The sequence below is a fragment of the Bufo bufo genome, chromosome 1, assembly GCF_905171765.1.
Source record: "Bufo bufo chromosome 1, aBufBuf1.1, whole genome shotgun sequence".
Lineage (NCBI taxonomy): Eukaryota > Metazoa > Chordata > Amphibia > Anura > Bufonidae > Bufo > Bufo bufo.
In genome coordinates, this window is record NC_053389.1 from 46,703,400 (window position 1) to 46,847,578 (window position 144,179).

The 144,179-nt window shown below is 47.1% G+C and overlaps 1 protein-coding gene across 2 annotated transcripts; it reads left to right on the top strand.

Annotated features, from left to right (window-relative positions):
- Nucleotides 1-33,966: 33,966 nt before the first annotated feature.
- On the top strand, nucleotides 33,967-88,457 carry IFFO2 (intermediate filament family orphan 2). Of its 2 annotated transcripts, none has more exons than XM_040422846.1 (9): nucleotides 33,967-34,599; nucleotides 67,572-67,632; nucleotides 67,715-67,810; nucleotides 76,683-76,823; nucleotides 78,454-78,602; nucleotides 81,191-81,311; nucleotides 82,071-82,160; nucleotides 85,117-85,247; nucleotides 87,632-88,457. In XM_040422846.1, exons 1-9 carry the CDS (start codon nucleotides 34,001-34,003, stop codon nucleotides 87,738-87,740), a joined length of 1,497 nt encoding a protein of 498 aa, XP_040278780.1. In that variant the 5' UTR covers nucleotides 33,967-34,000; the 3' UTR covers nucleotides 87,741-88,457. The 2 variants fall into 2 exon arrangements, with proteins under 2 accessions (XP_040278780.1, XP_040278787.1); XM_040422853.1 differs by having other exon boundaries at nucleotides 87,635-88,457.
- Nucleotides 88,458-144,179: the final 55,722 nt, after the last annotated feature.

Here is a 144,179-nt window from a genome sequence, read left to right on the forward strand (position 1 = left end):
AGTGTACCAATGAATGATCAAAAAATGTACCAATAAAAACTCATCCTGCAAAAAACGAGCCCCTGCAGAAGACGATCGGCAGAAAAATAAAAAAAATATGGCGTTCAGAAAATGGAGACACAAAAACCAAATTTGTTTCAAAAATTCTTTATTATGTAAAACTGAAACAAACAAACAAAGAAAGTAGACATATTTGATATCATTGCGTCCGTAACAACCTGCTCTATAAAAATAGCACATGATCTACCCTGTCAGATGAATGTTGTAAAAAACAAAAAATAAAAACAGTGCCAAAACCAAATCCATTATTTGGTTACCTTGCCTCACAAAAAAAATAATATAGAGCGATTAAAAATCATATGTACCCCAAAATTATATCAATAAAACTGTCACCTTATCCCAAAATGGTCACTTTTGGGAGTTTCTACTGTAAGGTGCATCAGGGGGGCTTCAAATTGGACATGGTGTCTAAAAACTAGTCCCGCAAAATCTGCCTTCCAAAAACCACATGGCGTTCTATTCCTTCTGCGCCCTGCCGTGTGCCCCTACATCAGTTTTCGACCACATGTGGGGTGTTTCTGTAAACTGCAGAATCAGGTTAATAAATATTCAGTTTTGTTTGGCTGTTAACCCTCGATGTGTTAAAGAAAAAAATGTATTAAAATGGAAAATCTGCCAAAAAAGTGAAATTTAGAAATTTCATCTACATTTTCCTTTAATTCTTGTGGATTTTGGAAATTTTCTTAAAAATGTTAAGAATTGATTCTAAAATTCTAAGCTTTCTAACGTCCCAAAAAAATAAAATAACATTTACAAAATGATGCTAACATAAAGTAGACATATGGGGAATGTTAAGTAATAAATATTTTATAAGGTATCACTTTCTGTTTTAAAAGCAGAGAAATAGAAATTTTGAATATTGCGAATTTTTCTAAATTTTGGGTAAAATTTTGGATTTTTTTCCATAAATAAAGGTAAAATATATTGACTCAAATTTATGACTGTCATGAGGTACAATATGTCATGAGAAAACAATCTCAGAATGGCTTGGATAAGTAAAAGTGTTCCAAAGTTATTACCACATAAAGTGATACATGTCAGAGTTTCAAAAATAAGCCTGGTCACAAAGGTGCAAAATGGCCCAGTCATTAAGGGGTTAATCACACTTAGAAAATATTTTTATCGCTTAGCCTTTTTAAGCCTATTTATTCTCAAATTGTCAAATTCTTGTTAAAACACCTGCCGAGACCACCATTGCTGGCACCTCGTGGGTATGAAGTAATGGTATGAAGTCTTCGCTCACTGTCAGGGGTCCCATTCTGGAGATGACAAACCCTAGCGATATGCTGAGGTGCATTACCCCGCGCATCCACTACACAGTGCTGTCTGCTGAAACAGCTGATTAGCAGGTGGGTCCCGGGTGTCGGACCCCCACCAATCTCATATTGATGACCTACCCTGGGGATAGGTCATCGAAATCTGTAGACTGGACAATCCCTTTAAGCAAGGAAAATTTTGCACAAAAATAAATCAGACGAGACTAAAAACATGAGGTGTTCTCAGGTACAAAAACATCAACAGGTAAAATAAGATCGTCTACCTGAGGCCAAGTCATAAAACAGAAAACCTGTCTGATAGGAGGTGTGAAGGTAACAAGAGCTGAGGGGATCACTTATCCGGGACAAGCTCTGAATGACGCAGGGAGCTGGAGGAGAGACAGTCGCCCCTTACACCAAATCCTGGTAAATCTGTAGGAACGGTCCCTGTGTGGATATATGATTGAGGTCACCGGGCTAACCACATCCTGCCATTACTTGTCTGGCATAATATATCAGCTTTATAGATATGGCCATAGCTCAGATCCCAGGCCTCTAGGTTAGGAACCCTCAGGGCAGAGTGGTTCTGGGGTGCCCATGCCATAATTGGGGAACTTGATCATCCTTACCTTGGGGTATGACCATACACATTGGTACCAGGAGCAAGGTGACACTTTGGACACTCGTTCATTTTAAAGACTTTCTTTTTTTCCCTTTTAATCTGTTAATGAGACTGGCTCTCAAATCACCTATATTTTATTAATTCAAATTATTATAAATTATTATAAATTATTATAAATTAAAATTGTTAACCCAGGTTTAAATCATGCGGAGCTCACACATAAAAAATATAATAATGAAATATAAAAAATATAAAAAACAGTTATGTCTTGAGGGGGTAGGTAAGCGAGGGGTTGGCACATGGGGGGAGGCACCTGATACTGGCACCTGGGGGGGAGAGAGGCACCTGATACTGGCACATGGGGGGATGCACCTAATGCTGGCACATAGGGGGAGGCACCTGATACTGGCACATGGGGGGGGGGGAGAGAGGCATCTGATACTGGCACATGGGGGGGAGAGGGGTTGGCACCTGGGGGGAAGGGGGGGTTGGCACCTGATACTGGCACATGGGGGGGGAGAGGCACTTGATACTGGCACTTTTTTTGTGGGGGGGGGGGAGATGGCACTATGATACTGGGACATGTGGGGGGGGGGGAGGAGAGAGGCACTTGATACTGGCACATGATGGGGGGGCATTATGGGGGACACTAGGCCGGCAGCCTATCAGAGGCCGGACACTGAGGGGCATCTACTGGGGCACTATATATGGGGCATTTTATACTGGTACATTATGGGGGGCACTAGCAGGAAGGGGGGAGAGGAGCACTAAGGGGCATTTACTGGGGGAACTATATAGGGGTATTTTATACTGGGACATTATGGGGGCACTTTGGGGACATTAGCTCAACTGGGGGCATTACAAAGGGGTATTTTGTCACATTATAAGGCCTCCTGCACACGAACGTATTTTTTTGCGGTCCGCAAAAACGGGTCCAGTTTTTCCGTGATCCGTGACCGTTTTTTCGTCCGTGGGTCTTCCTTGATTTTTGGAGGATCCACGGACATGAAAAAAAAGTCGTTTTGGTGTCCGCCTGGCCGTGCGGAGCCAAACGGATCCGTCCTGAATTACAATGCAAGTCAATGGGGACGGATCCGTTTGACGTTGACACAATATGGTGCCATTTCAAACGGATCCGTCCCCATTGACTTTCAATGTAAAGTCTGGAGTCCCTTTTATACCATCGGATCGGAGTTTTCTCCAATCCGATGGTATATTTTAACTTGAAGCGTCCCCATCACCATGGGAACGCCTCTATGTTAGAATATACTGTCGGATATGAGTTAGATCGTGAAACCTCATTTCCGACAGTATATTCTAACACAGAGGCGTTCCCATGGTGATGGGGACGCTTCTAGTTAGAATATACTACAAACTGTGTACATGACTGCCCCCTGCTGCCTAGCAGCATCCGATCTCTTACAGGGGGCTGTGATCAGCACAATTAACCCTTCAGGTGCCGCACCTGAAGGGGTCAATTGTGCTATCATATCCCCCTGTAAGAGATCAGGGCTGCCAGGCAGCAGGGGGCAGACCCCCCCCCCTCCCCCCTCCCCAGTTTGAATATCATTGGTGGCCAGTGCGCCCCTCCGCCCCCCCCCCTTCCTCCCTCTATTGTAATCGTTGGTGGCACAGTGTGCGCCCCCCATTGGCCCCCCCTCCATCTATAGCATTAACAACATTGGTGGCCAGTGTGCGGCCTCCCATCTACCCCTCCCCCCCCGATCATTGGTGGCAGCGGGTTACTAGCAATAGTACAATAGTAAAAGATTCATACTTACCTGGGAGCTGCGATGTCTGCTTCCGGCCGGGAGCTCCTCCTACTGGTAAGTGACAGTTCATTTAGCAATGACACTTACCAGTAGGTGGAGCTCCCGGCCGGACACGAACATCGCAGCAGCCGGTAAGTATGAATCTTCTACTATTGTACTATTGCTAAGTAACCATGGCAACCAGGACTGTAGTAGCGTCCTGGTTGCCATGGTTACCGATCGGAGCCCCAGCGATTAAACTGGGACTCCGATCGGAACTCCGCTGCCACCAATGATGGGGAAGGGGGGGGGGGGAGATGGGAGGCCGCACACTGGCCACCAATGTTGTTAATGCTATAGAGGGAGGGGGGGCCGATGGGGGGCGCACACTGTGCCACCAACGAATTATTACAATAGAGGAGGGAGGGGGGGGGCGCACACTGTGCCACCAACGAATTATTACAATAGAGGGAGGGGGGGGCCGCACTGGCCACCAACCTATTATTACAATAGAGGGGGGGGGGGCCGCACTGGCCACCAACCTATTATTACAATAGAGGGGGGGGGGCCGCACTGGCCACCAATGATATTCAAACTGGGGAGGGGGGGGGGTCTGCCCCCTGCTGCCTGGCAGCCCTGATCTCTTACAGGGGGCCGTGATCAGCACAATTAACCCCTTCAGGTGCCGCACCTGAAGGGGTTAATTGTGCTGATCACAGCACCCTGTAAGAGATCGGGTGCTGCCAGGCAGCAGGGGGCAGTCTTGTACACAGTTTGTAGTGTATTCTAACTAGAAGCGTCCCCATCACCATGGGAACGCTTCTGTGTTAGAATATACTGTCGGTTCTGAGTTTTCACGAAGTGAAAACTCAGCTTTGAAAAAGCTTTTATACAGACGGATCTTCGGATCCGTCTGTATAAAAACTAACCTACGGCCACGGATCACGGACACGGATGCCAATCTTGTGTGCATCCGTGTTCTTTCACGGACCCATTGACTTGAATGGGTCCGTGAACCGTTGGCCGTGAAAAAAATAGGACAGGTCATATTTTTTTCACGGCCAGGAAACACGGATCACGGATGCGGCTGCAAAACGGTGCATTTTCCGATTTTTCCACGGACCCATTGAAAGTCAATGGGTCCGCGAAAAAAAACGGAAAACGGCACAACGGCCACGGGTGCACACAACGGTCGTGTGCAGGAGGCCTAAGGAGAATTATTACTACTGGGGGGGGGCATTATGGTGGGCTTTATTACTCCCCCATGGTATGACCCCCTAGTAGCAGCACCAGTCTCTCCCTGCTCTGCGACCCCACTGCCCCTTCTCCAAATCCTTATTATGAAATCTTTCTCATTAGGATAAAGCACAACATCAGCTCCACCGAGCCCCCGGCCAAAGTGTGGAAGTGGTGTCCGAGATCCCCAAGGGCCAAACCAAGTAACTGTAAGTTTTCATGTGAAATATGTTTGTTTTACACATATAGCCTACACTGTGCCCCACAATATACAGTATACCGCTACACTGTGCCACACAATATACAGTATACCTCTACACTGTGCCACACAATATGCAGTATACCTCTACACTGTGCCCCACAATATGCAGTATACCTCTACACTGTGCCACACAATATACAGTATACCTCTACACTGTGCCACACAATATACAGTATACCTCTACACTGTGCCCCACAATATACAGTATACCTCTACACTGTGCCCCACAATATACAGTATACCTCTACACTGTGCCATACAATGTACAGTATACCTCTACACTGTGCCACACAATATACAGTATACCTCTACACTGTGCCACACAATATGCAGTATACCTCTACACTGTGCCACACAATATACAGTATACCGCTACACTGTGCCACACAATATACAGTATACCTCTACACTGTGCCGCACAATATACAGTATACCTCTACACTGTGCCACACAATATACAGTATACCTCTACACTGTGCCCCACAATATACAGTATACCGCTACACTGTGCCAAAGGAGTGGGGTTTACACAGGAGGAGGAAGGTGCGAAGCGCGCTTGGGGGGGGGGGGCCCTTACAAATATTTGCTGTGGGGCCCAGTCACTTCTAGTTACGCCCCTGGACGCTGGCCACACTGAGGAAATGTGTGCGGCCGGGTCCTCCCCGCCCCACCGTTGTCATGGGAACAAGGACGCAGCTCGCATCCTTGCTCCTCATCCCGGGAAGGGTGCCGGCGATGCTGCAAAGAAGGTGCGCGTCGCTGGGCCCTAGTAATAAGTTATTTATGACTGTGTTTTTTGAACTGTGTTTTTTGAAGGCGTCTTGTTCAATGGATATTATTGTCCACGTATAAATAGCAGCGGCTTGACTGCAGCTAATCCCATATGTCTATTTTTTGATGTTACATATATCCGTAGATATGGGTTTAAATCGCTGCACTGGCTAGATATGAGTGTCAGGGTTAGCGGTATATGTGCGCTGTGTCTCTGTACTATTTAGAATATATTCACATTAAAGGGAACCTGTCACCGGGATTTTGTGCATAGAGCTGAGGACATGCGTTGCTAGATGGCCGCTAGCACATCTGCAATACCCAGTCCCATAGCTCTGTGTGCTTTTATTGTGTAAAAACCCCCCGATTTGGAACATATGCAAATTAACCTGAGATGTGTCCTGTACGTGAGAGGAGTCAGGGACAGGACTGCTTTGCTTATAGCACAGACCTGTCACTTACCAGTAGGAGGAGCGCCCGGCCGGTCACAGACATCGCAGCTCGCAGGTAAGTATAATGCTTCTATTTATTGATAAGTAACCATGGCAGCCAAGACTGCAATAGCGTCTTGGCTGCCATGGTAACCGATCGGAGCCCCAGCGATTAAACTGGGGGGGGGGGGGGGTTATTTTAATTAGGGGGGGGGGAGAAGGGAGGTCGCACTGGTCACATTTAATACTGGGAATCCGCACTGGCCACCAATGAATATAGAGGGAGGGGGGCTGCACTGGACACATGGGAGGGAGGGAGGGGGGCCGCACTGGCCACCAATGAATATAGAGGGAGGGGGGCCGCACTGGTCACATGGGAGGGAGGGAGGGGGGTAACCGCACGGGCCACCAATGAATATAGAGGGAGGGGGGCCGCACTGGTCACATTTAATACTGGGGAGTGAGGGAGGGGGGGCCGCACTGGCCACCAATGAGTTAAATACAGGGGGGGGGGAGGGGGAGTCTGCCAGGCAGCAGGGGGCAGTCATGTACACAGTTCTCAGTGTATTCTAACTTGAAGCGTCCCCATCACCATGGGAACGCCTCTATGTTAGAATATACTGTCGGATCTGAGTTTCACGATCTAACTCAAATCCGATGGTATATTCTAACATAGAGGCGTTCCCATGGTGATGGGGACGCTTCAAGTTAAAATATACCATCGGATTGGAGAAAACTCCGATCTGATGGTATATTAATAGGGGACTCCTGACTTTACATTGAAAGTCAATGGGGGACGGATCCGTTTGAAATTGCACCATATTGTGTCAACGTCAAACGGATCCGTCCCCATTGACTTGCATTGTAAGTCTGGACGGATCCGTTTGCCTCCGCACGGCCAGGCGGACACAAAAACGCTGCAAGCTGCGTTCGGGTGTCCGCCTGCTGAGCGGAACGGAGGCCAAACGGTGCCAAACTGATGCATTCTGAGCGGATCCGCATCCACTCAGAATGCATTGGGGCAGTACGGATCCGTTCGGGGGCGCTTGTGAGAGCCTTCAAACGGAGCTCACAAGCGGAACCCCGAACGCAAGTGTGAAAGTAGCCTAAGGCCTCATGCACACAACCGTTACTGTGTTCCGTTCCGCAAAATGGGGTTCCGTTGTTCCGTGATCCGTTTTTGTTTCCGTGTGTCTTCCTTTATTTTTGGAGGATCACCAGACATGAAGGAAAGTAAAAAAAAGTCTAAGTCAAGTTTGCCATGCAAATGATAGGAAAAAAACGGACGCGGATGACAATCTTGTGTGCCTCTGCGTTTTTTCACGGTCCCATTGACTTGAATGGGTCCGCAAACCGTTTTCCGTGAAAAAAATAGGACAGGTTATATTTTTTTGACGGACTGGAACCACGGATCACGGACACGGATGACAAACGGTGCATTAGCCGAGTTTTCAACGAACCCATTGAAAGTCAATGGGTCCGCAGAAAATCATGAAAAACGGAACAACGGACACGGAATAAGACAACGGTCGTGTGCATGAGGCCTAAGTGTACTTTCACACTTGCGACAGAGGATTCCGGAAGGCAGTTCCGTCGCCAATCCGGCAATCCAGACGCAAACTGGTGGCATTTGTCAGACGGATCCGAATGCAGATCCGTCTGACAAATGCATTGAAATACCGGATCCGTCTCTCCGGTGTTCGTATGCTACTAAAGCCTCTTGCACACGACTTTTTCTGTATTTTGTGGTCCGCAAAAAACGGATCTGCAAAAAATACGGAAGATGTCCGTGTGCATTCCGTTTTTTGTGGAACAGAACAGCTGGCCTCTGATAGAACAGTACTATTCTTGTCCGTTATGCGGACAATAAGGGTCCATTCACACGTCCATATGTGTTTTGCGGACCACACATCGCCGGCACTCTCATAGAAAATGCCTTTTCTTGTCCACAATTGTCCACAAATGAATAGGTCCGCCCCTGCTCCGCAAAATTGGATGCGGGCCCATTTTGCAGACGTGTGAATGGACCCTAATAGGACATGTTCTATCTTTGAACGGAACGGAAAAATGGAAACGGAAGGCATACGGAGTGTAGCGGATTGCGTTTGGTTACAATGGATGTTTCAACTGGACTGTTGATTGGATTTGCAATGTTATGTTTAATTCCCTATGGTACATTACTTGTAAGACAAAAAGTAATCAGTGACCTGCTGAGCATTCGTCTGGTTGTTCAGTAGTAACACAATGGCTACAATGTATGTCTCAACTGGACTGTTGATTGGATTACTTCTCAGGCTGAGGGGAGGAGATGTGTGGGCTGTAACCAGTCTGTGATTGAAGAATGGATCATTTTCTGTAGGTGTCTCCCTTGCATGGGAGAGTGGCATAAAAGTAGGGTATGTGGCATTAAACAGAGTCCTGCTCCTGATACTGTGTGTCGTCCAGTTATTGGGAAGAGGGATGGGATATTCGTGGATGGTTTTATTTACTACTGATGCTCTGCTTCCTGTGCTTATAACCTGATCCTGAAGTAACCCTTGGAATACCGGCAGAGAAGGCCTATGTCACACTAGCGCTCCGCTACACGGAGTACCTTCCTTTTTTTGCGAATCCATTGAAATGAATGGTTCTGTATACGGTGCGCAAAAAACGGAATGTAAACGAAAAAAAAAAACGTTCATGTGCAAGAGGCTTAAGGGCTCGTTCACACTAACGTGTTTTGCGTTCCGTACATGGTCCGTATACGGAACCATTAATTTCAATAGGTCCGCAAAAGATGCAAACAGCATCTGTTGCTCCGTTCCGTGGCTCCGCAAAAATTTTAAGTCCTGTCCTATTCTTGTCCGTTTTGCGATTCTGGCCACACTTGACGTTAGTGCATTATACACATGTATAAATCATGAACAAGGTATCCAAGCAGTAGAAAAAAAATTAAAACAAATTAAATGAGGAACAAATATTTTTTTATTTTGGAGGGCATTAAAGGATAACTGTCACATTAAGACCCTAATTTCAATTTTCATATATGTAGTTACTAATAACATGATATTCCAGAATCAGTTACTATTACAGGGAGTGCAGAATTATTAGGCAAGTTGTATTTTTGAGGATTAATTTTATTATTGAACAACAACCATGTTCTCAATGAACCCAAAAAACTCATTAATATCAAAGCTGAATATTTTTGGAAGTAGTTTTTAGTTTGTTTTTAGTTTTAGCTATTTTAGGGGGATATCTGTGTGTGCAGGTGACTATTACTGTGCATAATTATTAGGCAACTTAACAAAAAACAAATATATACCCATTTCAATTATTTATTTTTACCAGTGAAACCAATATAACATCTCAACATTCACAAATATACATTTCTGACATTCAAAAACAAAACAAAAACAAATCAGTGACCAATATAGCCACCTTTCTTTGCAAGGACACTCAAAAGCCTGCCATCCATGGATTCTGTCAGTGTTTTGATCTGTTCACCATCAACATTGCGTGCAGCAGCAACCACAGCCTCCCAGACACTGTTCAGAGAGGTGTACTGTTTTCCCTCCTTGTAAATCTCACATTTGATGATGGACCACAGGTTCTCAATGGGGTTCAGATCAGGTGAACAAGGAGGCCATGTCATTAGATTTTCTTCTTTTATACCCTTTCTTGCCAGCCACGCTGTGGAGTACTTGGACGCGTGTGATGGAGCATTGTCCTGCATGAAAATCATGTTTTTCTTGAAGGATGCAGACTTCTTCCTGTACCACTGCTTGAAGAAGGTGTCTTCCAGAAACTGGCAGTAGGACTGGGAGTTGAGCTTGACTCCATCCTCAACCCGAAAAGCCTCCACAAGCTCATCTTTGATGATACCAGCCCAAACCAGTACTCCACCTCCACCTTGCTGGCGTCTGAGTCGGACTGGAGCTCTCTGCCCTTTACCAATCCAGCCACGGGCCCATCCATCTGGCCCATCAAGACTCACTCTCATTTCATCAGTCCATAAAACCTTAGAAAAATCAGTCTTGAGATATTTCTTGGCCCAGTCTTGACGTTTCAGCTTGTGTGTCTTGTTCAGTGGTGGTCGTCTTTCAGCCTTTCTTACCTTGGTCATGTCTCTGAGTATTGCACACCTTGTGCTTTTGGGCACTCCAGTGATGTTGCAGCTCTGAAATATGGCCAAACTGGTGGCAAGTGGCATCTTGGCAGCTGCACGCTTGACTTTTCTCAGTTCATGGGCAGTTATTTTGCGCCTTGGTTTTTCCACACGCTTCTTGCGACCCTGTTGACTATTTTGAATGAAACGCTTGATTGTTCGATGATCACGCTTCAGAAGCTTTGCAATTTTAAGAGTGCTGCATCCCTCTGCAAGATATCTCACTATTTTTGACTTTTCTGAGCCTGTCAAGTCCTTCTTTTGACCCATTTTGCCAAAGGAAAGGAAGTTGCCTAATAATTATGCACACCTAATATAGGGTGTTGATGTTATTAGACCACACCCCTTCTCATTACAGAAATGCACATCACCTAATATGCTTAATTGGTAGTAGGCTTTCGAGCCTATACAGCTTGGAGTAAGACAACATGCATAAAGAGGATGATGTGGTCAAAATACTCATTTGCCTAATAATTCTGCACGCAGTGTAGACTGACTTACCCCATATTTAATAAGATTCAGCCCTTAGCAACCAGTCTGCATAAAACTACAATCTCACTATTCAGTTAAGATGGCCGCCACTGCCCTCACTCTGAGGCTAATCCTGCCTGCCCTCACTAGCCAGTAACAATAGCCCCCCAAAAGTGTCAGTAACCAGAGCCCTCCCCCCCCTAAAGGGTTAATCTCCTGCAGCACAAAGGGGTCCTCTTACCACATGTTGCTTTCATTTATACACTGAGCAGACGGCAGATCTCCCTTCCCTGTTGTGCGCTGCTCCAACTCTGCCTTCTCCAGCTCTGCTGAGTGAGGGAGCGTCTGCCAAGAGCAGGGACAGGGAGAAGTGCACACAGCCCAGGCACTGTTATCAGCTGCTGGGGAGCACCTGGCTTTAATCATTTACTTACAGTCCCTGGCTGTCAGTAATGTGACCCTGCACGCAGCCTGCTTCTGCGTCCTCCGTCCTTCAACAGATAGACGGACCATGCCGAGCAACCCTATTTTAAGCACAGGTAAAAGTAGGCAGTACAGGGAACAAAAATGTGGAATTAAGGGGTATTGAATACACAGTGAAAAGTTGAAATAGGGCCACCAAGGTGATATTAATCACCACAATCCAATACTCAGTCACAATTTTAATTATGGTTATTGCTTACAGACTACAGGTACCGCTATGGGCACAGGTTCGCCCCCAGTTACGCCAATCCATTTATGGCGGCTTGGATTCCATCACTCCCAGACTGGGGGCGGACCTGGTGCTCTGGCGAAGGTACATTGATGATATTTTTTTGATTTGGGGAGGCACACATCAAACATTGATAGAGTTCATAAACTCAATCAATGACAATCAATATAATTTAAAGTTTACACCCAATATAAATGACAAATCAGCTGAATTTTTGGATCTCAAAATAGAAATGCAGGGAGAAAGATTCATTTGTAGAGCATGTCAAAAGGATGTAGATAAAAATATCCTTCACACCAGCTGCCATTTACCAAGATGGTTACTTAATGTACCAAAAAGTCAATTTAGACGCTTGAAGAGAAACTGCACCCAAGACAACCAATTTGGAATTGAGGCAGAAAATCTAAAGGCCCAATTTCTGGAAAAACAGTATCCACTTGAAACACTAGAAAAATCATTGAGAGAAGTAAAACAACTAGACAGAACCACCTTTTTTTTAATCAAAACCAGAACAAGCTGAACATACAAGATCTGACCCCTGTAAATTAGTTTTACCAATTAAACTTTAAAGGGATTCTGTCACCTCTTTTTACCCTATAGAGATGCAGACATGCACGGCTAGATCGCCGCTAGCATGTCCGCAATATACCGGTCCTATATCTCTGTGTGCGCAGTTCCTTCCTTGAGGCTGATGCCAGCACAGGGAAGGAACACTAAGCCGGCACTACACGTCGCGAGATTACGGCGATCTGACTTCGTGAGCAAGGAGGAGATTCCTGGATACAGGCGGTGCTGGGCTCCTTCACAGGGGGGCGCGGCTGGGCTCCAGAACGGTTAGTGCAGCCCCTTGGGCTCCTTACCAGGGTCATTTACATATCTATCTATATATATATATATAATAATTTTTTACACTCAATAAAACTACTCAGATATGGGACAGGTATATTGCGGACATGCTAGCAGCGATCTAGCCGTGCAGGTCTGCATCTCTATAGGGTAAAAAGAGGTGACAGAATCCCTTTAAATATAAAAGAGTATATAAGATAATACAAAAACATAGGCATTTACTGAAAGAAGATAAAATATTGGGCTCCAATTATCTCCGGTCGACCCCCAATAGTGTATACAAAAGCGCCTAATTTGGGGTTACAAATAGCACCAACAGTAAAAAATTTCAAACATAATGATAAACGACAATTAGTGACAAAAAAATTGGATGACATTTAGTGGCTTCTTCAGATGGGGCAATTGCCAGAACGGTAGACAGATACATTTCCAAAGAAAAAAAACTAATATAATAAAATCTACAACAAATAATTATCAGCGGGAAATAAAACGACTTACTTGCAGTAGCAAGTCGGTCATCTATATATTGGAATGTCCTTGTCAAAGGCAGTATATTGGACGAACAAAAAGAACTTTAAAGACAAGAATTGCCGAACATGTCAATAAGCTGCAGCGGAGGAATTACCTTCCAAATTATCGCTTGCAAAATTTCATGGGCATCAAAACTAAAACATTGAATAGTGCTTTCAAGAATTCTACACAGTTAGGGCTCGTTCACACGACCGTGCCGTTTTTTCCGGTCAGCAAATTGCGGATCCGCAGAACACGGATGGCGCCCGTGTGCCTTCCTCAATTTGCGGAATGGAACAGGAGGCCTATTATAGAAATGCCTATTCTTGTCCGCAAAATGGACAAGAATAGGCCAGGACTCAAAATGTTTGCGGGGGGCCACGGAACGGAGCAACGGATGCGGACAGCACACAGAGTGCTGTCCGCATCTTTTGCGGACCTATTGAAATAAATGGTTCCGTATATGGAACGCAAAATACGTTCGTGTGAACGAGCCCTTAGGCCTCTTGCACACAAACGCTTTTTTTTCCCCCGTTTACGTTCCTTTTTTTGCGTTCTGTATACGGACTGTATACGGAACCATTCATTTCAATGGATCTGCAAAAAAAAACGGAAGGTACTCCGTATGCCTTTTGTTTCAATTTTTCGGTTCCGTTCAAAGATAGAACATGTCCTATTATTGTCCGCATAACGGAGAAGGATAGTACTGTTCTATCAGGGGCCAGCTGTTCTGTTCCACAAAAAACGGAATGCACACGGACGTCTTCCCTATTTTTTGCAGATCCGTTTTATTGCAGACCGCAAAATACTGAAAAAGAGGCCTCAGTAGCATATGAACACATCATTAGAGAGTATTTTTATTATTTTTTATCATTATTATTTTCTATTTTTACCCCTTATTCTCACATTTGGCTCTGGCAGCAAAACTATAAAACTATATCAGTGACAAACAGATTGTTGTATATTTCCGTAGCCAAATGTGTTACCATAATGATGATTGGAATTTGATTGCCTTTCAAATGGGTCCGCATCCGTTACGCAATTTTGCGGAAGAGGTGCGGAGCCATTCATTTTCAATGGGGCCAGAATGTGCTGTCCGCATCAACATTTGCGGATCCGCGCTTCCAGATCTGTCCGCAATTGCGGACAAGAAAAGGCATTTTCTATGAGAGCGGCGGCAATGTGTGGTCCGCAAAATGCGGACCGCACATTGCCGGTGTCCGTGTTTTGAGGATCCGCAAAACACATACGGACGTGTGAACGGACCCTAAAAGAAATGCAGGGTGAGAACGTGATCATGACTAAAAACATTGTACAAAAACAAAATTAATTAAAGGGTTTCTGTCACCCTGCAAAACTCTTTTTTTTTTTTTGGGCTAGTTAGATTGCTCATAGCGCGATATAGCAGAATATAATGCTCTTACTTACTTTCATGCGGCCGATTCTTTATAAAACAAACTTTTATAATATGTTAATGAGGGCTCTACCAGCAAGTAGGGCGTCTACTTGCTGGTAGCTGCTGCAGAAATCCGCCCCCTCGCCGTGTTGATTGACAGGGCCAGCCGTGATCTCCTCCTCCGGCCGGCCCTGTCAGTAATTCAAAAATCGCGCGCCTCGCGTCATTCGGCGCAGGCGCTCTGAGATAAGGAGGCTCGTATCCTCAGCACTCCCTCAGTGCGCCTGCGCCGATGACATCACCGAAAGAGAAGACGTCATCGGCGCAGGCGCACTGAGGGAGTGCTGAGGTTACGAGCCTCCTCATCTCAGAGCGCCTGCGCCGAATGACGCGAGGCGCGCGATTTTTGAATTACTGACAGGGCCGGCCGGAGGAGGAGATCACGGCTGGCCCTGTCAATCAACACGGCGAGGGGGCGGATTTCTGCAGCAGCTACCAGCAAGTAGACGCCCTACTTGCTGGTAGAGCCCTCATTAACATATTATAAAACTTCGTTTTCTAAAGAATCGGCCGCATGAAAGTAAGTAAGAGCATTATATTCTCCTATATCGCGCTATGAGGAATCTAACTATCCAAAAAAAAAAAAATGAGTTTTGCAGGGTGACAGAAACCCTTTAATCATTATGCATCTAGTGTACTATTACCATACACATATATTAACAATTCTTTAGTTATACTAACTATTTACAGTTATAAATAGGATAATAATTCACATATTTGATGTTAAATAAGTTGCCATTGACTTGATATATGTAAATTTATATGTGTAGATTAGGCCAATATGTAACCCTAAAGTTTGATGTGCAGGCACCATCTATATAAAAGATATGGGCCATTTATAATAAGATTGCTAAAAGAAAATAGTGATGGGTGATATGCATTAACAAGATACATTAAAGCAAAAAAATATACAATGCAACAGCACTCTGCGAACCAAATAAAGTTCAATAATGCCAAAGGAATAGAAAGCATTCTGGTGCTAATGCTACGCTTAGAAATTTGAGATGCTTGGCAAATACATTTTGTACAAAATTATTTGTGCCCGTCTGCCAAACGTCAAGGCGATCTCAGTAAGACGGGAACCTAACACTAAATACTGCATTAACTGGTTCCATACCGGCCTCCATTACATTCAGGGAATGCAGGTTCCACATGCATGCCGAGCCCACATTGTATTAGGCCTCTTATGGTGCCTCGATGGCCTCCATTATATTCAGAAAAAATAGATGGTAGGACAGCACCACTAACTTGAATAAGCTCAAAAATACTTAGCGGCGGTGCTCGTGGCGTGAGGTCTCGGCCTCAGAGACCCCCAAAGTTACCAGTGGAAATGAAGATGGTCACGGCACTCCAAAAGCTTCCTTATTCAGTGTTCTTTATTACACCAAAAGTACAGCAGCAACGTTTCGACAATATAGTCTTTATCAAGCTACATAAAAGTTTTAATGTAATAAAGAACACTGAATAAGGAAGCTTTTGGAGTGCCGTGACCATCTTCATTTCCACTCCATTATATTCAGGGGATGCAGGCTCCACATATATGCCGAACCCACACTATATAATACCTCTTTGGTGCCTCACTGGCACGTGGGCTCAACATGCATGTGGAACCTGCATTCCCTGAATGTAATGGAGGCCGGTATGGCACCAGTTAATGTGGTATTTAGTGTTAGGTTCCCGTCTTACTGAGATCGCCTTGACGTTTGGCAGACGGGCCCAAATAATTTTGTACAAAATGTATTTGCCAAGCATCTCAAATTTATAAGCGTAGCATTAGCACCAGAATACTTTCTATTACTTTGGCATTGTTGTACTTTATTTGGTTTGCAGATTGCTGTTGCATTGTATATTTGTTTGCTTTTGTGCTTTCAGCCATGGCAACGCCCACCTGCACACTGGATGTGCTGACTGACCCCCAATTTTTCTTTGTAACAAGATACATTGGCACATGTTTCAAATGGCGATATACACTGCCTGTCCAAAAAAAAAAAGTCGCCACCTGGATTTAACTAAGCAAATAGTTATGAGCCTCCTATTGGATAATTACTGCATGGGGCGATTATCTTTCAGCTGGCAATAAGTTATTTAACCCCAACTGGTGTAATGAGTTGCTTCTCATTTCTTAAACAACCATGTCGAAAGACACATCTCGTGGTCGTGGAAAAGATGTTAGTCTGTTTGAGAAGGGTCAAATCATTGGCATGCATCAAGCAGAGAAAACATCTAAGCAGATTGCAGAAACCACTAAAATTGGGTTAAGAACTGTCCAACGCATTATTAAAAACTGGAAGGATAGCGGGGACCCATCGTATTCGAGAAAGAAATGTGGCGGGAAAAAAATCCTGAATGATGGTGATCATTAAACGTTTGGTGAAATCAAATCGAAGAAAAACAACAGTAGAACTCAGGGCTATGTTTAATAGTGAAAGTAAGAGCATTTCCACACACACAATGCCAAGGGAACTCAAGGGATTGGGACTGAACAGCTGTGTAGCCATAAGAAAACCACTAATCAGTGAGGAAAACCAGAAAAAAAGGCTTTAATTTTCTAGGGAGCATAAAGATTGGACTCTGGAGCAATGGAAGAAGGTGATGTGGTCTGATGAGTCCAGATTTACCCTGTTCCAGAGTGATGGGCGCATCAGGGTAAGAAGAGAGGCAGATGAAGGGATGCACCCATCATGCCTAGTGCCTCCTGTACAAGCCTGTGGGGGCAGTGCTATGATCTGGGGTTGCTGCAGTTGGTCAGGTCTAGGTTCAGCAACAGTATGTGCTCCAAGAATGAGGTCAGCGACTACCTGAACATACTGAATGACCAGGTTATTCCATCAATGGATTTGTTCTTCCCTGATGGCACAGGCATATTCCAAGATGACAATGCCAGGATTCATCGGGCTCAAATTGTGAAAGAGTGGTTCAGGGAGCATTAAACATAATTTTCACACATGGATTGGCCACCAGAGTCCAGACCTTAACCCCATTGAGAATCTTTGGGATGTGCTGGAGAAGGCTTTGCGCAGCGGTCAGACTCTACCATCATCAATGCAAGATCTTGGTGACAAATTAATGCAACACTGGATGGAAATAAATCTTGTGACATTGCAGAAGCTTATCAAAACAATGCCACAGCGAATGTGTGCCGTAATCAAAGCTAAAGGCTTTTTTTTGGTAGGAGCTCCCAGTTTTAGGGATCCCAACCCAGGATCGTGCCTCGGCTGAGGCCAAAGATCTTCATCCCCAGTCTGAGCCTTCAGCCTCAGATGGTGACCAGCAAGCAGCACCTCCAGATCTCCAGGACGAACCATTCCCTGTGAGCATAGCTGTGAGTAACTATTCAGAGACCAGGAGAAGCCAAATTCCTCCTCAGCTAGTCAGTCCCCATACCAAGCAGAAGATAGACAGAGCAGAAGACAGATTCCTGCCACATATTACAGAGCCATAAGCAGACGACTAATCCTGCCATATTCTCCAGGCACATGATAGGAGCAGAAGAGATATTGATCCCTGCCATACATTGCCAAATACTTGCTGGGACCTAAAAGACTAATGCTGTAACTCATATGGATTAAAGCTGCAACCAGTAAAGACAAGTTGAATTATATCCCAAGTCTGGATCTCATTCATTGCTACCAAAACCCTCAATTACTCCTACTAGCAACACACTCATTTATTGCAAGTGAGCCAGGATCCAGGAGTCCAGCCGTACCAAGGCAGGAGACACCGTTGACACTATACCTACTACTACACAGAGACATTACCCCACTCTGGCATTCCTCACCTGGTACGTGAGTTACAAAACCTTAAAGGGCCCTGAGACTGTAACCTGCGCACACGCTGCAATTGGCGTCACAAACAAAAACTCTTAACTATCATTCACACCTGACCCAGTCAGTGCATATTGTTGCGCCAGTGTGCATTAGTTCAATCCGGCTTACTGCATAAAATGGCGTCACGAACAGGATCGGATCGAATTGTGTGCCTATCCCTGACAACATGACCGGATCCAATTGTGTGTTTAACCGGATCACAGTACTGCAAGTTCTGAGAATTGTACAAAACCCTGAAAATTGACTTTATTGCCTTGTTGCTGTGTCAGAAAGCGCTAAACGTGCGCTCCAGCAGTCCAAGGGTTAATTTGCCATATTCGTAAAATGGCGCTTCTTCTTCATGCCCAGAAGCGGGAAAAGACAAGAACGCCCTCTCAAGAGCGCGAAAATGCCGAATACGCCCCCCAGAAGCGGGAAAACTCAGGAACGCCCTCTCAAGAGAGCAAAGATGCCGTATACGCCCCCCCTAGAAGCGGGAAAACTAAAGACTGCCCACCACGAACTTTACATTGTGAGCCAAGGGAGTAAAGACTCCTCCCTCTGGGCTCCACGCAAACCTATGGCACTCTTCATGATCGAGGAAGCAGTGAAGATGGCGCTCCCTCAACCTAAGTGGGAACAAATGGCGATAAAGGGAGAACTCATTAACGAGCCCGCTGTGCCTGAGATCCGGGTTTCCCAGCTCGTGAGAAGAGATGGCCCCTGCGCATTCAAAGCAGCTTTGGAGCTAGCGCCTGTTGCAAATCAAGGCCCGACAGCCGCCGCTGACTTACCCAAGAAGGCCGCTGCCATCGTTCCAGTCCCCGCGGAAGAAGACAGGACTACAGTCAAGTCCTTGGAGGCTGTGGATCCCTCCGCTTCCATTGCCGTCAGCGCGGAAGACGAGACGTCACACAAGAGGGCTGCCGACGCTGAATCTATCCGGAAGCCGTTGCTGTTGCTGCCCAGGCGTCCGACCAGCCTGCACCGCGGACGGTGATTGAACCCCGCGACAACTACCAGGAGGCCCGGAACCAGCCGCCCGGCCGCTACAACAGGTAGGAGCTGCCGCGCTCCCTGAGGCCCAGGCCTGGTCCACATCTGCCCCTGCACTGCTTCCCGCGGCTCCTGAAACTAGGGATCGACCGATTATCGTATTTACCGATATTATCGGCCGATATTGAGGATTTTGACCGTTATCGGTATCGGCATCTATTTTGCCGATATACCGATAACGTATTGGGAACAAGAACGCGCTGCTGACAGCGCTCTCCGTGTTCCCTCAGCAGCACAGGAGAGAAGGAAGCAGTGTCTCCTCCCCCTGTGCTGCCGCTGCCACCAATGAGAGGAGGGAGGACAAGAGAAGGGGAGGGGCTGTGGCCGCTGCGCCACCAATGAAGATAAGTCTCTCATTTATTCATATACAGGAGGCGGGAGCTGGCTGCAGAATCACATAGCCGACTCCCGACCTCTATGAGCTGTAGCTGCGATCCGCGGTAGTTAACCCCTTAGGTGCCGCTGATCGCAGCTACCGCTCATAGAGGTTGGGAGCCGGCTATGTGATTCTGCAGCCAGCTCCCGCCTCCTGTATATGATCGAGAGACTTATCTTCATTGGTGGCGCAGTGTGCCCCCCACCCCAGTATTAAAAACATTGGTGGCGCAGTGCGCCCCCCCAGTTTTAATCATTGGTGGCAGTGGCCACAGGATCCCCTCTCCCCTGCTCCTCCGATCGGAGCCCCAGCAATGTAAACCTGGGGCTCCGATCGGTTACCATGGCAGCCAGGATGCTATTGAAGCTCTGTCTGCCATGTTCAGCTCCATGCTGCTGTGTGCACAAAGCTCTATCAGGGTCTATCAGAGATCTATCAGGGTGAATAGGACAAGGGTTCTAGTCCCTAAGGGGGCTAAAAGTTAGTAAAAAAAACCCCACCAAAATATTAAGTATAAATAAAAAAGAAAGATTTACACAAAAAAAAATTACACATTAACAATAAAAATATTCATTTTCAGCAGACTTGTGTAGGATTTTATTTTTTTTTTAAAATGAAATTTCACAGAATATCGGTATAAATTATCGGCTATCGGCCTGAAAGTTCACAAATTATCGGTATCGGCCCTAAAAAATCAATATCGGTCGATCCCTACCTGAAACGCCACCAGGCCTAGGCCTGCTCCGCTAAAGACACCCACTGGTGCGGCGGAGGAGGCTGGTGTTTCCACTCCACCGCCCAGTTTCACCACTACTAAACCGGGATACCTGAACCCCGAGGTCCCTAGGGAAATAACTGCTTATGCCCAGACGGTGTGGGAGTATAAGTCTGCCATCGAGGAATGGATAAAGCAAGTGGTAGACGACCCCCAGCCAGGAGACCCCAAACTCACCAGGCGCACTGGGACTGTGCTCTGGTTCTCCGTGGAAAGGGGAGTTGGATTTCTTCAGGACAGTCACTTCGGGTCGGACATCTTTGTGGGCCGTCGCTCAGTGAAGCGCCATTATCTGCCGCAGGCCCGTCACAACCTGTACGCGGGGGATCAGGTGGAATACACCCCCATGCGTTCAGTACAGGGTCCTTTTGCTGCTGGTGTGACTTTGTTAGATAAGCCATTAACCCCTGCAGTCACCCCAGAGACCTGGCAGGAGGACCCAGGCTCTGCAGGGAAGGTGAGATGTCTACAGGAGACCCCGGATGGCAGGTTGCGTTTTAGGGAGCAACCCCAGCCAGAACCTGCACCTCTTATACCTGACCTGGCCGCGCCACCAACACTATAGGTGGGTCAGATAAACAACTCAGTGCTGACATTTAATATGTACTGCCCTGGAAGCAGCCTCAGGCACCTTCTGCATATTCACCAGAGCCCCTTCAGCCAGAGGTTTTGAGCCCCTCTGCACCGGCCAGGGATTCCGGTTTGCAGCAAGTTACAGCTGCATTCTCCAGGCTGTCTGCACGGCCATCCCCAGCAGCCACCACCAGAGGTCAGTGGCGTACAACTACTGCTGCAACCATGAGCTATCAGAAGCAAGAGAACGCCCCCTGATGCGCTTCAGTAGCTCTAGCAGCGAGGAGGACATGGATGCCCTCCTCTAAATGCATCTTCCCTTAAAATAAGGACCTTTGGGAGCCACGTCGTGGACTATTCCTGATGGATGAGGACCCGTTGGCATTGTGTGCTTTTAACGTTTTTATTCCAGGTTTGTCCTCACCCTGATGGTCATGCATAGTAAGGACTCCCCCCATCAGTATTTAACCCCTCACGTCCAAGTTCATTATTTTATCCCCTTTCTCAGGTTACTTGATAGCCTAAGGGCTCTTTCACACTTGCGTTCTTGTCTTCCGGCATAGAGTTCCGTCGTCGGGGCTCTATGCCGGAAGAATCCTGATCAGGATTATCCTAATGCATTCTGAATGGAGAGAAATCCGTTCAGGATGCATCAGGATGTCTTCAGTTCCGGAACGGAACGTTTTTTGGCCGGAGAAAATACCGCAGCATGCTGCGCTTTTTGCTCCGGCCAAAAATCCGGAACACTTGCCGCAAGGCCGGATCCGGAATTAATGCCCATTGAAAGGCATTGATCCGGATCCGGCCTTAAGCTAAACGTCGTTTCGGCGCATTGCCGCATCCGACATTTAGCTTTTTCAGAGTGGTTACCATGGCTGCCGGGACGCTAAAGTCCTTACAGCCATGGTAAAGTGTAGTGGGGAGCGGGGAAGCAGTGTACTTACCTTCCGTGCGGCTCCCCGGGCGCTCCAGAGTGACGTCAGGGCGCCCCAAGCTCATGGATCATGTGATCACATGGATCACGTCATCCATGCGCATGGGGCGCTCTGACGTCATTCTGGAACGCCACGGACTGTAAGTATACCGCTCCCCCGCTCCCCACTACTACTATGGCAACCAGGACTTTAATAGCGTCCTGGGTGCCATAGTAACACTGAACGCATTTGGAAGACGGTTCCGTCTTCAAATGCTTTCAGTACACTTGCGTTTTTCCGGATCCGGAGTGTAATTCCGGCAAGTGGAGTACACGCCGGATCCGGACAACGCAAGTGTGAAAGAGGCCTTATGGAACTACGGTTCTACTATATGCTGCTTTTAGATATTTTATACCTCTTTGGATTACAATTAACTTTTACCTGTTTCCAGAGGATTCAACTTCAAGCACTTCAAGAAGTAAAAGGACTCAAGTTATATTTGAGCCTATCCTTGCATTAATAAAATTGCACTACCTTTATTAAAAAATGTTTATTGCAACGTTAAAAGCTTGCACCCAAAGAAAAGACTCATACGATTACCTGAGCTCTTTGTGATTTCAATGTAATATTTTTGCACTAATTATACCAGTTTACCTGTTATGCAACGTTCAAGTATAACATGCCCATTGTGTGTATTCTCTTTCAGGTGCCGCAATGTGATATTTCTGCACTATTTGTGACATTTGCACTTACCATTGCACTTAACCTAAAATGTAGCAACTTACTCTTGTATGCCTTATTTGACAGCTCTTATTCTCTCCTTCCTGTATACGGACTGCCTTCATGCGGACGCTTAAAACTAATGGCCTACTCTTAGTACACAGGTAGGACCAAGTGGTAAGTCCAGGCAGGTCCAGTAACTACATGGGTAACCTCGCTGCTTTGGGAATCGTTAGAAGTCATAGACCGCTCCTTCCCGTTTGTTTCATGTTCAGGATTGTTCCCGTCCTGAAGTGTCTTATTTCCAGGAGATCCATGGGATCACCTTAAAGGGCCCTGAGACTGTAACCTGCGCATGCTGCAATTGGCGTCACGAACAAAAACGCTTAACTATCATTTACACCTGACCCAGTCAGTGCATATTGTTGCGCCAGTGTGCATTAGTCCAATCCGGCTTACTGCAAATATATTCTAAACAGTACAGAGACACAGCGCACGTATACTGCTAACCCTGTCACTCATATCCAAATTGACGCCGCAGGAATGTCAGCCAGTGCAGCGATTCAAACCCATATGTACGGATATATGTAACATCAAAAAATAGACATATGGGATTAGCTGCAGTCAAGCATAAATAACTTATTACTAGGGCCCGGCGACGCACACTTCCTCATAAATAACTGTTTGCCCTTTTTTATATTTTTTTATATTTCATTATTATATTTTTTATGCGTCAAAAAAAAAAAAAAAAAAAAAGTGCCCCAGGCTGTGGTTAAGGCCTCTTTCACACTTGCGTTGTTGGGATCCGGCAAACACTTCCGTTGCCGGAGGTGCCTGCCGGATCCGGAAAAACGCAAGTGTACTAAAAGCATTTGAAGACGGAGCCGTCTTCCAAATGCTTTCAGTGTTACTATGGCACCCAGGACGCTATTAAAGTCCTGGCTGCCGTAGTAGGAGCGGGGAGCGGGGGAGCGGTATACTTACAGTCCGTGCGGCTCCCGGGGCGCTCCAGAATGACGTCAGAGTGCCCCATGCGCATGGATGACGTGTCCATGCGATCACGTGATCCATGCGCTTGGGGCGCCCTGACGTCACTCTGGAGCGCCAGGGGAGCCGCGCGGACGGTAAGTATACTGCTCCCCCGCTCCCCACTACACTTTACCATGGCTGCCAGGACTTTAGCGTCCTGGCAGCCATGGTAACCATTCAGAAAAAGCTAAATGTCGGCTCCGGCAATGCGCCGAAACGACGCTTAGCTTAAGGCCGGATCCGGATCAATGCTTTCCAATGGGCATTAATTCCGGATCCGGCCTTGCGGCAAGTGTTCCGGATTTTTGGCCGGAGCAAAAAGCGCAGCATGCTGCGGTATTTTCTCCGGCCAACAAACGTTCCGTTCCGGAACTGAAGACATCCTGATGCATCCTGAACGGATTTCTCTCCATTCAGAATGCATTAGGATAAAACTGATCAGGATTCTTCCGGCATAGAGCCCCGACGACGGAACTCTATGCCGGAAGACAAGAACGCAAGTGTGAAAGAGCCCTTACTACAGGGATGCTCAACCAGCTGTTGTAAAACTACAACTCCTACCATGTCCTGCTGTAGGCTGAAAGCTGTGAGTTGTAGTTTTGCACCAGCTGGAGGGCCGCAGGTTGAGCATCCCTGGTTTACTACAACGTTAAAAGCTTGCACCCAAAGAAAAGACTCATACGATTACCTGAGCTCTTTGTGATTTCAATGTAATATTTTTGCACTAATTATACCAGTTTACCTGTTATGCAACGTTCAAGGATAACATGCCCATTGTGTGTATTCTCTTTCAGGTGCCGCAATGTGATATTTCTGCACTATTTGTGACATTTGCACTTACCATTGCACTTAAAGGGTTTCTGTCACCCCACAAAACTCATATATATTTTTTTGGATAGTTAGATTCCTTATAGGGCGATATAGGAGAATATAATAGTCTTACTTACTTTCATGCGGCCGATTCTTTATAGGAGAATATAATAGTCTTACTTACTTTCATGCGGCCGATTCTTTATAAAACGAAGTTTTATAATATGTAAATGAAACCGCCCCCTCGCCGTGAAAACCGCCCCCTGGCCGTGTTGATTGACAGGGCCAGCCGTGATCTCCTCCTCCGGCCGGCCCTGTCAGTATTTCAAAAATCGCGCGCCTCTGGTCTTTCGGCGCAGGCGCTCTGAGATGAGGAGGCTCGTCTCCTCAGCACTCCCTCAGTGCGCCTGCGCCGATGACGTCTTCTCTTTCGGTGATGTCATCGGCGCAGGCGCACTGAGGGAGTTCTGAGGAGACGAGCCTCCTCATCTCACAGCGCCTGCGCCGAATGACCAGAGGCGCGCGATTTTTGAAATACTGACAGGGCCGGCCGGAGGAGGAGATCACGGCTGGCCCTGTCAATCAACACGGCGAGGGGGCGGTTTTCTGCTGCGGCTACCAGCAAGTAGACGCCCTACTTGCTGGTAGAGCCCTGATTTACATATTATAAAACTTCGTTTTCTAAAGAATCGGCCGCATGAAAGTAAGTAAGACTATTATAATCTCCTATATCGCGCTATAAGGAATATAACTATCCAACAAAAAAAAATATGAGTTTTGTGGGGTTACAGAAACCCTTTAACCTAAAATGTAGCAACTTACTCTTGTATGCCTTATTTGACAGCTCTTATTCTCTTCTTCCTTTATACGGACTGCCTTCATGCGGACGCTTAAAACTAATGGCCTACTCTTAGTGCACAGGTAGGACCAAGTGGTAAGTCCAGGCAGGTCCAGTAACTACACGGGTAACCCCGCTGCTTCAGGAATCGTTAGAAGTCATAGACCGCTCCTTCCCGTTTGTTTCATGTTCAGGATTGTTCCCGTCCTGAAGTGTTTTATTTCCAGGAGATCCATGGGATCGTAATACCCTCCTCCTGTGACATTGCCAGAAGACATGGAGACGATAAATACCTCCCCTTCTGAGCCTTTGCCTAAGGTAAGGTACCTCAAGCCTTAGAGCCATAATTTAGCTACCCCATAGTCACCATAGTGATCGTGCTTTAAGCCAAATTTCTCAGGCTTTAGTGCAGGAAAGGGAATACAGGATAAAGCCACCCTTTCATTTGCGGGCATTCCATTACATAATGGTGGGACTACAGAGTAAAGACACCCCCATGCTTTCTTTGGTGTTTTAGGGCCAGAACACTACAAAGTCAGTCAGTAATGTTTTGCTTTGTGCAGTATTAGGTTACCTGGTTATACCAAGAGAAGGGAACTGTGTGTTGGACACCTTACTTTAGCGGGCAGGAACCTGGGGAAAGCCGTTTCATGTTTTGTCTTTGTATGTCTTTATATGTAATTCACGCAGCACTTTGTACTTTATTGGGTACCCAGAGCTGGTTCTTTCTCTCCATCCTAAGCATAAGCCGAGGGCGGCTTAACTTAAAGTAAAGGGGAATGTAACATCCCAGAGTTGTTACTAAACTCTTTTTCCCCGCTACTATTTGTTGGTAACATGTGCCTTGTCATCTAATGTGATTTTTTGTAATATCCCTCACAAATGTGCATATTCAAAGCCTGTTACATGTACTTTGCTGTAATTTCTATGTACACCAGCAGGTGGCAGCAATGTGTTCAGCAGGACCTTAGTTCAGTTTAGCATTTCTAGACTGGAATAGTTTATTCCAGTTTAGCTCCCCCCCTCTATGAGCAGAAGTGGGCTGGCCCATGTCCTGCCTCATGGGGAGGAAAGTAAGTTAGGAGTAGTGTGCCAGCCACCCCTGCTAGGGAAAGGCTGCGCTGGTAGGAGCTCCCAGTTTTAGGGATCCCAACCCAGGATCGTGCCTCGGCTGAGGCCAAAGATCTTCATCGCCAGTCTGAGCCTTCAGCCTCAGCTGGTTGACAAGCAAGCAGCACCTCCAGATCTCCAGGACGAACCATTCCCTGTGAGCAGAACTGTGAGTACATATCCAGAGACCAGGAGAAGCCAAATTCCTCCTCAGCTAGTCAGTCCCATACCAAGCAGAAGATAGACAGAGCAGAAGACAGATTCCTGCCACATATTACAGAGCCATAAGCAGACGACTAATCCTGCCATATTCTCCAGGCACATGATAGGAGCAGAAGAGATATTGATCCCTGCCATACATTGCCAAATACCTGCTGGGACCTAAAAGACTATTGCTGTAACGCATATGGATTAAACCTGCAACCAGTAAAGACAAGTTGAATTATATCCCATGTCTGGATCTCATTCATTGCTACCAAAACCCTCAATTACTCCTACTAGCAACACACTCATTTATTGCAAGTGAGCCAGGATCCAGGAGTCCAGCCGTACCAAGGTAGGAGACACCGTTGACACTATACCTACTACTACACAGAGACATTACCCCACTCTGGCATTCCTCACCTGGTACGTGAGTTGCAACACCTTAAAGGGCCCTGAGACTGTAACCTGCGCACACTGCAATTGGCGTCACGAACAAAAACTCTTAACTATCATTTACACCTGACCCAGTCAGTGCATATTGTTGCACTAGTGTGCATTAGTCCAATCCGGCTTACTGCGAATATATTCTAAACAGTACAGAGACACAGCGCACGTATACTGCTAACCCTGTCACTCATATCCAAATTGACGCCGCAGGAATGTCAGTCAGTGCAGCGATTCAAACCCATATGTACGGATATATGTAACATCAAAAAATAGACATATGGGATTAGCTGCAGTCAAGCATAAATAACTTATTACTAGGGCCCGGCGACGCACACTTCCTCATAAATAACTGTTTGGCCATTTTTTTATATTTTTATATTTCATTATTATATTTTTTATGTGTGAGCTCCCTCAGTCTGTAAATATATATTTTTTTCTTGCTGCCAAAAAAAATAAAAAAATAAAGTGCCCCAGGCTGTCGTTTACTACAGGGATGCTCAACCAGCTGTTGTAAAACTACAACTCCTACCGTGTCCTGCTGTAGGCTGAAAGCTGTCCATGTATGCTGGGAGTTGTAGTTTTGCACCAGCTGGAGGGCCGCAGGTTGAGCATCCCTGGTTTACTACAAGCCCTCTCCAAAAAAAAGAGAAGGGCCCCCATACTGTAAATCCTTCCCATTCCTCCGAACCAGAAGGTCCTGCAAGGGTCAGGGGTAGGGGACCATCCTTCGCAGAAACTTAGAAAGTGCCATGTTGTGATCCTGGTGTCCACCCATCTAGGTTTGGCTTCCCCGGAAGGGGTAACCAAGGGGTTGCAGGGAGGTGAGGAATGGGATTTACTGAGTCTGGTCGTAGTGTAATATTCAGGATTCCCTCCAGTTTAGGAGATTCAGGTGCCCTGTCCCACTCCTCCTACCCAAAGGACCCCTTTTCCATCTCTTCTGGTAGGGTGTCCCTGGACTTCCAGGTAAAGACCTGAGAGGAGATGATGTTGATGTCGGTTGCATCACTCTTATGAGATGTGCTTTCTATAGACGTCAGCATTCTATACGATGCGTAACCTCATTTACACACAAAGCAGTCTGGGTGGGTGCCAGCTTCTCCGTGTACCAGACCAGGCCAAAAACACGGGCCCCTCCTGTCCTACAACAGGTCCCATTATGGTTGACCATTGCAGTCACTTTTTGATAATAATTGTTACAATGTATCAGTGCAGGTAAAATTTATCCGTCTGAAGGATTGTCTAAACTGGATGAAGGTGTGACAAAACCTCAGCTGTGAGACGTATTAAAGGGTTGTCAGAGATTTTGATGCTGATGATCTATCCTCAGGACAGGTCATCAATATCAGATTAGTAAGGGTCCGACTCCTGGAGCCCCCGCCAATTAGCTCCGGTGAACACTGTGACTTCACGTTCATTGGTCATGTGGCCTAGGCGCAGCTCAGTCCTATTCAAGTGAATGGAACCGTGCTGCAATACCAAGCACAGCCACTATACAATGGATGGCGCTGTGCTTGGTAAGTTGTGAGGAGCTGGCTGCACTGCTCAAACAGCTGGTCGGCGGGGACTGGACCTACGCTGATCAGATATTGACGACCTACGGAAATCTGGCACAAAATGTTATTGCAGGGTCTGCGCCATTTTGCTTGATTAGTGTGCACTATACAGCCTCCGTCAGAACACATCTACTATAATGTACCCGATAAAACGGACACAACATGCTGAGCAATCACCTAAAGATCACACTTAGGGCTCATTCACACGAATGTGTGCTGCCCGTTGCTGTATTGTGGACATCCGCAATACACGGGCATCACGGATGCGGACCCATTCACTTCAACACTACGGAGTGCTTTCTGTGCCTCCGCACCGCAAAAAGATAGAACATGCTCTATCTTTTTGTGGAACGGAGGGATCATGGACCCATTCAAGTGAATAGGTCTGCGATCCCCATGCAGCTGCCCCACGGAAGGTGCCCGTACATTGCAGACCGCAATTTGCGGTCCACAGCACGGGCGCGGGCTTCACAAGTTCGCGTGAACGAGCCCTTACAGAGGATATACAGTGCTGTCAGCCATAGAAAAACATTCATCTACATACACTGCAGTAACCTATAGACTTCATGGACAACATATGGAGCAGTACAGCCACCTCCATGGTACAGTGCAGCCCCCTATAGATCATACAGCAGCCCCTATCGATCCTGCACATGGTAAAGCGCAGCCCCTATACATCCTGCACATGGTACAGCACAGACCCCTATACATCCAGTACATGGTACAGCGCAGCCCCCTATACATCCTGCACATGGTACAGCACAGACCCCTATACATCCTGCACATGGTACAGCACAGACCCCTATACATCCTGCACATGGTACAGCGCAGCCCCCTATACATCCTGCACATGGTAAAGCGCAGCCCCTCTACATCCTGCACATGGTACAGCACAGACCCCTATACATCCAGTACATGGTACAGCGCAGCCCCCTATACATCCTGCACATGGTACAGCGCAGCCCCCTATACATCCTGCACATGGTACAGCGCAGCCCCCTATACATCCTGCACATGGTACAGCACAGACCCCTATACATCCAGTACATGGTACAGCGCAGCCCCCTATACATCCTGCATGACAGACCCCTATACATCCTGCACATGGTACAGCGCAGCCCCCTATACATCCTGCACATGGTAAAGCGCAGCCCCTATACATCCTGCACATGGTACAGCACAGACCCCTATACATCCAGTACATGGTACAGCGCAGCCCCCTATACATCCTGCACATGGTACAGCACAGACCCCTATACATCCTGCACATGGTACAGCACAGACCCCTATACATCCAGTACATGGTACAGCGCAGCCCCCTATACATCCTGCACATGGTACAGCACAGACCCCTATACATCCTGCACATGGTACAGCACAGACCCCTATACATCCTGCACATGGTACAGCGCAGACCCCTATACATCCTGCACATGGTAAAGCGCAGCCCCTATACATCCTACACATGGTACAGCGCAGACCCCTATAGATAACACACATGGTACAGCACAGCCCCCTATAGATGACACACATGGTACAGTGCAGCCCCCTATAGATGACACACATGGTACAGCGCAGCCCCTATAGATAACACACATGGTACAGCGCAGCCCCTATAGATGACACACATGGTACAGCGCAGCCCCCTATAGATGACACACATGGTACAGCGCAGCCCCCTATAGATAACACATATGGTACAGCGCAGCCCCCTATAGATGACACACATGGTACAGAGCAGCCCCCTATAGATGACACACATGGTACAGTGCAGCCCCCTATACATCCAGTACATGGTACAGCGCAGCCCCTATAGATAACACATATGGTACAGCGCAGCCCCCTATAGATAACACATATGGTACAGCGCAGCCCCCTATAGATAACACACATGGTACAGCGCAGCCCCTATAGATGACACACATGGTACAGCGCAGCCCCCTATAGATGACACACATGGTACAGCGCAGCCCCCTATAGATGACACACATGGTACAGCGCAGCCCCTATAGATGACACACATGGTACAGTGCAGCCCCCTATAGATGACACACATGGTACAGCGCAGCCCCTATAGATGACACACATGGTACAGTGCAGCCCCCTATAGATAACACACACATGGTACAGTGCAGCCCCCTATAGATGACACACACGGTACAGCGCAGCCCCCTATAGATGACACACACGGTACAGCGCAGCCCCCTATAGATAACACACACGGTACAGCGCAGCCCCCTATAGATGACACACACATGGTACAGCGCAGCCCCCTATAGATAACACACATGGTACAGTGCAGCCCCCTATAGATGACACACATGGTACAGCGCAGCCCCCGTTAGATAACACACACGGTACAACGCAGCCCCCTATAGATGACACACATGGTACAGCGCAGCCCCCTATAGATAACACACACATGGTACAGCGCAGCCCCCTATAGATAACACACATGGTACAGCGCAGCCCCCTATAGATGACACACATGGTACAGCGCAGCCCCCTATAGATGACACACATGGTACAGTGCAGCCCCCTATAGATGACACACACATGGTACAACGCAGCCCCCTATAGATAACACACATGGTACAGCACAGCCCCCTATAGATGACACACATGGTACAGTGCAGCCCCCTATAGATGACACACATGGTACAGCGCAGCCCCTATAGATAACACACATGGTACAGCGCAGCCCCTATAGATGACACACATGGTACAGCGCAGCCCCCTATAGATGACACACATGGTACAGCGCAGCCCCCTATAGATGACACACATGGTACAGTGCAGCCCCCTATAGATGACACACACATGGTACAACGCAGCCCCCTATAGATAACACACATGGTACAGCACAGCCCCCTATAGATGACACACATGGTACAGTGCAGCCCCCTATAGATGACACACATGGTACAGCGCAGCCCCTATAGATAACACACATGGTACAGCGCAGCCCCTATAGATGACACACATGGTACAGCGCAGCCCCCTATAGATGACACACATGGTACAGCGCAGCCCCCTATAGATAACACATATGGTACAGCGCAGCCCCCTATAGATGACACACATGGTACAGAGCAGCCCCCTATAGATGACACACATGGTACAGTGCAGCCCCCTATACATCCAGTACATGGTACAGCGCAGCCCCTATAGATAACACATATGGTACAGCGCAGCCCCCTATAGATAACACATATGGTACAGCGCAGCCCCCTATAGATAACACACACACGGTACAGCGCAGCCCCCTATAGATGAGACACATGGTACAGCGCAGCCCCCTATAGATGACACACATGGTACAGCGCAGCCCCCTATAGATGACACACATGGTACAGCGCAGCCCCTATAGATGACACACATGGTACAGTGCAGCCCCCTATAGATGACACACATGGTACAGCGCAGCCCCTATAGATGACACACATGGTACAGTGCAGCCCCCTATAGATAACACACACATGGTACAGTGCAGCCCCCTATAGATGACACACACGGTACAGCGCAGCCCCCTATAGATGACACACACGGTACAGCGCAGCCCCCTATAGATAACACACACGGTACAGCGCAGCCCCCTATAGATGACACACACATGGTACAGCGCAGCCCCCTATAGATAACACACATGGTACAGTGCAGCCCCCTATAGATGACACACATGGTACAGCGCAGCCCCCGTTAGATAACACACACGGTACAACGCAGCCCCCTATAGATGACACACATGGTACAGCGCAGCCCCCTATAGATAACACACACATGGTACAGCGCAGCCCCCTATAGATAACACACATGGTACAGCGCAGCCCCCTATAGATGACACACATGGTACAGCGCAGCCCCCTATAGATGACACACATGGTACAGTGCAGCCCCCTATAGATGACACACACATGGTACAACGCAGCCCCCTATAGATGACACACATGGTACAGCACAGCCCCCTATAGATGACACACACTGTACAGCGCAGCCCCCTATAGATAACACACACACTGTACAGCGCAGCCCCCTATAGATGACACACATGGTACAGTGCAGCCCCCTATAGATGATAACACACACGGTACAACGCAGCCCCCTATAGATGACACACACTGTACAGCGCAGCCCCCTATAGATGACACACATGGTACAGTGCAGCCCCCTATAGCTAACACACATATGGTACAGCGCAGCCCCCTATAGATAACACACATGGTACAGCGCAGCCCCCTATAGATGACACACATGGTACAGCGCAGCCCCCTATAGATGACACACATGGTACAGCGCAGCCCCCTATAGATAACACACACATGGTACAGCGCAGCCCCCTATAGATGACACACACATGGTACAGAGCAGCCCCCTATAGATGACACACATGGTACAGCGCAGCCCCCTATAGATAACACACATGGTACAGCGCAGCCCCCTATAGATGACACACATGGTACAGCGCAGCCCCCTATAGATAACACACACATGGTACAGCGCAGCCCCCTATAGATGACACACATGGTACAGCGCAGCCCCCTATAGATGACACACATGGTACAGCGCAGCCCCCTATAGATAACACACACATGGTACAGCGCAGCCCCCTATAGATGACACACACATGGTACAGCGCAGCCCCCTATAGATAACACACATGGTACAGTGCAGCCCCCTATAGATGACACACATGGTACAGCGCAGCCCCCTATAGATGACACACATGGTACAGCGCAGCCCCCTATAGATGACACACATGGTACAGCGCAGCCCCCTATAGATGACACACATGGTACAGCGCAGCCCCCTATAGATGACACACATGGTACAGCGCAGCCCCTATAGATGACACACATGGTACAGCGCAGCCCCCTATAGATGACACACATGGTACAGCGCAGCCCCCTATAGATGATGACACACATGGTACAGCGCAGCCCCCTATAGATGACACACACATGGTACAGCGCAGCCCCCTATAGATGACACACATGGTACAGCGCAGCCCCCTATAGATAACACACATGGTACAGCGCAGCCTTCTATAGATGACACACATGGTACAGCGCAGCCCCCTATAGATGACACACACATGGTACAGCCCAGGCTCCCGCACCATCCCTTCGCCCGGCGGCCGCTGATGTCACCGGGGGGGCGGGCCTGCCGTGCGCTATAGGGCGGGCCTGGCATCGGGGGCGTAGTGTACAAAGCGCAGGATCCGCCGCCCCATCAGCCGGTGATCGCCATGGACGTGCCTTATGCAGCAGCCGCATAGGAGCAGCCTGTGTGCTCAGGAGCCGATGACCGGCAGGATGATGAACTCCTCCGTCTTCGGGGACATGATGCGGGACTTGGAGCCCCCGCTGTCCCCGGGCGCCTCGCAGAGCTCCACCGTTACCCTGGCGCTGCGCAACGACCTGGGCTCCAACATCCACGTCCTGAAGACCCTGAACGTGCGGTTCCGCTGCTTCCTGGCCAAGGTGCACGAGCTGGAGCGGCGGAACCGCCTGCTGGAGAAGCAGCTGCAGGAGCAGCACTCCCGGCAGCAGCAGGAGCGCCGCCTGCGGGGCAAGACCTTCCACCGGGACCAGGCGGTGCAGACCGACCCGGAGCCCCCCAACGCCAACCAGCTGCCCAATGCCAACCAGCTGCGGTACAGCCGCCTGCCCGGCACCATCTGGAGCTACACCCACGTGCGGCGCACCGGAGGCGGCCTGGAGACGCTGCAGGGGCCCGGGGTGTCCTGGACCCATCCGGACGGAGTCGGGGTCCAGATAGACACCATCACCCCGGAGATCCGGGCCCTGTACAACGTGCTGGCCAAGGTGAAGAGGGAGCGGGACGAGTACCGGAGAAAGTAAGTGCCAGGAGCAGCACATGGCGCCGAGGGGGAGTGGATGCTGTCAGTATGGAGGAGCAGGGGGATGTGGTGGAAGCTGTCAGTATGGAGGAGCAGGGGGATGTAGTGGATGCCGTCAGTATGGAGGAGCAGGGGGATGTAGTGGATGCTGTCAGTATGGAGGAGCAGGTGTGTGTAGTGGATGCTGTCAGTATGGAGGAGCAGGTGTGTGTAGTGGATGCTGTCAGTATGGAGGAGCAGGTGTGTGTAGTGGATGCTGTCAGTATGGAGGAGCAGGTGTGTGTAGTGGATGCTGTCAGTATGGAGGAGCAGGGGGATGTAGTGGAAGCTGTCAGTATGGAGGAGCAGGGGGATGTAGTGGAAGCTGTCAGTATGGAGGAGCAGGGGGATGTAGTGGATGCTGTCAGTATGGAGGAGCAGGTGTGTGTGGTGGAAGCTGTCAGTATGGAGGAGCAGGGGGATGTAGTGTAAGCTGTCAGTATGGAGGAGGAGGGGGATGTAGTGGAAGCTGTCAGTATGGAGGAGCAGGTGGGTGTAGTGGATGCTGTCAGTATGGAGGAGCAGGGGGATGTAGTGGATGCTGTCTGTATGGTGGAGCAGGTGTGTGTAGGGGATGCTGTCAGTATGGAGGAGCAGGGGGATGCTGTCAGTATGGAGGAGCAGGTGTGTGTGGTGGAAGCTGTCAGTATGGAGGAGGAGGGGGATGTAGTGGATGCTGTCAGTATGGAGGAGCAGGTGTGTGTAGTGGATGCTGTCTGTATGGTGGAGCAGGGGGATGTAGTGGAAGCTGTCAGTATGGAGGAGCAGGGGGATGTAGGGGATGCTGTCAGTATGGAGGAGCAGGGGGATGTAGTGGAAGCTGTCAGTATGGAGGAGCAGGTGGGTGTAGTGGATGCTGTCAGTATGGAGGAGCAGGGGGATGTAGGGGATGCTGTCAGTATGGGGGATGTAGGGGATGCTGTCAGTATGGGGGATGTAGTGGATGCTGTCAGTATGGGGGATGTAGGGGATGCTGTCAGTATGGGGGATGTAGTGGATGCTGTCAGTATGGGGGAGCAGGTGGATGTTGAACCACCCAGTATTATATAGTGATGTATGGTAGCATTATTTGGGCACCACATGGCGGTATTATGTGGTCTTAACAAGAACTGTCAAATGGCAAACAAGGAATGGTGGTTGTGCAAAAATGTTTGTATATGTTGCATAATGCAGATGGATGTTGTCAGCATGGAGGTGTATATGATTTGACTGCATACAGTGCAGGGCTCCAGACAAAAAAATAAAATAAATGTAAACAGGAGCCATTGGCTCCTACACTGAAAAATTTAGGAGCCAAATTGAAAATATATATAATTATAATATAAATAAAAAAAAGACTTGGAGGAGAAGATGAGACGCAGGTCACAGTAGTGAGCAGCTCTACATATAGGGGAATACAGCACCACATACCTCTTACATCCAGGGACATCTCCTGTCATGTAGATCTTCTCTTTCCTCTGTTAGACCCAGACCGCCATGACTAATTCTTTCAGCCACATCTCGTCTCTACAGAGTTTGTAACACAGACACTTTAGATTTCTTATTTTTTTTCCATCAACCTCCCCATCCTTGTGTCCCCACAGTGTCATCCTGCTGCCACCCCCAATACTGTGCCCCCCAATGCCCCAGGTACTGTACTGCTGAAAAAATAGTGACCCTACTACAAATGTCCCTATAGTTTCTACAGCAATTATAAATGCCACCTAGAGTGCCCCCAGTAATAATAATAAAACCTTAGATTAATTCCCCCTCCCCCCTCACGTAGTAATTACTGCCCCTACAGTAGAAATATGCTCCACAGTAGTAATTTCCCCCCCCATACTGTGCCCCCCTTACGGCCGGTAATGTTGGCACTTAAAAAAAAAAAAAAAAAAAAGTCTTGTACTCACCTGTGTCCTTTGCTGGCGCTCACTAGCTGCTGGTACGGCCCGGGATGGTGGACGCAGACGTGCACACCTCACTGCTGTGCATCCTGGCACAGGCGGGCGTGATGTCATTACGCTGGGATTTCATTACCAAATAGACCTCAAAATATATATATATATATATATATATATATATATATATATATATATATATCTCCTTATGTTCTGTATATGGACACTGTCAGCATGGAGGTACATGTATACAGCATTGGGCTGGTCAGTATACCCTGTGTCTTGTATATGGACACTATCAGTATGGAGGTACTGTATATGTATGTCCTGTGTAGTGTATATGGAGGCTGTCAGCATGGAGGTACTGTATATATATGTCCTGTGTCTTGTATATGGACACTATCAGTATGGAGGTACTGTATATGTATGTCCTGTGTAGTGTATATGGAGGCTGTCAGCATGGAGGTACTGTATATGTATACCCTGTGTCTTGTATATGGACACTGTCAGCATGGAGGTACATGTATACAGCAATGGGTCGGTCAGTATACCATGTGTCTTGTATACAGACACTGTTAGCATGGAGGTACATGTATATGTATGTCCTGTGTCTTGTATGTGGAGGCTGTCAGCATGGAGGTACTGTATATGTATGTCCTGTGTAGTGTATATGGAGGTACTGTATATGTATGTCCTGTGTCTTGTATGTGGAGGCTGTCAGCATGGAGGTACTGTATATGTATGTCCTGTGTCTTGTATGTGGAGGCTGTCAGCATGGAGGTACTGTATATGTATGTCCTGTGTCTTGTATGTGGAGGCTGTCAGCATGGAGGTACATGTATACAGTGTAGGTCTTGTATATTTAGCACAGTTTTGTGGTTATATTGGGGCCTGCAGAGTTAATGTTGGAAAAGTTCTTGTCTGACTGACGACTCCCATCATCCTGTCTCCACTACATAATAATCGTCAGTTATCACTGTGACTATATCAGAACTTCTTGTCACCATGGCGACAGATCAGTCCTGATACATTGTAGCCGATCCTTTAGATGCCATGTGATCGCCTTTACCGGGCAGCTTTTTCCGCCTGGCACTGTGCGTTCGCCTCTTCCTGGGATTACAGCTCAGCCGCCGCTCTCCATGGATTTCGCTGTTTAACCCTTCACGGCCCTGGAGCACACAGTTTGCTACTGGCCAGTGAAAGCTACTCTGCTCTTGGAGAAATATTTAAAGGGGGGGAGGGGGGCAGATTCTTCCTCTGTAGAGGCGCAAGGATTTATTTTAAGGGATTGACAGGAAACCTCTCCTGACTCATAGTATCCAGTCCTCCCAGGCGACTTTCACGCTGGCGTTTTGGCTTTCTGTTTTTAAGATCCGTTCAGGGCTCTCGGAAGCGGTCCAAAAAACGGATCAGTTTTGCCCTTAATGCGTTCTGAATGGAAAAGGATCCGCTCAGAATGCATCAGTTTGCCTCCGATCAGTCTCCATTCCGCTTGCAGCGTTTTGGTGTCCATCTGACGAAACTGGGCCAAACGGATCCGTCCTGACACACAATGTAAGTCAATGGGGACGGATCCGTTTTCACTGACACAATCTGGCACAACGGAAAACTGATCAGTTTTGGCCATGTTACAGATAATACAAACAGATCCGTTCTGAATGGATGCATGCGGTTGTATTATCTGAACGGATGCGTTTGTGCAGATCCATAACGGATCCGCACCAAACGCGAGTGTGAAAGTAGCCCAAGAGGGTGTTCACACACAGCAGGGTTGGTGCAGAATTTTCTGCTCCTGTCCTGCCCATCCACATGGGGCTTGCAGAAAATCTATGCACCTACCGCAGAAACCACCCCGCCTGCTCGGCACTGACCTTAAAGGGGTTGTCGAGGGATTTAAGGTTATCCCCTATGCACAGGACCAAGGGTCTGACCTCTGGGACCCCCAGACATCACGTGAGTGGGGATCCGGTGTGCCCTCTGGATGAATGGAGCGGCGGATATAGATATATAATATATTATATTATATTACACTCCCTTCACTGGATCCTCATTCTCTTTGGGGGTCCGGACCCAAGTTTAAAACTTTGGGCTACCCCTTTAAGTTGCAGCGGATCTGCCACGTGTGAATGCACCCTAAGGCGGTTTTTCTGAATCAACGTGGACCTGTCGGATCTGCCGTTCAGGGGTCCAGGAGAGCTGGGTGATGGCCCCTGTAAAGCTTTTTAACCAAAGTCCGCCCCCCCCCCCCCCCATGCCTCCCATCCTTTACCCCGTACTGTACTCGGTCAGGTCAGTGTCCCGCAGGGCGGAGGGTTCGATGCTTTGAAGTCAGAGATAAAGGCGGTTGCTTCATCCAGGCACAGAGCTGAAAATGTAAAGGGGGTGGAGAGTGCCCCCCCAGTATTCTATGATGTAAGCGATCCATGGTTTGTGTCATTTGTCTGGTCCGGCCCCTCTGGACATCGGGGTGGGTGTGGGGGTCTTCACATTGTGAAGTCAGTCTGTTTCCATGTAAAGCACGCTCCCTGCAGTGACTAATGGGGGGGGGGGGGGGGGGGTCACGATTGGCAGTCCCCCTCTATGATCTGTGCAGGCCCTAATGGGGGGGGGGGGGGGTATGGGAAGTGGTGGTCCGAAGGGGTCTTCACCTCCTACTTCTGGTCAGTCGTGGTGTGGAGTGATCGGATTGCGTTGTTTACCCGATTTTTTTTATTTTATTTTTTTTTTCTCGCTGTCTACCATCTTTAAGAGACTTAATGCCTTGCGCAAACATAAGGGCTGCTGACAGCTCCCGTCATGGCGGCTGCTTGGCCGATCACACGTGATCTTTGAGGATGAAAACTCGTAGAGTTCCTATGGATTCTGTAGGGTCCGACCCTGACATTGTGGTCCACGGTAACTTTTTGGCCCTCCATAGTCGTCTGTAACTCCCATGTAATCTATATATTGCACGTAGGGAGCGGCGTCGTCTGTAGGCGCGCTCGGACCTGTCCCGTCCATTGTTATATTAATCCCGTCTGCGGTGGCGTCAGGGCCACGCTCCCGCAGGAGGGAGCTCTCTGTAAATAACCGAGCTCGGATAAACATGATAATCGTCTTGTAATCATCTCAGCGCAGGGTGAAGCCCTGGGAACAATTGGCGCAGGAATCGGGTGACGTCTGCGGGGCTGTTTATTCATGGATCCCGACCAAATGTTCTAAGTTTGCTCCAAAAACTGCACAGACCAGACGGGTACAGTCCGCCTGCGCTGATACATTGTAGCAAAACTATTGGTGCTGCTGCTGTGCTTGGCTCACAGATGCATTGTAACTAAAGCCTCATTCACACGTCCGTGTCAGTGAGCAGGGGGTCAGTGATGCATCCGTGTTGGGTCCGTGTATCCGTTTTTTGCTGTCCGTGTTGCATCCGTGTTTTACTGACACTGAACAGCTGAAAAACTTTTCAAAGAATCTGCTCTTAATGATCTGTGCAACATGGATGGCATCCGTGGTTTTCGCAGACCCATAGACCATAATGGGCGTGATGGATCCGTGAACACTGACAACATAGAGCGTGCATCCGTGATAAAAACACGGACCCACGGATCGTACTAAAACACTGATGTCTGAATACACACATTAAAATGAACAGGGACGTGTGCTGTGCGTGGAGAACACGTACAGCACACGTCCGTGAAACACTGACGTGTGAATGAGGCTTAGGCCTCATGCACACGACCGTTGTTGTGTTCCATGTCCGTTGTTCCGCTTTCTGTGATTTTCTGCGGACCCATTGACTTTCAATGGGTCCGTTGAAAACTCGGATAATGCACCGTTTGTCATCCGTGTCTGTGATCCGTGGTTCCAGTCCGTCCAAAAAATATGACCTGTCCTTCCTTTTTTTTTTTTTTTTTTTTCACGGACAACGGTTCGTGGACCCATTCAAGTCAATGGGTCAATGAAAAAACACGGAGGCACACAAGATTGTCGTCCGCGTCTGTTTTTTTTTTTTTTTCCTATCATTTGCAAGGCAAACTTGACTTAGATTTTTTTTCACTTTCCTTCATGTCTGGTGATCCTCCGAAAATCAAGGAAGACACACGGAAACGGATCACGGAACAACGGAACCCCATTTTGTGGACCATGAAAAAAAACTGTCGTGTGCATGAGGCCTTAACCCTCAGCAGTGAGAAGTAGGTTTGCTGTACCAGGAATGTTCTTATTTTTTGACTGCCAGCAGAGATCTTGAATATTCCAGATCAAGATTCTTGATCATGAAATAAATCAAGTGAAATACTCAATGTATTAAAGTTGCTGAACTCCGACCCGTCGCTGGGGCCCCGAATTTTTCCGGCCTCTGTTCTGCAGCTGCGGAATTTCTCCTCCGGTTGCTATTACTGGGATCGGTGCAGACCCATAGGGAATGTTTTTACGGAAAATGTCCTAGTCGTGCCGTGTGAGGACCCCACAGACCTCGGGGGGGGGGGGGGGGGGGGGGGGCTGTGCCCTGGGAAGCAGTGATGCCTCGCACCGCGAAGGTTTCGAGCTGCCTGACGGTAGAAAACAATGGCTTAGGGTACTTTCACACTTGCGTTTTTCTTTTCCGGCATAGAGTTCCGTCCTAGGGGCTCAATACTGGAAAAGAACTGATCAGTTTTATCCCCATGCATTCTGAATGGAGAGTAATCCGTTCAGGATGCATCAGGATGTCTTCAGTTCAGTCTTTTTGACTGATCAGGCAAAAGATAAAACCGCAGCATGCTACGGTTTTATCTCCGGCGGAAAAAAACTGAAGACTTGCCTGAATGCTGGATCCGTCCATAGGAATGTATTGGTGCCGGATCCGTCCTTTGAGTCTGCGCATGCGCAGACTGAAAAAAATAAATGCCGGATCCGTTTTGCCGGATGACCCCGGAAAGACTGATCCGGCATTCCAATGCATTTTTCTGACCAGGCCTTTTTAAGACTGATCCGGATCCTGATCAGTCTTACTAATGCCATGAGTTGGCGACGGAACTGCTTGCCGGATCACTCTGCCGCAAGTGTGAAAGTAGAACCTGCCCTGGTCAGGAGGACGGATGGGATCCACACAGGAACCTGGAAGTAGGTTGCACTTGATGCCCCACAGAAGTATCTGAGAATTGGTGTAACTGCTAACAGCAGAGAGTTTGTTGCAGTGTAGCGGTGTACACCATCCCCTGAGCTGAATTCGGCAACCACAAATCTCCTGTGCGCTCTAAACTAACAGCTTTTATCTGCACTGGTACATGGTCCTGTGCGCTCTAAACTAACAGCTTTTATCTGCACTGGTACATGGTCCTGTCTGAGATGTCATCCTCACCAGATTGTCACATTAGATGCATCTGTATGGCGGAGTCACTGTGTACATACATTACTTATCCTGTACTGATCCTGAGTTACATCTTGTATTATACTCCAGAGCTGCACTCACTATTCTGCTGGTGGAGTCACTATGTACATACATTACTGATCCTGAGTTGCATCGTGTATTATACTCCAGAGCTGCACTCACTATTCTGCTGGTGCAGTCACTGTGTACATACATTACATTACTTATCCTGTACTGATCCTGAGTTACATCCTGTATTATACTCCAGAGCTGCGCTCACTATTCTGCTGGTGGAGTCACTGTGTACATATATTACATTACTTATCCTGTACTGATCCGGAGTTACATCCTGTATTATACTCCAGAGCTGCACTCACTATTCTGCTGGTGCAGTCACTGTGTACATACATTACATTACTTATCCTGTACTGATCCTGAGTTACATCCTGTATTATACTCCAGAGCTGCACTCACTATTCTGCTGGTGCAGTCACTATGTACATACATTACTTATCCTGTACTGATCCTGAGTTACATTCTGTATTATACTCCAGAGCTTTGAATTGCTGACCCCCCCCCCCCCCCCCTTTCATATTTGACAGAGGATGTCCTGTCTGTGCCCACTTTCTGCTGACTTTGCCCTGTGAGAATCTTCACCTGTTAGGATTGGCCTGCGGATGATGATTCCTCAGAAGTAGTTTCATTGTCGCTGATTTGGGACTTTTATTGGATTTCTTTAGTCCCTGGTAAATCTTTCCTCCCTGTAATTTGGCAGCAGGGACTCGTCGTAAAGCGGAGCATCCAGGGCTGGACCGTACGCGGAGCTGCTCCACGCCTGTAAATGCCTGCCCGCCGCTGTCGGACTATCACTCCCATCCACTACATTCCCAGCGACGTCTTGAGAAGTGAATCCTCATGACTCGCAGCACGGCATCTGTCAGCAGATCTCACTATGACTTTTACTTTCATCTGCAACACTGTAACACTGCTGCTGTGAATACTACACATCTCGGCATCCCCCAACTGTCTGCAGCTTCCGTGGCCGGCTGGGGGGGGAGAATGCCCTGTCCCCAGGAAAGAGGGCAGGGGTGGACAGTGTCATGAAACACGCTTAATAGCGAGGAATGCTGGGAGATTTCAGCTGTGAAGCCAGCAGAATAGTGAATGCAGCTCTAGTCTCTACATTGTAGACTTGTGCCCAGGGCTGTGTCTGCATCGGATGCAATGTATCGACGTCTCAGCAGGACTAGTAGGTTTACTGCCTCTGCATGGAAACAAGTGTTCTCGTTCAACCTCAGCAAACAGAGATCTTAAGTGATGAGCAATTCGAACACCAAGCCTGTTAGATAGTTGTAGAATTTTTCGTTCTACAGCAATGGAGCTTGATTCACGTAATAATGGAAACCCCCTTTAATTCTGTCTGTAAAATGGGGTTCGGCCTCTGTGTGACTGCAGGAGATGCAGATGGGTGGTGATGAGCATTCCTGGAATATTTGCAGGGCTGAGTGCTGTCACCGTTGTCCTCACCCCGGGCTCCCTCCCATCATGCACAGCTGCTCGTCACTTGTATTGTCTGCGTCCCTGTCCACCTACAAAATAAATGTTATGATACAAGCCATATATAGAGCTGAGGTGTCGTTACAGGGTGACCTCTCCCTCACTATACAATAGAGAGTGGAATGCTATTGCTGGGGAGTTCCCCTTTAAATATAATGTATGTATGTGTGTGTAATATATATATATATATATATAATATATATATATATATATAATTTTTTTTTTTTTTTTTTTTTTACTTAAACAACACAATGTATCTCCAAGTCAATCACACTTCTGTGAAATCAAACTGTCCACTTAAGAAGCAACACTGAGTGACAATCAATTTCACATGCTGTTGTGCAAATGGGATAGACAACAGGTGGAAATTATAGGCAATTAGCAAGAAACCCCCAATAAAGGAGTGGTTCTGCAGGTGGTGACCACAGACCACTTCTCAGTGCCTATGCTTCCTGGCTGATGTTTTGGTCACCTTTGAATGCTGGCGGTGCTTTCACTCTAGTGGTAGCATGAGACGGAGTCTACAACCCACACAAGTGGCTCAGATAGTGCAGCTTATCCAGGATGGCACATCAATGCGAGCTGTGGCAAGAAGGTTTGCTGTGTCTGTCAGCGTAGTGTCCAGAGCATGGAGGCGCTACCAGGAGACAGGCCAGTACATCAGGAGACGTGGAGGAGGCCGTAGGAGGGCAACAACCCAGCAGCAGGACCGCTACCTCCGCCTTTGTGCAAGGAGGAACAGGAGGAGCACTGCCAGAGCCCTGCAAAATGACCTCCAGCAGGCCACAAATGTGCATGTGTCTGCTCAAACGGTCAGAAACAGACTCCATGAGGGTGATATGAGGGCCCGACGTCCACACGTGGGGGTTGTGCTTACAGACCAACACCGTGCAGGACGTTTGGCATTTGCCAGAGAACACCAAGATTGGCAAATTCGCCACTGGCGCCCTGTGCTTTTCACAGATGAAAGCAGGTTCACACTGAGCACATGTGACAGACGTGACAGAGTCTGGAGACGCCGTGGAGAACGTTCTGCTGCCTGCAACATCCTCCAGCATGACCGGTTTGGCATTGGGTCAGTAATGGTGTGGGGTGGCATTTCTTTGGAGGGCCGCACAGCCCTCCATGTGCTCGCCAGAGGTAGACTGACTGCCATTAGGTACCGATATGAGATCCTCAGACCCCTTGTGAGACCATATGCTGGTGCGGTTGGCCCTGGGTTCCTCCTAATGCAAGACAATGCTAGACCTCATGTGGCTGGAGTGTGTCAGCAGTTCCTGCAAGACGAAGGCATTGATGCTATGGACTGGCCCGCCCGTTCCCCAGACCTGAATCCAATTGAGCACATCTGGGACATCATGTCTCGCTCTATCCACCAACGTCACAATGCACCACAGACTGTCCAGGAGTTGGCAGATGCTTTAGTCCAGGTCTGGGAGGAGATCCCTCAGGAGACCGTCCACCACCTCATCAGGAGCATGCACAGGCGTTGTAGGGAGGTCATACAGGCACGTGGAGGCCACACACACTACTGAGACTCATTTTGACTTGTTTTAAGGACATTACATCAAAGTTGGATCAGCCTGTAGTGTGTTTTTCCACTTTAATTTTGAGTGTGACTCCAAATCCAGACCTCCATGGGTTAAAAAATTTGATTTCCATTTTTTTATTTTTGTTGTCAGCACATTCAACTATGTAAAGAACAAAGTATTTCAGAAGAATATTTAATCAATTCAGATCTAGGATGTGGTATTTTTGTGTTCCCTTTATTTTTTTGAGCTGTGTATATAATTTATTATCCCTGTGTAGAGTAGACAGTTGCATGAAAAGTTATGGTTCTCTGCCAGCACCACTTGGGGAGCTAAGGAGCTCGCAGTATACAGTAGTGAATTTAAAGGGGTGGTCCAGAATGTTTAAAAGTTAATATGTAATAAAATATAACCACTGCCTACCTGTGACATTCCCCACCGTCACATGCCGCACATGCAGTCACCACTGGAGGCCAATGATTGGCTGCGGCGGTGTCTGTATTGTTATTTTTTGCAAAATATTTACAAAAATACCACTTTGCCGGACCCGGAACAGGTTGATCAGGTGTAGGTGGTCTGTACCCCTCCCCCTCCCCACTCCAGCCGGCCTGATTTATTACAAGGAAACGTCCTCTGACAGCTCAAGGATGAAAACGGCTGCTTTCTTCCAGAGATCTGAACTTGAGCCGTCGTCATGATGTCATGGAGAAGGCCTTGCTGCTGACTGGTGGTTTTCAATGACCTAGTGGTCAATTAAAGGGCCGGTATCGCTAAAGTCAAGGGCTTGTAACTGCGCATCCCTAATGTTTTTCCAGCAATTCCATTAAAGCCTGTGAAAATATCTGTTGGGGCCAATTATGGATTTGTTTGTGGTTTTATTAATTTTCTCTAGGTTTAGATTATTTTACGACGTGTGGCTGTGGGCGGGGACTTATTAATTTTTTTTTTTTGTTCCATGCGGAAATTGACACCTGCCCTGTCGTGTATGATATATATATATATATAATATTCATGTGCATGAGCTCTAACAGTCAGAATTCTGCAATGTGTCCCCTGCAGATTACAGCACCAGGACCGGTGACCTTCATCTCTCCCCCTCCAGGTGACGTCATGTGACTGCTGCTCCTTTGCTGTAGTGCAGTAAAGTGCTGTCTCTCCTCTACTTTCACACTCTTATTTGGTGCGGATCCGTGATAGATCTGCACAGATGGATCCGTTCAGATAATAAAACCGCATGCGTCCGTTCAGAACGGATCCGTCTGTATCATTTTTGAAAGTCAATGGAGGACACGTCCGTTTTTTTTTATTTATTTTTTCTATTTTGCCAGGTTGGGTCGTAGAAAACGGATCCGTCCCCATTGACTTGCGTTGTGTGTCAGAACGGATCCGTTTGGCTCAGTTTCGTAAGCAGCGTTTTTGGGGGCTTCCTCCAAAGCGGAACGGAGGCATTCTGAGCGGATCCCTTTTTTCCATTCAGAATGCATTAGGGCAAAACTGATCCGTTTTTGGACCGCTTGTGAGAGGCCTGAACGGATGTCACAAACGGAAAGCCAAAACGCCAGTGTGAGAGTAGCCTAATACTGTACAGACGCCCCCTCCCCCACCCACATCTGACTGATTGATTTGCTCCTATTGGATTTGTATTCATCCTGCGGAGTCCAGAAATAGATCTGAAGGAGACGGGAAAAGGCGCCTTTGACGTCCATCTTGTCTTTGTGAGCATCGGGCTTAACGCCTCGCCTGCCCCCAAATCCTACTGATCATTGATTCCCGCGGGGGATGCGGAGTACCTCCGGTTTCATCATTGTATTTCTCCCTGCAGCTCATATAGCGCCCACCTATTCCGCAGCACTGTAGCTTTTTTTTTTTAATTTTTAAATTTTTTTGTATTTTATGAGCCACGGTCGACGTTTTGTATCGCGGTGATGGCGTCCGATATCGGCCGGAGGAAGAAATGCGACTTGAGGCGGAGTGTTCCTAAGTTGCCCAGGTCTTATACACAGTGATGTCTCTAATACATGATTATTAGGGGTGTGCTCTTCCTGGCAGGGGAAGGGTTACAGCGTCCCCACCTGTCACTGAGGCACGGTGAAGGAATGTGGGGACGTTAACTCCGTGGGTGCTGACAGGCTTTCACTTGTGGATGATGACTTCATCGGCTTCTATCTGCCGGCCATGGGGGGGAGGGGGCGTTGGCGCACATCTCTGCGCCCACAATCTGCAGCATTCAGTAGGGAAATGCGTCCGCGTAGGAGGTCCCGGGTTGGGATCTGCTGATCCCTTTAGATTGTAAGCTCCGATGCCAAGCCACTTGCTTTTGTCTGTCATGTGATTTTTTTAATGTTTATTGTGATCTATTTAGTAAGGTCCTCAAGGCGTAAATTGACTATCATGAAGTATTAATATTTGTCAATGTATAAATCGGGAAAAGAACGGTCAAAATATATGAACCCCCCCCCCCCCCCCCCTCACAGCCATCACTAATGGACACAATTCATGCCTCCAAAAAATGCATAAATTTGCCCTAATGTATATGCAAATAAAATCTAATATTACTATGTAAAAGTATTAGGCCTCTTTCACACTAGCGTTGTTATTGGATCCGGCAGGGTTCAGCAAAAACGCTTCCGTTACTGATAATACGACCGTCTGCATCCGTTATGAACGGATCCGGTTGTATTATCTGTAACATTGCCAAGACGGATCCGTCATGAACTCCATTAAAAGTCAATGGGGGACGGATCCGTTTTCTATTGTGTCAGAGAAAACTGATCTGTCCCCATTGACTTGCATTGTGGGTCATGACAGATCCGTTTGGCTCCTCATCTCACGACTGAAAGAAAACCGCAGCCTGCTGCTGTTTACTCTCCGGTATGGGAACGCAACGGAATGCATTTTGGAGCGCTCCGTTCTGTTTAGTTACACTTTGTCCCCAATTGACAGTGGCGACAAAACGGAAGCATTTTTTTCACTGCTATTGAGACCCTATGACGGATCTCAATACTGGAAAATATAAACGCTGGTGTCAATGTGCATCAATAAAATAACGGATCTCAGACTGAAATGGCTCAAATGGATGCCAAATGAGCATAACTGATGCACAGGATCCGTTTTTTTTTCTTCTTTCTGTTCTTCTGACGAATCAGAAGAACGGGGAAAAGTAACAGTGATGTGCGCTCAGCCTGCCGTGCATTGGGGACCACAATGTCCGTGTGGCCAGTGCTGACGGATGCAGACCCGCTCAACTTGACTGGGTCTGCGCCGCAAAAAAAAAATTCTCCGGGAGCCCTCTGTAACAGTGCGTCCATGGCCTTCCACTCCGTATCTTCTGGATTGCGGATCCATTCAAGTGAATGGGTCCGCCTCCGTGAAACAGAGCGCACACGCAGGTGCCAGTGTATTATGGAGCAGCTGTTGGCGCATAAGCCCTCGTTATTGGTAATCTCCAGTCCGGCGGCGAGGTTCACTGTCGGACCGGAGATTGCAGTACTAATACTACTATTGTATTTGCTTATATATTAGGGCACATTACCGTAGATGTATTTTGGAGCCATGATTTGTGTAGATTAGCCGTAAAGGGGGGGGGGGGGGGGGGTATATATTTTTATCTTTTCCTGATTTGTACACTGAGAAATATGAATATATACTTTTGCCTTTAGGACCTTACTATATAGATGACTTTTTTGGATTTGGACTGGTCTGTAAGGCGAGGTGACAGTACTCGGCGTGATTTGACTTCATCTTGATTATTTTATCCGTATATCGCTGTGAGCCGTCCATTACTTTTAGGAATTGAGTTGAATTTTCATTCTAATTTGCATCCTCTGCCGGGATCCAGGGGTCCCCTTTAAGGTCGCCCAGTATGGCGGCGGGGTCCAGTATATGGTTCGTATACGTTATATATTTGTCTTCCAGTTTTGCCCTGGGGTCGTTCCCTGACTCTGGAGGGTTCAGCACAGTTTGTATTTGAGGACGTTGCCCCTGAGATCTCCGGACATGTTCGTGTAAGTAAACGGCGCTGAGCGAAGTCCTGCGGGGGGAGAGCGAGGCCGCCGCGCTCTATGCTGCTACATGGAGGTCACTGGAGGGTCCCCAACCCCCCACCAACAATGTATGTCTGCTGTGTCGCCGCGTTTCCTGCCTCAGTGTGTCATTACTGCTCTACTGTCCACATAATGGTTGTCTACGTGCGGATCACAGCCATGACGTGTGTGTGTGGCCCTTTTAACTAATCCCTGATACTCGGCGGATACGAGTATCGCTTCCAAGTATGATCAGAATATGGGGGGACTGTACCCTGCTATCCTCCCAATATGGGCTTGCTAGCCTCCAAGTATGTGGGGTTGGGGGGGCTGCGCCCTGCTAGCCTCCCAGTATGGGGGGGGGGCCCTGCTAGCCTCCCAGTATGGGGGGACTGGGCCTCTAATGGGCTCTATGCCCTGATATCTTTCCGATACGGGGGACTACTACCCAATTAATACACCCCTAGATAACAGGATTTATGCCCGATACGTATCCCCCTAGTACATGCCAGTAATGGCGGTGATGGGCCTCGTATGGATGCACCCCCTCCCGTACCTGACCCCCGGTAATGAATAAGTAATTGGCCTGTGTTTCTAGAGTCCTGGCATTGAGCCCCCTCCGTGTATGAAGGCGGCGGTGAGATTGCAGCACTGCAGAGCGGTTTTCCTGTGTCAGCGCTATTGTCAGACCGTCTTAAAGCTGCAGAGTCCTGAGGCTGGGAAGGGGGGGAGGGAAATCTTTGGGGTCCTGAGCGATTGATCTCCTGTAGATCATGTGGCATTTGTCGGCCCCTGCTGATAATGTTTGTCCACAGCAGTGCAATCACCATGGTGAAGGTGACGCCATCAGGCGGTGACAGATTACCGTCCTGCGCACTTCGCCTCCATGCCCCATTGAATCTTCTCAATGCGGTGGATTGCAGACTCTCTCCTTTCTGGGTGAACTTCAGGCCCTTTTGTCCTGAGGAATTCTCCTTCCCCTCGTCTTTGTTGTCTGGATTCCCAGATGGATCTTGTGTCGGGAGCTTTACATTCACTGTGGACAGAAGCGGGCGTGCGGCGAGGGGCCCCATGTGTTCATGGGGTGTGGTGACGGCCCCGATTCACTTGTTCTGCCCCTGGAAAACATCTTGCTTCCCTGACGTTGCAGTGGAATCACTTCTCCTCCATCTGAGTCTCTTCATTTTTCTTCTTGTAGAAATCAAAACCAGAAACCTGAGATGGCGACCAACGTCCTGTACGTGTAATGGGTGCCTGTCCTTTATTCCGTCAACACGCATGCTCTGCCGACTGCATGTGTGTGTGGTCTCTTTAATAATGCACCAATAACCTTAGATGGCTATCTCTCCCGAGCCCTCTGCATACATGCATGCTCAGCCTGGTGTTAATGGGAGATGGCTGAGAACATAAAGATGGGGCAATTGAAATCTAACCCACCCGACCCTTCTGTCCACGGGGTGAAGTCGGGAGGCCCCCCACATACACATTAGAGGGATGTTGCGTATTTATTGTAAAATATCTAGCCACCCTAAGGGCGCCACGTTTCTGTGTATGAGACCATTGACATAAGACGGCGTCAGCTGGCTGTCACGCGGCAGTCACACAGTTATGACGCAGCAGTTCTTAAAGTGGAGCTGTCCCCTCTCCCAACATGTCTCTTTTAGGAACTACTTGCATTTCCCCCCCATGGGAGCATCTATTCTTATGACTGTTTTGCCATTCCTCTATTATTCCTGCTGGAAGTTATGAAATAACTGCTAGCAGTTTGCAATGAAGGTCCATATTGGTGTTACCAGTTAGGGTGTGTCCATGCACAGTCTGACGTTATCCAATCAGTGTTAGACTATACACTGACACGTCTCCCCCCCCCACCCTGGTAACACCCATCTGGACCTTCAGTGCAGACTAATAGCAATTAATTCCTAACTTCTAGCAGGGATAATGGAGGCAATGCAGTAGTTACTATAACTGACCTGTTGGGAGAGGGGACAGCTGCTCTTTAAAGTGAACGTCGACTTGTGAGCTTGCAATCGTTTGCCAGATGACTGATTCCTACTATTCTTGTGTGGTTGCTCCTTGGCTGTGATCAGTCGCTCCAGCTTAGCTGCATTGCCTACTTGGGGTGTGAGACACACATCCCGGTCTCATCATTGGTTTAGGCTGCTGCTCCCCTTATGCTTTACACTGCAGCGCTGCTTGTTTAGCCTGTCTGCTGTGTTGTAGAAACACAATCCTTGCAGGAAGTCAGGGGATGGAGAACTACACAGAAGGATTGTTTGCTAGGAGTAAGTAAACCACCAGCAAAGAATAGAATATGGGGGAGCTTCTGGGGGGGATGTGATACATAGAGGAAGCATGTCTGACTGTAAGAACAGCCCCCCCCCCCCCCTTGTTAGGAAGTGACTCTGTATCCACCCCCACCCCACACTGATGCCAAGAATCCTGGAGAGCGCTCCGCAGTCATCCATTTCCAGAAATCACATTGCTGTGTGATCAGCGGCGCCTGTGTCTTCTGCCTGCTGCTCCTGTTCACGTGTCCAGGGATCTCTGCTGCTCTCCAGCCTTGCGTGAAGAAGGGAGAAGAAGAGAAAGACTTGCAGGTCATTTTTTGGGAATATCTCAGGAACGGTATGTCCTAGAGAGCTGAGACCCGGTCTAAAACCTCCCCGGACACCTGATGTACCTGTGTGCCAAATTTGGTGAAGATCGGTCCAGTCGTTTGGTCTTGCATAAAGAACAGACAGACAAACTCATTTTTATAATATAAGAGAGGAAGAGGAAAAAAAAAAAATATTATATATATATATATATATATATATATTTCATTCTATGTTTTATGAGCGGTGCCCCTTCTGACCTGGAGCTGTTCAGAGTGATGATGGGTGTATTGAAGATTGTTGCAACAATGTATTGTTTCTCCTAGTAACATGGGCTACAGGATGACGCCTAGAGCATTAGTCACGGCCAGCTCTGCACTGACACACCGCTTCCTTTCAATTCTTCGTCATTTTAAAGATCTCTGCTTCCTGTCGGTGGCTGAAAATCGTCCTGATGAAATACTACTCACCGTAGCGTTTGATACGGTTGTATCCAGGGTGGATGAGCTAAACTCGTCAATGCCACAAATCTCACAGTTCCCGTTCGCTGACGGCAAGCAGGGATCCTAAAAATGGCAAGAAATGAAGTCTTAAACTTCCTTAATTAATAAAGAAAATAAAGAAAAAATACATAATAAAGGTTCACATTAGAACTCTGCTCATCACCTTAAAGGGATTGTCCAGGATTTTGCTATGGAAGGCCTAGCCTCATGGTAGGCCATCGATATCAGATTGGTGGGGGTCTGAGAGGTCACAACCCCGGACAATCAGCTGTTAAGCTGTAGCTATGGCTCTGGAATTCCACAGCTCCCTCCATTGTGTAGTGGACAGAACTGGTAACTGCAGCATTGTTGCCTCCATTCTCTTCCATGGGAAGAGTTCTGCACTACAATGGACGGAGCTGTGGAGTTCTGGTGCCGTTGCCACATGGTAACAGTTGATCAGTAGGGGTGTTGGACAGATCTGCTATTGAAGACCTATCCTGAGGACACGCCCTCACTATCAAAATCCTAGACAACCCCTTTAAATCCACCAAGATGTTCAGCTTTCGGCAGTTTCCCTCGATCACCCGTCCTTTAATCTCCCGCTGACAGAATAGCGTGCAGATGCTTGTAGGTTTGGGGTGGGGGCGGTTTAGATTTCTTTATTTATTTTTTGATCCCCCTTTGTCTTATTCTTTTTATTAGTACCAATAAATGTGTCCTTTGTCATGTCATACCGCCGGGGGGAGTGTAATGGGGGCTTTTGTAGTGTTCATGTGATATCATGTTCTTGGGCGCCGCTGCGTGACTGATTACCCCCTCTCTGACAGGCTGAACCTGGGGGGGTAAAACTGCCGGATTCCTTTTATCCGGCCCTTTTCATGGGGGGGGTTGGGGGTCTGAAGAGAACTCGTCCCCAGGCCCAATCTTGTTCTTGTCTATATTCAGCCCGGAGCACATCACAAGTCAGACGTACCAGGGATCAGCGACCTCCAGCACTCAAACTACAACTCCCAGCATGCTCCATTCACTTCCATGGGAGGTCTGAGAACATTCAAGCAGTTGTGCATGCTGAGAGTTGTAGTTTCACCACAGCTGGCCGTAGAGTTGTAGGAGCCCGATGGACGGGCCCTTCAGCCTCCATCTGGCCAGTGTACCTCAATATTCCACAAAAAATAGTCTCTTCACCACATTTTCACTTAAAGGGGAACTCCTATGGACACCGGGGTCTATGGGAATTCTTACCTGAAGTCCTGAGCGCTTTGATCTCTCGGTCTCCATTATGCCACACCATGGCTTGTTTCAGGCCGGAGTCCTGAATCGGGTGACAACCACAAATCGCCATCGTCCTGTGTGGCCTGCTGCTGTCACGGAGAGCTCCTCCTGGCCACTTACCTGCTCCTGTAGATCTATAGCTATAATCTGCTTCCCCCCGCCCCCCCCCCCCCTTCCCAACCCTAAAGCCTCTTTCACACGGACAAGTTTTCTGCGCAGGCGCAATGTGTGAGGTAAACACATTGCACCTGCACTGAATCCGGACCCATTCATTTCTATGGGGCTGTGCACATAAGCGGTGATTTTCACGCATCATTTGTGCGTTGCGTGAAAATCGCAGCAAGCTCTATTTTGTGCGTTTTTCACGCAACGCAGGCCCCATATAAGTGAATAGGGCTGTGTGAAAATCGCAAGAAAGTGCGGATGCGGTGTGTTTTTATTTTATTTTTTTCACTCATGGTTGCTAGGAGACGATCATTATTAAAATCTACACAACACCTAACCCAAACCTAAACTTCTGTGAAGAACCAAACATGCCGATTTTTCTTGCGCATGTGCAAAACCCATTAAAATGCTTTGCACTCGCACGGAAAAATCGCAATGCATCCGCATAATATTCGGCCCTCACACGTGACGCCCGTGTGAAAGAGGCCTAAGGCTGCAGCTAGGAGACGACTAATGACCCTGCTTTCTGTCTCCAAAGACCGCGTTAAGGCTACATGCACACAACCGTATGTGTTTTGCAGTCCGCCCCAAAAAAATAAAGTTGACATCCGTATGCTTTTTTTTTTTTTTTCTTCTTCTTTATTTAAAGGGGACATGCACCATAACTATTTAAAGGTCTGTCTGGAGTGGAGCTATTCTACAGAATCCTATTATTCCTGTAATATTTTTGGTGCTCTGGTTCGGCTGCCTGAGATCACGGTCATGACTCTCACGGTGGCGCATTGTGCTGGGTATGAAGCCCGGGCGTCGCTCCGTCCTGGAAGCCACGGTGGGGTTCATGCAGCATCTGACCCCTACACGTTCCTCTAATGCATTTACACAATGTTAAACCATTATTGATCAGAAGAGCTGCAAACCCCCCATCGTTGTGCTGCATTATTCATGAGATGCAGCCCGTCCTTGAGGCACGAGGTACCCGATGTCTGACTGGGCAGCTTCTCGTGTACAGCTGAAGCGGTGGCTCCTCTGCTGATCGTGAGATCTCCATATGATCTGTCTGCTTCACTATGCTGATCTGAACCTGCATCATGTCGTCATCTTCTCTAGTCGCATCCAAAGCTGCATGTGCTGGCGGCACCCCCCCCCCAACAGATTGTGGAGCATGCATAAAATGCAAAACCATAAACCTGCAATCTCTCACCAAGGCAAGGCGTACTCTGCCGACCAGCGTGAGACCCTGTGGCATGGGGGTCTACTTATAGCCGACTAATTAGGCCCAACTGTGACCAGTTTAACATCAGATCGGCAGAACTGTAAATGCAGCTTTGGCTGTGAATGGAGCATAAGACCCGTAACTAGAGATGGTCCTAATTATTTGCCTTCTATGCGGTGTGAGGTAGCGGTATGTCGTCTGTGACCTCATCGCTCGCCGGTGACATCAGTTTAGGTCTTGGATGATTTCCTAATCTGATTGCTTCATAAAGTAACACAATCGACAACAAGTTTAATTGCCGTTCAATTACATAAGTTTCCTTTCTGCAGACGGTCGGTGAGATGGCCTGCGGGCGAGGAGCGGCGTCTGTACGTGTTTCCACACACCCCAATGCTTAGAAAAGGCAGGAGACTCATGTCGGCGCTACCAGGTGGAGGCGTGCATCACATCCAAAGCCTGTAATAGAGAGATACTGTAGATTAGATGGGCAAAGTGGAAGAAAAAATATTATTTTTAAAGGGACAGTTTCCCATTTATGTATGACCTTCTGATCTGTTCTATTCCCAGGCAAATCAAATAACTCGTATGTCTGTGACGGGGAGCTATCATCCCCCAATTTAAAAGGCCCTTAAGGCTCTGCTAGACTCCTCTACAGGTATACCCCCCAGATACCTTAGCAGCGTATCTTACTTGAGAACATAGGATCAGACATGCTGAATCTCAACATGACCGATCCTTTCCCCCCAATATTTGCTATCAGGACTGCTGGGACTCCCACTGATCACAAGAACGGGGGCTCCGTGCCCCCTGCAGCCCCTCTGAAATGAATGTAGCGGCCGTTCATATATTCATGCGGCTGCTCCATTCATTTCTATGGGGATTCTTGATGGCAGAACGCTATTCTCGCGTCTTGTGATCGGTGGGGGTCCCGGTGGTAAGACCCTCACCCATCTGATCGTTTATCCCCTATCCCAGGGATCAGCAACCTCCGGCACTCCATCTGTTCAGAAACTACAATTCCCAGAATGCTCCATTAGGAGCATTCCAGGAGTTATAAGAACTGCTGAGCATGGTTGCATGCTGGGAGTTGTAGTTTCACAGCAGCTGGAGTGTCAGAAGGTTGCTGACCTTGTCCTATCCTGTGGCTAGGAAATAACGGAATGTAACTGGAATACCCCTTTAAATGTCTTTGGTTTTAACACTTTCAGCATTGGTAAGTGTGCAGCAGAAAATCTGCAGCCTAGCCACCAGATGTGAGCGTCCCTTAGCCATGGCCTGGTAAACCTGATGGTCATTCATCCTTTGTAGAGTTCTCCCATAAAGACGTATCTGGTCGATGACAAGTGAATGTGTCATGTTCTGTACTGAAGTAATTAAAGGGGTATTCCGGTTGTTAAGCTATCTCCTATCCACAGCAGTAGGACCATCTGTGGATAGATTTTTGTTTTTTATTTTTACCCACTTGACTACCCCTTTAAGTGATTTCGCCGTGTCTGCTTGCTGTTCCTCGACGTTCTCCTGCCCATCCCCCCCCAACCGTCCCTAAGCTTCTGTTCTATTAATGGCGTCCTTTTTAGGTAACCCTCCTGCAGTGATTTGGTTAGAGCAGCCATGGAGGGATGGATACAGACAGGGGCGTAGCTATGGGCTCATGGGCCCTGGTGCAGGGGTTCAGCTTGGGCCCCCCTTCCTTCCGTGCTATGGGGGCAGGGAAGCACATAGCATTCGTGCTGCCTGAGGCAAAAACCTCACCCCCACCCCCGCCATGCCAAATTCTTGACCTAACCCCTTCCCTCCAGCCAGAGGGGTAACTTGACCAGCATGCACTTTCTATAATGCCAGTGTCTTCTTATGCGGCACAAGGGTCTTTGGGCCCCTTCAGGCTCCTGGGCCCGGTAGCGACTGCCACCTCTGCACCCTGGATACAGATCAGTCTGCTGCAGCGTCCTGTAAACCGCACACGGAGGAGCTTGTGTGTCAGGACTGTATATGGAGGCCCTCTGCTGAGGTCACGTGTTTTTCCTGATCCCACATATAGAAACCCTCCGGCTGCATACTTGTGGATCCACCTCATGGAACAACCTCACGTGGAAGAAACTCTCCAGAACCCTACCGGATCTGTTCTTGTGACCGACTGACTCCGCGTTTAGGTTTTGTTACCATAAAGGGGAACACCGCAGAATATCGAAAGCTCATTGAATCGCCCAATTCCCTGCCATCCCCACGTCTTTTGCTGCATCAGTGCCAAAAAAAAAAAATTGCAAAATTTGCCAAATCCCTTCCCTCTGATTCTAGAAGTAAAATGTGTTCTAGAATATTATTTATTATTTTTATATATATATATTATTTTTTAACAGCTCTGCTTGCTGTCTTGGAATGGAGGCTAAAACATATCTTGCCTATACGTGCTTGTCACCCTGTATCCACATAGACGAGTCTAAATGCGTGAGCCGCACAGATCTCTCCTCCTTCTGGAGTTATACATTTACGGTAATCGTTTCTATATCGCCAACCTATACCTCAGAGGTGGACATCAATGCCTTTCCCCATTGGGGCTCTAAACGCCAAACGAACATATCAGGCTTTTGCTTATGATGATGATTCATGGTAGAAAACCCTCAGCTCTGCGAGCAGGACTAGTTTCCGTCTCGGAAACATCTAATCTCAGCCACTGACCCTGTTTTTCTTTCGGGAGAGGCTGGTTCCATGAAAGTGTTAATTAGAAATGTTCTTATTAGGGTTTGGCATGAACTGGGAGGAAGTAACTGGGTGCAGAGCAGTGATGAGGAGGAGATCGAGCCCAGAGGAAGTGGTTTCTGGGGGGGGGGGGGGGGGGGGGGAGTCTGTATACACATTAATATCCATGGCGCAAAACGGAAAGGGGTTTTCTAACGTTTGATCATGTGAAGAAAACTTCTGCAATTTAAAAAAAAAAAATATATTTCTTTACTATTTGAGGAACAGTCATTGGGGTCGATTTATCAAAACTGGTGTAGAGGAAAACCGGCTTGGTTGTCCATAGCAACCACAGCTCCTTTGAAAAATGAAAGGTGGAATCTGATTGGCTGCTGTGGACCACCAAGCCAACCACTCAGATTCTAGCTTTCATTTTTCATTGGAGGTCTGAAAAAAGGTGGCATCTGATTGGCTGCAATGGACAACTAGGCCAGTTCTACTTCATACCAGTCTGATCAATCTTCCCCATTGTTTATAGCTGGAGGCCGAAAACCTGTACAAAAGGTAATACCTCTCACAGGTGAGGGTTTGTTACAGTTGTATCCAGTCAGGACTTCAGACTGATAAAATGTAGCTAACATTGCAGATTAAGGCCTTATTCACACTGTGATGACATCTGTGACTTGATGGTCAGTGGTTCATCCGGGAAGGATCCGTTTTTTTTATGCCCTATTTCATGGACATAGGCTGAAAATTTTGTTTCCAGAACGCCCCCTATTAGTGGTCTATGTAAAGCCCTGACAGAACTCGGGGAGCATCCATGTCCTGTCTGTGATTGTGCGTGAGGGATCCGAAATAACGGAGCGAACGTGGCGTGCTTGGTTAAACTATGGTTTAACATGCAGATTCCCCATTAAACTCCATGGGGAAGTTCTGCGTGCATTTTAGTGCGAAATCGGCGCCCAAATCCTCGTCCAAAATCCTACGTGTGAACCTAGCTATATTGCAAGGGAAGAATAGCGCAACATGCAGCATTATTTTCCCCGCCGCAATTTCGGATGTTTTTGTGTTCCAGACAGAAATGTGAACAGCACTTTATTCAGAGGTTTGTCCGGACTGGATGCAATTGTAACAAACCATCAGCTGTGAGAATTATTAGAGACATGCTTGAATGTAGGGAATGAGTGTTCCCATTCACTGACAGCCAGCAGAAACCCCTTCAAACTGTGTGCCTCCATTTTTATGGAGGGTGGATGAGGGGAGTTGTAGTTGCATGATGTTAGCTGCCGATGTCATGCTTCAGGAATTGTAATGTGAGTGACTGGTCGGATCGGCTTGTAGTGGGGGGGGGGGGGGGGGGGTGAATAATATTGGCGCCGGGAGGAATCCGCCATTGGAAACCGTGCGCCGATTGCTTTCATGATGTGATCCGGAGCCAGGACTCATCGGGAATCCTCTGGCGCTCGGCGTCATGCTCTCACATCACCGGGGTGTGTCCCATCGGGCGTGCCCAGCACCTTGACGGTTACAAATCCCTGTAAATCTCCTCCGATCTCGGCGCAGACGGCCCTTGCAGGGTTGAGTAAAGCCCTTTTTGATTCCGTCCTCTTTAATAGATTACATCATTTGTCCTTCATTATCCCGACGCTTCCTGCAGTGAATGACACCCGAGTGGAGAGGAAACCTGTAGAGAAAAGCGCCATTAGGCGAGGCGTTGTACGGAGACTGACACGCTTCCATAAATCTAGAAGAGTCTACGTTCCAGAGGTGTCCGGGAAAGCAGGGTGACAACCCTCCTGCTCCATGGGGTCTAGTATCCAGCTTTCCCGTATTCCCGACTGGCAGGTTGTTTGGCTTTAGAAAGAACTTGCTGTCAGTGAATGGAAACCAAGTCTTTGCTGCATTGTATTCAGCCTACTCTAGACAATCCTCTGTGAATGAAACCAGTCAGATAGTTCCACTGCCCTGGACAGTTTGTTACATTCTACACATACTAGTACATTGTAACAATCTGCGCTGATACATTGTAACGATCTGTCAGAAGAGGAGGGAGATGTGTGCTGCTGATGGGTTTAGCTCAGAATTGTCTAGACCAGGGATGCTCAACCTGCGGCCCTCCAGCTGTTGTAAAACTGCAACTCCCATCATGCTCGGCTGTAGGATAATGGCTGTAGGCTTTCCGGGTAGACTTCATGCAAGTGTAGCAAACTCTCAGCTGTGACCTTTTTAGTTCTGGACAGGTTTACAGCTGCTGGATGTCAATGGGAATGCCTCCATTCACTGATGGCAAGCAGCGATCATGACTATGGTGAGGAATTGACTTAGGCTACATGCACACGACCATTGTGTGTTTTGCAGTCTGCAAATTGCGGATCCACAAAACGCAGATGGCGTCTGTGTGCGTTCCACAGTTTGTGGAGCGGCACGGACAGACATTAATATAACTGCCTATTCTTGTCCGCAAAACGGAACGGAGCAACGGATGCGGACAGCACACTGAGTGCTGTCGGCATCTTTTGCCGCCCCATTGAAGTGAAAGGGTCTGCATCCGAGCCACAAAAACTGCGGCTCGGATGCAGACCAGAACAACGTTCTTGTGCATGAGGCCTAACAAAGGAAAGAATCTTATCAAAGGTTTTACACCAATAAAAAAAAAAAAAGTTGCGGTTTTCATTTAATTTTACGCCACTTGTGGCCCTTTTGCAGAATGGGTGTGGCTTAGTGGGGCGTGGCCCAAAACTTTTATTATCGTTTACACCAGAAACTATCGTAGGTGAATTGACTCCAGTCCATGGCGGACTTCCAGAAGATGCTCCTAAACTTATCAAGAAGCCTGCGCCTCTTTCTATGTATGAATTTTTGGGGCTACACGGCCATCTTGGCCTTGACACCTGTCGTGTGACCCAGGATCATTGTGTAATAGTGCAGCCGCCGCCAAACTGAATGTGGTTGCAGCGTCGCTCAAGTTGCCACCACCGCAGAATCGGGGGGGAGGGAATCTAGCGGTATTCACCATTCTGGCGTCTCAATCACTGCAATTTGCACTAGTGTTGCGTCCAAGATCTCCACTTAGCCCCGGCCTTAGAAAGCTAAAAGGGGTTGGTCCATCTGGGACATTGATGCCATGAATGTAAAATAGGTGGGGCTCCCACATCTGGAGCCTGCTGCTATCCTACAGTATGGGACCCCCTGAAGTGAACAGAGAACCGCTCCGCATGCGCGGCCACCTTTCCGTTAACTGCGCGTTCTGAAAATGGTCAACAGAGCATGCTCGGCTGTTTTCAGAAGTCCCATAGCGGTGAATGGAGAGCGCAATGCTCCGTTCTCCGCTATGGGATTGCCAGAAATAAACGACCTAGCGCTCGGCTATTTGCTGAACTCCCGAAGTGGTGAACGGAGGGTGGCTGCGCATGCACAGATGTTCTCTGTTCACTTCGATGGTGCAGGTCCAATCTGTGGCACGAACGCCTATCCTAGCTTTATGCCATCAATGGCTGAGATTGGAGTAACCCTTTAAGGGTCCATTCAGACGTCCGCATCTGTTCCGCAATTTTGCGGAACGGGTTCGGATCCATTTATTTTCAATGGGGCCGCAATGTGCTGTCCGCATCCCCATTTGCAGATCCGCACTTCCGTTCTGCAATTGCGGACAAGATGCAGAACGCACATTGCAGGTGTCTGTGTTTTACGGATCTGCAAGACGCATACAGACGAGTGAATGGACCCTAACACGTTCCCTCCTTGGTTACAGTCGGGGATTCTCATCTCCTGCAAGGATCCCTTCTAAGATTTCGGCTTAGATGGTATGTAGATGAATTTCACGCTGCAGCTGTCTGGTAAATATCCCGGGGCTGGAATGTGAGGAGGTTCCCGGCCTCGGCCCGTATATAGACTGGTTCCTCTGGATGCCTATGGTCTGAAGGGGTTGTCTGCCTAACCCCCCCCCCCCCCCAAAAAAAATATTTTCATTATGGCCCTTAAAGCAAATAAATAGAGATGAGCTAATTTCATATTTTGAAATTCGTTCACGCTTTGTTTACTGGTAAAAGGTGAATTGCGTTATGGATTCCGTTACCACGGACCATAACGCAATTCTATGACGGGATGCCTTTAGAGGCATTCCGTTATTCATTCCGTCATGATAGAAGTCTATGGGCTGCAAAACGGATCCGTCCCGTTTCCGTTATGCAGGAGAGAACTCGATCAGGAGAGGACTCCCCTGCATAACGGAAACAGGACGGATCCGTTTCGCAGCCCATAGACTTCTATTATGACGGAATGAATAACGGAATACCCCTAAAGGCATCCCGTCATAGAATTGCGTTATGGTCCGTGGTAACGGAATCCATAACGCAATTCGCCTTTTACCAGTAAATGAAGCGTGAACGAATTTTATAACCATGAAATTCTCTCATCTCTAAAAATAACCTAAACAAAAAATAAGCCACTCTCCGATCCACAGCCACTTTGTTCCACTTAACTGCCGCTTCCGTTACTGATAATACGACCGTCTGCATCCGTTATGAGCGGATCCAGTTGTATTATCTGTAACCTAGCCAAGACGGATCCGTCATGAACTCCATTGAAAGTCAATGGGGGACGGATCCGTTTTTCTATTGTGGCAGAGACTTGCGTTGTGGGTTATGATGGATCCGTCTTGCTCCACATCCCAGGACGGAAATCAAACCGCAGCCTGCCGCTCTCCGGTATGAGAACTGAACGGAAGCGTTTTTTTGAACCCTATGACTGATATCAATACTGGAAAATAGAAACGCTAGTGTGAAAGTAGCCTTAGGTGGGGTCCTGCTTTAAAACTACAAGTCCCAGCCAGTCCTTTCAAGTGCATTCATACAACTTCACGCATCCATATGTCCGTTCTGTAACACCGCAAAAAAATAAAAAAATAGAACGAGGTCTTTTTGCATCCGCGCTACATTTTTTACGCATTAGACCGATTTAATTTCTGCAAAAACTGCAGCGCATTGTGTGTTATCTGCAGGTCTGTCCTGGAAAAACAGACAGAACAGACGTTTTGACTATGGGGCCCGAGGAAATTGCGGCATGCACGCGACCAGTATCTATATTTCGGTTTGCAGACCGCGGAATACTTACGGTTGCGTGCATGAGTCCTAAGCTGTACGGCACGCTCTGTTGTAGGAGGGCAGGGAAGGGGTTAATTTCCCGTGCCAGGCTGCCGGCCTTCGCATGCGATGACTGCACAGGTAGGTCGTATTCCCAGTCCGCCATCGGCAGGCCAGGTGCCCTTGCTGAGCAGTGATTTACGGCCGGCGAGGAGGGGCTCTTATCAGTTTAATGCTTCCTTTGGACATCGTCCAGGAAATGCAGCTTGGATTAAAAATCAGCAGCTGGCGGCTCGGCGGCCTGTGATTACAAGTCTGCGAGGCCTGGCGGACGCTTAGAGCGCTGACCGCCCGTACAATGGCATTACCAGCGGTGCGGACAGCAGTTCTTGCAGGTCCCTGTACTAAAAATATACAATATTGTACTGAAGACCACCTGCTGATAAATGTGACCCCGAATCTGACAGACTGCGCCCTCCGCCGATATAGAAGATACTTGAGCCTCAGGCATGGGAAACGATCAGAAAGCTTGTCCATCACCTGCAACAGCTAAACTGAGTCTCTACAATGAAGGGGGCAGCTATCTCTGTAACGGAGAAGACTGTACGGTGCCTGGTGTAAAGACTGAGACTGGCTCCGTGCAGACACTGAACAAGCAGAGGATGTTGGTAGAGCTCAGCCTTGAAGTATAATACCGGCTGAAGCCCCAGATAAATAAAGGATAAGTAATGCATGTACACAGTGACTGCACCAGCAGAATAGCGAGTGCAGCTCTGGAGTATAATACAGGATGTAACTCGGGATCAGTACAGGATAAGTAATGTAATGTATGTACACAGTGACTGCACCAGCAGAATAGTGAGTGCAGCTCTGGAGTATAATACAGGATGTAACTCAGGATCAGTGCAGGATAAGTAATGTATGTACACAGTGACTGCACCAGCAGAATAGTGAGTGCAGCTCTGGAGTATAATACAGGATGTAACTCAGGATCAGTACAGGATAAGTAATATAATGTATGTACACAGTGACTGCACCAGCAGAATAGTGAGTGCAGCTCTGGAGTATAATACAGGATGTAACTCAGGATCAGTGCAGGATAAGTAATGTATGTACACAGTGACTGCACCAGCAGAATAGTGAGTGCAGCTCTGGAGTATAATACAGGATGTAACTCAGGATCAGTACAGGATAAGTAATATAATGTATGTACACAGTGATTGCACCAGCAGAATAGTGAGTGCAGCTCTGGAGTATAATACAGGATGTAACTCAGGATCAGTACAGGATAAGTAATGTAATGTATGTACACAGTGACTGCACCAGCAGAATAGTGAGTGCAGCTCTGGAGTATAATACAGGATGTAACTCAGGATCAGTACAGGATAAGTAATGTAATGTATGTACACAGTGACTGCACCAGCAGAATAGTGAGTGCAGCTCTGGAGTATAATACAGGATGTAACTCAGGATCAGTGCAGGATAAGTAATGTATGTACACAGTGACTGCACCAGCAGAATAGTGAGTGCAGCTCTGGAGTATAATACAGGATGTAACTCAGGATCAGTACAGGATAAGTAATATAATGTATGTACACAGTGATTGCACCAGCAGAATAGTGAGTGCAGCTCTGGAGTATAATACAGGATGTAACTCAGGATCAGTACAGGATAAGTAATGTAATGTATGTACACAGTGACTGCACCAGCAGAATAGTGAGTGCAGCTCTGGAGTATAATACAGGATGTAACTCAGGATCAGTACAGGATAAGTAATGTAATGTATGTACACAGTGACTGCACCAGCAGAATAGTGAGTGCAGCTCTGGAGTATAATACAGGATGTAACTCAGGATCAGTACAGGATAAGTAATGTAATGTATGTACACAGTGACTCCACCAGCAGAATAGTGAGTGCAGCTCTGGAGTATAATACAGGATGTAACTCAGGATCAGTACAGGATAATGTATGTACATTGACCCTGCTGTATGTTACATAGAGGCTATATCATGGGGTTCAGCTTGTTGGTTACCATGTTATTTGTGTACCTCCTGGTGACATCCTGTGTTTAGCGCAGTATTTGTGTTGTGTTCGGGAAGTGTCGCCCTCCTCAGGGGTTCGTGCTGATTACTTACATTCCAGCACTGTGTGTAATGTGTGAACAAGGTGCTTCTTGCTGGGGGTTAGTCATGAGCGGCAGGAATGTTACATGGCATGCCTGAGCCGCTTATCACCCTTTAATTCTGCTTGTCATTTATCAAGGGGAATCTAGAAGCTGACGCTGCGCCCATGTCCCTTTCTGCAGGGCTCGGCGTCCTCAGAAAACACTGCAGTGCGAGGACGTTAATATCCGCCCTGTGTGCAGGGTATTGTACCTGCCGCCCTGGAGTACCTAAGGTGGCCGTTTTGCAAATTTGGGGCATTTCCACGGTTGTGGTGACTCGCAAGTCACTTTGTGATCTTCGGTTATGCAAAGTGTGTCTTGCGCCAAAGTCGCCAAAATGTGGGCCTGTGTGTACTGGAGCGTAGAACTACATTATAAAGGGCATCTGTCAGCAGTTTTGTGCCTCTGACACCGGCTGACCTGTTACATGTGCCCTTGGCAGCTGAAGGAATCTGTGTTGGTCCCATGTTCCTATGTACCCACATTGCTGAGAAAAATTATGTTTTTAATATATGCAAATGAGCCTCTAGGAGCAACGGGGGCGTTACCATTACACCTAGAAGCTCTGCTCTCTTGCCCTCTGCACTTTGACAGGGCCAGGCAGTATAAATGTGGTCACAATTCAAAGTGTAGAGAGTGCGGCAGTTGCAGAGAGAGCAGAGCCTCTAGGTGTAATGGTAACGCCCCCATTGCTCCTAGAGGCTCATTTGCATGTATTAAAACATAATTTTTCTCAGCAATGCGGACACATAGGAACATGGGACCAACACAGATGTCTTCAGCTGCTAAGCGCCCATGTAACAGGTCAGCCAGTGTCATAGAGACAAAACTGCTGACAGATGCCTTTTACGGTTTTGGACATAGTGCAAGAACTGATTTACAGCCCCCCGTTGCTAGTGACTTGGTCTTTTCCACCAGTGACTGGGGTAGGTTCTTTTTAGGATGCAGTTCTTCTTCCCCCCCCCCCCCCTCTGTTGGTCACTTGGTCTCTTCCACCAGCGATCCGTGTAGGTTCTTTTTTAGGATGCAGCCTGCCTGTGGAATAATGCGTGAGCGGCAGTGTCCTCCAGAGCTGCGCTCGTCTCTTTCCCCCTTGTGAATATTGCATCAGTCTCCACTCTCTCTGATAAAATCATTTGCTCATGAAATGCCTGGAATGCGGCTAAAATAGAGACATATTTCAGATGCCGCAATATGGAGCCACGGACTGCCGCCCTCCTGGGGGATTGGAAGTTGTCCAAGAGCTGAGGAAGGCGATCTCTTCATCTTCTTTCTTGACTCTGAAAGACTTTTCTAAATTTAGTCTGTGCTCGAAACAGAATCTGGAGCAGAAAACGTCCATGATTATCAGCTTCCCTAAACGTCCTTTATAGTCGTCGTCCGTCCCCCCCCCCCCCCCCCCCCCGTCCATGTAGTCACCACATGGTCTCCTGTCCTGTCCTACAATTGCCTGCACCGAGCCCAGGCCTCAGAACTCCATAGAAATGAATGGAGCATGTTGGGAGTCAAGGTTTCACCACAGCTGGAGCGCCAGTGGTTAACCATCACTGGCCTATAATGTAATTCATCCTGAGCCTCCTGGTTCATGAGAGAAATGTAAGAAATGCAGTGAAGACCCCCCCCACCCCCCCAATTTGTATCCACATGCGTGATCTTTCTCTCGCTGTGTAATGGCGTCACAGGATGGATGGACGGGCCCTGTGTAGGTGACCAGCTCCGGAATACGTATTGATGGGAACGCGTTGATTGGGGCTTGAGTGTTGGCTTTGTCTCCTCCATAGATATTTCAGCTCCATTGAAGTGAATGAGGATGAGCTGCAGTGCCACACGACCTAAGGACAGGTGTGGGGCTGTTTTTTTTTAATCCTGGACAGCCCCTTTAAATTATATATTTTTTTTCAACTAGCCATCCAGTGACGGCTGCAGTCCACCGCCGGCTTTTATGTATGACATATGCTTTTACTTAAAGGGTTATTCCAGTTTTTATATCAATTTGGCCGGTAGAGTGCTGATCGTAAAGCCCCTCACTTGCTCCCTGATTCTCTGCTGGGTCATATGCCGCTTGGAGACAGGTCCCAGGTCAGGCCAGTGGTTGGCTGCAGTAGTGCAGGTGACCCTGTCCAGATGTGCACAGGCCAGTGTTCGGCTGCAGTAGTGCAGGTGACCCTGTCCAGATGTGCACAGGCCAGTGTTCGGCTGCAGTAGTGCAGGTGACCCTGTCCAGATGTGCACAGGCCAGTGGTCGGCTGCAGTAGTGCAGGTGACCCTGTCCAGATGTGCACAGGCCAGTGGTCGGCTGCAGTAGTGCAGGTGACCCTGTCCAGATGTGCACAGGCCAGGAATTGGAAGTATCCAGACTGGACTTCCCAGCGCTGGAATGGAGCGGGGAGCAGGCGTGTCCTTTTTCGCTCCAACGTCTGTGCTGTGCTGGCTGATTCGAATAGTGACTTATAAGCTGGAGTAACCCTTTAAGGAGTCGAAACACATTAGAACCTCCGATTCCAGGAGATCCTTGTATTTTAAGATGTCCGGCTCAGGTTCGTTTGTCACGGGAGAAAGTGTGTGTGTGTGTGTGTGTGTGTGTGTGTGTGTGTGTGTGTGCCGAATTTCGACATGCTGATCCTCAAGTTGAATGGGTCTGGATCCATTGTGGCAGCTGCACGGATGGTGCCCATGCATTGGGGATCACAAATTGTGGCCCCCAATACACGGAACGGCCAAGCAACTGCCGTGTGCATGACACCTAATGCGGTGGAACATTGCACTGGAGGAGATGTAGAGGTTTGGGAGCTCCCTGCAGCCATTGATTGGAGGCCTCTGTACTGCAGACACTGAACCAGCAGGAGCTACTACAGCCTGAGAGCTACTGCAGAATGGAACTAGATATAAGATGATCCTGAAGTGTGTGTCCAACCTTTCACCAGTTTCCTTACTGACTGTTTTTTTTTTTTTCTCTTTGCAGGTGGGAGGAAGAGTTGGCCAAGAGGTCAAACCTACAATCCATGGTGGAGACCCTCCAAGAGGTAAGTGATGGGGAGCCTGCAGAGACGTTCTCCCGACGCAGGTGTGAACGTGTCTTTCATGGCTCCTCGTTGTTTCCCTCAGGAGGCCCAAGAGGCTTATAATGTCCATGATGAGCTCAACGAGAAGATCGAGCGGCTGAAGTCCGAGCTGGTGGTCTTCAAGGGTCTGATGAGTGATGTAAGTCCCATCCATGTGATCACTGCCGAATGTTTAACCCTCACCGCTTCTTCTGTGGGAGATACTGAGCTGTAATGGTATCTCATCCCACCCCCCTCGTTATAGACCACTCACCCCGCTTGTCCATTAGCCGGTCTGGCACTTGAATGGGCTCATTGCATCTTGGGTTTAGGTTTGTGGTGGACGACCCTGAGAAGGAACGCCGTTTGCTGTGTGTGACTAACCGATGCTACATGCATGAAGGCGTCTCTGCAGGCATCCAGGACGGAGCATGTGAGCTGACACTCTTCTGTGGGTAGCCGCTGCAGCCCACGTACAATTACTATCAGGTCCATCTCCTGTAAAGTAGTCCTGTGAATCCATCATCGATTTAATTGCTGGTATTTAACTTGGGTTTTCTCAGCTTTCTTAGTGAACAGTTCAACACCTTTCTAATACACAGATCCTTCCTGACTTTTCACAGCTGAGGGTTTGTTACAATCGTATCCAGTCTAGGCAATCCTCTGTGAGCTGAACACTTCGGGCAGCGCAGATTCCTTTCTTGATCTGGTTGTTGGTTACAATTTGTCTGGAGTGCAGGCTGCTGGTCTAGACTAGATACAATTGTAACAAGTTTTGTCCAAAGTGGGGATTGCCCCTGAACCCTGTTCGTTATAGAAAGCTTAAAGGCTATGTGCACCCTTTGGGGCAATTTTTCTTTTGTACTATTGCATTGTACTTTTGAGCTAAAAAAAAATAATTAATTGGTCTTTATTAAAAATATGGAGCCCTTTTTTGTGTACAGAGCTGAGATTCTCTAGTAGCAGCCTGTGGATTTTCTCTCTGCTTCATCAGCCCAGGAGCTGACTGGCTCCTTGTCTCTGCTCTCTGACATTCTAAACGCTCGTTATAGGGCAGTTCTTATCTTACTGATAAGAATGTGACTTAAATACGTGTTTATGACCTCTTAGAGGTTTAGAGATGACCGGGCACAAAGTGAAAGTACCAGTCACACAGCTAGACAAACAGTTAACCTTTGTGACAGAACAGCTCAATATTTTTAATAAAGGCCAATTTAAAAAAAATTATTTTTAGCCAAAAATGAGTAACGTGCAATCATAAAAAAAAAATTGCCTCCGGAGGTGTACATAGCCTTTAAAGAGGACCTTTCATCAATTTGTACTAAAATCAATACCTCATGTTGTAGGCAAAGATTAGGTGATGTCATCGCGCAATTTTTTTTTTCTTTTTAAACTGATCTGCTCCTCTGTTGCGGCACTCTGCCTCCCGTTCTGTTTTGGCGCCCTGTATGCTAATCAATAGCATCGGTATAGGGAGGAGGAGACGGCAGTGTTTTTCAGGGGGCGTCTCCTTCTCCGTGGCTGTGAGATGTCCAATCGCAGCAGACTGTGCCACGGCCATTGAGAAAAAATTGTTCACCATCTCCTAATCTTGGCCTACAAAGTGAGGTATTGATTTTAGAAAGTACAAACTGATGAAGGGTCCTCTTTAAAGGGGTTTTTCAAATATTTAATATTGGCTATCCTCAGAATTGGTGATCAGTGGGGGGGTCTGAGACCCGGGACCCCCACGATCAGCTGTTTGAGGAAGCCAGGGTGTTTCGGTGACCTCCTCGCGGTTTACTAAGCACAGCGCCATACATTGTGTAGTGGCTGCGCCTGGTATTGCAGTTAAGGCGGATTCACTTGAATGAGACTGAGGTGCACCTAGGTCTTGTGAAAGGCATGATGGGTCATCAATATAAATAAAATTGGACAACCTCTTTAAAGGGGCTGTCGGAGTTTAAAAAAACCTATTCTTACTGGTTCAAACCCCCCTCTTCTCCAGCACCACCATTGGTCCAGTTTTTCTCTGTGATGTGCCACCAGTCTCGTATCATATACCAGTGATTGGCTGCAGTGGTCCCTTGTGGTACATTGACACCTTTTTACTGGAAACCAGTAAGCGTTACTGGTTTTATTAGTTTACCCCTTCCCTGCCGTTTGCCAGTTACTTTTAACCGACAAGCCTTTTTATACTTTCTTTACAGTAAACTTTAAAAACCATTCGTCTTTCATTAAGACCTCGTGCACACGGCCGTTGTTTTTGCGGGTCTGGTGCGGACCCGTTCACTTCAATGGGGCCGCAAAAGATGCAGACAGCACTCCGTATGCTGTCCGCATCCGTTGCTCCGTTCCGTGGCCCCGCAAAAAAAAATTATAACCTGTCCTATTCTTGTCCGCGCTTTGCGGACAAGAATAGGCAGTTATATTAAAGGCTGTCCGTGCCGCTCTGCAAATTGCGGAACGCGCACGGACGCCGTCCATTCACACGTCCATATGTGTTTTTTGCAGATCCGCACATCGCCGGCACGCTCATAGAAAATGCCTTTTCTTGTCCGCAATTGCGGACAAGAATAGGACATATTCTACTTTTGTGCGGATCCGCAAATGCGGATGCGAACAGCACATTCCAGCCCTATTGAAAATGAATGGGTCCGCACCTGTTCCGGAGCCATTTTGCTGACGTGTGAATAGACCCTAACCCCCCACCCCTTCATATGATACCTGCCATACACATTGGGATATATGTTGTCCAAATCTAACGTGTATGGAGATGTTCTAACTCTTCTACTGGTAGCTGTCGAGGAGAAGGAGGATCAGGCATGTTTGATTTCAATATGTCCGATCCCTTTGTCGTCCAAAGACCGAAGCTGCCGCCAGAGGTGCCTGGCTTACTCTGCTCCATCTATGGAGAACATGTGAATGTAGGGGGGCGGACGGAATAGCTGCAGGCTATCTAATGTTTATGGCCACCTTCAGTTTGGGGCGTGAATGCTATGGGAACGGTACAGAAGGGGGTCCAATTTTGCACTGTGAAGGGAGATGCCCTCCTTGGAGGACCCCTTTCATTACAATGAGCTCCTCATGATCGGCTGGGGTACCCGATGTACGGCACATGGTGGTCCGCACAACATCCCGCTTTTAGCAAGCATGCCAGGGTACCCCCATGCCTAGGTGCTGGCTCTCCCATCTACCCCTTGTTTTCAGTTTTGGGATCAGTGAATCGGGGCTTTCTAAAACCTCTTCTGGCCATGATCTAGTTAACTGGTTCTCAGATGAAAACTGAAGCCATATTAGGATTCTCCGCCAAGAGAAACAATACCATGAGTAATGGCTCGTTCCCCGGCTGTGATCGGAGTCTGGTTAACCAGAAGGAAACGTCCGTCTGCTGCGTTATCTCCTCTACGAGCCGATTATAGGAAATAGTCCCGGGATTTGATCATCCCGCATCGGGGTCTGGACTTTGTAAGCCTGCAGCCTAGTCCTGAAGGAGTTAATAGTCAGATTATCGCGGACAAGGCTCCATTGTCTCTGTTCCAGTTCATCAGTCATTAGGTTTTTCTTTCTATTTTTACCTTTTGTGCGGTTTGTGGAGTCATTCAAGGCTCATGGCCTCGCGGGCTTTACCTTGGAAGATGCTGTGAACCTCTTCATGTCAGTATATCTCTAGATGCAGGGTAACCCTGAAAATGATTGTTCTCCATTTACCGCATCTTTTGTTCTCCAATCCCATCCAAAGCTGCATTTACAAATGTGCTTGTTGCCATTTGGAATCGCAGAGTCCTGTAAAAACTCCATTCTTTAAAATCCTGTCGTACCATGGACTCTGTGGCAATGCATGCAAACCACATCCTGCTCACACAGCTGAGGGTTTGTTGCAGTATAACAGACTGGTATACAATAAATTATCGTTCTGGAGCAGCCTCTTTAAAGGGCATCTGTCAGCAGTTTTGTACCTATGACACTGGCTGACCTGTTAAATGTGCACTTGGCAGCTGAAGGCATCTGTGTTGGTCCCAATGATGTTTTAATATATGCAAATGAGCCTCTAGGAGCAACGGGGGCGTCGCCATTACACCCAGAGGCTCAGCTCTCTCTGCAACTGCTGCACTCTCTGCGCTTTGGTTGACAGGGTCAGGTGTGATCACATTTACACCGCCTGGTCCTGTCAATCACAATGCAGAGGGCGCGGCAGTTGCAGAGAGAGCAGAGCCTCTAGGTGTAATGGCAACGCCCCCGTTGCTCCTAGAGGCTCATTTGCATGTAGAAAAACCTCATTCTTCTCAGCAATGCGGGCACATATGAACATGGGACCAACACAGATGCCCTCAGCCGCCAAGTGCATATGTAACAGGTCAGCCGGTGTCATAGGGACAAAACTGCTGACAGATGCCCTTTAATTTCAAAGAGATACGTGTTGGATAGGTGAGGTCTGGCCTCTGGGACCCTCACCAGTCACAAGTTTCGGGGTCCCATGTCTCTTCCCTGATTCACGAGGTGGTCGAGACTGTGTACTGCCGTTCCATTCAAAGTCTATGGGCCTGAAAGCATCTCCGTCCATCCTATAGTGTTTGAATGGAGGGCAGTGCACACGCTGAAATGCCGCACCAGCTTTTTATGGGGACACGACCCCTAACCAGTGATGGGACCACCATCAATTAGAGGGGATTACTTTACATTCTTGGACAACCCTTTAACACAGCAGCACAAATCTCTCTCTCGTCTTAGACCATAGGCTACCTAAAAACTTATACGCTGAACCTAGCTCCTCGGCCTTGTGAGCAGGATTGCCTTTCATCTTCTTGCTGTTTTTATTCACTGACACCAAGCAGGGATCTTAGAAAGCTGCAGAACTGTGAATGCTGCTCTGGATGTGAATGGAGTGTAAACCATGATTTGTAGATTTGTAGAGTAGGGGCTGACACACGATCGTGCTCAGGTTGGGAAACATGGCCCGTGTGTTGGCTGCATCTCCTGGACTGACCGCCGGTCCACTGACCCGAACTGGCTGCATCAGATTTATCACTTAGTTCGGGTCAGGGAATCCTCAGTCGGTCCAGGAGATGTGGCCAACACACGGGCCATGTTTCCCAACCTGAGTATTCAGAAAGTCTTCAGACCCTTTCATGGTTTCACATTTTATGTTGCGGCCTTCTGCTAAAAAAAAAAAATAATTGAAGTCCGCCCCCCCCCCGCCAATTTGCATTCCATACCCCATAATGAAAAAGTGAAAGCAGAATTTTAGAAATTTTTGCAAACTTAGGCCTCATGCACACGAACGTATTTTCTTTCCATGTCCATTCTGTTTTTTTGCGGACCGTATACAGAACCATTTATTTCAATGGGTACGCAAAAATAACGAAAGGTACTGTGTGCATTCTGTTTCTGTATTTTCGTTCCACATGTCCTATTATCCACATTACGGACAAGGATAGGACTGTTCTATCAGGGGCCAGCTGTTCTGTTCCGCAAAATACGAAATGCACACTGACACTAGGGGTGGGCGATATGGCCTAAAGTCTATATTGCGATATAATTTTAAGCATGTGCGATATGCGATATATATTGCGATATATTGTTTTCTATATTGGGGGGGGTGTTTAAATTTTTATTTTTTTTTACTTTTTATTTAATAACTATTAGCCTCCTTAAGGCCTAGAACCCTTGTCATATTCACCCTAATAGAGCTCTATTAGGGTGAATAGGACTTTACACTCTCCCTGCTGCCCTGTGCTTTGTGCACACAACAGCAGGGAGCAGACCATGGCAGCCAGCCTCTCATGTGCCCCCCAGCCTCTGATCTGCCCCCCCCCCAGCCTCTGATCTGCCCCCCCCAGCCTCTGATCTGCCCCCCCCAGCCTCTGATCTGCCCCCCCCAGCCTTTGATCTGCTCCCCCAGCCTTTGATCCGCCCCCCCTCCCTCCCCAGTATTAATCATTGGTGGCAGTGGCCACAGGGTCCTCCCCCCCCCCCCCCCCCCCCCCCATCATTGGTGGCAGTGGGCAGTTCAGATCGGAGTCCCAGCAGTGTAATGTTGGGGCTCCGATCGGTTACCATGGCAGCCAGGACGCTACTGAAGTCCTGGCTGCGATGGTATGTTAGTGAGCAGCATTATACTCACGTGCGCCATGGCCGCCGGGCGCTCCTTCTTCTCATAGGTCTGTGCGACGCATTGCTAATGCTATAAGCATTAGCAATCCGCCGCACAGACAGAAGGAGCGCCCGACGGCCACGGCGCACGTGAGTATAATGCTGCTCACTAACATACCATCGCAGCCAGGACTTCAGTAGCGTCCTGGCTGCCATGGTAACCGATCGGAGCCCCAACATTACACTGCTGGGACTCCGATCGGAACTGCCCACTGCCACCAATGATGGGGAAGGGGGGGGGGGGGAGTGGGACCCTGTGGGATATGGCCGGCACATTCATTGGTGGCGCAGTGGCCACAGTCCCTCCCCTCCTCCTCCTCCTACTCTGTCCTCATTGGTGTTCAGCGGCAGCCGCGCACAGTGGGGAGGGAGGGACTCCCTCCTTCTCCCTCTACTGTGCCGGCTCAGGAGAAAATGGTGCGCGCAGAGAGCGCGATCATATCGCGGTCCGGCGATATGGCGAAAATCCATATCGTGGCCCAAATTTATATCGCATATCGCCTATACCGCCCACCCCTAACTGACACCATCCGTATTTTTGGCGGACCACAAAATACATAAGGTCGTGTGCATGAGCCCTTATTGAAAAGAAAAAAAAACTAAAATTCTGCATGGACATATGTCTTCAGACCCTCTGCTGTGACACATCTCTGGGGCCTTCCATTTCTCTTGATCATCTTTTGAGATATTTCTCCACCTTTGATTGGAGACACCTGTGGTAAATTCAGGTGATTTGACAGGATTTGGAAAGACACAGCCCTGTCTATATAAGATCTCACAGCTGACTATACATATCAGAGCAAAAAGGAAGCCATGAGGAGGAAAGAACTGCCTGTAGAGCTCAGAGACAGGATTGTGTGGAGGCACAGATCTGGAGAAGGGGACAAAACATTTCTGCTGCACTGAAAGTTCCAAAAAGCACAGTGGTCTCCATAATTCTTACATGGAAGGAGTTTCGAACAACTAATAGCAATGCAAGATTACAATAAATTAGCAAAGCTTTTGGGGGTCATTTACTCAGCCCCCCTCCATGCCACTTTTTGCCATAAGTCACAAGATCCCATTTTGAAACTTACAATATTTTGTCACACAGGCATTTTTGCAAGCGTGTTTGAAACTTTGGATCGGTGGGGTCCTGGCTGGGGCTTGGGCCCTGACAAATCAGCCATTTTTATTATTATTATTATTTTTTATATCTGGAAACGGCCAGAAAACTACTCCGGTCAGGGGCTGGAGTAGTTTCCACTCCAGGCACACGGACTGCCGGAGGTGTACCTAATTTAAGACTAGGTGCACGCCTTGTCATAAATTATTGGAATCTTCTGGCACCGCAAGGGGGACACAGACCGGGATTTAACGTTTTTGTAAAGGACCACCTTTGTTTTCACTTTCTCACTATGGGAAACTGAGTGCAGAATGATGGGGAAAACTTGATTTTTTTTTTTTTATTTATTTATTTATTTTTTTATTTGTATTTTTTGCATAGGCCACAACATAACAAACTGTGAAAAAAGTGAAAGGGTCTAAAGACTTTCCGTATGCGTTGTAGATGTAAACCTGCGACGGTAACTTACCGTAGAATGAAGTTACATAAGCCTTGGTGGGAAGGGCTCGGGGTGTAGAGGCCTGTACGTTCCGGACGGAGCCACATGCTCGGCTCATGTGTCTGAGTACAGTCGCACGCTAGTCGGGTGTATCGGGGGTGGAGGACCTGCCCTACATACAGACACCTCTTTACATAATTATTCACACTGACAGGTCGTCTTGTAAGGACAAAAGGGAGGTGACCGCACAATGGCATTCAGGCTATTCAGGGCGCCGCAGGCTGGATTACCTGTGTATGTGGACACTTTACCTGTTGTAATAATCATCTAAGCGACGAAAAACACAAGCACCTATTACATACAGTCCTTGACACCCTTGTTACAGGGCAGAGCCTTGGCCAGTAGCCCAGACACATACCCAGGGCTACAGAAAGCCCGGGTTGCGTTTCCCTATAGTGCTGCTCCACTTGTTACAATTCAGAACTCCGTAAAGAATGGTAACTTTTGTAGATACTTTGTTTTACTTATTTAGTTCTGAGTTACATCGTGTCTTATGCTCCTCCAGTCACATCTAAAGCTGCATTCACTAACCCTTGTAGTCGGTGCCATGACCAGGACCCTTGCTATGGAGCTGCCACTTAAAGGGGGTTTCCCTTAATCAACATTTATCCGCTGGATGGGCGATTGATGTCTCATCTCTTGGGGTCTGACATTTGGGACCCCCACCGATCACAAGAACAGGGTTTCTTTGTCAATGGAGTAGAGGTCATGTATGTGTAGTACCCCTTTAAGCAGATGGCAGAGTGAGGTCAGCTATCTCCATCTGTTCCAGGGACGAGAACCCCCTGATTATTTTTAAAGTGGAGTATCTGTTTTTAGATCTCCGTCCCTCTGTTATTCCTACTAGCAGTTTCTGACTAAATAGACAACTGGTTATTACCTTTCACCTAGGAATGTGCCCCTACACAATCAGTACTGAACAGTGTCAGACCATGTAGCCCCCCCCCCCCCCCCAACTGATAACACCCAGTTGGTAATTTATAAATGTCTAGGAAGAATAACAGAGGGACAGCACAGGTTTCTACAGATAAAAGTCCTCCAGAATTGTATTAGGAGGAATGCATGTAGTTACCAAAACAGACATGACAGGAGTGCCGGCAGGTTCTCTAAGCTCCCACTGCTCTCTAGTAACCAGAATCTAACAGAACTTTTGAATGCTGCTCTAGATGTGACTGGAGCAGGGAAATGTAAAATTTTATTATTTTTCTGGTAAACCTGTCTGGATGTTCTGTTAATGATCAGGGGTAAATCTTGACATTCTTATTAGAGAAGGTAATGTACAAATATCCCCTGCAGCCAATGACTGACCTCGACTCAAAGATCCAGGAAAAAGCTATGAAGGTGGACATGGATATCTGCCGGAGGATTGATATCACTGCCAAGCTGTGTGATGTAGCACAGCAGCGCAATTCCGAAGACGTATCCAAGATGTTTCAGGTGACAGAGCCTTGCCTCTCCTTCTCGCTCATACACTCTTTTTAGTTAACATGACCTCCGTCAGTGTAAGGTCCCATCATGGTGAAGGCTAGGCTAAGCTCCTCTTTCCGCTCAGTGTAAGTTCCCATCATGGTGGAGGTTAGGTTTCTCTCTCTGTTCAGTGTAAGGGATCACAATGGTGGAGGCTAGGCTATGCACCTCTCTCCGCTCAGTGTAAGGTCCCATCGTAGTGGATGGTAGGCTAGGGTCCTCTCTCCCCTCAGTGTAAGGTCCCATCGTGGTGGATGGTAGGCTAGGGTCCTCTCTCCCCTCAGTGTAAGGTCCCATCGTGGTGGATGGTAGGCTAGGGTCCTCTCTCCCCTCAGTGTAAGGTCCCATCGTGGTGGAGGGTAGGCTAGGGTCCTCTCTCCCCTCAGTGTAAGGTCCCATCGTGGTGGAGGGTAGGCTAGGGTCCTCTCTCCCCTCAGTGTAAGGTCCCATCGTGGTGGATGGTAGGCTAGGGTCCTCTCTCTCCCCTCAGTGTAAGGTCCCATCGTGGTGGATGGTAGGCTAGGGTCCTCTCTCTCCCCTCAGTGTAAGGTCCCATTGGGGTGGAGGTTAGGCTAGGGTCCTCTCTCTGCTTAGTGTAAGATATCATCATGGTGGAGGGTAGGCTAGGCTCATCTCAGCTCCAGGTAAGGTCCCATCATGATGGAGGATAGGATAAGTTCCTCTATCTGCTTAGCATAAGGTCTCGCCATGGTGGAGGGTAGGCTAGGCTCACCTCTTCGCTTAGTGGGAGGTCCCATCATGATGGAAGGTAGGCTAGGTTTTTTTTTCTCCCCTCAGTGTAAGGTCCTATCATGGTGGACAGTAGGCTAGTCTTCTCTCTCTGCTCATGTAAAGTCCCATCAAAGTGGAGGGTAGGCTAGGCTCACCTCTTTGCTTAGTGTAAGTCTCTTTAGGGTGGAGCGTAGTATACGCTCCTCTCTCAGCACCATTTAAGGTCCCATAATGGTGGATGGTAGGCTAGGGTTCTCTCAGTGTAAAGTCCTATCATGGTGGACAGTAGGCTAGGCTTCTCTCTCTGCTCATTTAAGGTCCCATCATAGTGGAGGGTAGGCTAGGCTCACCTCTTCTTTTAGTGTAACGTCTCTTTATGGTGGAGGGTAGGCTAAGCTCCTCTTTCTGCTTAGTGTAAGGTCTCATTACGGTGGAGGTTAGGCTAGGCTCACCTCTTCGCTTAGTGTGAGGTCCCTTCATTATGGAGGGTAGGATAGGCTCCTCTCTCAGCTCCACTTTGTGTCCTCCTTGCTGGTGTAAACTATGATGCATATCAGTAAAGTGATACAATTCGTCTTCAGTTTCTTGGTGTCTGTGGTTCTTTCCATCCTGTCCTGTATCCTTGCGTCGGTATTTCTTTCTTGAGTAGTCGCGGTCTTTCTACGGCAGGGCTTGCTCTTTACCATGCATCCCGCTCTTCACTGCATGCTTAGCCCAGGCTGCCACTGAATGTGCTCTGTGGGTGAATGCTGGTGGCACAGTCTTGCAGCTTGCTAATGCACTTAAACCCATAGGCTCATCTTGGTGGTGGTGGTTGGTCAAGATCGCTCTTTAGTAACCATGAGCTGCCGATCTTCTCTTCCTGCAGGTGGGAACAGTGTCTAAAAAGAAGGAGCGTAAGCGAACGTCAGAAGATGACATCACGGAGCAGGACGGGGACGCTGGGCGCTTCTCGGATGATGAAGTCAGTTGTTCCCTCAACATAACGGATGAAATGAAGAGGATGTTCAACCAGTTGTAAGTCCAGGGTGGGGGGTGGGGGCTTGTAGTTATGTAATAGAGTCCTCCCTAGTCCCTCACCAATATTCAAAATAAATCCCTTCTTACTCCTTCCATGACCTCAGCTTGGTCCAGATGTAGCCTGGACCTGAACTTGACCATACACATTAGATGAATGTTTGTTGAACCCACTGATGTTGGCTGGACTGGCTGACCATGTATATGAGGACCTTCCAAATCTCCCTCCAACAGCAAATGTCTAGAAGGATTGGGCAGTTAAATTTCAACATGTCCAATCCTTTTGTTCTTGATGTAAGCTGCCACCAGAAGTGTCCAGCATGGGCTTAAAGGAGTACTCCGATCTATGCCATCCATGTCAGTTGGCTGCAGGTTCCTCCTCTGGGACCCACTCCTATCTCCAGAACGGGCCCCTCATAGTGAAGGCGAGCACACCACACAAGTGCAGCCACCCTTTATTCGCCACCATTTCCATCATCCCCCCCATAACGCTGATTGGAGAGGTGGCCGTGCATGCGCAGCGTGCTCTCCATTCACCACTATATGACTTCTAAAAATAGCAGATCAATTGGCTGTTTTCAGAACTCCCATAGCAATGAATGGAGAGCAGTGATCTGTACTTTACTTTGGGGGGGGGGGGGATAGGAGTGGGTCCCACCACTGGGACGAGCTCCTATCTGACATTGATGGCATATCTGTAGGATACGCTATCATAGATGGGAATACCCCTTTAAGCTTCTAACCCCATACCTGCATGCTCTGCTGAGCTGAGTGTATGGGAAGGCGGTCATAAAATATGGCTGCTGTTTTGCTGAAAGCTATCTAAGATGTATGGCCAACTTAAAGGGGATTTGATATTGATCAGTATCAGATTGGCGGTGGTCTGCCTTCTGACACCCCTGCTGATAAGCTGTTCAGCGACGCCACGCGACCAATGTACAGTGCTAAGGTACAGCTCGGTCCCCTTCAAGTGAATATGGCTGAGCTGCAATACCCAGCGCAGCCACTATCCAATGGACGGCACTGTTCTTGGTAAGCTGTGAAGAGACTGTCACACTCACCGAGCTCTGGTGAGCGCAATGGCCTCTTCAAACAGCTGATCGCCGAGGTTGTCGGACCACTGCCGATCTGATATTCATGTCCTATCCTGAGGAACAGGTCCTCAATATCAAATTTCTGGATAACCCCTTTAAGACTGGTTGCTGGGCCGAGGAGCAAATATGCAAAAAGAACTGGGTTCCCAGAACTGAACCCCAGTTCACCCTACTAATCGGATTCCGCAATGGATCGTGGAGCGTCCTGTATTCTCCAGTGAATTCCCCGTATTACGCGGCTCGGCTTCCTGCTATTAGCACAATTCCAGACGGAGATCGTCTTCCTGGGAAAAGGATGTGACTGGCGGACGTCCTAGAGGTCTGGGCCAAGTCTGCAGCTTCTCCCGGATCTGGAACAGCAGTTGCGGGGGAGGGGGAAGCTTTATTTGGAGAATGCTGACCAAGCTGTACGACATCTTTTAAAATACCGCCCTCCCCGGTCTGTCTGCTGGTTTATTTTGGCCGTCTTTATGCATCATGGTTTTAGTCTGCCAAATGCAAGCCGCTGATGTACAGCCGGCATCTCTCCGGGGCGAGGGCGGCGTGCTTCGTATCTTCTGTGTAGTCGGTGACCTCACTCGTGCTGTATGGATTTATATGCTGCGGCCTCTGATGACATCACAGATTTCTGATGATGTCACAAAATGGCACTGATGTCGTGCATTCACACCATGTGGTCCGCCAAAAAATTTTTTTTTTGTGTGGATCTGGAAAACGGACAAGAATAGGACATATTCTGTCTTTTTTGCGGGGCTACGGAACGTACATACGGATGCGGACAGCACACGGTGTTCTGTCCGCATTTTTTGTTATAGTTAATACGGTTGAAAAAAGACACAAGCCCATCAAGTGGATGCGTTGAAACGAATGGGTCGGCATCCTAGCCGCAAAAAAAATGCAGATTGGATGCGGAACAAAAATACGGTCGTGTGAATGGCTTCCTCCGATGTACAAGACACGGATAACAGGCCTTTCTATGCAGACTCCATATTTAAAGGGCGTTTCCACTTTTATGAAATCGTCAAAGGCATCGAAAAACTGTTTTATTACAATTTTTAAAGTTTGCTGACACATTGCGGCCTTGTAGTGAACTCTCGGGGCAGAAGAGAGCTTTGCGCTGCTGTTATTTTAATCCCAAAAGAGACTGATCACATTGTAACAACCCATCAGCTCTGCAAGCTGAATGAGGTACAGCCAGGTTTTCACAGACTGGTGGATGGGCTTTGTTAGCTTTAGCAGCCTAAGAGGGGATGAACATTTCGCTCGGCGATGTCATCGCATTCCTCTGTGATGTCGCATCCCACCCAGGATACACTGCATCTCGCTCAGGGGTTGAGAAGACATTACGTATATTGGATGCATTGCAGTACATTTAATGTCTTAGCGCCACCAGGTGGCCAGATCTAGAATAGTCCGAGTCCTCATTTTTATTCCTTACAGTCCACCTCTACCATATGGATCTTGTTCAATATTCTTCTCCATTGTCTTTCGCAGGCGGGAGACGTACGACTTTGACGACGATTGTGACAGTCTGACCTGGGAAGAAAATGAGGACACCTTGTTACTGTGGGAAGACTTTTCCAACTGTAATCCCTCCATCGAGGTCCAGAAAGAGGTCAGTACTGCAGAGCATCAGCCGTGTACTGGTGTAGCAGGCTTTGTTACGTTTACCCTTGGGCAGGGGGGAGGGGGAGAGGATGCATACTTACCTACTCCCTGCCGCTGGGTAGTGGCACCTTCCTTCCCTGTCTTCGGCTGCTTTGCTTGGGTCCCCCGCTGTTAACATCTGCTTTGACACTTCTGCAGCCAATTGCTGGCTGCAGCGGTGGCTTGAGCCCTTTGCGTCACAAGACCAGTTGACTTGACTCAAGTGGAGCAGGTCACCGCTGAAGCCAGTAATTGGCTGCAGCAGTGTCAAAGCGGATGTTGACAGAGGGGGGACCTCCTACCCAAGCAAGGAATCCCAGGACTGGAAGGGAAGGAGCCTGGACCCAGCAGCGGGGAGCAGGTAAGTTTGGCAGGCATTGCCAAAACACCCCATTTTTTTTACTTGGGGCCTTCCTATGGCTGTTCAGTAATCCAGAGCATCTGATAGTCCAGCGCCCATCAGATTTTAGTACCTGGGTCAACAACCTTTGGCACTCCAGCTGTGAAACTACAACTCCCAGCATGCACACTTGCTCAGCTGTTCTAGTAATTCCCATAGAAGGGGGAAAAAAAGAGGATTCTGGGAGTTGTAGTTTGAGAACAGCCGGAGGTTTCTGACTCCTGTCCTATTACGTTTTACTGTACGGAGTTACTATCCCAAGCCTGTCTCATACACTGGTGCTCACGCGTTTTAAGTTGCTGATTCCCCATCATCCGTCTCTCACAGGATGAAAGTCTGGGCAGTCTGATTCAGGAGACGGAATCTTTTCTGAAGACGCGAGACAAAGAATACCAGGAAACCATTGGCCAGATAGAGGTAAGGGGGGTGAGCAGTGACGTGTCTGTCATCAGAATGGGAGATTTTGGGGTGTCTCATGAAGAACCGACCTCAGGTTCAGTCTCGTATGCGATCAGGCCTTGTTCTGTTCTCGCTGCTGTAGTCATGAAAACTTGCGCTTGCTCTGGGGTTACCATGGTAACATGAACAAGCGGACTCTGCATGGCCTTCCTGCCCGTGGGATACTCTCTTCCATGTATGTGTTCTTTTGAGTAGACCGAGGTGACCTGACGGGAAGTCCATGCTGAGGTATCCAGTTGATGTTACCATGGTAGCCCCAGAGCAGGCACGACTGCAGCAATTAGAAGACCAGGAGAAAGAGAACAGATCAAGTTCTGCCGAGGTCATATTATTTTAACTAAATCTATAAAGAAATAGAACGCTGTCTGTGATATTAAAGTGATCAAACCGTCCAGAAGTCGGCAATAATTTACTGATTTATTTTCCGAGACGAGGTTCTGAAATACTGGATGACGTAACAAGGACATTAATTACTGGCGTATCCAGCTAGTATGTAGTGCCCCCTGCAGGTGGTGCTGGGTACTTACAACCTTTTTAAAAAAAAAATTCACAATTCTAACTAGTGCAAATAAAACCAAAAATATAGAATTTTTTTTTTTTTATAAGGGCTCATGCACAGGACCGTAAGTATTTTGCGATCCGCCAAAAACTGATTCGCAAAATATACGGATGACTTATTTTGCGGAACTGAACAGCCGGCTCTTAATAGAACAGTCCTATCCTTGTCCGTAATGCGGACAATAATAGGACATGTTCTAATTTTTTTGCGGAACAGAAACGGAATACACACAGTAACTTCAGTTTTTTTGCGGACCCATTGAAATGAATGGTTCCGCATACAGTCCGCAAAAAAAACTGAACGGACACGGAAAGAAAATACATTCATGTGCATGATTAACCCACGCACCCATTCAAGAGTAGCACCCAGCACATCACACTTGTGGGTGCTCTTCATTCACTCTTGTAATGTTTGCTAAAAATTCATATTTGTGGCTAAAGTTGGTCTCCAACGAGGCCTGAGATGTATAAAGCGTAAAATTAAAGTTCAGAAATGCCACCTACATGCACTTACCTTCACAAAAGAGGCCAAAAATCTACTGCGATCCAGATGCCAAACAAATGCCTTTTTTTTTCCCTCTGACATTCTCTGTTTTGCGTTTTGTTTTACCCTTTAAGACAATCTTGTTAAAGGGATCTTCCATGATTTCAAAGGCTTTTCCCACAAATAAAAAATAAATAAAATATAAATATATATATATAATTATTATTTTTATTTTTTGCCTCTTTTCTGGAGGACTTTCTTCTCTTTCTGTGGGTGGGCAGCCGCTCCCAGGATGCATTGAAGTTAGCTCTTATTAATCCCTCCCCCCCCCCCCCCCCCCCCCCCCCCAGAATACAAAATAGTGGCTCAGAGATACAGTATGGTATGCAATTCCCCCACAATTTCCTTCTCCACAGTCTAAAGAGACATAGCCGTATAGTTCTATGAATTTATAAGTAGGGATGAGTGAATAAAAGGTGTCCAGGCCTCTTCATGATGAGGAGGAATGAAGAAGGGAAGCTACTGAGCATGTCCGTCCACCACTGATTGCAGATGGATAAAACAGCAGGGGGCGCTACCAGAGAGGAAAAGTAATGGACATAAAAATAAAAAAAACTGTTTATTACATGTATATTGCAGTAATACTTCACTTAAATGCCCTGTTCATTACATAGTAATAATTTGGGATAATCCTGATAAATATCGGTGACCTAATTTCAGGATATATCATTAATATATGATTGGTGGGGGATCTGTCTCCCAGCAAAGCACTGATCCGCTATTGGATCAGCTACAGCCTCTTCCTCTGCTTGTAACATCGTGTCCATCATTAAAAAGGCCTTTGTTCAGCTCGGGCTCATTCAAGTGAATGGAAACTGAGCTACAGTACCCCCGCACGGCCACTACACAGTGTATGGCGCTGTCTGCTTCTGGCGCCTGCTAAGAACAGCTGAGTGGAGGCGTTACCGGGTGCCACATCCCCATCAATTTTATATTGGTGTGGTATTGTAACGTGAATTCAAAAGATCTGAGAATGAATAAGCTTACGCAGGCTTAGTGAATAAATATGTTTACTAAATGTGATTAAATATACAATAACACAAAAAAATCAGAACCTGATCCATCACTAGCCTAAATTCGGTGGAGACTCCGTCGATGTCTACCACGTTATAACACATGACTGACACCCCAGGGTGTACAAGAGATAGGGCAAATCAATACTTGCATCCTACCTAGGATGAAGCGCCTGGTTGGATCCCAATTAATTGTTAGTGCAGACCACAGTTATTCCCATCAGCCCCTCCTCCAGTCTGCATCACGCATGTTGAGATCCCTCAGGAATGTGGTCTTATCAGCACAATGGGGATGGGTACTAGGTTACACGGCACAACATTACACATAATGGTAATAATAAAAGGGGACAGATCGGTACTTAAAAAATACCCTTACAATACAGGTATCCTAAGGATAAGTCCTCAATATCTAAAACCCAAAGAGCCTCTTTAAATCATGGAAATCCCTTTCAACAGGGTTGGCCCATTTGGAACACTAAGAGGTGGGACCCTCCCCTATTTCCAGACTGGGGCGCCCAAAGTGAACAGAGAGCCGCCACGCATGGGCGGACTCCCTCCGTTGAATGGAGTGGTGGCCTCGCTTGCTTGGTGCTCTCTCCATTCACTGCTATAGGACTTCCGAAAAAATTCCGGTGCGCCCATAGACATGAATGAAGAAGGTCTTGCGCATGCGCAGTGTGCTGCCCTTCACTTTGGGGCATTTTCTTAGCCATATGCCATCAATGTCCCAGATGGGCCAACTGAACTTACAGCATAGCCTGTAGGCAATGACTTGACGGCTATTTCACTTCTTCTGTAGCTGGAATTGGCAAACGCAAAGAGCGACATGAACCGGCATCTGCACGAGTACATGGAAATGTGCAGCATGAAGAGGGGTCTGGACGTACAGATGGAGACGTGTCGGAGACTTATCAAAGGATCGGCTGGCAGGTGGGTCGCTCTGTGTAGGTGATCGGGGAGGTGTATGTTTACCTGCTGCTTTATATATTTTGGGGCGTCTTCAGTGATTGCACCCACACATGGGATGGCTATTAATAACAGGTGAGGCGAATACTGCGGGCGTGGCCCTTACTAAACCAAATACTGCTACATATTAATAGCGCAGGATCAGGGACATCAGTATTGACGGAACAAATAATCACCAGCTCGAGAATTCTCCAACCTAAATGACATCACCAGCTTCACCTTACTGCACCTGGACACTGACTGTGGCATGTGAACGTCATAGGGGTGCTCCCAGTCAGCCAGAGCGGAGAGCCGGGGTGCCCCTTCACTTGTCCATGACGTGTAGCATGTCAGGAGCTCATGGGAACTGGAATTGGGCTGCAGTCATACACCGCATGTAAAGTACAGTAGCCCTAAAGGGTCTCAGAGCTTTCTCATGTTATAGAGACATATCAAATGTTTTCGGTCAATGGGGCTCCGAGTGCTGAGACCTTCCCCCCCCCCCCCCCCCACTGATTGGTAGAACGAGTAGAGAGGAAGGCAGGAGACTGAATTGGGGCGGCCCATTAACTAATTTTAGCCCGTGTCCTGCAGCAAGGAGAGAGCACAATATACAAGCCCCCCTCTCTCCTCTTTCTAGTGATCTGCGGGGGTCTTGGCACTCAAACCTCCACTGATTTGAAACCTTTGTGTCGTTATGGCTAGACCTCCAAGAGGAAAGCATACTAACCTGCTACTTTGGGCTGGGTCCCAGCTCCTTCACTCCCTGGCCTTGGCTGACTCGTCCGGATTTCACTGCTGCAGCCACTCGCTGGCCTTAACGGTGACCTGCTCCCCTTGTGTTACGTGACCAATTGACATGATGCAAGGGAAGCGGGTCACTGCTGTGGTGAGCGATTGGCAGCAGCGGTGTCAAAGTGGATGTTGGCAGTGGGCGACCCGGTGGCGTGGAGTAGTTTTTAAATATGCTTTCCTTAATAGGCCAGGAGGGGGCATTTGCCAAAAACTCCTAAAAAAGGTCTCCAACCCCTTTTAAGGATATGGCCATATATACGGCACCTATACTGGAAAACTGTGGATACAAAAAGAGAGAAAATCAGCAGCGGAAATTGCCCTGTATGGCAGATTATAAATGTGCAGCGTACATTCTAGCACTGCATGAAGAAAAGTTATATCAAGATCTCCGCTTGCAGTCAGTGAATGGAGCCATCCTTTTATACACCTTGAGTCTAAAAGCTAGTTATGACCTAGTCCTCTTCACACTCGGTATTATTCAATTCTGGTCATTGTAGCTCAGAGGTCCCCCCACCTTCTGTACCTTGATTAACTTTGAGTAGTAAGTAGTCAGGAGCTACGTTTTTTTTTTGGGAAAAATAAACATGGGGTGAGACGTATTAAACGTGGAAATCGTGGGCTAGCAGGCATTTCGGTGTGGAATTTGAGATATTTGTATTGTACCATTCATATTTGCACTGTTCAGGGGTTAAGATATGTCTGCAATATCGTCAGAACAGATGTATTGTAACCAGTGCTTGTGGCCCTACGGCAGCTCTTATGGGGGGGCCACATGTAGCTCCTGAGCCTCTGGTTGGGAACCACTGGTATAGATCATCCTCCTGTAGAAAACTCTGCAGAACAGGTGGGGAATTGATGCTGCTTTTATGTAGCCCATAACGTATCTGCGAAGAAGCCTGGATACATTGTATCTACAGTAAGAAGCCTGGATACAATGTATCAGAATGTTTGGCTTTGAGACGCATCAGGAAGGGCATTCAGACTCTGGATGCAAAGAAGTTTGTTCCTGTTCAATGACAACAAGCAGGGATCTGGTGAACAAGTGATTACAATGCAAATTACATTCATTGCCCCAAAAAATAAATGTACCGTACCCAGATAGAAATGTCAGATTGCTGCAAAGCTCGTCCTGCTGTTATGTCTCAGACAGATATGGAAAGGATTATAGGTTGTGGTCTGGTTTTGCCAAAGAAAGGGACGCTGCCCTTTAAAAATTCTCTCAGAAGCTACTTTTGTGCAGTGTACCTCTTGATAGATCATTGACTGCTAGACATGTCTCTACGACACCCTGGAAGACATTTTGGTTGTTGACAGACTTTCAGAGGGGGAGCATCATTGGACTGAGAGAAGCAGAAAAGAGGCCGCATGTCATCTAGCCTCCAGCCTAGAGGCTGCCCAACACGGTCATCGAGCCGCCTTTCAGTTGTATAGTTTTCCCCAATAAACTTCTCCTTTCGCTGTAATATTGTAATCACTTACATACAGTATATCATCATTACAGTGATACATATCACTGTATATATATTTATTTAAAAAAATGTGGCTTCTTACAATTTGCTCTACTTCGTTTCCAGCAGGAACTCTCCGTCCACCAGTTCCGTGGCCAGCAGCGACTCAGGGAACTCCGACGAGATGCAGGATGAGTTTGAGAAGGACGCAGACGGAGACAGCGCCATCAGTTGATAAGTGACACTCGTGGACCTTTTTGTTTTGGACGCGACTGACTGAGTGGATGAACCAGAGACTTTGACTGGAGGCTTTCCAAGACCCCCTCCAGATACCCCTCCTGATTTGGTGCTGTAAATGTCTATTCTTCTACAGAAAACCCTGTAAATAGAGGGACTAAAAAAAAAAAGAAAAACAAAAACGCTGTTTAAAATGTGCCTTCCCCGCTTCTGAGCCACCTGGATTACTCCACGGATCCCACATTCTGGCTTTAGCGCACCCATTGCCCGCACACGGCAGCCTTTGAAGTCCCCAGTGATGCTGTGGTCTGCCGCTTCGCGTTGTGCGTGGAGATTGGGGTGCGCTTTAATTCAGGGCGCTTAGGGCAGCCGATTAATGTGTGGGATCACTTTACTCCAGGGCCGCTATCTGCAGTCGCGGCTCTGGGGTTTATTTATAGCACTTGTTAAAACTGAACGACAAACCAAAATGTTCTTAGCTTTATTGTTGGCCAAGATGGCGGCGTGTCTTTATAGACGCCGGGGGTGACGCAGCAGCTAGAGAAGGCGGCACTGGGTATGGGACTATGCAATATGTTTGCCTTATTCAGAATGGATTTTAGAGCCGCTCATTATTTTGCCGATCACCAACAAGTCATTAAGATGTAGACTTAAAGGGACACTGATCCTCTGCCCGCGGCATAGGAGAATAAGGGTATGGTCATCGTGACCCTAAGGCTACTTTCACACTAGCGTTCGGAGCGGGTCCGTCTGATGTTTCATCAGACGGATCCGCTCCTATAATGCAGACGTTTGCATCCGTTCAGAACGGATCCGTCTGCATTATAACTTAGAAAAATTTCTAAGTGTGAAAGTAGCCTGAGCGGATCCGTTCAGACTTTACATTAAAAGTCAATGGGGGACGGATCCGCTTGAAGATTGAGCCATATGGTGTCATCTTCAAGCGGATCCGTCCCCATTGACTTACATTATAAGTCTGGACGGATCCGTTCGCCTCCGCACGGCCAGGCGGACACCCGAACGCTGCAAGCAGCGTTCAGGTGTCCGCTCACTGAGCGGAGCGGAGGCTGAGCGCTGGCAGACTGATGCATTCTCAGTGGATCCGCCTCCATTGATAATGCATTAGGGCTGGACGGATGCGTTCAGGACCGCTCGTGAGCCCCTTCAAACGGAGCGCACGAGCGGACACCTGAACGCAGGTGTGAAAGTAGCCCCATCATAAAAATGGGGGCCCCATGTACGCCCACCTCACGCATGTTGGCTGCTCCACCATTCATTCTCTGACGAGATGCAGAGTACTACATTCCCATAGAGATGAATGGAGCAGTGGCACATACAGTTGCAAGAAAAAGTATGTGAACCCTTTGGAATGATATGGATTTCTGCACAAATTGGTCATAAAATGTGATCTGATCTTCATCTAAGTCACAACAATAGACAATCACAGTCTGCTTAAACTAATAACACACAAAGAATTAAATGTTACCATGTTTTTATTGAACACACCATGTAAACATTCACAATGCAGGTGGAAAAAGTATGTGAACCCTTGGATTTAATAACTGGTTGAACCTCCTTTGGCAGCAATAACTTCAACCAAACGTTTCCTGTAGTTGCAGATCAGACGTGCACAACGGTCAGGGGTAATTCTTGACCATTCCTCTTTACAGAACTGTTTCAGTTCCGCAATATTCTTGGGATGTCTGGTGTGAATCGCTTTCTTGAGGTCATGCCACAGCATCTCAATCGGGTTGAGGTCAGGACTCTGACTGGGCCCCTCCAGAAGGGGTATTTTCTTCTGTTTAAGCCATTCTGTTGTTGATTTACTTCTATGCTTTGGGTCGTTGTCCTGTTGCGACACCCATCTTCTGTTGAGCTTCAGCTGGTGGACAGATGGCCTTAAGTTCTCTTGCAAAATGTCTTGATAAACTTGGGAATTCATTTTTCCTTCGATGATAGCAATCTGTCCAGGCCCTGAAGCAGCAAAGCAGCCCCAAACCATGATGCCCCCACCACCATACTTCACAGTTGGGATGAGGTTTTGATGTTGGTGTGCTGTGCCTCTTTCTCCACACATAGTGTTGTGTGTTTCTTCCAAACAACTCAACTTTGGTTTCATCTGTCCACAGAATATTTTGCCAGTACTGCTGTGGAACATCCAGGTGCTCTTGTGCAAACTGTAAACGTGCAGCAATGTTTTTTTGGACAGCAGTGGCTTCCTCTGTGGTATCCTCCCATGAAATCCATTCCTGTTTAGTGTTTTACGTATCGTAGATTTGCTAACAGGGATGTTAGCATATGTCAGAGACTTTTGTAAGTCTTTAGCTGACACTCTAGGATTCTTCTTCACCTCATTGAGCAGTCTGCGCTGTGCTCTTGCAGTCATCTTTACAGGACGGCCACTCCTAGGGAGAGTAGCAGCAGTGCTGAACTTTCTCCAGTTATAGACAATTTGTCTTACCGTGGACTGATAAACAGCAAGGCTTTTGGAGATACTTTTATAACCCTTTCCAGCTTTATGCAAGTCAACAATTCTTAATCGTAGGTCTTCTGAGAGCTCTTTTGTGCGAGGCATCATTCACATCAGGCAATGCTTCTTGTAAAAGCAAACCCAGAACTGGTGTGTGTTTTTTATAGGGCAGGGCAGCTGTAACCAACACCTCCAATCTCATCTCATTGATTGGACTCCAGTTGGCTGACACCTCACTCCAATTAGCTCTTGGAGATGTCATTAGTCTAGAGGTTCACATACTTTTTCCACCTGCACTGTGAATGTTTACATGGTGTGTTCAATAAAAACATGGTAACATTTAATTCTTTGTGTGTTATTAGTTTAAGCAGACTGTGATTGTCTATTGTTGTGACTTAGATGAAGATCAGATCACATTTTATGACCAATTTGTGCAGAAATCCATATCATTCCAAAGGGTTCACATACTTTTTCTTGCAACTGTATGCTTGACTGCCTATCTATTCATATGTGGAGGGACAGAAACCCCACGATCTGCTTCTTCTCTATATATTCAATGGGTATGGGATAAGTTTTAAAACTTGGCACAATCCCTTTAAGGTTAGAATCATGTGCCAGTATCGGCTCAGCCGTCTGCTGGTGTGGAGCTCCTCTGTTACAGGCCACCGTTTCTGAGTAACCTTGGACTTCTACACGGGTGACCGATGCTGGTGACAACTCTTATGGGTGACCAGGTGTGGTTGTCACAGAACAGCACTTCTGCATGTTATAGCAATGCAGATATATGGGCCACTCGGGGTCTGTGGCGAGCCGGGTGGAAGCTCCTATGTGCAGGTTAGTAGATGGTACTTGTAAGGAGATCGTATTCAAAATGAGGTGTCTGTGGTTTGGCTGAGATTTCATCCTTCTGGAGGAGAGCTAATTTTGCATACTTTCTCCCATGGAGCATTGCCTGTAAGGGAGTCTCTATGCACCGCCTGGATCTCTTCAATGAGAAACAGTACCTCCAAGCTGCAAGGGGGCGGCGACCGTCAATGGCGCCATGACTTGACCACAAAACTGCAGTCATTGGCTGCCGTAGGTGGGCGTGGCTAGGATATGTGCGGCCGTTCCCCAAGCGGAGCCAACCAACTCAGAAATGTTGACCCTTAGGCCGGGTTTACAAACCGTGGCCGTATCTCCAGTCACCCGCGGTGGCCGGTGGCTGCCCAGTTTTGCACGGTGTGGAAACCCAGCCTTAGGACTCAAAAAAAAAAAAAGAGCCGCACTGGTGTTTTTATGCCATCCTCTCCAGTGAGGAGTAACCCCCACAACCTCTCCTCAGTGACGTGGATGGTGTAAAAAGGACGGCAAATTCACTAGCATTTATGCCTATTTCCAGGCGTAAATGACATCAGAAATCTACTCCAATCGGGGACTGGAGTAGATTTCACGCCAGGCGCATGGACTGCCAGAGGAGGCGCCTCATTTAAAAAGGGGAGCACACCTCCTTATAAATTAGGTCCGTCCTCCGGCATCAAAGATGACCCCCCCCAATGTGTCTAGTGCACCGATGAGTGACCTGTGGCTCTTCAGCATGCCAGGTCCGCCTTTGCTGGGACTTGTAGTTTTCCATCAGCTGGTAAGGGAAAGGTTTAAGTCTAAAGGCTGCAGAGGATGGCAGTGCCGTGGTTTGGCGCTCCATCTACATTGGGCACAGCTGCCATCTGGGTCCGCCTCCCATCCAGCGGGTGTTCATGTATTGTAAATCTTTTAAAGCCTTTTCTGTATATAGAGGAGTCCGGCCGAGCGGTCGGAGTATTTGTTAATTTATTCGTACCTTGGTGGCCTTCTGACTTCTTGTATCATACGATTTCTAGTGATTTTTTTTTTTATAATTTTTTTTTTTTTTTGCGTTGCCTTAGTTTGCAGGTTGCTTTTGCTCTCCCCTTGCTCTGCGTTGCATAGTATTGCAGGAATCCTGGGAGGCTGGCGCGACGTCGCACGATTGTGTTCTGCTCGCCCACGGTCACTGGAGGGGATCATTGGCTTCTTGTGCAATTGCATTGATCTTACCTCTGGGGGGGCGCTGGAAGTTTGGTGGGCTACAATGTAGACCCCATTATGTAGTGCCGCCTCACGTTGCATAGTTCTGACATGCAGAGTCGCTCCGGTCCAAATCTTTTTGCTTGTATTGCGGTACTTCTCTTACTCTAGACGCCCCTAGAGCTGCAGTTCTGGTTGGTCTCCTGCTAGCAATTGAGCAGAACCAACACATTAGCTGTAAATTGACCAAACCCGCCAATTTCAAAACGCCTATTCTGTAGAACAGGTGTGATGAGGGTTTTTCTCTACTTCAGCGGTGTCTGGCAGCAGGTAACTTTAGTTTTTCCCCCTTTCAGAACACATGCACACTCGGCCAAGCATGCACATATAGGGGGAGGGGGCAACACGGCTATCGTTATGCAGGAGTTCACCTCTCGCTGCTGATCCAATGTCTGCAGAGACTAGGCCATCTTGTGGTGAGTTGTGGGTAATGCACTTGAAATTACATAGATATATCTGCACGTTGGTTTATAGGATATGGAGCTGAGCCGGTGTACGCATCTCTTCCCCTGCAGTGACCATGGAGGCAGTTTACAACCAAAATCTCTCCTGTGCTATTCCCCTGCACCCACTGCCCCCTCTAGTGGCAAAGGGTGTAATTGCTGCTCTGAATTCCACAGCTTGCAGGTGAGACTCCCTCCCATGTATATAAGCACCGACGACCTCTTTTCAACTTCCTCTTGTAGGTTACCAATCGTACCAAATACCTGCTGGGTTGCAAGTCATTATGAGAAAATGCTGCAGATCTTTCCTGTAAATACTTTTGTATTTTATACCTGGATAGATGTGTCATATTGACATATATTTTATAGCCTATTGTAAGGACTGTTTTAGTATACTTTATTTTTTATTATTATTATTGGAGGTTGGAAGGGTTTTTCTTTCACTTGACTATTTTAACCGATGGACACTTGATTTGTGTGATGATAGCATCCTAAAGTTTCTGCTTCAACCCCTTTTTTTTTTTTTCTTAAAGTGGAAGGATCCCAGTTTGAGTATTTATTGCAATATACTATTTGCAAATGAAGGATTTCTTTTGGGCAAAGAATGGAATTTCCGCTACGGATTTTGCAGCAAATCCACTGTGGAATTTCAGCAAATTTGCAAAAGGTGAGATCCATAGTATAAACGGACATGTCGCTGATTTAAAATCTACTACAGGTCAGTTTACGCTATGGATTATTTTTGCAGTGCGTAAATGAGATTTCTTAATTTTGTCTACAGCAAATCTGCAGCATGTGGACATTCCCTTTAAAAGGGGGTTATCCCACGAATTTTTATATAGTTTCTTACTTGTTTGGAAGACTTTCTTCCCTTTCTGTGGGAGGGCAGCAGCTCATCAAACATGTGCATCTCCCAGGATGCATTGCATGTAGCTCTTGTTCACCCCTTCAGACCCACACATATAACCCCAGACATGAATACGGTATGTAACGCCCCCAGCATTTCCTTCTCCCCTGTCTACAGAGAAATATAGCCATATACTTCTATGAATTCAGCAGTAGGGAGGAACGAAAGGTGTCTGTGCTACTTCATTATGAGGAGGAAGGGAGCAGGGAAGCTACTGAGCATGTCCGTCCACCACTGAATGCAGGAGAAGGTGGACCAGAAGGAGAAACAGCAGGGGGCGCTACCAGAGAGGAAAATGGAATGTTCAGGAAAAAAAAATCTATATATTTTTATTGCATGTCTGTTGCAATAATTCTTGATTTGAAAAGCCCTATTCATTGCATAGTAATACTTTTCATGGGATAACCCCTTTACAGACAAAGTGCAGTAACCGTGTTGCCTCCGGTCACTGCACATCTGCGATTTTTGCACCAGAAGTGTTTCATTCGATGTAATATTTTGTTTTAAAATTGAATTTTGCTGGCAAAATGTATTTTATATTTAAAGGAACCGGTCACCAGTAAGACGCCTGCCGAGGCCAGACAAACTGGGAGAACTCCACCCAGGGTATAGTGTATCAGAAGGCGTATAATGGGGTGAGAGGCTGGCACCTGGCAAGTCCCCTTCTTCTCCAGTACAGAGCTTTCATCGCCGTTTATGCCACTTCAGACCTTTGCCAGTGATGGGTGCCCTTTAAAAAGACTCAAACTTTTTGTCAATGGGAACCTGGATCATTGAAAATTTAATCCAGTCTGTAGGCAGCGGGTTGCAGAGCAGATTGATATTCAGTTTATGTATTTGCCTCTTAGGAGTCCAGTAGGCGGTCCTAACCAGTAACGGTCACAGGGATGGCTCTGATAGGACTGCCCACTGGACTCCTAAGACCAGAATGCACAGAGGTTTCAATCCTTAACATACAGGTTGTCCAGAATCATTCCCCATATCTCTGCTCAGCTCCTCCTGCTCTAGGACATAGTGCCTGCAGACTGGATTGAATTTTCAATGTGACAGGTTCCTTTAAAGAGGAGCTGTCCCCTCTTGTGACATGCTTGTTTTAGTAACTACTTGCATGCTCCATGTAATAGCATTTCTGGAAAAATCTACTTATTCCTACTAGAAATTATGAATGCATTGCTAACCGTTTGCAATGAAGGTCCAGATGGGGTGTTACCTACTTGGGCTGTGTCCCTGCACAGGCTGCACATATTGGATGGTATCCCCTTCCCCCCCCCTCCAACTGGTAACACCCATCTGGACTAGCAATTCGTTCATAACTTCTAGCAGGAATTATAGACTAGTCCCACATGAAGTTATAAGAATAGATGATCCAGAATTATTACATGGGGTGCAAGCATTTAGTAAAAGAGACCCGACAGCTCCTCTTTAAGCTTGCGTCCCCTCACAAATCATTACTTGCCCCCTTTTTTTGAAGGAATCCCTAGTATTTCTAGAAGTCAGTGTCCATAAAGCTCCCCCTATAGCGGAGGCTCCTGTAAAGCGGCGGGTGGAGTGTGTATATAGGGTATGGGTGGTGGAGGTCTTTAGTGCATGTTAAGAGCAGATTTATTGGCTTTAGCTGAAGGAGGGTAGAAGAGGCCGTGATCAGTAATTATAGTCCAGGAGATTCTCCCTAATCTATTTATAAAGGAAATATTGTATATTCTATTTTTATGAACAAAAACAAAAAAAAAAAAAATGTAAAAAAATAATTACATTTGGAATCTGATTCTTCTCTCTATTCAGTATTCCTCCCGCCAGTATCTGATGCATGACTAGGGCAGATTTATAGCTCAGAACGGCGAGAATTTAATGAAATCGACATGTCCGCTCCAGTAACTTTTTACTAGCGATTTTAGAACAAATACCCTTCATGTGTAGAATCTGCCATGTCGGGGGTCAGCGACCTCCAGCACTTTAGCCGTGGTGAAACTGCAACTCTCAGCATTCTTCATTCACTGCTATGGGACTTCTCAGAACAGCCAAGCATGTGTGCATGCTGGGAGTTGTAGTTTCACCACAGCTGGAGTGCCAGAGGTTGATGGTCCCTGTGGCTATATATTTGTCCCTGAAAATGATTGAACACTATTAAGAAAAAAAATTTCCAGGGAAAATAATTTTTATTTAATTTTTTGTACACCAGCGCCACCTAGTGTAAAATGGTGAGAACAGCAAAAAAAAAAAGTGAAAAAACTGTATTGGCCATGACCACTTTTCACTGCTTTTACATCCAAATATTTGTAGACTGACACTGGAGAATGTAAGAGCTGTTATCGATGATTTTATCATTTGTCGGATACGTGTGGCTGTCTCATTTTGTTTGCACCGACTACAAAGTGGCCGGTGATGATTTAAGCTAAAATTTACAGTAGCAATAGGCGGCTAAGGTCCTCCTGTCCTCGGGGTATTAATTGAACCAGCCAATTACTGTGTTTTTCAATATGTCTGGTATCTGTAGGTGGGTGTAAAGCAATGGAAATGAGCAATTGGGGGAGGGGGGAGATGTTACTGCACATTCCACTTGTGGCAGAACTGTTTAGCTGGAGGACACCGCACCAAAAGCCAAATGGACTGTGTATTACGTATGACCATGTTTAGTTCTGATTTTACTTTGTGGGGTTGGGATTTTTGTACAGTTCTTGTATTATTTTTTTTCCCTTTGTATCGGGTTCTTGCCATTTATTATGTATTCCTGTGGTCTCTTCTGAGGCCTCTCTGTATTCCTTCTAACTACAAAACCATCGTCATGTAATGTATGTTCTTCCGGAGGGGCTGCGTGCTATTGCTGAGCGATACCCCCGATTCCCTCCGGGGCAGGGACCTGATTGATTAGGAGGTTTTCTTTTATTTCTTGTTAACAGAAACAAAACGAGAAAAAAAAACTTTGAATAAATGCCAAAAATTCTTCAACTCTTGTGTTTTTTTTTTTTGGTTTTTTTTTTATTGCAGTGAATGTGTGTAAATCTGGAGCGTCCATGTTGTGTGCGTTACTTCCACCCTGAAAAAAATGTCAAGGTTATATGTATATGGAGTGTTTGACATAATCTACCGCACTTAACTTACAATTTTTGTGCCCAGTATTAAAAAACGAAACCTTGACAAACTTGCGCTACCTCTCCCATGGAGAAATTTATTGTACTTACCTTAAAGGACTTGTCCCACGAAAAATGTTCTACATTTTTCAATTAATGTAATTGCATGTAATTAAAAATGTAGTATAACCTCTAAGTCATGCTGAAATCTGTAGAGCGCCACCTGCGGTTTGCTCTTTCTCTAATTTCGCTGTCCTGCTCGCTGCAATAGAAGCACCTGCTCAACTACCACCAGTTGCAGTAGAAAGGAGACGTCCCCTAAATCTAGATCTCTGGATCCATGTGAGGTGCAGGGCTGGTTGTAAGTTTGTTAGAAAGTGACTGTCATGTACTATATGATAATATTAATATATATATATATATATATATATATATAATATATATATATATATTATTATTTTTTTTACATTAATCATTGAATAACCCATTTTAAATAGAAGAAACATCTTTAGTTCTTCATTAATATTCAGACCCCCTAATATTCCTTTTAGAGCCTGCTCTTAGTTTAGTTGGTTGTCCCTCCCAGTAATACATGCTGGATCTGTGTGTCCAGGATGTTGCTGTTTGCCCCTGAAAACCTACCTTGTGTGTGTGCTGTCCTCCCTATTGACAGCCTATGTGATCTGCCATCCTTTGGATGCTTTCCTCCCTCTCCACACACATCTGCCCTGTACAACCTCCTCCTCCCTGCTGCTATCTCGAACACTGAGAGAAGGGAGGGGGAGAGCACAGAGAGATGTCAGAAACAAGAGCAGAGCTCTGATGGATTTATTCAATGGCACCAGCAACTAGGGGAGGATGTAGATACACTGCAGGAGTTAAATGGTAGGCTATTTTTAATGAAGACTATTAAAAAAAAAAAAAAAGTGGCCAAAAGGTGTCCATAGTCTTTAAGCTGTTTTCTGTCAGGGTTTTTTGGACATTGTCCATCTCTTGTAGACAAAAGTTTTTTGTATAAATAAAACCTTAAACATAAAATTTAAAAAAAAATGTATTTCTCCCCCCCCCCCCCCCCCCCCCCCCCCCCCTAAATATCTATCTAATATATATACAATGTAAGGTGTTGCTCTCTCAAGCAGGGTGGCGGTGACAGATTTGTTTGCAGACAACAGGATTAAAGTCCAAATCGTTGCTTTATTTTTATGACACTCTGGCAATTTACAGGCAGACCCAGTTATAATTCACTGGGTATGGTGAAGTTCCACCACCACAAAACAAAAACCAAACAAAATAAATTCCTGCCCGTCTGGGCTCTAACTAATACAGATTAGTTTCTAGCTCACCTATTGAGCTCAGGTCACACACAGACTCCAGCTTCCTAGACTTCTTCCAGGCATAACTCTCTCAGACTGACAGCCTGTGATGTGCTTTTATTTCCCCCTAACGACCCCAGCTGGCTACAGCTGAGGATCCCTCAGGTTAGGGGAAAAACTTGCCGTGGACTGGGGAGGTCCCACTACCAAACCTACCTTCCCAGTCCAAATAAAATCCAGCCCTTGAACAGTTAACAAAACTGTCTCAGCAAGCTATACCTTGCTGAAACCACTTTTAGCTTTTCTGGATTTTACTTATCTCACCCAGTTGAGGAACCTGGGTGAGATATACACCTCTTCCACGACCTTTCCATACACTATCACATCTCCATTCCCCCCCCTTCGCCACTCTGAGCCATACTGTGTATTCTGGACAAAGCATCTGCATTTCCCTGCAATTTCCCCAGCCTATGCTCAAACTTAAAATTAAAGTTTTTGCAGGGAGAGAAAGCACCTGGTCACTCTTGCATTTTTCTTGTAGGTTTGTTTCATCCAGGTTAAAGGAGCATAGTCTGTCACCAACAGAAATTTTCTACCCAGCAGGTAATATTTAAGTGACTCCAGAGCCCATTTAATGGCCAGATATTCTCGTTCCACTATCGCATAATGTTTCTCTGCTGGGGTCAACTTCCTGCTAGGCCTGGATTGCCGAGCGCTCCCACGTGACAGGAAGCCAGCACGCGTCACCAAAAGTGTCATGGTGGCGCGCATCGGCATGCTGGAGACCTTCTGTATCAGGAGGTCTCGCATGTCTAGGGGGTTGACTCTTCCTTGGAATGAGTCCCCCGTCCCCCCCGTGAGGAGGAGGCGGAGCCAGGCCAGACCCAGTGCTTCAGATGAAATGGAAGATGAGGACTCAGTGTCCTATCCTCAGGAAGAACAAATAAGATATTTCTTTTCATCCGAGGATCTAGACCCCCTACTCACCGCCATTAGGCAGACCATGGCTATTGAGGAGGAGGAGGAGGAGGAACAGGCACGCTCCGTTGAAGACTAAATGTTTGGGGGCCTTAAAGTTAGGAAAAGGAAGGTCTTCCCAGTAAATACAATTTTAAAAGACCTCATTTCAGAAGAATGGGCAGATGGAGAAAAGAAGCTCTTCATTCCCAGAGAATTTAAAAACAGACTGAGCTTTGATCCGAAGGACACTAATCTGTGGGGTGAGGTCCCAAAAGTAGATGTCAAGGTGGCCAAGGTAGTAAAAAAGACCTCAATCCCGTTTGAGGATTCGTCGCAGCTGAGGGATCCCATGGATTGGAAGTTGGATGGTCCACTGAAAAAATCCTGTGAGTCAGGGGCGGCTGCAATTAACACTAACATTGCTGCCACTTCAGCTTCCAGAGCCTTAGTCCTATGGATAAATCAACTAGAGAATCACCTCAGGGCTAAGACATCCAGGGAAGAGATCCTAGAGTCACTCCCTTTGCTAAAGATGGCCTCAAGTTTCCTGGCTGATGCTTCAGCGGAATCTGTTTAGATTTGCAGCTAAATCACAGTCTCAGACTAAGGCCTCCTGCACATGACCGTTGTGTGCACCCGTGGCCGTTGTGCCGTTTCCCGTTTTTTTTCGCGGACCCATTGACTTTCAATGGGTCCGTGGAAAAAACTGAAAATGCACCGTTTTGCAGCCGCATCCGTGATCCGTGTTTCCTGGCCGTGAAAAAAATATGACCTGTCCTATTTTTTTCACAGCCAACGGTTCACGGACCCATTCAAGTCAATGGGTCCGTGAAAGAACACGGATGCACACAAGATTGGCATCCGTGTCCGTGATCCGTGGCCGTAGGTTAGTTTTTATACAGACGGATCCGAAGATCCGTCTGCATAAAAGCTTTTTCATAGCTGAGTTTTCACTTCGTGAAAACTCAGAACCGACAGTATATTCTAACACAGAGGCGTCCCCATGGTGATGGGGACGCTTCAGGTTAGAATATACTAACAGAACTGTGTACATGACTGCCCCCTGCTGCCTGGAAGGTGCTGCCAGGCAGCAGGGGGCAGCCCCCCCCCCCCTGTAGTTAACAAATTGGTGGCCAGTGTGGCCGGCCCCCCCTCCCCTGTAGTTAACTCATTGGTGGCCAGTGGGCCCCCCCCTCCCCTGTAGTTAACTCATTGGTGGCCAGTGCGGCCGGCCCCCCTCCCTCCCCTGTAGTTAACTCGTTGGTGGCCAGTGGGCCTTCTCCCCTCCCTCCCCCTCCTATTTAAAATCTCCCCCCTATCATTGGTGGCAGCGGAGTTTACCGATCGGAGTCCCAGTTTAATCGCTGGGGCTCCGATCGGTAACCATGGCAACCAGGACGCTACTGCAGTCCCGGTTGCCATGGTTACTTAGCAATTTGTAGAACCATTATACTTACCTGCGAGCTGCGATGGTCTGCGTCCGGTCGGGAGCTCCTCCTACTGGTAAGTGACAGGTCCGGCTGGGAGCTCCTCCTACTGGTAAGTGACATGCCCTGTCACTTACCAGTAGGAGGAGCTCCCGGCCGGACCTGTCACTTACCAGTAGGAGGAGCTCCCGACCGGACGCAGACCATCGCAGCTGGCTGGTAAGTATAATGGTTCTACAAATTGCTAAGTAACCATGGCAACCGGGACTGCAGTAGCGTCCTGGTTGCCATGGTTACCGATCGGAGCCCCAGCGATTAAACTGGGACTCCGATCGGTACACTCCGCTGCCACCAATGATAGGGGGGAGATTTTAATTAGGAGGGGGAGGGAGGGGAGAAGGCTCACTGGCCACCAACGAGTTAACTACAGGGGAGGGAGGGGGGGCCCACTGGCCACCAACGAGTTAACTACAAGGGAGGGAGGGGGGCCGGCCGCACTGGCCACCAATGAGTTAACTACAGGGGAGGGGGGGGGGGGGCGGCCGCACTGGCCACCAATGAGTTAACTACAGGGGAGGGAGGGGGGGGCCGGCCACACTGGCCACCAATGTGTTAACTACAGGGGGGGGCTGCCCCCTGCTGCCTGGCAGCACCTGCCAGGCAGCAGGGGGCAGTCATGTACACAGTTCTTTTAGTATATTCTAACCTGAAGCGTCCCCATCACCATGGGAACGCCTCTGTGTTAGAATATACTGTCGGATTTGAGTTTCACGATGTAACTCAAATCCGACGGTATATTCTAACATAGAGGCGTTCCCATGGTGATGGGGACGCTTTAAGTTAAAATATACCATCGGATTGGAGAAAACTCCGATCCGATGGTATATTAACTCCTGACTTTACATTGAAAGTCAATGGGGGACGGATCCGTTTGAAATTGCACCATATTGTGTCAACGTCAAACGGATCCGTCCCCATTGACTTGCATTGTAATTCAGGACGGATCCGTTTGGCTCCTCACGGCCAGGCGGACACCAAAACTACTTTTTTTTCATGTCCGTGGATCCTCCAAAAATCGAGGAAGACCCACGGCCGAAAAAACGGTCACGGAAAAACGGGACCCGTTTTTGCGGACCGCAAAAAAATACGGTCGTGTGCAGGAGGCCTAACGCTGCTAGACGTGCCCTCTGGCCCAAGTCCTGGTCTGGGGATGTAGCGTCTAAAAACAGACTCTGCTCCATACCATTCTCTGGTTCTTTCGTGTTCGGCCCAGTCTTGGACTCTAACCTCCAAAACGCGGCTGATAACAAAAACGGATTTCCTGAAGAAAGACCTAAAAAACCGCAGCCCTTTCGTAGAGCCTCTGGCCAGAGTCAGGCCAAGTCTTATAGAGGGAAAGGTAAATCAGGCCGTTGGAACTACCCCAAAGGGGGCAGAGGAAGGGGTTTCCTCTCCAACCCCAATACCAACACAGGGAAACCATGACGCCAGACCGGTAGGGGGGAGACTTCGTCACTTTTGGGAAAGTTGGAAGCGAGTTACCCACAATCAGTGGATCCCGGACTCCATCAGGGACGGCTTCAGGATAGATTTCAGAAATCCTCCTCCACAAACATTCCAGCTGAATCTCCTCTCCTCCAGCAACAGCTGCTGTCAGATGTACAAAAGCTTCTGGTTCTAGGAGCCATAACCCAGGTCCCTCCTCCCCAGCATTTCACAGGACACTATTCAAGACTATTTTTTGTGAAGAAGCCAGACGGATCGGTAAGGACGATCATCAATTTAAAATTTCTAAACAGGTGGGTAACCTACTACAGGGTCAAGATAGAATCAATAAGGTCCACTACTCCTTTGATCCCACCAGGTGCTCACCTTTGCACATTGGATCTCAAGGATGCGTACTACCACATCCCCATACATCTTCAACATCAACAGTATCTACGGTTTGCGGTCAAGTACAAGGGGGAGATTCTTCACTACCAATTTCGGTGTCTGCCGTTTGGGATTTCATCTGTCCCCCATCTCTTCACAAAGATAGTATCGGAAATTATTGCCTATCTTCGCCAGAACTATCAAAAATCGGACCTAGTACCAGACACGAGGAAAGAATTCCTGGGCACTCTCCTGGACACGAGGACACGGCACTCCTTTCTGCCGGAGAGGGAACAAATCAATATAAGAGAAAAGATGGAGTAGTTCAAAAGGAAGAGAACCCACTCAATCAGAGAAGCTATGCAGATCCTGGGACTGATGACCTCCTGTATTTCAATTATACCTTGGGCCCAGTTCCACTCCAGGACCCTCCAGGAGGCAGTATTGACAGCCTGGGACAGAGACCACTGCACTCTGAACTCCAAGATAAAATTGCCAGACTGTTTTGAAATCCCTGTCCTGGTGGATAGAACCCGAGAATTTGGAGAAGGGGGTCCTGTGGAATATGACTCCAGCCATAACAGTTACCACGGACGCAAGTCTGAATGGCTCGCGGGGGCATGTGTACCAACATCTCTTCCAAGGTTCTTGGGTGCTTCAGGACAGAATAAGGTCCTCAAATTACCGGGAACTGAAAGCAGTGCTGAAGACGCTGAGAGCAGCCAAGCACCTTCTCCAAGGTCAACATGTCAGGATATTATCAGACAATATAACAACAGTATGTTATCTGAAGAGACAGGGCGGAACCAGATGCCCGCTCCTTCAAGATCTAGCAGATCAGATTTTCACATGGGCAGAGAGGGAAGTTCTGTCCATTTCAGCGACCCACTTAAAAGGTTTTCAGAACTCGAGAGCTGACTTCCTAAGCCGTCACAGAATCAATGCGGGGGAATGGAGCCTGAACAAGCAAGTTTTCAAACAGATCTGCCAGGTATGGGGCCCAACCAGAGATAGATCTCTTTGCGTCCAGGGAAAATTCACAGCTAGACTGTTTCTACTATCTAAACCCCAGTGGAAGTCCAGTGGCAGTAGATGCCCTAGCCCAGAGATGGGACATGAAACTGGCATACGCCTTTCCTCCTTTGCCCCTAATCCCGGCAGTCTTAAAGAAGATGAGGACCAGCTCTACCACTCTGATCCTAATTGCGCCAGACTGGCCCAAGAGAGCCTGGTACCCTATCTTAAAGGAGATGTCAATCAGAGATCCGTTTCCCCTTCCATACAGGAGAGACCTCTTAACGCAAGGGCCTCTGGAGCATCCCAATCTCAACAATCTGAGACTGACTGCCTGGATCCTGAGAGGCAGACCCTGAGGAAGAAGGGTCTCTCTGATCAGGTAATATCAACCCTGCAACAGGGTCGTAAACCAGTAACTTCGGCCATATATCTGAAAATATGGAAGAGATTCTCATCTTGGCTAGCCCAAAATCACCCAGGGACTGAAAATCCGTCCATAGGCCACATACCAGATTTCCTCCAGAGAGGGTTTGATATGGGTTTAAAACCTAGCACACTCAAGGTGCAGATCTCGGCCTTAAGTAGCTGCTTAGACTTTCCCTTAGCAGGACACAGGTGGGTTAAGAGGTTCATCAGGGCAGTTTCCAGAATGCGGCCCACCTTAAGACAGACGGTTCCCACGTGGGACTTAAACATAGTACTGAACAGCTTATGTGATTCTCCCTTCGAACCCATTGAGAATATATCTGACAAACTTCTATCCTTCAAGACGGTATTTCTACTAGCTATCACTACTGCCCGTAGGATAGGCGAGATACAGGCCCTGTCAGTTAGAGAACCCTTTTTGAAGGTCCTAGATGATAGGATAGTTCTTAAATTGGATCATTCCTTTTTACCCAAGGTTGTCTCAGTGTTTCACAGAGAACAGGAGATAATACTCCCTTCATTTTGTACCGCTCCCAAAAACATACAGGAGGAACGGCTCCACTGTCTGGATGTGAGAAGAGCAGTCCTCGCCTACATCAAGCGGACGAAACCTTTTAAACTGTCTCTCTGCCTGTCCCTACAGAAGCCAATAAGGACATCCTCCATGGGTGCTGTCATTCTGGACTCCTGGAAAGCCATTTACCGGTAAACTAAATATATGTTTTTCTGCATAAACTCGTTTGCTTCTGGTTTCTGGTGCCCTGACAATGCCTCACTAATTTTTACCAGGGGAATTGGTTGCGACACCTCCTTAGTCATGGTCTGTGTGGCCACCAAGGATTCCCGATCTTTCCACGGCTTGATCAGATTTACATAGTAAATCTGGAAGGGTTTTCTCCTTCCTGGTTGGTGCACCTTATAGTTCACTTCGCCAATTTTTTCCACAATCTCGTAGGGACCCTGCCACTTTGCCAGAAACTTACTCTCTACAGTGGAAATTAAGATCAGGACTCTGTCCCCGGGATTAAAGCCACTTACCCTGGCAGATCTGTTGTAGATTCTGCTTTGAGCCTTCTGAGCTCTTTGCAGATGCTCTTTAACTAGGGGCATCGCGGTCGCTATCCTGTCTTGCATTTGAGCCACATGTTCGATGACGCTTTTATAGGGAGTAGCCTCGGTCTCCCAGGTTTCTTTGGCCACATCTAGTTAACCCTGTGGGTGACGGCCATATACGAACTCAAACGGCGAAAACCCTGTAGAAACCTGGGGCACCTCTCTGATGGAAAACATAAGGTAGGCAGTCCCAGTCCCGACCATCCTTTTCTACCACTTTTTTTTAACATCTGCTTCAGGGTCTTGTTGAATCTCTCGACCAGCCCGTCTGTCTGGGGGTGATATATACGAATGTTTGTATTTGGGTGATTTTCAACAATTTACATACTTCTTTCATGACCTTTTGACATAAAGGGGGTACCCTGGTCTGTGAGAATTTCTTTAGGGATCCCCGTGCGGGAGAACATGAAAAACAACTCCCGGGCAATATTTTTGGCTGCCATGTTTCGTAGGGGCACTGCTTCCGGGTACTGGGTGGCATAGTCCAATACAACCAAGATATACTGGTGTCCCCTAGCCGAATTAACAATGGAACCCACCCCCGCAATTCTTTCAAAAGGTAACTCCGTGATGGCAAGAGGTACTAAAGGACTACGAAAATGTGGGGTCGGGGTAATTATCTGACAGGTGGGGCACGACTTACAAAATTCTTCCACCTCTCTGAACACACTGGGCCAGTAAAACCACTGCAGTACACTCTCTTGTAAGTGGTTATGTGCGAGATCCAATACCATATGGCGATAGGGTTTTGGTACCAGAAGCTGCTCCACAATTTCGTTGTTGCATTTAGTAACTCGATACAGTAGATTTCCATTCATGGCAAAATGAGGAAATTTCTGGTCAGCTTCTGGTTCTTGTGGTACACCATCTATCACGGTAATATTTCCTCGAGCACTCACAGGAGTGGGGGTCTCTCAGTTGCTCTGTACCAAAGTTACCTCAAGACACTTCGAAGACCAGCACATTTTGCCCAGATGGGGAAGCTTCCTCTTCCCCCTCTAACACCTGCAACGGAAAAGTGTCATCGCCATCATGACATTTTTTTACCTAACTCCTCATTTTCATTATGCATCTCATCTGCACCATTGTTTTCAATGGTCATTCCACTTAAACCATTGGGTTCAATGTGCATTTCCCTTACACCTTAATTTAAAGGGACAGGTACAGGTTCTGCAGGAGTTTCATCACTTTCTGCAGAAGTCTCTCTTATCCCATAATTTCCAAAACAATGGGAAGTCCCGGCCCAGTATCACATCATGCATAAGTCTTTTGACTACCCCGACTTCATAGGTTACAGTTCCAGCCGGAGTCACCAGCTTAACCCGAGCCACTGGGTAAGACTTGGCATCCCTGTGGATGCACAGCACATTTATGTTTTTGTCTGGCACATAATTCCCAGCTACGAAGCTGGCATGTACCAAGGTGACCAGACTACCGGAGTCCAACAGAGCCCTGACGGAGCAGTCGTTTACCACCAAAGTACATATCTGCGGCTCAGTCTCTACTCCTGGTGAGGCCGCACAGACTGGCACCACATACAGCGACTGTCTCCGGCTAGCTCCACACTCCATGGGCTCTGAGATAAGAGGGCAATGGGCAGCAATGTGTCCCCACTCACGGCACCTCCAGCACTGGAGCATCCCAGGTCTCATTGGTGGGAAGACATCTCCAGGACCAGACTGCCTGTGGGACTCAGTCTTATGCCCATGCCCAACCTCTAGAGCCTTGCTCCCTCTTCCATCCTTCTATACACCCCCAACCGCCGGAACTCTCTTACCCACAGATGACACAGGTCGGATACTCCGGAGAGGTGTTGGTGCGGCAGGGACATGACGGAGGTAGTCCTCAGTTGCCAGGAACCTTTCCACCAGGTTAACGAGTTGGTCAGCAGTTATGGGGTCTCACTGTCCGACCCACCGCTGTAGCTCTGCAGAGAGGGCTCTGAAGTAGTAATCCACCACTACTTTCTCCACAATCTGGGCCGTTGTAGAAGACTCAGGTTCCAGCCACTTCCGTACGAGATGGATGAGGTCATACATCTGAGATTGGGCAGGCTTATGTAGTGTACGGGGACTGTAATGCCCGTCACTACAAAAGTGTCACTTGGTGTGCTGTCATCCCCCCTTATTTATGGGGAAGTTGGTATATGTCATCTTTATAAAATGTCATGTAATGCAATGCTATGTATTTCCCTGTTACTGTGAAACTTGCATGTACAGGCCTGCTAGGGGTGTCATTCCAGCTTCTAGTCACTAGAGGGAGCTAGAGAGCCCTAGTTTATATAAGGCCCAGTCAGGGAAGCAAAAGTCAGTCTAGTCTAGAGTTGAGTCTAGAGTCTAGTCTAAAGTCAGTCTACAGCAGTTGGAGTTTAGACTATGTCTGAGACAAGTCCAGGCCTGAAGCCTGCAGTCCAGGAGAGGGTTTTGCAGTCCCTGTAACCGGGTTCCAGATCCAAGGAGAAGGTTCCCCTCCTGAATTCCCATATGCCGAAACAGGAATACCTCAGTTAAAGAGCCTGAGGAAGCTGAGAGGGAGACAGAGGCAAAGCGCAGAAAAGCAAGAGGTACTCAAGATAACAGAGGAGGTACTTTATAAAGAGAGAACCAAGGATATACGCCAGAGTTAAGGTATTGGGCCTTGGAGAAGATTTTCTATGTCCCAGGATCAGTCAGAAATAGAGTGCAAGCTCCTGTACTGCAAGTCCTGTGTTTCACACTCTGAAGTCACCTTGCTTAATCTGTATTGCCTGCATCGACCGTATTGAAAAATCAACTGTATGCAAAGGAACTGTGCTTCCATTAATGTCTCTATATGAAAACTACTAAAGTTGGAGTTCTGTTTTAACATCACGTGGTTCCTCAGTTATTCCTGCTATCAGCAAACGGCGTGCCACCGTTTAATTGGCACTGGCGTCACGAACATTTTCTACCATCACCTGCCCTTGCAGAGAGTCAGCCGTCTCAGGTTAGTGTCTATTGCACTACTACACCCAGAAACTCTATTAAACACAACTTGAGTACGCTGCACCTTCTCTTTTGGCGTCACGAACAGGATACGCACGCTTTATAGTGCAAGAAGCGTGAACTTTGTGCCTTATACAGTTGCCCTGTGACCAAAGTGACAAATTGCCTGTTTATTTAAAGTGGACTTTGTGGACTGAAAATCCTACCCAAAGTGTACCTAAAACCTCCAAAAAGCGCTGTGCAGTGTTGCGCTACCAAGAGGAAGAAAATCGGCACATTGGAGTGTGGTTTTGTGGACTTTTTACAATCCTGCTTGCTGTCAGTGAATGGACAGCGTTTCTTGCTAAAGATGGCCGCTGAGCTTGCTGAATTTACTGCTGCGTCATCTTCGTCCCGAAAAGGCGTGAAAAATTGGCGCCTTTTTGAGGAAATAGCGGGAAGGAGTTCAAGGTCAGGCGCCACTGCTTATCTGGACATTTGCATGTCTGCCAGCATGGACACCGCCTTCCATATACTGGAATACCTGGGGGGCGGCCTCCCAGTGCAAGGGGAGGAGCTGGCTGATTTAATTGACGCGACCCTATCGCTCTCCAGAGAAGGATCGAGCATGTTGGAAAGTGAACAGAGCGTTGCTGCAGCGTCCGCGCCTGAGATCCCAAAAATGTGTGATATTGGTGTAGAGCCAGAGGAGGCTCCACCGGCCTACTCTCCGCGACCGGAGAAATCCGCCTGCCCGCCACGGGAGAAAGAACCAGAGCCCTGCTATGGCTCTTGGAGAGACTTCTTTCAGCCCTCTTTCAAGTGGTTATCACTTATGGCAGAGATCCGGGAGGCCGCTATAAAGCGGAATAGAAAGACCAAGATCTATTATGAAGAGTTGACCAAGACAATCCATGAACGACACACCAACACCCAACCCCGCCTGGAAAGGAGAAAGGGGTTGGTGGTGTCCTTTGACAAAGCCCGTGGCTATGGGTTCATACAAGATTACCTGACTGGCAGAGACCTATATGTTAATAGAAGGTCTGTCAAGAGAGACTACCTCCCTTCCTATCAGCACAGCCTCCGCGAGGGAGAGGAAGTGGAGTTCACCCCTGCCGAGAGCCTGAGAGGCCCTTATGCCACTGCTGTGACCCGTCCCAAGCGAGCACCTGAGGACTGGGAGGCAGAAGAAGAAGACTACTCTGGCTGCGAGCGGGAACCTGAACGCTCTCCAGAGCCGGCCCATCACGCCTTCCAGGAGCGGAGCTCCTTCATTGGGCCTAACGTCTTCTGGCAGCCAACCGTGTTGGAAAAATGGGTGAGCCCTTACCCTTCCCCCGAGCTGCCTCGTCGGGAGAAGACCATGCAAGAGATGGAAAATCTAAAAGGACTTCGAAATCCCTTTGAGAACATCCGGAGGGGTCGGAGACCCGATGCACCACCAGAACCTGCAGAGGCCGAGTCCGCGCCATCGGTGACTGTACCTGCGCCGGCGGCGCCAGCAGATGACAGCGACTCTGACACGGAGAGCATCGGTGAGCAGATTGTCCGGCTGGAGGAGAAGTTGCGGGAGCTGCGCAAGATCGCGACCGCCAGGATCCAGACGCCGCCAAAGAAGGACGAGGTAAGGGTGCCTGTCACCACCCGTAGACTACCTTCTGCTGCCACGCTCCGCCAGTGCCCCAAAGAAGACCCCCTGTTGCTGTGAATTGCTGCACAGAGCCCACCGGACCGCTTGCGGCGGCGGTATCCACTCCACTTCATCCCACAATTATCATGCCGGGACCGGTACGGTCCGCCCAAGGGTTTACCCCTAGGCCCATGGGGCCAATACCTATTAGGGGTCCCTTCACGTTGCAGCTGCCCCCTAACACTGTTATGTGGGCACATCCTCCTGTAGAGGACTACTACAGGCCGTACTTGCCAGCAGAGCCGGGTAATGATGACATACCCCTGTGAATCAGCCTGCTAGGCCTTTGATTTATTTCACCAACGAAATATGCTGTTAACCCTTCCAGGACAGGAGTCCTATGTTCCCTGGTCGTTTGTTGCTGCTGCCAGTTTATCCACGGCTCAGTGGTGGGTGTTGACCACTGAAGTAATAAAGCTAACAAAGCCAAGTTTGTTTCCAGGACCTCCTGCCTGCTTTTGCTATCCCACGCCAAGTTGTGCCTGTTCCTTTGTTGCACCTTTTACCCTTTACCCCCTTTTCAGGTTGATCAGGGGTATTACAGCACTTGTCTTTGCTGTCATTTTATTGTGCAACTTTATACTAAGGAACCGTGCCCGGAGACAGACTCAAAAGGACCTGAGCCTCTGAGATTTTTGCTCTTTTAAAAGGAAATGTGCCCAGAGATGGACTCCACCGCATGAGAGCCTCTGTGATTTATAGGAAAATAACCTGGGTACGGACTCATGTTTGTTCTTTGAGCCTCCAAGAACTTTTATACTGTTTTATCTAGTTTGCTGTTCTATTATGGACTTATTCATTGTCATGGACTATCCTGGTTATAATGTTACGCTGTGCCAGGTCAGCGCCCCAGTTCCATTCACTATCCTGAGAGAAGAGAACGACGCCCCTTGTCATCACCCTTCACCTTTGCCAATTGGACCTGATATGAATGTAAATGCAGATGAATTACCTAAATGTATGCCTGCATGTTTCTTTTTCTGTTTCAGGTAGAGATTCCAGTTGGGCGAGCCCTGATGGAGTACGAGGTCGTACTCATCTTAAAGCAGTGGGGTATGTAGTGTACGGGGACTGTAATGCCGTCACTACAAAAGTGTCACTTGGTGTGCTGTCGTCCCTCCTAATTATGGGGAAGTTGGTATATGTCATCTTTATAAAATGTCATGTAATGCAATGCTATGTATTTCCCTGTTACTGTGAAACTTGCATGTACAGGCCTGCTAGGGGTGTCATTCCAGCTTCTAGTCACTAGAGGGAGCTAGAGAGCCCTAGTTTATATAAGGCCCAGTCAGGGAAGCAAAAGTCAGTCTAGTCTAGAGTTGAGTCTAGAGTCTAGTCTAAAGTCAGTCTACAGCAGTTGGAGTTTAGACTATGTCTGAGACAAGTCCAGGCCTGAAGCCTGCAGACCAGGAGAGGGTTTTGCAGTCCCTGTAACCGGGTTCCAGATCCAAGGAGAAGGTTCCCCTCCTGAATTCCCATATGCCGAAACAGGAATACCTCAGTTAAAGAGCCTGAGGAAGCTGAGAGGGAGACAGAGGCAAAGCGCAGAAAAGCAAGAGGTACTCAAGATAACAGAGGAGGTACTTTATAAAGAGAGAACCAAGGATATACGCCAGAGTTAAGGTATTGGGCCTTGGAGAAGATTTTCTATGTCCCAGGATCAGTCAGAAATAGAGTGCAAGCTCCTGTACTGCAAGTCCTGTGTTTCACACTCTGAAGTCACCTTGCTTAATCTGTATTGCCTGCATCGACCGTATTGAAAAATCAACTGTATGCAAGGGAACTGTGCTTCCATTAATGTCTCTATATGAAAACTACTAAAGTTGGAGTTCTGTTTTAACATCACGTGGTTCCTCAGTTATTCCTGCTATCAGCAAACGGCGTGCCACCGTTTAATTGGCACTGGCGTCACGAACATTTTCTACCATCACCTGCCCTTGCAGAGAGTCAGCCATCTCAGGTTAGTGTCTATTGCACTACTACACCCAGAAACTCTATTAAACACAACTTGAGTACGCTGCACTTATCCATGGTGTAGCTCCACGTGTGGACCCTCTGGGCACGAACAGCTGGCGTAATGCCCAAACGAGCCAGGACCTCCATTTTTAACTTTGCATAGTCCCAGACATCCTGCTCCCTGAAGTCATAGTATGCCTTTTGTGGTTCACCGGACAGAAAGGGCGCAAGGACCTCTGCCCACTCTGCTACTGGCAGCCTCTCTCTCCGCCACTATCTGAAACACGGTCAGGTAGGCCTCAATGTCGTCATCGGGCGTCAGTTTTTGCAAGGCTCGCTGCACTGCCCTCCTCACATTAAAAGTCTCTGGGGGGGGGCTTACCGCCACTCGTTGGGCTGGAGCTACAACAGTCTCTCTTAATACAGCAATCTGCTCCACCAGTAAATGATTGGTTTCCTGCTGCTGGGCCTGAGCCTGTACCAGCTGCTTCAGGATTTCCTCTATTGCAGTTGACGAACTTTGCAAAACTGCAGCAGCTTTCACCCAGGACATTAAAGCATCAATTGCCACGCCGTTGCCCCTAGCAACTTGCTGTTGCCTGCATCCTCTACCAATTGTAAGGGGTTGCTCTCTTAAGCAGGGCGGCGGTCAGGGCCGTTTTTAATATTGATTGGACACTGGGCAAGAATTTACTTGGGCCACCTGGATCCCGCCTTCCCACACCCTAGCATGCAATCACGCCCTCCACCACAACACAAGTTACAGATCACCTCATCAATACAATGCACAGAAATGAGCAGTGTGTGAGTATATCACTGCCAACCCACTGCTTTCCTATAGGGAAGCATTGGGAGGCTATTGTGCATGCGTGGCTTCATAGAGATGCTTTGTATCAATGCATTTCTATGAGGATTGTTTAGCGTGAATGCTTGTGTTGCACGTTGTGCAACACTGGACTAGGAAGCACCTCTAGTGGCCGTCTGATGAGTGGCCCCTAGAGGTGTTCCTTGGCAGTAATGTAAATACTGCCTTTTTTTCAGAAAAAGCAGTGTTTACATTAAAAAGCTTGCAGAGACACGCTATAGCTGTCGCAATCAGTGTAGGGGGGAAACTCCACACTGAACACAGGATGGAAGGGGAACAGTAACTGGGCCTGGAAACTAGGGGAGAAACAGGTCACCTCCTAGACAACTCTTGAAGGTAGGAATATTCATATGCAGGATACCTAGGCCCTGATTTCCCTATAAGACCCTGGAATAAGTTAAGGACCAGAGACAACCCATTCCTCCCCCGATGGACAAATGGAAGTCTCTGTCTCAGGCCCAGATACAACAACCGGGAAATAACAAAAACAAACAAACACGACACATAACTTCTGTAGAGATGGAAGAACAGGAACACCAGAGATGACCTCACACCAGCACAGCCAAACCCAAATGAAGCTATCTACCGCATAGTCAGAAGGGTGGGGTGAGACTATAAAGGGTAGAAGTGATGACCACTGAGCAACAGCTGAGAAAAGGGAAGTGGTCATTAACCCTATCAACACTGATTAAAGAGAAATCAAGGAGGCTGTTAGATTCTTCCACGCTCAGCCAGTGTCTCTGATCTCCTGACACCAGTCACCTGAGGGACCGTGACAATAGCCACCAGAACTACTACGTTTAGCTGTTGTGGTTCTGGTGACTATAGTGTCCCTTAATATAGAGGAAAAAAAAGAATCAGCACAAAAGTAACAAATAAAATGGCTGTATCATTATTCTAAAAATTAAAAAAAAAGCACGTCTGACACAAATACATGGTATTTTGCAGATTGCTATATATTTTTTTTAACCAATAAGCAGATAGTACTGTACTACTAAAAAACCTTCTTCTGACCCTTATGTTAAAACATAACTTTCATTTGATTGCTTTAACACCTAATGGAAAAAAATCATTTTAAAAAGCTGCTGTTTCTCTAGATGACCTTATAGTAGTGGTAATAGAGTCTCAGGGGTCTATAAAAGCAGCTACACTATTTTTACAGACCTTTGAGACTCTATTAACACTACTATTAACATAAGGTCATCTAGAGAAAAAGCAGTTTTCTTTTTATTTTTTGTATTTTTTCCGTTTAGGTGTTAGAGCAATCTAATGAAAGTTATGTTTTAACATAACTTTCATTTGATTGCTCTAATACCTAAAGGAAATTTTTTTTTTTTTTAAAACCTACTGTTTCTTTAGATGACCTTATGTTGATAGTAGTGTTAATAGAGTCTCAAAGGTTTGCAAAAATAGTGTAGCTGCTTTTATAGACCCTTGAGACTCTATTACCACTACTATCAACATAAGGTCATCTAGAGAAACAGCAGCTTTAAAAAAAAAATTTTTCCTTTAGGTATTAGAGCAATCAAATGAAAGTTATGTTTTAGCATAAGGGTCAGAAACTGGGTTTTGTTTAGCCTCTTGGTTATTAGTTTTTCTAGTTCTCTGGATCAATGAGATTTTTCCCCCCGTATGGTTTATATATGGAGAGCAATGTCCAGTGATAACAGAGAGGACTATACTGTATATTGTACGGGATGGGGCAGGGGTTATACTGTATTGTACGGGATGGCGCAGTGGTTTTTATGCTCTTTGATGTGACAATTATCTTAGGTTTTCCTATCGCCCACCTTTGATGGCGCTGTGCCCAGCTCTGAGCCGATCCCGCTCAGCAGCTGCCAAGGCTTAGAGGGAACACTGGTTCTGTCACCCCCGTGCTGTACTTTTTCGCCCCATAAGATGCATTTTTTTCCCCCAAAAGTGGGGGGAAAATGCCCCTGCGTCTTATGGGGCGAATACTAATCAAGTTATTAGTACCAGAGGGCCAGGAAGCGCTATACTCACCTCTTCTTGGTCCTCATGCGCTCCACTGTGAAGGCTGCGCACAGTGTGAGGCCGCGCTGTGACCTCACACTGTGCGTGCCCACACAGCATACTGTACAAGAGGATTAGCGAGCGGTGAGGAGCGGCAGCGTCCGGAGCAGGAAAGTGTTTTTTTTTTAATTTTATATGGGGCACGGGGGATTGATATGAGGCTCTGGGGGCTGATATGAGGCACTGGGGGTCATTCACATTGGAGTCTTATTGACATTGGGGGTCTGATTGGTGGTCTGACCTGAGGTGTAATGAATTTTTTTTTTCTTATTGTCCCTCTCTAAAACCTTATAGGGCGAATAGAGCGTCTTATAGGGCGAAAAATACGGTAAGTTTAAAAATGATTTCTTCTCCCTTCATTATATTGATAGTGCAGGTCTGTATGTATACAGAGTGTATTTGTGTATATATATGTGTGTGTATGTGTATATAATATATATATACATACATACACAGGTGCGTGCGCTGCGTCTGTGTTTGTGCTTTAGGGTGCACACCCTAATGCAATAGGCTGCGCACGCCTATGATCCTCCTGCTGTCGGCTGTGCTGTGAAGGCTGCGCACAGCATGACGTCGCAGAGCGCCTCACGCCTGTGCGCAGCCCTGCACAGCCAATGACCAGGAAGCAGTGAGTACAAAGTCTTCACCGCTTCCCGGTCCTCCGGTACTAATTTACGAGTGGCCAGCGGGGCTCAAGAGGCAGCTGCCTTGGCCCCCCCAGGAGCAACTGGGCCCGGGAAAGGTTCCCCTTTTGCCCCGCGTTAAAGACAGCCCTGGCGGCGGTGACAGATTTGTTTGCAGACAACAGGATTAAAGTCCAAATTGATGCTATATTTTTATGACACTCTGGCAATTTACAGGCAAACCCGGTTATAATTCACTGGGTACGGTGAAGTTCCACCACCACTAAACAAAAACCAAACAAAATAAACTCCTGCCCGTCTGGGCTCTAACTAATACGGATTAGTTTCTAGCTCACCTATTGAGCTCAGGTCACACACAGACTCCAGCTTCCTAGACTTCTTCCAGGCATAACTCTCTCAGACTGACAGCCTGGGATGTGCTTTTATTTCCCCCTAATGATACTAGCTGACTACAGCTGAGGATCCCTCAGGTTAGGAGAAAAACCTGCCCTGGAATGGGGGTGGACTGGGGAGGTCCCACTACCAAACCTACCTTCCCAGTCCAAATAAAATTCAGCCCTTGAACAGTTAACAAAACTGTCTCAGCAAGCTATACCTTTCTGAAACCACTTTAGCTTTTCTGGATTTTACTTATCTCACCCAGTTGAGGAACCTGGGTGAGATATACACCCCTTCCACGACCTTTCCATACACTTTATCACAATATTATAATTATTTTCTTTTCAAAATGCCACTCGCACTTTATAGACACAGGCACTATCCTGCAATTTTGCGTCAGTGACATGTTTCCTAAAAATTGCATAAATATTTATATTAGTGGTTAATTAAAAGTATGACTCGAGCAGAAAGTTATACACAACACACCTCCTACATATCAAAAGCTCAACATGTGCTAAATAACACAAGTTATTTTCTGAAAGCAGACTGACAACCTGATGATTGCAGTTGCCTTGATTGGCTGTTGCCATGAAACTTTTTTACAAACAGGAATTGTAAAAAAGAATGAAACAAAACTCCCATCCAAGCAGAGGAGTAAAAATATAAAACAATGCAAAACTAAGGCTACTTTCACACTAGCGGTTTTACTGGATCCGGCAGGATTGAGCAAAAACGCTTCCGTTACTGATTATACAACCATCTGCATCCGTTATGAACGGATCCGGTTGTATTATCTTTAACATTGCCAAGATGGATCCGTCATGAACTCCAATGAAAGTCAGTGGAGGACGGATCCGTTTTCTATTGTGGCAGAGAAAACGTATCCGTCCTCATTGACTTGCATTGGAGGTCATGCCGGATCCGTCTTGCTCCGCATCCCAGGATGGAAAGCAAACTACAACATGTTGCGGTTTTCTCTCCGGTCTGGGAACGCAACTAAAAGGAACGGAATGCATTTTGGAGCACTCAGTTCTGTTTGGTTTAGTTTTGTCCCCATTGACAATGAATGGGGACAAAATTGAAGCGTTTTTTTTCCGGTATTGAGCCCCTATGATGGATCTCAATACCGGAAAACTAAAATGCAAGTGTGAAAGTAGCCTAACTTATCATCGTGTGAAGGTTCATGTACTGCAAGTGTATACACAAAAGGTGTATCACAAGAGCATATGAACAAGAGTGTGTTCAGAAATTCTGACAAGGAGCGAGGCGACGCAATATCTGGCCATCTACATTTTCTGAGAGCACACAGCCTACTGTGCATAAAAATACATTCATTAATACAACCACTTTCATGCAACTTTGCCGCAAACTGTGATTACAAGCAAAAATTGCAGGAAAATTTGAATTTGTAAGTAAAATGCATTCTCTACTCATACAATTAAATATACTACTAAAAACTAAGATGTGGATTCCATACATACGCATGTCTGCATTCAGTGCTACATGTGTAAAAAAAAATGTTAACAAGTGCAAAAACTGCAAGAAAGCACATTTTTTCACAGAAATGTTGATTATTATATACGGTAGGTATATAATTTTCAATGCCCCTATACAATCTGTAATCCCGATAAATCCCTGATCTAATGCGTCAACTAAGGCTGCTATTAGATGTAATGCAGATACTTTAATGCTCCTGTATAAGGGCTCATGCACACGAACTTGTGCCGTGCATTGGGGACCGCAAATTGTGGTCCCCAATGCACGGGCATCCTCCGTTTGGCCAGTGCTGACGGATGCAGATCCATTCAACTTAAATAAGCCCGCGAAGCAGCCGCAGTGCCAAAAAATAGAGCATGTTTTTCCGCTCCGCACCGTATCTTCTGGATTGTGGACCCATTCAAGTGAAAGGGTCCACATCCGTGAAATGGTGCGCACACGGCCAGTGCCCGTATATTGCGGTCTCGCTGTTTGTGTACATGAGCCCTAAGGGAAAAGCCTGGACCTCCTGAACGTGAATTAAAGTGGTTGTGCAAACAGTATGTAGTGATGAGCTATCTTCAGGATAGGTCATCAATATCTGATCAGCTGTTTGAAGAGGAGACAGAGCTCCATGTGAGCACTACTTCCTCTTCATTACACTGCACGTCGTCTTGAAAGTCTCTGCGGCGCAGTGTAATTATGTTTTTTTTTGTAAAACAGTTTTTTTAAACTTTCTGGAAAATGAAAAAGACATACTCCCTCCCCTCCCCCTATATATGTAACAAACAGAAAGCAAACTTGTTTTAAAGCTTAGATTATTCCCTTTAATACCAGACCCGGCTCATAGCTCTAGCTGCTATACAGCCTGAGATAAAGCCATTAGTAGCGAGGACATCTCTCATGCATCTTTAGCTACTGAAGTGCCACCATGCATGGATTATGAGATATGTCCCTGGCAGGGAAAGGGTTATATATAATTTTTACATATAGAAATGTGCTTCAGATTTGTTGAAAAATTTCTGAAATTCTAAATCAGTTTTTTTTTTTATATTTGTGTTTTTATTGAAATACAATGGCACATATTATTTTCATCATGTACATAATATATGTAGAGATATAAGCAAAACAATGTATACTGATCACGTATACGAGGTAGCAGATCCATACATCTGGAATTTAAAGGGGTATTCCCATCAACAGTTTCCATACTTACGTGCGGCAAGCGCGACGTTCTCTTCCTGGATTCGGCTGGGCGGGCTCAGTCAGCTTGATTGATGTCTTCTCCCGGCCGGGCTGCACGCTGTCTTCAACGCGCACACCGCCGCGCATGCGCCATGGTGACTTATTCCTGGCCTGTATAGTACAGAGCCGGCGTGCGCATTCGCGGCTCTGTTTTATACTGACCAGGAAGAAGTCATCATGGCGGCTGCGTGCGTGTTCAGGACATTGTGCGGCCTGGCCGGGAGAAAATCTTCAGTCTTCTGCGCAAGCGCGGCCACAGGATTCGACAGGCGAGAGGTGGCTGTAACCAGGGGAGACGAAAGACAACAATCAGGTAAGAGGGGACTTATTATCTCAAAAAGGGTGGGAATTGGGTAATAAAATGTATTTTCAAAAATGATCACTGTCAAATCATTAACAGATTTAACAGTGATCATTGTGATGGGAATACCCCTTTAAGGCAATCTATATAGTTGAAACCAGAAGTTTACATACACTAAAAAGACACATATGTAAAAAGACACATATGCCTGTTTTTCTCAATATCTGACATGAAATCATTATAAACCTTTCCTGTTTTTGGTCAATTAGGATTACCATAATTATTATTTGCCAAATGCAAGAATAATGAGAGAGAGAGAATGTTTTAATGCATTTTTATTACTTTCTGCAATGTCAAAAGTTTGCATACACTACGATTACTATGCCTTTAAACAATTCTGGACTGCCCATATGATGGTCATTTGTTTGGAAGCTTCTGTTAGGTTTGTCGGCAACATCTGAATTAATTAGAGACACTCCAGTGGATGTATTTAAATGCACACCTGAAACACACTGATTCTTTGTGTAGCATCATGGAAAAGTCTAAAGAAATCAGCCAAGATATCAGGAAGAGAATTGTGGACTCAACCATTGCATTGGGTGCAATTTCAAGATACCTGAAGGGGCCTTGTTCATCTGTACAAACAATTATACTCAAGTACAATCAAGATAGGAATGTCCAGCCATCATACTGTTTAGGAAGGATTCTGTGTCCCAGAGAACGTGCTTTGGTCTGACATGTGCATATCAACCCAAGAGCAAAAGCAAAAGACCTTGTGAAGATGATGGTGGAAGCTGGTAAGATTGTGTCAATATCCACAGTGAAACTGTATCAACTTGGGCTGAAAGGCCACTCTGCCATGAAGAAGCCATTACTCCAAAAGAAACATAAAAAAAAGCCAGATTAATATTTGCAAATGCACACAGGAACAAAGACCTACATTTTTGGAGACATGTCCTGTGGTCTGACGAAACTAAAATTGAACTTTTTGGCCATAATGACTATCGTTGGGTTTGGAGGAAAAAGGGAGAAGTTTGGAAGCCTAAGAACAACATCCCAACTGTGAAACACGGGGGTGGCAGCATCATGTCGTGGGGTTGTTTTGCTGCAGGAGGGACTGGTGTGCATCACAAAATAGATGGCATCATGAGGAAAGAAGATTATGTGGAAATACTGAAGCAACATCTCAAGACATCAGCCAGGAAGTTAAAGCTTGGGCGGAAATGGGTCTTCCAAATGGACAATGACCCGAAACATACTGCCAGACTGGTTACAAAGTGGCTTAAGGATAACAAAGTCAGAAGATTCCAAACACATGACATCATCATATGGGCAGTCCAGAATTGTTTAAAGGCGTAGTAATCTTAGTGTATGTAAACTTTTGACATTGCAAAAAGTAATAAAAATGCCTTATTTTAACATTCTCTCTCTCATTATTCTGGCATTTGGCAAATAATAATAATTATGGTAATCCTAATTGACCAAAAACAGGAAAGGTTTATTCTGATTTCATGTCAGATATTGAGAAAAACATGCATATGTGTCTTTTTATATAGTGTATGTAAACTTCTGGTTTCAATTACAAATAAAAGCTAACTACGGCTACTTTCACACTGGGGTCTGTTCATACTGGTAGTCAGCACTTTGATTAAGGTTTTACTCCTTTCCCTAGTTTCCAGGCCTTAGGCTACTTTCACACTAGCGTTTTTACTGGATCCGGCAGGGTTCAGCAAAAACGCTTCCGTTACTGATAATACAACCATCTGCATCCGTTATGAACGGATCCGGTTGTATTATCTTTAACATAGCCAAGACGGATCCGCCATGAACTCCATTTAAAGTCAATGGGAGACGGATCCCTTTTCTATTGTGTCAGATTGTGTCAGAGAAAACGGATCCGTCCCAATTGACTTGCATTGGAGGTCATGCCGGATCCGTCTTGCTCCGCATCCCAGGATGGAAAGCAAACTACAACATGCTGCGGTTTGCTCTCCGGTATGGGAACGCAACTAAACGGAACGGAATGCATTTTGGAGCACTCAGTTCTGTTCAGTGCAGTTTTGTCCCCATTGACAATGAATGGGGACAATACTAAAGCATTTTTTTCCGGTATTGAGCCCCTATGACGGATCTCAATACCGGAAAACGAAAACGCTAGTGTAAAAGAAGCCTAATAACTAAATCCCGTTGTATTCAATTATTTGAAAAAGGGATGCACTTCAACAGTATCCCAACCTAATGAAGATGCTCTTAAGGAGATAGATACGAAGAATATCACAATGACATGCATATAATCCTCACTGCATCTCATTAGAATATTCCAAATGGAAGAAAAAATAAATAACAACGATAAAGGACTGAAAAAGAGAAAAAAATGCACTAACATTACGGACAGAGACACATTAGGAAATAGGGGGAAAAGGGGTCTACTACTCTCCGAGATCACCTCAATAGGTGTCCCATGGGTCCCAGATGAGATGAAATAGGTCCACTTTATCCTGAAATAGAGATGTCGTGTACTCTAAGGTCCAGACGTCTGAGACCTTGGCATAAAGGTCAGAGATCTTTGGGGGGTCAGAGCGCTTCCAGAAGCGAGCAATAAGACAGCGGGCCGCAGTCAGCACTTGTATTAGCAGCTTATAAGAGAATGCTTCCTTATGCTCGTAGGCGTAATATTTAGTAGAAAGGATAAGGATCGGGTGGTAGACTTCATTTAAAAAGAAGGACGCTGGGGACAGTCCCAGAAAACGTGATGAAGCGTTCTCCGGGACGTCCCACATCTCCATCAAATCCCCGGGACTGTTGGGTTCAATCTATGGAGGAGATCAGAAGTGTGGTACCAGTGCATTAGTATCTTATATTGGTTCTCCTGAGACAGAACTGACATTGAAGACTTCGCCGATCTCCTCCATATAAGGTGCTAGATAGCGTCCGGGAGAGATCTTCCCAAATATTTCTCCCAGCGAACCATATAAGAGTATCTAGTAACCCGTTCTGGGAAGGGGTTTAACAGAATGGCGTAAATATTGGCTATTAACCCCCTCATATGTACTCCCTTTCTACAGAGTCTATCGAATGCTGTCTGGAGTAAGACAGTTAACACAGAAAAGGCAGATTGGGCAAAGTGTGTGACCTGAAGATAGAAGTATATTTAGCCTGAATAGCAGAGAAAGACTAGTTCCCTCGAAAATGGGTCTACGATGTCCGCTTAGCAGAAGACACCTTGCTGAAACCACATACTTGTCGCCGAAGTGGAGAGACTAGTGGGAGTAATGGGTGATATAGAAAGGAAGACATAGAGGAATGGTGGGAAGCCAGGGGATATCTACTACTGCAGGTCCGCCATATGGATTTAGTGCAGAGCATTGGGCCCAAGAGTTCCCTAGGGGATGGTGCATTATAAGGGCTTGACCATAGCAGGGAATTAGGGTGGATGGGAGCCAGCCAGAGTCTCTCTATTTGCATTCAGATGGAATAAGGCTGTAATGATGCCCAAGCCGTGATGGAGCGCAACTGGGCAGCCCAGTAGTATTGGGACCTGCCAGACAAGTGCACCGACCTAGGAATCCTGTGGCTTTTTAAAATAAAGATTTAAATGAATCTTAAAAGCTGCCACTGGATCGACCGCAGGTCTCTAAGAGGGACAGGAATGGGTCTCGAACAGGTATAGAATCTTTGGCAGGATTTTCATTTTCACTGCCGCAATGCAGCCCATAAAAGATATATCGAGTGAGTGCGATTTGGTGAGCAGTTTCCTAATCTCCTTATAAATGGAGGGGAAATTGTGTTTGTACAGATCCGTGTAACGGTGGGGGCGTGGGGGGGTAAGGTCCACACCCAGATACCTTACAGAATCCCTTCTCCAATTAAAAGGGAAGTTGGCCTTAAGGCCGAATGCACACGGCCGTGGAACATGGACGTGAGCGGTCCGTGGTATCCCGGCCTGGCATCCTGCTGACAGCAGGAGCGCACGGCGTCATTGGTTGCTATGACGCCGTGCGCTTCATGCCGCCGCTGCACTACAGTAATACACTGGTATGATCTATACAAGTGTATTACTGTAGTGCAGTGGCGGCATCAAGCGCACGGCGTCATAGCAACCAATGACGCCGTGCGCTCCTGCTGTCAACAGGATGCCAGGCCGGGATACCACGGACCTCTCACGTCCGCGTTCCACGGCCGTGTGCATTCGGCCTAAGGGTGTTGAGGGAGAGACTCAATTTTATGGGTGTTGACCTTATACCCCGACAGATGTCCAAACTCCTGCAGTATGGAGTGAAGGTTTGGGAGGGAGGTGTGAAGGTTAGTGGGGGAGAGTAGAATGTCATCTGCATACAGGGACAGCTTGAGCTCTTTATCACTGACTATTACACCTCTGACATCCAGACACCTCTAATTTTGGCTGCTAGAGGTTCGATACACATCGCAAACAATAAGGGCGATAGGGGACAGCCCTGTCTCGTCACGCTGTTAATGCGATCTGGTCGCGACTCTGTGTGTGGAAGTTTGATTGTCGCCATGGTGGAGGAGTATAAGCTCCGGATAGCCTGAACAATGTTCCGAGGCGTGTTATCACTGCCTTGCCTGCAGGGGACGAAGCCTACCTGGTCTTTATGGATAAACAAGAGGAGGAAAGCATTTAAACGAGAAGCTATTACTTTAGTGAAAATCTTAAGGTCAGAGTTGAGTAGCGCAATAGGCCTATAGTTTTGACATTCGAGGGGGTCTTTACCAGGTTTCGTGATTAACGTAAGATAAGAATGGGATATAGAATTGGGCACAGTGTCACCTGAAAGGAGCCAATTAAAGAGACTTGTCATATGGGGGAGCTGTTACGATTTAAAAGTCTTGTAGTACTTGTAGGGAAAGCCGTCAGGACCTGGAGATTTAGCTTCTGGTAGTTGATCAATTACCTCTCCTACTTCCTCAGTGGTAATAGGCCCGTTAAGGGCGTTAACAGGGGCGTAGCTAGAAATGACTGGGACCCATAGCAAAAAAAAAATTTGGGTGCCAACGCATTTGTTCCAGTGTAGGAAATGTATGAATCTAAATGTCTGTGTGTTAAAGAAGATTGTTAAATTGTACAGGGGTCTGTAACACAAGAAGGTGAAAGAACATATCGTGGGGTGTGTATGTGTATTAGACAGAAGGTAGGGATATGTATATTGTGTAAATCAAAGGGTTTTTTGGAACCGCGCTGCTAGAGACTATGTCTCCCGGTTAAACAGTGGATGGTATAACGTTATCGCCCCTGAAGAAGCGAGGCAGCGAAACCCGGGTCGGGCAGGAACGTGACGATTGATTTGTACTATATGCTTTTTGTCTACCAATCCTTAGGAGGAGGTCTGTGGAAGATCGGATCCTTTGGGTGTCGAGGAGAGGGGCTGATACCCTATACCATCCACTGTTTAACCGGGAGACATAGTCTCTAGCAGCGCGGTTCCAAAAAACCCTTTGATTTGCATAAACCAGTGTGAACGACCTACCACACTATTCCGGGACCAGCAGCAGCGCAAGTAATTGTCCGTGTTGGGACACAGGACTGACTTTTCGTTTTTTGTATTTTACATGTATATTGTGTAGTTTGGGTATTAGGGAGAGTAAGGGGTATATATCTAGTGCTGATACATGTGTAGGTGAAGAGCTGCTCTGACATAATTCGTCTCTTTCATATTATAAGCTCCCCTTATGTATAATTTACTTACAGTATTGAAGACTCAGGGGTTCTGGCAGGATTAGCCTCAGGGGTGCTGGCTTGCTTGGCCTCAGGGGTGCTGACAGGCTTGGCCTTAGGGGTGCTGACAGGCTTGGCCTCAGGGGTGCTGGCAGGCTTGGCCTCAGGGGTGCTGGCAGGCTTGGCCTCAGGGGTGCTGGCAGGCTTGGCCTCAGGGGTGCTGGTAGGCTTGGCCTCAGGGGTGCTGGCAGGCTTGGCCTCAGGGGTGCTGGCTCGCTTGGCCTCAGGGGTGCTGGCTTGCTTGGCCTCAGGGGTGCTGGGTCGCTTGGCCTCAGGGGTGCTGACAGGCTTGGCCTCAGGGGTGCTGGCTCGCTTGGCCGGGCAGAAGGAGTTTGGGAGACTGTGAGGCCTTTTTTCTCCAAGCTGCTCCGGAAAAAAAATATTTTTCATTACACCTCAGGTCAGACCACCAATCAGACCCCCAATGTTAATCAGACCTCAGCTAATAGCCCCAATAAGATCCCCAATGGTAATAAGACCCCAATAAGACCTCAGATAACACCTCAGCTCAGACCCCAATATGAATGACCCCCAATCAGACCTCAGATAAGAGCCCCATGCCTCATAGCAGCCCCCAGTAGCCTCATAGCAGCCCCCAGTGCCTCTCACCAGCCCCAGTGCCTCTCATCAGCCCCCAGGGCCTCTCACCATTAGGCCCCTAGTCCCTCTCACCAGCCCCCAATGCCTCTCCATCAGCCTCCCGTGCCTCTCACCAGCCCCCAGTGCCTCTCCTTCAGCCCCCAGTGCCTCTCCATCAGCCCCCAGTGCTTCTCACCAGCCCCCAGTGCCTCTCCATCGGCCCCCAGTGCCTCTACATCTGCCCCCAGTGCCTCTCACCAGCCCCCAGTGCCTCTCCATCAGCCCCCAGTGCCTCTCCATCAGCCCCCAGTGCCTCTCCATCAGCCCCCAGTGCCTCTCCATCGGCCCCCATTGCCTCTCACCAGCCCCCAGTGCCTCTCACCAGCCCCCAGTGCCTCTCCATCAGCCCCCCGTGCCTCTCACCAGCCCCCAGTGCCTCTCCATCAGCCCCCAGTGCCTCTCCATCAGCCCCCAGTGCCTCTCCATCGGCCCCCATTGCCTCTCACCAGCCCCCAGTGCCTCTCACCAGCCCCCAGTGCCTCTCCATCAGCCCCCAGTGCCTCTCCATCAGCCCCCAGTGCCTCTCCATCAGCCCCCAGTGCCTCTCCATCGGCCCCCAGTGCCTCTCACCAGCCCCCAGTGCCTCTCCATCAGCCCCCATTGCCTCTCACCAGCCTCCAGTACCCTCTCCATTAGGCCCCTAGTGCCTCTCACCAGCCCCCAGTACCCTCCCCATCAGCCCCTAGTGCGCCCTCCCTGGTATTTAAATCATTGGTAGGCAGTGCGCCCTCCCCCCCTCTCCGGTAACCATTGGTGGGCAGTGTGCCCTCCCCCCGCCCTTCGCAGTATTAAAAATAATTGGTGGGCAGTGGGCAGTGCGCCCCCCCTCCCCGGTAATCATTGGTGGGCAGTGCGCCCCCCCTCCCCGGCAATCATTGGTGGGCAGTGTGCCCTCCCTCCTCCCTTCCTAGTATTAAAAATCATTGGTGGGCAGTGGCCAGTGCGCCCCCCCGGCCCCCCCCCCTCCCCCTTTATTGGTGGCAGCGGCAGTTCCGATCGGAGTCCCAGCAGTGTAATGCTGGGGTTCCGATCGGAGTCCCAGCAGTGTAATGCTGGGGCTCCAATCGGTTACTATGGCAGCCAGGATGCTACTGAAGTCCTGGCTGCCATGGCCAGTTACTCTGCAGAATACTTACATGCGCTGTGGCCGCCGGGCGCTCCTTCTTCTTGTAACTCACAGGTCTGTGCGGCGCATTGCTTATGCTTATAGCAATGCGCCGCACAGACCTGTGACGAGTTACAAGAAGAAGGAGCGCCCGGCGGCCACAGCGCATGTAAGTATTCTGCAGAGTAACTGGCCATGGCAGCCAGGACTTAAGTAGCGTCCTGGCTGCCATGGTAACGGATCGGAGCCCCAGCATTACACTGCTGGGACTCTGATCGGAAGTGCCCCTGCTGCTGCCACCAATGAAGGGGGGGGGCCCGAGGCCCAGATCGCACCGCCACTCAAATATATATATTTTTTTTAATCCTCAGCTGGCAGTCCGGGCCCCCCAGTGGCGTAGGGCCCCATAGCTATTGCTATGGCTGCTATGGCGATCCCTACGCCACTGCTTCCAATGTGTCAGGGTGTTGGGTGAAGAATGGCTTTCAGGATCCTCCCAGAGGTTCTGTGTATCATATAAAACTTTGTATTAATTGAAGGACCAAGATCATAGTCTATGCTCTCATTTATCTTTGAAGATCAAACTAAGGTGTTAAAGAAGTGGACGATGAAGCATATATCCACTTTCTAACTGGCACTTGATGAAGGACAAGGCCTTGACTTGTGTGGCTACACGTTTTTTTCATGATCACAAAGGTATGTATGATGGCTTAGGGGGGTTGGGTTGGATCAGGTCCAATGTAATATTCGGGGAGGTGATATAAGATCATAATTTTGGTGGGTTTATACATTGAACTCAGTTGCACCTTGGGGGGAAAAGGAAGATCTCCACTTTACTGGTTTTTATAAACAGGTATAGCAGGTATATATGCGTTTATGTGTCATTAAAAGGGTTTTTGTGAGATTTTACTACTGATGACCTGTCCTCTGGATAGGTCATCAGTATCTGATCGGTGAGGTTTTTTTTGGGCTCCAGATATGGATGATCTATCCTCAGGACAGGTTATCAATATCAGATCCATGGGTGCCCGATACCTGGTACTCCCACCAGTTAGATGTTCCCTGCAGCCTCCGACGCCAGGACTACCGGAAACACAAAGTGTAGTGGCCGTGGCAGGCTACATTCACTGGAATAAAAGCTGAGCTGCAGTAACCAGCACGGCCACTATGCATTAAATGGACCTGTGCTTCTGGTAGTTCTGGCGCTGGAATCTACAGAGAAGAACTAACTGGTAGGAGAATCAGGTATTGGGCCCCCATAGATCTGATATTGATGACCTGTCCTGAGCATTTCCGTTCACCTCCTTGTTTTTTGTATTTCACACTTGCTTCCACGTTACTTGGTTGTCACATTTTCATACTTTCTTTTCTCTTTCTTGCAGACCAGGGTTGGAGCCTCCATCTATTTCTAAAGAGCATCATCTTCCCCCGTTGATATGGAGAGAAGACATTTTTTGAACCTGTTCATGGAATTGTCTCATGATAACAGAGCTTATGTGAAGGAATTAGTATATACGTTGACGAAATCATCTCACCATATGTTCAGACTCTCCTCTCTTTTTTAAAAGATATGAAAGACACTGTCGTCAGGCTGCAGGAGATACATATCAATGAAAATACAAAGATAGCCAGTCTTGATGTTGAGGCTCTATATACCAGTATTCAACATGAATTAGGTATCAAGGCAGTAGAGTCTTTTCTAAAAACACGAAAGGCACACAATATCATGAACTCAATAATTTTGTCACTACACTTTTACGTTATTTATTAACTCACAACTATTTCACTTTTGATGGCAAATATTATTTACAGATCAACGGGACTGCAATGGGTTCGGCTGTGCATCGAGTTTCGCTAATTTATTTTTAGGGTGGTGGGAAGATCGTATTGTATTCACTGAACAGAATGCACATTACACTAATCATGTGTAATTTTGGGGGCGGTATATAGATGATATAAAAAAAATTTGGGATGGCACTGAATCGGAATTCATTAATTTCACAAAAAGTCTAAATGAGAACAAGATAGGCCTAAAATTCACACGGAAATACAATGTGAGAGCCTCAGTTTTTTGGATTTGAGGATCACCCTGCAGCCTGATGGCAGTGTCCCAACGGATATCTTCAGAAAACAGACAGCGACAAATAACTTCCTACATTGGAAAAGCTTCCATCCAACGTCACTTAAAAAAGTTATTGCTGTGGGACAGTACCTGAGAGCTAGACGGAACTGTACAGATGAAGTGGTGTTTGAACAAGAAAGTAAACAATTATATCGACGATTTCTGTCCAGAGGCTACCCCAAAAAAGTTCTTCATAAAGCATACTATAGAGCTCAAAATACTGTCTACTTCAAATAAAGAAAAACAAAGAAGAAAAGAAAATAATTTGCTGTATTGGAACATATGATGTACAGCATGAAAACATTTACAGTATTTTGAAACGACACTGGCATGTCCTGCGGCCAGATGGAGATGTGAAAGAAGTGATTTCTACTAATCCTACAATCACCTATAGGAGAGGGAGAAATCTACAAGAGATGCTGGTACATAGTCACTTCCAACGGAAAGGAAAAGTTGAAACATGGTTAACCATCAAGGGTCATACACTTGTGGGAATTGTCCTTTTTGAACACTCGTGAGTCCTACAAAAGCATTTACAAACCCAGTTGATGAGAAAAGATAAGAGATAAGAGATTTTATCAATTGTAAAACCATGGGTGTAGTATACGCCATTCAATGTAACTGCCCCAAATTGTATATCGGAAAAACAGTTCAAGAACTATCTGAGTAGTATAAATACCAAAGATGATATGTAAGGAACTATCACCAAGGCAATTTCTCTATTTTGGAGGTATGGGAAATACAGTGAATTAAAACAGGACCAAGACAAGGAGACATTGATAAAAAAAATTGCAACAAGAGGAAACTAAATGGATTTATCTCCTGCAATCCCTGTCACTGTCAGGACTTAATGAAGGCTTTACATTTTTGTCTTTTTTATAATTTTTCTATTATTATTTTTACGTATTAGTCATTGAAATGAATTGACACCAACTTTAGTTGTTATAAAGAAATGAGAATAATTTAGAACAGTGATACCAAAAATATATTGTAGTGAGAAGAATACCACCTTTAAAATGTTAATAAAAATATTGTTCATGTGACCAATAAGATTGAAAGACCCCATAATAAATATATATACAAATAATTAAAATCAGATTTTAGGTCACGTGCTATACAATCAATGAAAAAAAATTATGTAATTAATAGGAAATAATATAAATTAAAAATAAAATTACCCCTATACAAATCTATATTTTGGTATACTATTGATTTCTACTAGCTATTTAGGCCCCTACAATAACTGAATTAATCGCTAAAAATAAACAACTATAAAGAAATAATGAAATACTAAAGAATAATGTGATAATGTTGGCAATTTACTAAGTTTGATAAATTCAGTGGATAGATAGGAAGCTATTACTGTCACTACTTTCAGCACAAAGTTTAATGTTTTCCAATGGTTTATAATATTAAATTCATCGAACTCTAGCAATTAGAATATAATAAGGGCATCACTTAATTTAAGATAATAAATTTGTCACAAATATTTTTATTTTATTTTATTTCATTTTCCATTTATTATTTATTTATTATTTTTTATATTTATTCATTTTTTATTTTCTTATCCTTTATTTATTATATTTCACTTATTATTTTTTATTTCATTTAATATTTATCTTTATTTGAAGTATTAGGCACGATATATTAATATTAAGATAATCATGATTTTATAGATTCACGATTAATGTTGGTTATCAAATATAAGGTAACTTGCCAGAATCATGATCGGAATAATAAAAAATAATAAAGAAAAGTAGTAATGCTGTAGAGGGATATGAAATAGTAGTTAATGTTATCATCCTATAAGGGTAGTAATGAAGAAGAAATATCAAGTTTTGGGACATGCGCAGTACCAACGGAGTCCTGAAGTAAATGTCTAAGTTGCCGCGCATGCGCCATATCTCGGCACAGCTGCAGGGGCCAGAGTTATGTTATTACGGGCGGTGAGACGGACAGTGAGTTGTGTGGCTCAGAGAGAGGAGGTGGTGAACCACTAGTTTTATTCCGGCCGCCTCTCGGGATGTTTGCCGTGCTGCTGCCGGAACTCCGGCCCGCCCTAATTATAGTCAAGCCGGAGCGGTAGTTATCCCGTCTGATAGGTGCGGGTCCCACCTCTGGGACTCGCACCTACAAGGAGAATAGAGCCGGGGAGAGTTGTGGCTGGAGGACCCTGGGTTTCCCGGGGTCTGTCCACCACCAGGCGCAGCTCCCCGCCTCTCCCATTGATGTGAATGGGAACGCACCGCGCATGCGCGGCCACCGCTCCCATTCATTTCTATGGGGCCGACGGAAATAGCTGAGCCAGCGCTCGGCTATTTTCGGCAGCTCCATAGAAATGAATAGAGGGCGGCTGTGCATGAGCAGTGCGCCCTCCTCAATTTTCTCCACTCCGTTCTCCTTGTAGGTGCTAGCGATGTGCCCCCATTGTCTAAGATGGGATAACCCCTTTAAGGTTTAAAAGAAATACATAAATAAAAGTTACGTCTTAATTTATTCGGCAAGTGTATAGACACGTTCTATAGTCAAGGGACTAAGTGGAGTTAAACTAACTGTGCATGGTTCCTCTCTATACCGCCATAGGGTGCTCCCTGCACAACATATACTGTGCTTGGAGTCTTCGATGCCCTCTCTGTAAGCTGCCCTCTACAATGCCAGGTCTCTGACTAGTACCAGGGCATCAAGGAAACTATCATGGATTTCCCCGGTGATTTGAAACCATTGACAACATTTTTTTAATGAAACACTGCCATATCTGCCGTCGCTAGACGTGATTATTTCACTTGTGGCACTTTTATTGAGGGTGACACGATATTGTTCGCTGAGATATAATCTGAGGATGGTTATGGTTTGGTATCACGTATTATTTAGGGTGGCTACTGCTGCGGCGTCCCCTTTTGTATGCCTTTCTGTTGTGCTTTTACATACATTTTGGACATTGTTCTCATTCATTCTTAAATATCCTTGGTTTTGGAATCTCATTGTATTGGTGATATTTCCTATCACTTTGTAGCGCTATTTGCTCGTGTAGACGACAAGAGTCTTTTATCATCATGATTCACCAGATAATAAATGGATGACGGTGCGGATATCTGTTCGCGTTTATATCGAGATGCATCAGGGGGTCGCACTTGTGAAGTGATAAGGATATACTTGGATGAATTGCTGGCATGTGATTTCATCGGTACAGCCTCAGCCAGCAACTTAATGTGCGGATCCCAGGAGCTTGCGGCTTGCAGTACGCTGCTATTACGCACTTGTCTGGTACCCTGTTAATGCGCCATACTACATATAGTGCACATGCGCGACATGAATGTATTGAGATGTTTTTATACCTCCTCAGATCCCAGAGCAATATACCTTGGTGCAGACGGCCTGTGACATATTCATGATGTCTTTCACGCCCCTCGGGGCAGTTAGCATGGCTCTGGCGCAGGTGAACACTGGTTTCCGTAAATGCTCTCTTCTAAATATTCCTCTATGATGTGTTTCCTTTGGTTGTCTCTTCGGAGTTATTGATACATATATAATGGTGAGAGTCATTACCTTCATGAGAGCGCAGGGGAAGCTGAGTATTTCAGTGATACACTTGGGGCAGGGTTTGGGTTGGATATCCTCCGGCTGGACAGTTATTCTACTGACTTTCGCGCTGGTAACATCATTATTCCTGCAGGTTTTCAGAGGCTTTCCTGTTATAACGACATAAATATAATAACTAAAATAAACTAAACAGTGGTAATTGTCTCTGAATGTGAAAGTCTTTGTTCTTGGGTCCAGCTTCACCTATATCATGTCGGCTAACTAAAACTGTTAGCGCCATTCTTCAATGAGCTCCACCGATGCTGAGGGTAACAGCCAAGAAATACGTGGGAAATCATATCCCACGAGACTTGGAAGAAAACGGAAAGAGGACACCCCATCTCGTCCATCAAATAAGAGGAATTATCAAGGTGGAGGAGAATCTTCCAATCAAAAACTTCAGGTAATTAATTTATCTGATATTGAGTTAAAGGGGTATTCCCATCACAATGATCACTGTTAAATCTGTTAATGATTTGACAGTGATCATTTTTGTAAATACATTTAATTACCCAATTCCCACCCTTTTTGAGAAAATAAGTCCCCTCTTACCTGATCGTTGTCTTTCGTCTCCCCTGGTTATGGCCACCTCTCCTGTCGAATCCCGCCGGGCCGCGCTTGCGCAGAAGACTGCAGATTTTCTCCTGTCCGGGCCGCGCAAGGTCCTGAACGCGCATGCCGCCATGATGACTTCTTCCTGGCCAGTATAGTACAGAGCCGCGAACGCGCACGCCGCCTCTGTACTATACAGGCCAGGAATAAGTCATCATGGTGCATGTACGGCGGCGTGCACGTTCAGGACATTGCACGGCCCGGCCGGGAGAAAATTTTCAGTCTTCTGCGCAAGCGCGGCCCGGCCGGGAGAAGAATCCAGGAAGTGAACATCGCGCTCAACAAGGGTAAGTATAAAAAGTGAAGATGGGAATACCCCTTTAACTGAAGCTCAAATGAAAGTACTTGGTTATGGTATTAATTTTGTTCCTGAAAGTAAATTTGATTTATTTACAGCAGTTAAAGATGTGTTTTTTTATTTTTTATTTTACCATAAGGAAGATACCAACTGGGCGACATATATGGCAGAAGAAAAGGTTTCTATCAATACACTTTGTGACCTACTGGAAGAACAAGAACAAACGAATATGGTGAGTAGGATACCTAAATCCCTGGTACCTAGATCTAAAAAGTTTCCCCCCCACAACATTATACACTAAGATTGATTTTTTTTGTGAAGTTGGTGACAATGGATTTGAGGAGGTTAACGGGCAAGACATCAAGAAATAACCCTACTAAAGAACAACGGACAGCTATAAAAGAACTTGGTCAAATGGAGGGAGCTGTGATTAAGCCCTCCGATAAAGGAGGCAATGTGGTCATTAGACCCAAAACCTTATATGAGAGGGAGGCCTTTCGTCAATTACGTGAAGTGACTTGTTACAAAAAACTAACATACAATCCCCTAACAGGCTATCAGGAGGAATTATTAAAAATTTTACAGAAAGCATCTGAAGAAGGAGTGATTTCTCTCAAGGAACAGAAGTGCCTATGAAAGGAAAACCCGACGGTGGCAACATTTTATATGTTACCGAAAATTCATAAAAATGAAAAAAATCCTCCGGGACGACTTATAGTTTCAGGTAATAATAACCTGAGTCAACCAATCTGTAACATGATTGATCATGTACTTAGACCCTTAGTAGAAAATCTTTCTTCATATTTAAAGGATACTGGCAATCTCTTGAGAAAAGTGGACGGCCTACAATTGGAGAAGGACATGTTATTGGTCACCTGTGACGTTGAATCACTTTATATGTCAATCCGTCATGAAGATGGGCTGAAGGCGGTCACCCACTTTTTGGATGCATCGGACATTGATGGTGACTATTGCTTATTTATTCTCTCTCTTCTGAACTTTGCGCTCCGCCACAACTTTTTTATGTTTAACAGCTCCTTCTACCTACAGCTCCAGAGGACAGCCATGGGCACGGCTTGTGCGCCGGCCTATGCTAATCTGTTCCTGGGGCTGTGGGAGAGGGAGATCTTTTTGACTGAACCCATCAGACATGTGGAGAAGGTACACCTATGAAGTCGATATATCGATGACATATTGATGATCTTACATCTTTTTATGGAGTCATTAAATTCAAATGACAGAAATATCAAATTGACGTATAAAGTTGGCACTAACAACATGGATTTTCTGGATGTTTTACTGCAGGTGGATGAGAATGGTTATATACATACTGACATCTTCCGGAAACCTACTGCGACCAACATCCTTCTCCATGCTAGGTCTGCACATCCTAAAAAACGTATTAAAAGCATTCCGACGGGTCAGTTTCTGAGGTTACGGAGAATATGCTCAAGTGATGCCACCTTTGAAAAACGAGCTAGTGAATTGGAACACCGGTTCAAAACAAGAGGATATAAGGATACCACAATTAGGAGGAGTTTCTTGAGGGAAAGAACACCAAGAAGGAGATTCTATTACAAAACAGAAGACCCCCCCCCCCAAACAAAATTTGATTTATAACCTCTTACAATTCAGGTTGCATTGATGTGATAAATATTTTGCGGAAATATTGGGACATCCTACTTTCCGATGAGACATTGAAATTGAATCTACCTGGCTATCCCGCAGTGACATACAGGCATGAAAAGAATTTCCGTGATACCTTGGTTCGGAGCCATTATGAAGGTGTGACTCCAACTAAAGCTTTGGGGTCTAAGGGACCAAGATGGGGTTGTCGCCCTTGCGGTATGTGTGTAGCTTGTCCTAACATTGAACGTACGAAGAGGTTCACAGACTCTTCTGGCAAAGAGAACTACCAGATTACATATGATATTACCTGCAACACTATTGGGGTTATCTATATGGCCAGATGTCCATACAATCTTCCATACATAGGTCTAACCTCACGTGAACTCAAGAGACGAACAAGAGAACACATCCTGGGTATTGAATCGGCTAAAGAAGAGGAGGACTTGACAAAACTCAAGACGATCCCCCGCCATTTTAAAATCCATCATGGTTGTAACTGCTCGTTATTGAAGGTAAGAGGGATGGACCAGGTTCTTGTGAGTAAGAGGGGAGGGGGTTGGAAACGCCTACTAGCACAAGAAGAGGCCAGGTGGATTTTCCAATTGGATACTGTCACACCTCGCGGTTTGAATGATAATCTCAGTTTTTCCCCCTTTCTATAATTGTGATTTATTTTTATGTGATACATCACACTCAATGTTCTACTGATCTTTTGCTGATTTTTATCTTTTTTTTCCTGTTTCTCCATCATCTTTCTTGCCTCTTTTCCCCCATATGTGATACATATGTTTGATATACAGCTCTCTGTAATTTCATGCATTTCTATGCAGATTTTTGTGTGTGCATGTGCGTTTGTGTACCTGGTTTCTTGTGCATATATGCATATGTATATACAATAATAATATTTATTTTTTTTTGTTCCACATTGCAGTAGTAATGGTTTGAATTTTATTTTTAATTATGTGTTTTTTTTAATGTATTTATTTAGGTAGAGTGGACATTTGGGTGACTGTCCCTATGTATATGTTAATACTTACCTTAATCCTCCTGGACCATATAGACTCATCTTAATTTCTGGCTTTCCATAATCATGAAGAACGTCAAAATTTTTTTTTTTTTTTTAATATATATATTTTTTTTTTACATGATTGTACGATGGCTTTTATTATCTCTATGAATTCATTCATTTTTATATATTTATGATTTACATATCACTGTTTTCATTATTATTACTATGAATTTTTCATCAGCTGTTCATATTTATCCAATTGGTTTGAAGCACATTTTTTTTATTATTTACACAACCATTAATTCACACATCCTAATTATGTATTTATGCTAATCTGTCAATATGTTTTTTATCTGAGTTTTTATCTGAGCTTTATTATTTAATTTTGATTTTATCAGGATTCTGAATCGCTTTTTTCACTTCTGTATTTGCATTTTCTTCGCATGCACTTTCACCCCCTCTCATGTGTTGCACTTGCACTATATTTATTTATTTAATGTATTATTTAAATCATGGATCAATCATTATGAATAATTTGCACATGATCCATTTCAATAATTGGCTTTCAGAATAATCGATCAATATCCGCCGATTTGGATGCGGCATAGTGTGTCTCGGTGCCGCGTATTGTTGCTAGGGACGCGTGGTTGATTCTCGCTGATGTCCGTAGCCTCGCGATACTTCGGGGACTCCGCTGTGGAACGCATACCGGAAGTTCGGGTATGCGTTCTACAGCCGAGCTCACCCGTACTACATGAGCGCATTTTCATTTTATAGGTTGGCCAACATGTTCTGATATATTTCTGTACATTGATATGCCATTGATATCGGCTATCTATGGATCTTTGACACTTAAGTGGAAGTGATACTATGCGTTCCATTGTGGAAGGTACACGTATACATACTATTGCTCCAATTATAGTCCACCTCTCCCATCTGTTTTTAATTCAATAGCAATCAACAAGTTATAAATAGGCTTAGGAACCAATAGTGAAACGTACGTCGGGGTGGAGGCATACTGGTCTGTATCTGACAATCGTGCAGGGTTAGGTTTGGTCTATTTCATATGTGTTATTACTTCTGACTTTATATATTGCTGCTTTCATTGTCCATTATTTTGGGATCTGTACCTTTTAAAGTTGTTAGCACTTTATATTTTTTTTAAATACGTGTACCCATTAGTTGGACAATGGATTTGAATGCCATAATAAGACTTGGCAAGCTCTCTTGTTATATGGTATTTATTACTACAAGACCACTGTTGCTTCCTTTCATATGTGCTGCCGTTGTTGTGTCTGATTTTAGATGTTTAATACTGTGATGTTTAATTAATAAAGATATTGTTACTCAGTATCTGTTCATGATTTTTTGTGGGGGTTAGATATTTTGCTTTGGTGTAATTGAATGAGCTCCAAGGGTTGCTCCTGGGCTAAGACTTAAAGGGGTTGTGCAGGCGGTACCTATGGATGACCTATCCTCAGGATAGGTCATCAATATCTGATCGGAGGGGGTCTGAATCCCAGCATCCCCGCCAATCTGCAGTTTGAAGAGAATACGGCCTTCATGTGAGCGCTGCTTCCTCTCCAAGATCACACCACGCGTTGTCTCGCTTATAGCGGCTGCGCAGTGTAATTACATGGAAGTGAATGGGAAGAGCACTTGTAATTACACTGCGTTGTCGAGACGATCGAGGTGACGCACAGTGTAATTCTGAAGAGGTGGCAACTCTCACACCAGGGCTGCCTCCGCTGGTGATTGGCGGGGTGCTGGGATTCGGAGCCCTAAAGATCAGATATTGATGACCTATCCTGAAGATGGTAGGTCAGGATCTGGGTCCCCACCATCTCTTGCAGGCGCCAACTATATTATACTCCTCACTGTGGCGGCTGGACCACCTGTAACTGGGGCCGGAGCTTCAGCTATTTAATAAGCTGCAACTTCATGGCTGATGGGGCTCAGCGAAGGAGGACGGGGCCCACACTGTGCCCCCTTCACAGTAGTTATGGCCACATTGTGCTCCTCACAGTAATTAGGCCCACATTGTGCCCCCTTCACAGCAGTAATTCTCACTTATGCCCCTTCACAGTAATGTCCCCCACAGTAGTAATGCCCATATGTGCCCCTTCACAGTAGTTATGTCCAGATGTGCCCCCCTTCACAGTTACCAAGCCCAGATGTGCCCCCTTCACAGTTGGTATGTCCCCTCACTGTAGTTATGCCAGATGTGCCACCTTCACAATAGTTATCTCCAGATGTGCCACCTTCAGTTACCATGCCCAGATGTGCCACCTTTACAGTTGCTATGCCCAGATATGCACCCTTCACAGTTGCTATGGGCAGATACGTGCCCCCTTTACAGTAACTATGCCCAGGTATGTGCCCCCTTCACAGTAGCTATGCCCAGGTATGTGCCCCCTTCACAGTAGCTATGCCCAGGTATGTGCCCCCTTCACAGTAGCTATGCCCAGGTATGTGCCCCCTTCACAGTAGCTATGCCCAGGTATGTGCCCACTTCACAGTAGCTATGCCCAGGTATGTGCCCCCTTCACAGTAGCTATGCCCAGGTATGTGCCCCCTTCACAGTAGCTATGCCCAGGTATGTGCCCCCTTCACAGTAGCTATGCCCAGGTATGTGCCCCCTTCACAGTAGCTATGCCCAGGTATGTGCCCCCTTCACAGTAGCTATGCCCAGGTATGTCCCCCCTTCACAGTAGCTATGCCCAGGTATGTGCCCCCTTCACAGTAGCTATGCCCAGGTATGTGCCCCCTTCACAGTAGCTATGCCCAGGTATATGCCCCCTTCACAGAAGCTATGCCCAGGTATGTGCCCCCTTCACAGCAGCTACGCCCAGGTATGTGCCCCTTTCACAGTAGTTATGCCCAGGTATGTGCCCCTTCACAGGAAGTAAAAAATAAAAACAGTATATACCCACCTCATTCCTCTGATGATCACCTCTCAGCGGCCGACACTTCAAGCTGCAGCAGCTGGAAGGATACACATTGCACTTGGTGTGTAGGAGGAGGAGGAGCAGAAGCAGATTCCCGGACGGCACCGTTCCTCCTACACGGACCAGCAGCGCAATGTCTGACGGCATCATACCTGCTGTGGAGCGCCAACTGCTGAGTTGAATGGTGAAGCGGGACATACTTCAGCCGTTCCGGGGCCGCAGGGCGGCCACTGAAGCGTTCAAGCCCCCGGCTATCTCCAACAGCTCCATAGAGAAGAATGGAGCATCAGCGCCCATGTGTCCCGCTCCAGGAGCGGACTCTGAACTTAAAGTGGTCCTGGGAAATTTTTTTTTTTTAAAGTGGCCCCATGTTGTAGGTGGGTCCAAATTGACAGAAGGTGGGGCAACTCAAGTAGGCAGGGACAACATATGTAGGCAGGGCCAGCAATACCACAGTGCAGAACACTATACCGCCCCAGTAGAACCAAATACCACAATGCAGCACATAATACTGCCACCTGCACCACAGTATTCAACTGAGGATAACGATACAGTTGAATTCAAGAGGGCATCTGCGGCCGCTGGCCGGGGGCATAGGAGAGAGTCAGATCGTTATGTACCAGGCTGGTGGATGTTAAGATGTCTTGGGTGGCCCGCCAAGGCCTCGGCCCACTGGGAAATTTCCCTGTAGGGTTTATGGCCAATCTGCCCCTGGGAGGAACACAGGCCCCCGTTCTCAAAATTGATAATCGCTCAGGACCCTAGTGGTTGAAGTCCCGCCAATCAGACACTTTGGATAGGGGATAAGCTGTCTTCATGGACCACCCCTTTAACAGGACTGTTCCCAGTGACGTTCTGAAACACACAAGACCCAGACAAACCCCTTTAACTTCTGGTATTTTCCGTATTGTCTTCCACATCGCTGATGCAGGCAATGAATCCTAGTCCAGACATTAAACAGATGTAAAATATGGATTCCTGGATCCGTTTTCCCGTATGACCCAGACATAGGAGTAACAAACCCTAAGGTCGTATTCTGACAGATTGAGACCTAAGGAAATATGGCCGACTGTTTCCCTGTAAGCAGCGCTCTGCTTTGATGTAGAGAGACGCATAGACCCTATTAACTGCTATGGGGAGGGGACAGCTAAACCTAGATTAGGTCTCAGGCCTTGTTCACATGGCCATGATGTAGGAGCATTTTATGGTCCATACTCAGTGTCGGACTGGGGTACCTAGGGCCCACCAGTAAAATTTATTTTGGGGGCCCACCATATGGATACATTCAAATATAATAAATAATCTAACAAGTTTTTTATGAGAAAATAGGCTGGTTGAGGTGCTGTACATTGAATATACAGTACAGACCAAAAGTTTGGACACACCTTCTCATTCAAAGAGTTTTCTTTATTTTCATGACTATGAAAATTGTAGATTCACACTGAAGGCATTAAAACTATGAATTAACACATGTTGAATTATATACATAACAAACAAGTGTGAAACAACTGAAAATATGTCATATTCTAGGTTCTTCAAAGTAGCCACCTTTTGCTTTGATTACTGCTTTGCACACTCTTGGCATTCTCTTGATGAGCTTCAAGAGGTAGTCCCCTGAAATGGTTTTCACTTCACAGGTGTGCCCTGTCAGGTTTAATAAGTGGGATTTCTTGCCTTATAAATGGGGTTAGGACCATCAGTTGCGTTGAGGAGAAGTCAGGTGGATACACAGCTGATAGTCTTACTGAATAGACTGTTAGAATTTGTATTATGGCAAGAAAAAAGCAGCTAAGTAAAGAAAAACGAATGGCCATCATTACTTTAAGAAATGAAGGTCAGTCAGTCAGTCAGCCGAAAAATTGGGAAAACTTTGAAAGTAAGGGCTATTTGACATGAAGGAGAGTGATGGGGTGCTGCGCCAGATGACCTGGCCTCCACAGTCACCGGACCTGACCCCAATCGAGATGGTTTGGGGTGAGCTGGACCGCAGAGTGAAGGCAAAAGGTACAACGAAAAATAGGAAGATTTAGACTCCAGCACTCACTTATTTTGAAGTGTCAAATTCTCCGTCTTTATTTGGCAAGTGTGCACAGACAATACAGGACTCAAATTCTCTCTGATGTAGGCTGTTGACGCGTTTCGAAAGGTTCTTATTCATAACTGTTACGAATAAGAACCTTTCGAAACGCGTCAACAGCCTACATCAGAGAGAATTTGAGTCCTGTATTGTCTGTGCACACTTGCCAAATAAAGACGGAGAATTTGACACTTCAAAATAAGTGAGTGCTGGAGTCTAAATCTTCCTATTTTTCGTTGTACCTGTATAAGAAGCTTGAAAAACAGACACCGAGCACGCGGATACATCTTAACCGCAGAAACAGTGAGCCGGTATCTCTACTTTACATATCTTAATCCTGTGAAGGCAAAAGGGCCAACAAGTGCTAAGCATCTCTGGGAACTCCTTCAAGACTGTTGGAAGACCATTTCAGGGGACTACCTCTTGAAGCTCATCAAGAGAATGCCAAGAGTGTGCAAAGCAGTAATCAAAGCAAAAGGTGGCTACTTTGAAGAACCTAGAATATGACATATTTTCAGTTGTTTCACACTTGTTTGTTATGTATATAATTCCACATGTGTTCATTCATAGTTTTGATGCCTTCATAGTCATGAAAATAAAGAAAACTCTTTGAATGAGAAGGTGTGTCCAAACTTTTGGTCTGTACTGTATGTATGTAGTACATGCAGTGAGTTTAATGTGTTGTTTAATGTGTTATGTGTCACTTGTGCAGGGGATGAGACACAAGGGGCCCACTTTACTCAGGGGCCCACCGGGGGATTCCCCTGCACCCCTGTGGGCCAGTCCGAGCCTGTCCATACTGCAGACTCACATGAATGGAGAAAGAACTTGTAATTACAGTACGCCGCCACTGCGAGTGAGACAAGGAGCAGTGTAATGAAGAGGAAGCAGCACTCGCGTGGAGCACGACCTCCTCTTTAAACAGCTAATCGGCGGGGGTGCTGGGTGTTGGAATCCCCCGCCCCCACCCCCCCGATCAGATAATTATGACCTATCCTCAAGATAGATCATCAATATATATGACCCGCACAACCCCTTTAATGTAACCGGAATACTCCTTTAAAGAGGACCTGTCACCTCTCCTGACATGACTGTTTTAATAGCTTCATGCATTCTCAATGTAAGGCTACTTTCACGACATGTTTATTCTGGGCAGACCTCTGGCGGCACAATGCTCTAGCGGCAGCACAGATCCGGCAGGCTGTTTCTCCGCCAGAACAGCCTGCCGGAGAAGGCTGCCGCTAGTGATGATGTCACCATGCACCACCAGTGTGATCCTTCTACATTAAGCAAGGAGTGACCTGTGGAAGTGGATGAGGTATTTTTTTTTTTAAACACAAGCAGAACTGGGGGCACTAATGGGGGAAACTTGTTATACTGGGGGGGGGGGGCACTAATGAGGACATTCTTTATACTGGAGGGCTTTATGGAGGTCATTATTCACACTGGGAGTCATTATGGGGGCCATTATTCACACTAGGGGGGATTGTGGGATCATTAATTATACTGGGGGACACTATGGGGGTCATTATTTATACTGGAGGGGCACTTTGGAGGCCATTATTCACTCTGGGGGCATTATGGGGGTCATTATTTATACTGGGAGGTACTATAGGGTAGGAGTGGGTGATATAAACGATATTCGATATAAACTATATTAATTTGGCCAACGATAGAGATTTTGTCTATATCGCCCTACAAATTGCAAGAGATGAACCGGACGATGGCCGACATGTCATTCTACAGTGTCTACCTAGCTGCCGTGGAGAGAGAGGAAGAGCACATGCCTGTGGCGGCGAGAGAAGTGAGTAGCACCAATGCTACAGGGGATCGGTTGGAGTCTGAAAACTCAGAGTCCTTAAAGGATGTGGTCCAGACCCTGCGGACAGAATTGAGAGAACTTCGGCTGGAAGTGTCCCAGATGAAGGCAGAATCTCTCCGGCCTCTGGAAATGACCCTAGAACCCTGCGCCACTCCAACCAGGATAACTCAGGTGCAGGGGCACGTCAAAAGAGGGCCCCTATGTTTGGCTTGTTGACAGTACGGCCATAAAGCCAGAGAGTGCCCAGAACAGATGAAGTTCTAGCCGATGTTAAACTTCCGACCGCCGCAGTAGCTGGGCGTCCTGCGGCGGCACACCAGAAGCTAAGCCCTAAGCGTGAGGGACACAACCTATATGCCAGCAGCCCCATTATGTAAGCCGAGTTGGAAGGCCAGAGGGTACACTGCCTAGTTGATACAGGGTCGAAGTGCACCCTTATGCCTCTGGAATTCTTCGAAAAACACTTTGGACATATGATGGAGCCGGAAGACGGGAGCGTCATCAGGCTGACGGCTGCCAATAACAGAGAGATGGACGTCCGAGGGATAGTTTGGATGCAGTCCGACTGTTTAGGCAAGATGTCGGCAAGAAGGGGGTCGTGCTGGTGGACCATTCGTCCCGGAGAGGAATGGATGTGACACTAGGTATGAATGTGCTGAGACACCTAGACCATCAACTCTATGCCAAAGAAGGGCCGAAGTATTGGCCAGACATGTTGCTCTTTCGCAGACTACAGCTCCTCACCATCTGCTGTAGAACCTTCTGGGTTGGCCGGTGTGTGGTGGCCCCCACCACACACCGGCCAACCCAGAAGGTTCTACAGCAGATGGTGAGGAGCTGTAGTCTGCGAAAGAGCAACATGTCTGGTCGGCCCATTGGACACGTGAACGTGCTGTGGAGGACCCCGGTGAAGATCCCACCTCGACAAGAACAAATATTGATGCTGCTGGTGGGGGCTGGACAACAGCTGAATGGACTGGAGGTCCTGATCGAGCCCGCTTACCAAGAGGAAACACAGACTCACCCACTGGTAGACCGGGCCCTCGCCATTGTGAAGGATGAATGTGTGCCTGTACGCTGCCTCAACGTTGGAGACTGCGAGGTAACCGTCCCTGGAAATACCTTGCTGGCCAAAGTTTATATGTCCGAAGGGGACATACCTCGACGAAGGGACTTCACGCTACAGCCAGATAGGAGATCAGCCTGGACCTATGCTGTAGAGGTCCATCAAGAGGAGACCCCAACAGCGGAGTGGAATGGTCGAGTGATCATGGCCCGGATGGGGGTGGACTGCAAGACCCTGACTCCAGGGCAAAAGAAGTCGCTGGAAGACACCCTTTGAGAATTTCAGGAGGTGTTCTCGAGACATAATGAGGACTTTGGGTGTGCTTCCGCCATCGAGCACAAAATCCCCACCGGCGATGCTGCACCAATCAGGGAAAGTTACCGGCAAATCCCACCTAAAATGTACCAGGACATGGTGGCTAGCATGTTGGAAAACCGGGTGATCCAGGAGAGTCACAGTCCTTGGGCTGCTCCAGTAGTATTGGTGGGGATGAAAGATGGGAGTCTCCGGTTCTGCGTCGATTATCGGAAGCTGAATGTCCAGACCATCCGGGATGCCTACCCCCTTCCGCGGATTGAGAAGTCGTTGTCCGCCCTGAGTCATGAGAAGTTCTACTCGACGCTTGACCCGGCAGGTACCGGTGGCCAAGAAGGACAAATCGAAGACGGCCTTCATCCTGCCTATGGGACTCTACGAGTTCAACTGGATGCCGTTTGGCCTGTCCAATGCCCCGGGAACATTTCAGCAATTGATGGAGAACTACCTGGGGGATCTCAACTTCGAGTCGGTATTGATATACCTGGATGACATAGTAGTGTTTGGGGTCTCCTTCAAGGATCATCTCCAGAAGCTGCGACAGGTCCTAGGACAGCTGCGAGACCATGGGCTCAAGATCAAGCCCAAGAAGTGCCAATTGTTTCAATAGCAGATAGAGTATTTGGGACATTTGGTCACCCAGAAGGGGGTAAAGCCAGCCCCTAGCAAGGTGGAGGCTGTCCAGAAGTGGCCCCAGCTGAGTACGCTACGAGAGGTGTGGGCGTTCGTGGGACTGGCCCGCTACTACAGGTGGTTTTTACCCAAACTTGCTCATTTGGTGGGCCTGTTAAACAAGTTATCAAGGGGCACTGCGGGTGGCCCGAAGAATCGTCCCATCAAGTGGGGA

Bases quoted from the DNA above. Each gene is read 5' to 3' on its own strand.
- IFFO2 (XM_040422846.1), top strand. From the start codon at position 34,001: ATGCAGCAGCCGCATAGGAGCAGCCTGTGTGCTCAGGAGCCGATGACC. The intron at 34,600-67,571 runs GTAAGTGCCAGG...TTCTCTTTGCAG, and splicing joins CGGGACGAGTACCGGAGAAA to GTGGGAGGAAGAGTTGGCCA. The intron at 78,603-81,190 runs GTAAGTCCAGGG...TGTCTTTCGCAG, and splicing joins AAGAGGATGTTCAACCAGTT to GCGGGAGACGTACGACTTTG.